Below are 144,179 nucleotides of genomic sequence, written 5' to 3'. Positions count from 1 at the left end.
TGGACAATGGGAAGGTGGAGCGAGAGAGAAACTCAGGTATACATGTTTTAAAGAGGTGTGCTGAAAACTTTTACAAATGCTAAATAAGAGGAGAAGGCTAAGTGAGTTGCTGGTTTTTTTTTTTTTTTTTTTTCCTTAAGTATGTTTACTCTTTGTGCCATGCCAAACCTAGAGGAAAACGTTGGCACTGGCTTCTTATGCTATGTATTCTGTAAGATGCCGTCTATTTGCATGATCATAAGATGGTCAGGGCATTTCTCCCCTATTGCACAAATCCCTTAGGAAAACTGTGTTTGAGTTTCCCATTTTTACGCTCATCGGAAAAGATACTCACTCATCCAGAGACATTATCTAAATCTGCGAAAGAATGAGGGCTGCTTGTCATGCGTCCTTCGTCTCCACTAACGTGTGCCACCCGATTAGAAGCAATTTAAGCAATCAAGGCCGTTATGAGAAAGGGATGTTAAAAATAGGTTTTCTATAGCCTCAGCACTCTAATTCAGAAGAAAATCTAAAATTACATATGTATCATTTCTTTATATGAAATATATAATCCCAGTGTCTTCTGTTCGCTCTTTTTTCCCTCCATAGTCCCTCCCCTGCCTTCCTTTAGGAAATTTGTAACAGAAGCGAAGTGTAAGGCTCCGATGGAGAGAAGGGACTAAGGTTCCTAAAAAGTCTTTCTGAGACCAAACGAGAGGGTTTGTGGGGTGCTTGGCCCAGCCTTTCCTGGGGCTCTTCGCTGTGGTAGCGCCCATAATTGTGGTTGCTCTCTGACTTTGAATCCGTGGAGGGAGAAAAAAATCCCTCAAACGTCCTGCCCAGACGGAAGGACCCTACTCCTGGAATCGAGTTGTAGAACTCAAAGCTCCGGGGGTTCGAGGGCTGGCGGATCGAGGGGGTGGGCTCTGGTCACTCGAGGCAAATCTGGCTAACTGCTGACAGACGCGTCCACCTTGGGCGTCCGGGGTGCAGAGAAAGGGCAAAGAGGATGTGTTGGGGGAAAGGAAAACAGGTACATGCTTCCAAATGGAACGGGAAAAGTAGGGAAAAAAAAAAAAAAAAGTAAATGAAAACAAGAGATAGACCGCAAAGCAATGTCCTCTAGCGGAAGCAAGAAAGCCGTCCCCGCCTCCCCGGGTCCCACCGGGTCGGGGCGCGTGGATGGAGGCCTGGACCCGGGGCCGAGGGCGGGCGTGCCTGACGCCTGCGCCTCTTCCCCAGCCCTGCGATCCGAGAGGCAACTTGACCCTCCCCTGCTCTCCCCAGGACAGGGAGCGATGCGAAGCTGTCCCAACTTCCAGGAAGTGGAGGGCCAGTCCCCGTGCTTCCTGCGGGCGACGGTCCGGAGTCTTTGATCCCGTTGGTCACACGGGCCCGAGTTCTCCACAGCGAGCTGTACTCAAAGCCTGGAGCCCCAACCCTGAGATCCCTGGCAAGGGCGTGGAGGGCGGAGAGGGGTGGCACCCTGAGCCCAGCTCTGGGCCCAGGATGGTGGGGCGCGTGGGGCTGGGGGCGCCCAGGGGATGGTCCCTGCACTTACAAGTGGACCCCAGCTTTCTGCAGGGCCTCCAGAGTGGGAGTGCATCACTGGCAGTAACACCCTCCCGAACCCAGACTTCTGGAAGAAACTTCAGGTCCGAACAACATCGCCTCTTCCCAACCGCTGAGGATAGACCATGAATGAAGTTGGGAACGACTCTTCTCAGAAGTGCCCCTGTTTTCCAAAACAATAGCAGTTCTAGAGGAGGCAATGATGCCCCCACGGGACAAGCTGAGAATCTACGTCTAGGTTTCTCAGAGTGTGAGCCCCAGACCAACAGCCACACCCGCAGAGACAGAGATTAGGGCCCCCCTCCACCCATAGGCGACTCTGCACAGAAGGTTCTCGCACATAGTTAGGAAATGTTGCAATATTAAAATCCTTCCTAATAGCACCTAATTTATTTCCTATTTGTTCTGCTTGTTCCTATTTGTTTCTGATTCATGGACTGGAAACCATTTGATTTTTAGCAAATTGATCGATATAATAATTCAAAAATTATTTGTTTTCAAATAATCTTTCCTGGAAAGTGACGTTGAAATTGTTTCTTGAAGTTAAAGCTTCATGAAAATTGCTTTGAAAATTCCTTGAAAAAATAAATAGACTCTATTTTTACACTACAGAATGAGAAATTGATGACATTTAAAAATATAGATATTAGGAATATACTAAAGAGGTTTTCTGATTTGACAAATATAGTTATAAGCATTTATTAATTTATTTCCTCATTTTGCTAAATAATGCCCTAATATGTTGGGATAGAAATCAGAGTAGATGTTATTGACAGGAAATGGTGCCCTTTCAAAAGTTAAATTTGTCCTTTAAATCTATTCTTTTCATAAAGCAGTTTGAAAGCTCAGTACACACACACACACATATGCATAAAATATAAAATTTTCTGTGCTGTAAATTAGTTGGATGAACTCAAGTCTTTAATTTTGGAGAGTGAACTAAATAATCTACAGTTCAAACATTGTAGAATTTATGAAATATTTTACTTAAATGTAACTTGTAGTTACATAATAGCAAAATAATATAAAATAAATATTTTACACAAATAGCCTATATTTAAACTGTCTATGCAATATTCTGTTTTAACAGTCTAAGAGAACTTTCTAACATGATCCATTACCCTTAACGGTCTAAGGGACCATGAATGTACAGGAAGGATCATAAAGAGTTTTATATATTTATCAATATATTTGCTTCCCAGGTGGCACAGTGGTAAAGAGTCCACCTGCAATGTAGGAGACATAGGTTTGACCCCTGGGTTGGGAAGATCCCCTGGAGTAGGAAATGGCAACACACTCCAGTATTCTTGCTTGAAAAATTCTATGGACAGAGGAGCCTGGTGGGCTTACAGTCCATGGGGTCGCAAAGAGTTGGACACAACTGAGCGTGCGCACACATGCATATATCTACTCTTCTGTAAATGAGGCTATATCTTCCACTAAATTCCCAAAGAGATCCATGATTGTAAAAAGCTTAAGAATAACTGATCTACCCTGGAAGCATTCATAAGCAAAAACACAGCCACCACCGTCATTGCATTTGCATTCCTGTGCATGTATGACAGTGTTGCTTTTTATAGTCATTGAAGAGCACCAAATGTTATGTGAACTTCTAAAATAGCACTCCCTCTCACTGTGGAAATCATCTTGGGAATGGTGTTATCTCTAAGACTTGTATGCCCCTAAAGAGAGCTTAAATCTTTCCTCCAGCTATTGAAGTTAGTGAATTAATACCTTTGTTAACTTTACAGCAATCTCTGGAAGACAGCTAGTTTATTACAGCAATTATGAGAATCACAAACTACACAGAAACTACAGTCTCTAGAAAGTTCTCAAAGTTGTCTTTTTCTCCATCAATAATCTTTTTTCTCTTCCTCCTCTTCCCCCATCTCTCCTCTATTCCCAACACCCAGTCCACACTTGGGCCCATTCCTCCAGGCTGACATGAGCTTATTTAATCTGAGCAACATTTTCAGGACTCATCAGGAGCAAAGTACACCAATGAGTTTCTTTCTTTTTTTTTTTTGAATTTGACCCCAAGTCTACGAAATTAATTTCTATGCCAACCATTACAAGACTTCCTTTGGAAATATCAGTGACTGCACAAGCCACAGACAGATCAAGTATAGGTGCTCCATATCCTGAATGGGGCTGGGTTATGTTTTCAATTGGAACAAGGTATTAAGTGATTAAACTGTGCCAGAAGACATAGCACTTTTATCAAGCTCTTTTCTTTCCAAGCAGGCACAGAAATAGTCAATCTCTGGCCTGGAAAGTCTCTGAGGAAAACTTGGAATGCTTCAGGAAATCATGTTTGCAATTAAAGCACTGGCATTTTTGTCCTCATCACAGAATAAAGGCTGAATACCATTTTTGAAACTTTACCCCCCCCCCCTTTTTTTTTATTTCAATAAGCTGCTTAAGATCCTCTTGCATTCATTGACAGGATTTTTGGCACCATTCTGCTACACTAGTTCACAACCATTTAATTGTTAAATGTTAACAGATTACAAGTGACTTAACAGAGGCACAGTCAGAATTCCAGACACCATTATCTTAAATCCTACTACTGCCAGATTCACACAAGACAGAAGATCAAATACCGATTTGGGTACCATGTTTTGCCTGCCTTTTTCTGACAAAGGTAGAACGCTGGTATGTCTTCACCTTATTCCCATCACCTTACCTGGCACATGGCTCAGAGAATAAATGAAATTAGCAAATTTTAAGGAATAAATGTGCAGGCCAAGCTACCTACTGTCTATCTGACTACTTGGAACCATAGGAGAAGTGGCAGCTTTTTAGTGATTCCTATTATGGTGCCTGCATGGTAAGTGCTCTCAAATGAAAAATATAAAATGAACACAATAAAATACTAAATACATATCATAAATCTGAAATAAAATTGTTAAGCAGTTCATTATAAAATTCTTTCTAAAAGTCTTCCTACTAATGGAAATGAGGTAAGTAAAATCTGAACTTCCTTGGGAAGATCAGAAGGCAATAGCGTCCGGCATTGTTCTTAGCACTTGTGTGGATTATCTCAATCTCCCGGGAAAACCCTCTGAGACATGGACTATTATGACCATTTTACAGGCGAGGGAATTGAAGCCGGTAAAGGCTAACTTACTGCTCAGCATCTGAGCATTATTTGATACAGATGATTGGTCTATGTTGCAGCCAAGATTCAAAATAGAGGCACTTTAATTCTAGAGACAGAGCTTTTAGCAATTAGACAATACCTTGTTGAAAGAAATATACAAACATGAAAACTACATAAATACTCAAAAATAGCAGATACTTGCTTCCAAGACTCCAAGGATTACACTTATCCTACTAATGGTAAATAGGTAGATAGGTAAGTAGATAGATTGGCAGGAAGCATAACATGGACTGGAGAGTCAGGTGAGCTGGGTCTACATCATTTTTATTTTTCCTGCTCCATCATGCAGCCTGCAGAATCTTTGTTGCCTGACCAGATTTTGAACTCTGGCCCTAGGCAGTGAAAATGCTGATTCTTAATCACTGGACTGCCAGGGAAATCCTATAATACTTGAAATTTTTAATCAAAGTAAAGCATATACCTGGTTCTACAAAACAGTACAGAATGACTTAAAATGAAAAGCCACAAGTCTCCTGCCCTAACTTACTCTACTTCCATTATAGTCCCCCATCAAGAGTCTCTAAATGTTTTAAACTGTTTCCGGTTGTTCTTTTTCTGATGATTCCCACCATACTGTTAAACAATATGTTTATATATCTATCATGGGAAATGCAGATATGGGTTACCTATACCACTTCCCATCCGTTTCCCCATTTGTTTCTACATTGCCTTTTAAATTCTAAATAATAATTTTCACATATATTTCTTGATACAAGCACCTCAGATAATATCCTTTGATTTCACACTTTAGCTCTCCTCCCGTCTTTCACTACCCAAAGAGAATTCTTTGTATTTTGCATTTCTCTTGCCAAAATGGATGACATGACCTTCTGCTTTATTGTTGTTTATAAACTTTTTATAACTTAAATATAAAATTCAAAATCAATAGTTTTTAAATTATTGTGACAGTGCAAACATTATTAATTGTACAACCATAAGGATATTTCATCTTATTTTTGTTTATCTTGGAAGTTCTATTGTCTTTTTTTCTTCAATTATCTACTGCCTCCAAAAATTTTGCAATATCTAAGATGGTATCGTATCTTTGGAACATACTCTAAAACCTCCCTCCATAAGCTTCTCATTTTCTACTCCAATCTTAACAAATTTCTCTCCAAGTTTTCTGCACAATTGCCAGGCTAAGGCTAAGCAATTCTTTCATTACTTTGTGGGCTATAGCGAATGTTTTCCACATAGGATGTCAAGTCATTCTTTTTATATCACTCCTTTTTGCTCAAAGTAATCTCCTCATCTTACCCCTCATTTTGCTCAAGTAACCTCCTAAGCTTGAGAATTCAGGAGACAATTTTTCTGAGTCCTTTCCTGTCTGAAACTGTTCATTATTAATTAATGTATCAAATATGAGTTTGCATTTATTCATTGTTCTCAACATTGAGTGGATACTTTCATGGCCTTCTCATACTGTTCGTGGGGTTCTCAAGGCAAGAATACTGAAGTGGTTAGCCATTCCCTTCTCCAGTGGACCACATTTTGTCAGAACTCTCCACCATGACCTGCCCGTCTTGGCTGGCTCTACACAGCATGGCTCACAGTTTCACTGAGTTAGACAAGGCTGTGGTCCATGTGATTAGACTGAGACATTACTTTGCCAACAAAGGTCTGTCTAGTCAAGGCTATGGTTTTTCCAGTAGTTATATATGGATGTGAGAATTGGACTATAAAGAAAGCTGAGAGCCAAAGAACTGATGCTTTTGAACTCTGGTGTTGGAGAAGACTCTTGAGAGTCCCTTGGACTACAAGGCGATCCAACCAGTCCATCCTAAAGGAAATCAGTCCTGAATATTCATTGGAAGGACTGATGTTGAAGTTGAGACTCCAATACTTTGGCCACCTGATGCAAAGAGCTGACTCATTGGAAAAGATCCTAATGCTGGGAAAGATTGAAGGCAGGTGGAGAAGGGGATGACAGAGGAGCAGATGGTTGAATGGCATCATTGACTCAATGGACACGAGTTTGGGTAAACTGCGGGAGCTGGTGATGGACAGGGAGGCCTGGTGTGCTGCTGTTCATGGGGTCGCAAAGAGTTGGACACAACTGAGCGACTGATCTGAACTGAACTGACTCATGGCCTTCAATTCTAGCTCCTGTCTTTTGTCTTTTTTCCTTTGTTTTTGAAATTCCTATTTTGGGGGAGTTGGTTTTTGAGATTAATTCTTTCTTCCTTGCATTTCCATTGTATTTTCCTACTTGCTTTACTTTCCTTTAAATTCACTTAATCTTGGGACTTCCCTGGTGGTCCAATGGTTAAGACTGCAAGCTTTCACTGCAGAGGTCACGGGTTTGATCCTGGTCAGGGAACTAAGATCCTATATACCATGCAGCCAAAAAACAAAAAATTCACTAATTATAATGTTCAACCAAATTTCTTTAGTCTGAAAATCACATTTTCAAATAATGAGACCATTCATTGATGCATAATTTCTTTTTCATAGCATCCTATTCTTTTTTATAGCATCTTGTTCTTATTTTATGGAAGTATCATGTTTTCTAACCTTTCTGTGGTATGAATTAGAATGTTTAAGTTTTTGTGGCTGTTCTTCCAAGTTACCTGTTTCCTTCATAATACTGCCATTTCCCTGCCTGTTTCCCTTTTTTTTAATGACTGGTTTTCTTGGCCTTTTTCACTCATATTGCTGGCTTTTCTCAAGCAATTAGAGATACTTGTTTCTGTTTATAATTAGGAAGTACCAAGATGGCTCACTGGTAGCTCTCTGAACACTTTAGGATCCTGTTTACTAGCAGTTCAATCCGTGAAATGTGATTGGAACGCTGGCTACTCTGTGGACACACACCTGCCACAGTTGACGGGCCTTGTTCTGGGGTGTCACTGCCTTGGTCTGAGGTGTCACAAGCTTCCCTAGAGCCATTCTGGCAATTGCTCTTGAGAAGGCTCTTCATTGTACGGCCTGAAAAATGGCATAATTTCCTGTACTCTGTGCCCTGGGAATGGGGGCTTTAACTGTATCCTATGTAATCAGTCAGATGCCTGTTTTTAGTCATGCATCTTACACCCACCCTCCCTCACACCTGCAGGTTCTGAGTTCTGAGCCTGTCGGGGTTCCGCAGGGCAGACTAGCCCATCTTTCCCTGAGGCACTTCTGCATATATTCTGGGTAATGGAGGTTTCCTCCCTGGTGCAGCAGGCTACTCCTGCATCTGTTTTTCAACTTCTGGAACATTTCAAAATCTCTCTTTTGCAGTTAAGACTCTTAATTTCTTTACTTTATACCTTTAAAGATGGTTTGCTATAATCTATTGTTTTAGGAGGGTCAGACTGCCATATTGAGTTGGATGTTTATGTTTAAACATTTTAAAGCCTTTCTTTTCACATTGTTTATACTTATTTCGTACTACACCTGATTTATTGCTTTTTATTGTCGGTTTCCAATTAATCATGAACCTGAGTCTAATTTACAGTGTAAATTGGAAAGAAAGTTCTAAGAAACAAGCTTTGATGATTTAAATGGCCAAATGTAATTCTTTTTCAAATTTATGCTTTGTAATATAAAATGGATATGAATGTTTATTTCTAGGGGGTCCTATGTCAAGAGCCTAGAAAAGATAATGTTGGATTTATTGAAATCTATTTATACCACACATATTTTCAAAAGCTACTTAAAGGAACTAAAAATCCTACTTGTAGCAAAAGCATATACACCAACAACTGGCGTACCATTACTAGACAGATATAAATTTGCTTAGCAACACAAAATATTAAGATTCTTCCTCAAAAGTATCTTTAGTACCTTGACAATGATCACAGCATTTTACTTGATAATGCAAATGATACACATTCTTTGGCCCTCATTCATTTATTCACTTTATAGATGAGCTCCGCAGAGGCTGTGGTCACATCTATTTTTCACCACTGCTTCTCCAGTGCCTAGCACAGCTCTTGCACAGACATGCATCAAGTAAATGCTGAATGAACTATGTGTCCAGACGAGGTTCTAAAACTGACAGTCAGGTTTGGGAAATTAGATGTATTAAGATGTATTAGGAATAAGAGTCTGCAGTGTGTGATAAATATCATAGGGGTCACCTGAGCAAGTGCAATAATAGGCATTCAAAGGAAGGAAAGATTGCTCTAAGCCAGGATGATTGCAATATCAAGCAGAAAATGAGGGATGAGATTTTGATAGGTAGAAAGAAGAAAGGAAGAGCTTTACATGGAATAAAGGGTTTAAGTCAAAATAATCGAGCTTATAAAATGTTTGTATTCATTCAATATATTTAACTTAAAAAACAAAACCCTGACTTACAGACTTCAGAGGTAATAGTTTCATAAAGAAGCACTGACTTCAGGCAGATCAGATTTTCTTCCTTAGATCAAAGTTACTGACTAGACATTTATACATAATCATTTTGGTATATAAAACCACATTCTTGAGGCAAGGGGAAAGAGCTTCACACCACATCTGCTTGGCTTTGGAGCTGATTTAAAGTGAAAGTGAAAGTGACTGCTAATTCAATATTCAAATGTCCCTTACTTAGGCGTTTTTGTCCACTTTTTGGAAATAAGAACAAATATCTCTAAGTATTCTTTACTTTACTAATTTTTGGCAGTTTCATTTTACAACTCTTAAATTTTCTTAATAAAAAAAGAATGCCAGGATGTTTTAATATTTGTTTACAAATATCTGGGTGCTTGCATTTTAATCAAATAAAACACAAACAGGGATCAGGCAGAGCTCAATGAAACTGGATGAAAATCCCCAGTAAAGCACTGTCTGCAACAAACTCTGACATTCAGAGCGGGTGGGTACACACACTTGCCACAGTATTTATTATCTGGTGCCCCCATTGGAGTATAGTTGAGAGTCATCATCAATTTCAATTTTTCTGATAAGAGAGAATCGCATGTCAAAAAGACAGGCATACACATGACTGTTTGGGGAAAAAAAAAAAACATAAAGAAGGAAAGAAGAGGAGGAAATAAGAAAATAAATAATAGAATGGTAACAATAGTCAAGCATTCTAAGTTCTTTACGTGTATAAATTCATTTAAGGAAAGAAGGAAAGCAGAAAGAGGCAGAAAATAAACTTATTTTTCTAGAGAGCTCCGATCTTCAAACAACATACAATCTTCCCACTCGTGTCCATAAGGCAGTATGAGGAACTGGGCCCTTCCTTACCTGTACTGTCGTTCTGAAGTCTTGGAGCTTGTCAGAAGTCAGTCCTGCTTCATATTTTACAGGATAAAAGAGGCAGAGATATTCACTGGAAATTCCACCAAGACGGATGTGAAGAAATACTTAGTGCCTTTAAATTTGAGGGTCATGGACACTCAATTATATGAATAAATCCCAATGCAAATTCTATTTCTTACACATTAAAAACTAGAATAGCATGCTGCTTAAAAAAAATCTATTTATAAGCTATATTCTAACATGTTAAATCCTTTTCTGAAAGGATTCTACCTTATGCTCTTAAATAGAATGAAGGATCAAGAGCATGGTGGTAGAAAGCAGACTGGTGAGACTTGAAGAGTCTTGAAAATGTGGACTCTAGCCTTAGCTTTGGTTAAGAATCACCTGTGTGAAGTTACCACGTGGACAAAGGTTTTTTCAAATACTTAGTGTTGCCAAATATTTGCATACTAAAGAGCTATTTAAAGGCCACCCTCCCCCAACTCCACTGTTGAATTGGGTATGCTTTTAAACTGACTTCTCTGCATTTAGCTTTGTCCTGATGTAAGATTATGCTCTTAAAGAACTAGTTGAATTCTCCAACTCTAGTTCTAAAGAAATTAAATGTTGTGCCGTTTATAGCCATCACATGGAAAAAATGTACTAGGCAGGACACCTCAGCTGCCTAAACCCATGTTAAAGGGCAGAATTATCCGTGTGTCTTACTGGAACCCTACAAGTCAATATCCAAACCACCTGGTCAGTTTAAATTTCAAAGATGATGCCTTATCTTTCCTATTTTCACATAAACAGGGCTTACTGACACTCTAAACATGCAAATTAAAGTCCAGCAAAATAGTGCAAGTTAATGGCAAAGCACAAAAATATGGTTAAAACCTGCTATTACAAAGTTACCGACTCTCTCAAAAGTACTAGCTGTTTAAACATGAGTCTCTATGTGTCTCAAAGAACTAAAAGGTTATCTTCTCGTTTTTCAGTGTCTCAGCCACCTTGTCCACTCTTATCCCACTTGTTTTTCCACTCCTCATACACCTACACTCATTCAGACACCAGTATTCCAGTAGTTTTTTACACCACCATTTTATAATTCTGGTAAAGCCAAACAACAGAAGGCTGCTATGGGGTTTGCAGCATTGCCAAAGGACACCCATGTGTGAGCGCTTCTTCTGTGGTGTGCAAGTCTCCAGAACAGAAGCTGTTAGCAATACAGTACCTCTGGGCAGAACACTCGGAGCCCCTGCGTGTAAAGGAGCTACACCTGGGAAGATTATGAGCGCATTTGGGGGCTGTGCATAGTACTAAAAGCTCTGCCAAATCCTTCCACTGCAGCTGTAGTCAGTAACAAATTGAAGCACTTTACAAAATTTGTCGCTCTTCAATAATTTTGAATCACTTTAAAGTGCTCATGCTCCAAAACCATAAAGTCTTTCTTAACCATTGCAAACTTATAAAAGGCACATCATCAGAATGACAGTAATCAACTCCTTCAATTTGAGGTGTGAAACTGTTCTGAGTTTTTTTCTCCTTGTTTTTGTTGTTTCCAAGTTGGGGGTGGGGGAAAGAGGTCATAAGGACACGATATAAAAAAATTCTCTGTTTTTCAACAGCACCAAGTAATCAAAATTCTAAGATGTTCTCAGATTAAGAAAGACTTGATTTTAGTAAGATTCCCCTAAAGGGAGAAAGAGAGTGTGTGGGTGTGTGTGTTACGTCTGTCCAGGAACCTAAATGAACAGAAAGAGGCCATTCACAGGTACAAAGACGGCTGTTGATGCAAGTTTTGGGGCATGATCCTGCAATAACATGCTCTGTGTTAGGGAGAGTAAGAGGTGAGATAGCAAAGGAAATGGGTCATGCACTTTACAGGGTATGAGTTTCTTTTTGAGTTAAAATTAATTTCCTATGGCTTAAACCACTAACTGAAGAGCATTAAAAATGTCATGTCAACACAATTTTCTAGCTTACTTTTGTCTTTATATTCTGGAATGGATCCCTTTCAGATTACATCCTTCAAGAATACTGGATTATATCAGCCCCAGTTCTAAGCTGTTCACCTCCAAACCAAATAAATCCACACATTACTTTCTAAGTGAGGGTGTTGCACCAGACTAGTATAATACTGTCTTCTATGTCCTGGGACAGCTGGAAATTATCTTAGTTCCCTGACCAGGGATTGAACCGGTGCCCCCTGTGATGAGAGCATGGAGTCTTAACCACTGGACTGCCAGGGAAGTCCCCATCACTAATTTTCTAAATCACACCAAGTGTTCATATAGAACTTACTCTCGAGTCTAAAATGATTTTTTTTCAAACATAACGTGTTAAACCTTATTTTTCCTTCCTCTGCTTATATAGTTGGTGGAACTAGGAGAATATTTTTCCCATCTAAACAAGAGCTCAAATTCATAAGGGCAAGACAAGCAAGCTTTTACTCTTTTGAATCCCAATGTGCAATGGACTAAATATGTCCCCCAATTTATGCGGAAATCCTAACCACCAATGTGATAGGAAGTGGGAAATTTGGGAGGTGGTAATTAGGTCCCGAGAGTGGAACCCTCATGAACAGGATTAATGCCCTTATAAAAAAGATCCCCGAGAGCTCTCTCGTCCCTTTTCCCACAAGCCTGTGATAGGATACAGCTCTCGATGGCTGTTTGAAATTCTGTGGGAGAGCCCTCATCAGAACCTGACCACGTAGGTATCTAATCTCAGGCTACCAACCTCCAGAACCGTAAGAAATAAATCTATTGTTTATACATTGCACCCACTCTGTGGCATTCTGTATAGAAGCCCAAACGAACTAAGACACAGTAGGGAAGATGCCTAGCTGAAGGGCCCAGCTTCTTTCTACTGCAGGCTGGCTACTGTTTACACCAGTGGTGAGGAAGGGGATGAGCTTGTTCCACGGCCTGTGGAGCCTGGGAAAAATGTGACCCTTCCGTGTCCAGTCAGAGATGGAGTACACCTTTAGCACCTCAGTAGGTATGACAGACTTGGACCACCCAGGAAAGAACTTTCTCTATGGATAAGCCTACTAAGTGTATCTCTGGCTCTTAACCAGAATTTGACTTGCCCAAACCCAAGTAATATCTACCACTGCTCTGAAAACTATACAGCTAACAAGCCAATAACACACATTTTATATATGGTGTCATGCTGTGGCTTCTCAGGTGGTGCTAATGTTAAAGGTGTGAAAGTCACTCAGTCGTATCCGAATTCTTTGAGAACACACCTCCAATGCAGGAGACTTAAGAGACACAAGTTTGATCCCTGGATTTGGAAGATCCCCTGGAGGAGGGCACGGCCACCCAACTCCATTCTTCTTGCCTGGAGAACCCCATGGACAGAGGAGCCTGGTGGACTACAGTCCATGGGGTTGCAAAGAGTCGTTCAAGACTGACTTAGGAGCAGCTGTGCTGTGCTCAGCCATGTCTGATTCTCTGAGAGGCCATGGACTGCAGCCTGGCAGGCTCCTCTGTCCATGGGATTCTCCAGGCAAGAATGCTGGAGTGGGTGGCCATGCCCTCCTCCAGGGGATCTTCCCAACTTGGGGACTGAACCCGTGTCTCTTGCGTCTCCTGCATTAGCAGGGGGATTCTTTATCACTGCAACACCTGGGAAGCCCCCTGTGTATGGTATTGTGGCCTTAATTTAAACATTGATAACCCAGGTGCTTCAGACAGCTTTGTGTTTACGGCTTGGCATACTTCTTAAGAGACATTTTGATAACAGAAGAAAACCTCTTTTCAAAGCAGCATTTGGATTTGGGCCTCTGAAGCCCCCTCCAAAAATCAACAGGGGACATTTACCAACCCCAAAGCATGTAATTTTTCTTGATCAAAAAAGAACATTGATTTGACAAGGCTAATACACTCAATGTAGGACCGACTGATGTAGTGGAACTGTTCCATGTGAGTTTCCATGTAAGTTAGTGTGAACCTAAGAATATAGCAGAAAACAGCTATTACACAAGTTGCAAAGAGCTCCAGGGGTTCTCAACTGTGGGAAGGGTGCCTTCCTAGGAGGCAGCTGGAAATGTGTAGGAGTTTTTTGGTTTTGCTCTTTAATTATCCCAAGTTTTTTTAGCAGGGGACCTTCAGTGGCAATAGTGAGCAGGGAGTCAGGGATACCAAATATCTTGCAGTGTGTGGGACAGTCCTACAGTAAAGCATTTCCTGCCAAAAATACTGAACTACATGCAACAACTTAGGATAAAATAAATCAAGCAAGGACTCTATTATATTTTTCTTCCAATGAAGCAGAACTCTCCCTATCACATATCTGGAGAAATGCAGATTAGTCTGGAAAGAGATAAAACACATCAAGAGACTGGAGAAACTTGAGAAACATCTTACATTAGTTTTTAATTCAGACATTTAAAAAGTAATCTTTGATCCCTTCCTCTTCTCAAATGAAGGCATTAGGTGGGCAGAGCAAGGTAGGCATCCACGCTGGTAAGAGGGGAAGTCCTGCCATTGTCAGTATATATCGATATATATTGATGGATATGAAGAGAAGTGACTGCATGTTGTGGATGTATGTGTTTTCAACTGTTAAATGTCCTCATACTCCTATATTCATAGCTCTATCCCTTGTTCACGGAGAGAGCTTGGGAACGATGACAATCCCAAAGCTAATGGTTTCCAAATACCATTCTCCACTAAAAGAAACCAGGAAGATCCCATATGCCGGAGGACAACTAAGTCCATGAGCCACAACTGTTGAGCATGCGCTCTCGAGGCTGGCGGCCGCAACTACTGAAGCCTGCAAGCCTTCGAGCTGGGTCTCTGCAACAAGAAAAGCCACAGCAATGAGAAGTCCATGCAGCAACAAACACCAACAGTAATAATAATCTTTTTTTCTAAAAGGTTTGTTATAAACTAGGCTATTTGCTAAGTCCTAGGGACGCAGTAGTAGGAAAAAAATCTGTTTCCTGCCATTTAATGTTTCTAGGCTGGCAGGGAAAATAAGAGTTGAACAAGTAATTATAAGTGCAAGAGAGGAAGCTGTTCAACTGCAGAGGTTGAAGGCAGGTCCCCCTAAGAAGGTGATCTTTATGCTAAGGATGTAATGATGAGCAGGATTAGCCAGGTGATGGGTGAATGAGTGTGTGTGCGTGCTGTGGGGCATGGAGATTTTTGGACTTGGGCAACAGGATATCACTGATATGATAAAGCTGTGTAAAAATCACCAGACGTGCAGCAAAACTGATTTTTTATGATATCTACCACTAATACCACAGGACTTTAAAGTGTAGATACCAATAATTTAAGCTTTTCAATAAATGATTAAAATGAATTTGAGATATTATTATTGTTTAACAATAATGTAAGTAAAGTGAAGAAGTGAAGTGGCTCAGTCTTGTCTGACTCTGCAACCCCATGGACTGTAGCCCATCAGCCTCTTCTGTCCATGGGATTCTCCAGGCAAGAATACTGCAGTGGGTTGCCATTTCCTTCTCCAGGGCATCTTCCTGACCCAGGGATGGAACCAAGGTCTCCCATACTGCAGACAGTCTCCTTACCATCTGAGCCACCAAGGATATAACACATGTATAAAGAGTAGATTAAATTTTAAAAGAAAAATGTTATGACATCTTGATCTTACGTAGCTCCTGCTGTCAAAGGAATTCAACATATTTTCATGAATTAGTCAAATTTTAAGCATTATCATTAGGGAGTGGTTTATGTCTACTATTTTACACTTGGGAACACTGAGGCAAATGACTTGCTCAATTTTCACATCGTTTTTCAGTTGCAGGGCCAAGACTATGTCCTTAATTTTTAACCTCCCACTCCAATGCTTTTTAAAATTACTCGTGTTGAAAATATATCAGCCATGTTATCACGGCAGGAAAAAGAGGAAATTATTTTCTACTCTTTTCGTCATAGAACTAAATATATTTACAAATTAAGAACAGTATTAAATACTCAGTACAAATATAGAATTAATCCATGTGCACTTGATTCCCCACCCCCCACTATAAGCCTCACTCTCTTCTGTCCCAGTTCTTTTTGATGACTATTCTAGAGAATTTCAGACTTTTCCCTTTGCAACTCATTCTCAAACAGAAATATGCTCCTACTTCAATGATTCTTAACCTATTTTTAGTCACAGATCGGAGAATTTGATAAAAAGTTACAATCTACTTTCATTCGAATGAAATTTTAAGGAGTTTGCTGAGCACTCTCCCTTCTCAGGGAGAAGGCAATGGCATCCCATTCCAGTACTCTTGCCTGTAAAATCCCATGGATGGAGGAGCCTGGTGGGCTTCAGTCCATGGGGTCGCTAAGAGTCAGATACGACTGAGCGACTTCACTTTCACTTTTCACTTTCATGCATTGGAGAAGGAAATGGCAACCCACTCCAGTGTTCTTGCCTGGAGAATCCCAGGGACGGGGGAGCCTGGTGGGCTGCCGTCTATGGGGTGGCACAGAGTCGGACACGACTGAAGTGACTTAGCAGCTCCCTTCTCAAGGTCATCCATGTACCTCACAATATGAAGCCCTGATCTCCTAGGTGTCGATCACTGATAATTTCATCTTTATTTTCTTAACAACCCTGCATGGAAGGTTGTTTTTTTCATAAAACAGATGAGGAAACTGGGCCATATGAACTGGTATTGCTGGGACAGGAATCAATGTGTCTTTCCTTCCCTAGGTCCTTTCACCTACATATTCTTACCTACAAAAATAGGCTTCAAAACTCACTCAACTAAATCTAAAGGCTTAGATTCAGCCTTCATCCATCCAATCAGTGTCAACATGCCAAACCATTTAACCATTTTCTCACTCATGAGAAAAATCCTCACGGGGGCTACAGAATTATTATTCTAAGTTATCCTCACGCCCTGTGGTCTCTTGCGGCAGCTTCCTAAAAACCAGCCCAACTTCTAGGTTTCTGGGAAACTATTTTTAAAAGTTCCTCAGTGAGGAATTGTTCCTTTGTCCACAGTTCCCATTTGTAACTACCACACTGATGATAATTTAGGAAGTGGTTGGGCTTGGCTTTCTCAGCACTCAGCCTCCTCCTCCTGCCCTGTTAACCCCCTGGGTGACAAAGCGCCCTCATCTCTAGAACCATTCCTGCACCTTTCATCCTCTCTCAGTACTAAACAAAGAAGGAACTATATGGCAGTCAGGAAGAATTTTGGAGTAACTGGCTACACATAACTCAAAGTCAATCAAGTGAAAACACTACTTCAACCAGGCATTTCCTTTTTAAAGATTTGTATGTCTAAATGTGGAATAAAATGTTTTACCTTGTATTTCTATGCTTTAGCAGGCAGATGGACAAATGATTGTTGTTTGATTGGTTGACTACTGGAGCAGAAGAGTGAATGGTTTGCAGTCCCATAGATAAATTTAACATGGGAAGATTCAAGTTTTGTGGATTCTGAAGCATAAACAATTTGGGGGGCTCTCTTTAAGAAACATATAAAACTATATATAGAAAATTAGGTTAAAAAGTGAAGTTATTGAGAATGAAAAATCACATCAAATCACTATTACAACCTTGAAAATAATACAAATGCCCCCAAATCCAGAAAAATCATATTTCCATCAGGTGACATACTCTGGCTGACATCTCATGCTGGATGAGTCAGCATAGTAGGAATTAGGAATATTCTAGAAGCCAGGCCTAGAGATGGCCAGCAATAGCTGTGCATGGAACAGACAGAAAGCCACGTAAACACCCCCCACTAAAGCTGAAGGGTGTGTATCTATAATTCAGCTTCCCCTTAATTGGATGTCCCAGCCACTCCACCACCATTCAACCTCAGGTACAGTACAACCAAGGGAAGTCTGAGTCTGAGCCAGCCATCTTAAACAACTGCACATTTTGCAGAGAATGTTAACATTAAAGAGATAAAGGAAAACAAGCTGCTACAACTTTGTCTATTAGCAAATAATTGTCTTTATCTCAGACTATCACATGATTTTTGCCTTGGCAATGAATGCAGAAAGAGGCTCTGCTGTTCAACTGCTCCTCTCTTCTGTTCAGGCTCTGCCTAGAGCCCACCTCTAGGCTCCACTAGCTTTGACTCTGGACAAATGTATGCCCTGTACATTTAGTGTTTTTTGCTCTGTTTCCTAAGCAACTACAAAGAGATTTATTGACTGTTTTTCATGGAAATAAAATTTAAAAACCTAAATTTATATGGGACCACAATAGACTCCTTTTCTTTCTTTCTTTTTGCTATGCCACAGCACATGGGAATCTTAGTTCCCTAACCAGGGATGGAACTCACATCCCCTGCAGTGGAAGCTCGGAGCCTTAGCCACTGCACTGCCAGTCCCCGAAAGACCCCTTTTCTGAGAAGAAAAAATAAAATAAAATAAAGCTGGAGGTATCATACTCATTGATTTCAAATTATATTACCAAGCTGTAGTACTAAAAACTGGCTTCCCTGAGAGCTCAGCAGTAAAGAATGCATCTGCAAGGCAGGAGACTTGGAGACACAGTTTCAATCCCTGGATCAGGAAAATCCCGAGGAAATGGCAACCCACTCCAGTAATCTTGCCCAGAAAATCCCACGGACAGAGGAGCCTGGCAGGCTGTAGTCCATGGGGTTGCAAAGAGTTGGACACAACTGAGCGACTCAGCAACAACAGTACTCAATAAAGAATGGTACTGGCAGGAGGATGGACATACAGATTAATAGAACAGACTCAAGAGCCCAGACATAAACCCACACATATAATCCATTAATTTAGGATAAAGGAACAAAGAAGATACAATGGAGAAAGGATACCCTCTTCATAAATGGTTAGGGGAAAACTGGACAGCTACATGCAAAAGAATGAAACTACACCACTACTTACATAATACACAAAAATGAATCCAAAACAGTCTGAGGCCTGAAATCATATTACTATTAGAAGGAAACATAAGCAGTACTCCCATCAACACTGGTCTCAGGCAAGGGAAACAAAAGGAAAAATAAATAGGACTATGTCAGATTAAAAAGGTTCTGCAGAGCAAAGGAAACCATGAACAAAGTGAAAAACAACCTACTGAATGAGAAAAGACACTTGTGAATCATATATCTAATAAGAGCTTAATATCCAAAATATATAAAGAACTGATATAACTCAACCAAAAAAGCCAAACGATCTGATTAAAAGAAGGGCAGAGGATCTGAAGAGACATTTTTCCAGAGAAGATACACAGATGCCCAAACACATACATGAAAAGATGTTCAATATCATCAGAGAAATGAAAATCAAAACCACAATGAGATACCACCTCATGCCTTTTAGAATGACTATTATCAAAAAGGCAAGAAATAACAAGTGTTGGAGAGGATGTGGAGAAAAGGAAACCCACACACACTGTTGGTGAGAATGTAAATTGGTGCAGCCATTATGGAAAACAATATGGAGAGTCCTCAAAAAATTAAAAATAGAACCATCATATGATCCAGGTATTCCATTTCTGGCTTTTTATACAGAGAATACAAAAACACTAATTTGAAAGATATATGCACCCTTATGTTCAACACAGCATTATTTACAACAGTCAAGATACAGAACAGCATAAGTGCCCATTGAAGGGTAAATAAAAGAGAGGTGGTATTTAAGTATGCAATGGGACAATACTCAGCAATAAGAAAAGATGAAAACTTGCCATTTGTGACTTGAAGGTATTATTTTACGCTACATATAACAAGTCAGACAGATTAAGACAAACATTACGCGTTCACTCATATATGGACTAAAACCAACAAAATTTAAAAACCAAATAAAACAAACACACAGATACAGAGAAAAAAGTAGTGATTACCAGCGGGGAAAGGGTGTTGGGAGAGGGTGAAATGGCTAAAGGGGGTCCACTGTATGGCGACAGATGGGAACTAAACTTTCAGGGGTGAGCAGGGTGCACTAAATAAATACAGAAGTTGAAATAAAATGTCATCACACACGAAACTTACATAGTATTATAAACCAACTTTACCTCAATTGAAAAATAAAACAAAATAAACAAAATTGACAAATTAGAAAAGAAATAAGTTTCAGGAGAGGAATTCTGAGCTATATCATCGACTTTCCCCCCTTCATCTTATAAGCACTCCTGCTCAAAGCAGGAATTAATTCAGATTCCCAGACTCCTCTAAGAGTCGTTTAAATAGTATTTCATATTGCTATCCCTATCTCTGATTCTAGAATATATCTTTTCCTTTCAATATTATGCCAACTACTAAGTTTGAGGTTTCAGCCTTGATTGCTCTTAACATTAGGAGAATTGATAACTCTTAACATTTTGATTTGCTTAACATTCAGCAATTGAGCCACACAAACTCTTTCAAGGCAGATTTTTGTCCTCCATGAAGTTTTCCCTAAAAATCAAACTTACATCAATCCTTAACAAAGCACTTACCATCCTGTATGGCAATCATGTCTTCCAACTAGATTAGGAGCCACTTCAAGGCAAAGACTATATTGTTCATTTAAATGCACATCACACATTCCAGTGGAAAACAGTAACCACTAAATGTTTGCTGTGTAAACTAATACACAACTGAATGAAAGATACACATCACAAAAAACATACACTGTTTATAGAGATATGACTATTAATGAGAACACTTGAAACCTTGCCTTGTTTAACTCACTCTTGCCACACGCTGCTAAGTTGCTTCAGTCGTGTCCGACTCTGTGTGACCCCAAGACGACAGCCCACCAGGCTCCCCCATCCCTGGGATTCTCCAGGCAAGAACACTGGAGTGGGTTGCCATTTCCTTCTCCAAGGCATGAACGTGAAAAATGAAAGGCAAGTCACTCAGTCATGTCAGACTCTTAGCCACCCCATGGACTGCAGCCCACCAGGCTCCTCTGCCCATGGGATTTGCCAGGCAAGAGTAGGGTGCCATTGCCTTCTCCCATTGCCACATAAGGAGGTTTAAATTATTTTCAGATAAACTCAAAAGATTAGTCAGTGGAACTTTCAACTCATGTAATCTAGGAAGAAAAAAAAAACCAGCTCATTCCACCCTAAAACCCAACTAAAAACCCACAATTAATGCTTCTGGGGTTTCACTATGGGGAGATTTCTACCACTCACCTTCTGAATCCACTGCCTCCAGATGCCGTACTCTCCAGAGTCTTCATTTCCTACCTCACTGAGAGGGAGCTGATAACGCTCTTTTCTTGGATTCTGAACTTTGGAAGATTCTGGTATTTCCTTTTACTGCTAGAGAACAGCTGAGACTGTGGGAACTCGGCTTTTATTTGGTTCTTCTGCTTTTAAATATCTCCTCTGCTCAAGAGTGCTAGAAAATGTCAGAAACCTATCTGGACTCTTAGAAGGATGCAGAGATAGATGTAAGAGAAATACCATAAAATGAGAGTATTTTGGCTCTATCCAGGAGGAGGAGCAAACTTCTAGAATAGTTTTCAGGAAATGAATTGGTGAAGTTTTTGACTCTCAGACTTGGGGACTAATAAACTTTTTATTGTGGTAGTATAGTAAGTAGACCAAATCCACTATCAGTATCATTTCAAAGCAAAAGATATTTTAACATCACAAACTCAAGAAACAATCTTAAATAAAACTTCTTTAAATTTTACCAATTCTGCTTCATGAAAAACATACTGCATCGTCAGTTACATTCTGAAACCCAACTGGGAGCTCCGCTCTTACTCACTTGGCATTTCTGGAGTCTAATATTTATGTTATTTTTAAACAAACATTTAAATTTTAGAGCATTTTTAGATTACAGCGAAATTTCAAAGATGATACAGAGAGCTCTATATACGCTAACCCCAGTTGCTCCTATTATTAACATCTTACATTAGTATGGTACATTTATCACAACTAGTGAACCAATACTGTACCTTGTAATTACCCAGTAAAGTCTAGACTTTGTTCAGATTCTATTACTTTTTACCAACTGCCATTTTTCTTTTCCAGGATTCCAACTAGGACACCACATTTCATTTGTTATGTTTTTTTAGTTTTTGCTTGGTCCTAAGTTTCTCATAATTTCCCTGGTTTTGGTATTCTTGACAGTTATGCGACATACTGGCTAGGTATTTTGTAGAACTCTCACTTGGGATTTCTATGATGTTCTTCTCATGATTAGACTAGTGTTAAGAGATTTTAGAGGGGAAGACCACAACGGTGAGGAGGCAGCTAGAAACTGTAGAAGAGTCTCAGAATATCAGAGAGGAGAGCTGCAAAGAGAGTGAGCTCTAGAGATTGGTAGATTTCTTTCTCATCTTCATCTGAGTTCTGATCAATAGATGTATCTGAGGAAATCACGCAATGCTGGCAGCATAATCATCAGAAAGGAACAGGCAGAAAAATCCTTAGGACTCAAAGAGAGGTAGGAGTAGTTCCTGTTTCCATCAGACCAAAGTGAAAAAGCTTTGTAACATGTGGGGCATTGATAGAGTACTCAACAGAGTACTTCCTCAGTAACGGGTAAAAATTATCACTAACTTAAAGGGTGCTCTCATTTTAAAAGTTAAGTCTCAAAAGAATCAAACTATCTCCTGGGTTTCCAAGATCTTGCTACATTCCAGAACAAAGCTCAGAAGTATTTAAAGGAATATAAAAATATCCAGCACCCAGCAAGACAAAATTCAGTGTCTGGCTTCCAGTCCAAGATTTTCAGGATGCAAACAAGCAAGAATATATGAACCCTAATGACAAGAAAACCCAATCAATAGATACAAGTTCCAGAGTGACACAGAAGATAACATTAGTAGACACAGACACTGAATCAACTGTTATAAATATATTTTATATGTTCAAGAAAGTAAATATGAACATGTTAAAGAGAGACATGGAGAAAATAAAGATCCAAATTGAATCTCTAGAGATTAAAAAAAAGATCTGAACCTGAGATAAAAAATACACTGGGTGAGTTAAATACCAGATTAGACACTGCAGGGGCAGGAAAAAGTGAACTTCTCCAAAATTAAACAGAGGGGGAAAAACAAACCTAGAAAAAAAAATGAACAGGGTATCAATGAGTTGTGGGACAAATTCAATTTTTTAAAATAACAGATTAAAAAATTTTTGTTTTGCAAGTCAGTATAAAAATGATAATTCCAAATTCTCAAATTAAGTGACAAGATCAGAGCCGTCTTCCATTAAAATGGTAAAACTGAAATCTCCCACTTCTGCCAAGAACTTTAATATTCTCAAGCAGAATCAATACTTTAAAAGGCAAAGAAAACTATTATAAAATTTACTGCATATGTTTGACCATGTAACTGAAAAGCCTTTTGTGGTTGACCCAAGTAACTTGTAAAGATCTACCATACTTTTCTTTCAACACTTTTTTCTGCAGAAAGAGCTATCAAAAAAATTATTATAAAATCCAACAATACAATGCAACTGCATTCCTACTTCTTTCCTCAGGATGGAAAAATTAAGTCAGTTTTTAACTTGGCCTGAGATACAAACCTAGTGATCTAAGAAGCTCAACTGAACTCAGTGCAATAAATGTAAGAAACTATAACAAGGGATCATATTAACATCTCTACAGATTAAGTACTTTTTCATGTGCTTTTTGTTTAACTGTGAAGTTATCTATATTTCTTGCCCATTCTTTTTTTGTTAGTAGTTCTTCATTTATCTTGAACATGAGTCCTTTGTCTAACGTTTTGCAAATATTTTACCAAACTATGACATGCCTATTTTCTTAACACATTTTTTAATGAGCAGAAATTTAATCTCTATGAAATTTTACCATTAAACTTTCTGGTTAAAAGTGTCCTAAGAAACTTGTACTTCACTTTTTTTTTTTTTTTTTTTTGAAACTTGTACTTCTAAAATGATCAAGTATTCTCCTATTTCCTTTAAAAACTTTATGGTTATATCTTTTACAGTGAAAACTATGGTCCCTCCTAATTTTTTGTGTAGTATGAGATATAGATTCATTTAAAAAATGAATAAACCATTTTATTATTTTAATGTGGATACCCAGTTACTCTAGTGACAACAGTTAAAGTTGCATTGTTGCTCTTTGAAAATTTTACTATTAAATTAAAAATTGTTATTAAATTTTTAAAATAAATTTTTTGTTTATTACTGTAATTCATTCTTTCTTTTGATGAGATCCTCAGTTTCAACAGACTATTAAGTTGACAGGTTATCAACTTTAGATATCAGTCACTTACCCAAAACAGGTACACAGACCATGGACTAGAAGGACAGAAATTTAAATATGTGGGAAAAAATTGCATTTCATGTTTTAAGTAGTTGTTAAAAATAGAAAAGAAACAAGTATACACATATAAACAAAACACAATTACAGTAATTCCTAATCTTATCACTGCCACTTATTTAAAGTAAGCCAACTAACAGGGTTTCATTTGTTTAGTCTTTTGGAATTTCCATTAAGTATAAATTGTTTCACTGTAGAATTTCAGAAAGAGAATACATTTCAAATAAACCAAATAGATGTTAAAGCTAGGTTTTGTATATAGAGTACTATTTTAAAAAATGTATCTCCCTCATATTTCTTTAGCAATGGGTACTTAATATACTCAAACTGTGCTCTATATTTAAAATTTTGATATTATTAATCCAAATTCATCATTAGCTATGTTACCTTTGTGTAACAGTATCTGATACTATGACTTTTGGGTAAAATCTGTCATACACACATCATATTGTCTACCAAATGGACACATCTTCAACTCTTTAGAAACCCTTTGAGTCTTTTAAGAAGTTCTACTGAAATAAAATGTTTAAATGTCCAAATTAAGTTAAAAAGCACTTGACAGAAAAACTAGAAAAAGTAGACTCAGAGGATTATACTTATTGCATATTTTAGTCCATTAGCAAACAAGAGGCATTTGATTAAATGGTTATAATCCTTCCTGTACCATGCACCAACTGAAAAGGGGAATATACAATATTGTTCATTTCTTAAAATATTTCTTGAGTGACCTCACACTTAGCAAAATCCAAGTAATCAGGATGTTTTGTTGACCAATGAACCACAGCGATATAAGAAAAACACTATGATGGTGCTCATTTCCTTCAAAGCATTATTTAGAAATTTTCTTCTCAGTGAGGCTTTCCCTCAAGACTCTTTACAATTTTAACCCCAGCCCTCCAACTTCATACTCTCCTTTCCCTGATGCCCTACCTCCCGCTCCCCACCAAACTCCTGCTCAGTAGCTCATTGAGCTATCACTCACTGTCTAACCTATCCCACATGTGACTCATATTCATCTTTGTTTATAATCTCCTAGAGGGCAGAATTTTGATGTGCTGTTTACCGATGTAGGTAGGGCAATTTCTGGAGTACTACCCACTCACGCCTTTCACTGTGTGGATCACAATAAACTGGAAAATTCTGAAAGAGATGGGAATATCAGACCACCTGACCTGCCTCTTGAGAAACCTGTATGCAGGTCAGGAAGCAACAGTTAGAACTGGACATGGAACAACAGACTGGTTCCAAATAGGAAAAGGAGTACATCAAGGCTGTATATTGTCACCCTGCTTATTAACTCATATGCAGAGTACATCAAGAGAAACGCTGGGCTGGAGGAAGCACAAGCTGGAATCAAGACTGCTGGGAGAAAGATCAATAACCTCAGATATGCAGATGACACCACCCTTATGGCAGAAAATGAAGAGGAACTAAAGAGGCTCTTGATGAAAGTGAAAGTGGAGAGTGACGATGTTGGCTCAACATTCAGAAAACAAAGATCATGGCATCTGGTCCCATCACTTCATGGGAAATAGATGGGTAAACAGTGGAAACAGTGACAGACTTTATTTTGGAGGGCTCCAAAATCACTGTGGATGGTGGCTGCAGCCATGAAATTAAAAGACGCTTACTCCTTGGAAGAAAAGTTATGAGGAACCTAGATAGCATATTCAAAAGCAGAGACATTACCCTGCCAACAAAGCTCTGTCTAGTCAAGGCTATGTTTTTTCCAGTAGTCACGTATGGATGTGAGAGTTGGATTATAAAGAAAGCTGAGCACTGTAGAATTGATGCTTTTGAACTGTGGTGTTGGAGAAGACTCCTGAGAGTCCCTTGGACTGTAAGGTGATCCAACCAGTCCATCCTAAAGCAGATAGATCAGTCCTGCCTGTTCACTGGAAGGACTGATGTTGAAACTGAAACTCCAATACTTTGGCCACCTCATGCGAAGAGCTGACTCACTGGAAAAGACCCTGATGCTGGGAAAGATTGAAGGTAGGAGAAGGGGATGACAGAGGATGAGATGGTTACATGTTATCACTGACTGAACGGACATGAGTTTGGGTAGACTCCAGGAGTTGGTGATGGACAGGGAGGCCTGGCATGCTGCGGTTCATGGGGTCGCAAAGAGTTGGACATGACTGACTGACTGAACTAAACTGAATTCATATTTATTGAACAAAGAATTAAATGAGTAGAAATCAAAATACTCCTGGAGAAAATATTCTTTGTAAAGTCATTCTCAACCAACAATAAATGAATGTCTTGTAACTAATATGATATGTAACCATTCCTGAAGCCAAAAGTAGTTAGTCATTTTTCTCATGCTAACATAAACAGAAGTTAATATCAGATTTGGAAATATACAATTATATATTTAAATTATTTGCTTTATTTAACATATGATTAACCTGAGGTTCTCCCTGGTGGCTCAGACAATAAAGAATCTGTCTACAATGCAGGAGACCCGAGTTTGATCCCCTGGAGAAGGACATGACAATCTACTCCAGTATTCTTGCCTGGAGGATTCCACAGACTGAGAAGCCTGGCGGGCTACAGTCCACAGGGTCGTAAAAAGTAGGACAAGACTGAGAGACTCACACACACACACACACACACACACACACACACACACACACCCCTGAGGTCAACAGTGATGATAATTCAGTTTTATTTAATTAGTATGGATTAAATGTCTAGTAAGTGTAAAAAAAAAAAAAAAAAACTAATTGCTGGTAGAAATGGGATGCGAAGAAATGCTTCCTGATTCTAAGGTCAACATTCTTGCTACAAAACCATGCTACTTCATTTAATAAAATGGGTAGCTTTCTGCCAAATGGGAGAAAGGGGAGGAATAACTACATACAGGGAGTTTTAAAAGAAATAAAAAACAGAACAACAGAACAGAAAAAATGCAAACTCTCTGAATCATTAAAGATTTTTTTAAAAAAAAGAAGGGAAAAGTTGACATCAGCTCTTTGATCATCCTTAATGCTTAATGTCCATGTTGGAGTTTTCATGGCATATAATCAGCTCAGCTATAAACTCAGAGTACAGACATAATGAGACAAATGGGAATTAGATGATGAGAATGTAGGACTATTTTAGACACTGGGCAAGCTCTAGGACAGTGTGTTTAAATCTGATTCTTTAAGCCACCTAAAGCTCTGTGAAGACACAGGATGATCAACATTCAAAAATGACTTAGTTTTATTTTGCTGAATAGCCATATACCATGATAGACCATTTTCAATTATAAGATAGCTCAGAGAGTGTGTGTAAATTCAGAGAATGTTGAGACCCCAAGCTTTGCAATACTGAGAATTTAATCTTTCACTTGAAAGAATAAAATCCACCCAGTTAAGTTCCCATTACAGACTTCATAATGAATTCTACTTATTGCTTCCTGGACCTATCAATTCCACTAACAGATGAATATCTCTTCTGAGTCATAACTTAAGAAGAAATGTCACTATTTTACCAATGATATTTATATCAGAAACAGTAAGACAATGAGTCCACACTGCAAGAATACATTGGTCAGTTATGCGTAACAATTGAAATTCTGGGGAAAAACCAAAGATTATCAAAATAACTACAATATTAAGATAGACTTATACGCTTTTCATTTTGGACAAACCAATGGGAGTAGAACAAAGCTCTAATTTTTACAGTGCAATGGCAGGGGCTGGGGGCAGGAACCAACAAATTGTCAAGTAACATTCTACAAATCATAGGAAGCAAGATTTTATGGGTTCCCAGTTAATCTGGCAAAAATATAAAATAAAAATAACTGATTTCTGAAGCATTTATACTGAATATAGAGTCCAATGTAAAAAATAGTTCTATTGACCTAATTTGAGATATTCAAAAATATTACTTGCAGTCTCTTTGCAACATATACATATATCAAAAAACCATTGTTATACTACAACTTTATATGAATTATATCTCGACTTAAAAATATTACTCAGTTTACATAAAGTACAAACCCTTTTGCATTTAATATAATCTTTGATACAAAGACAACATGCTTCAATTAACCAGTTAGTAGTTACAATCATCTTTCTCTCAAAATTTGCTTTAAAAGGCTAAAAAAACTAAGTCCATCACTTCAATTAACCAGTGGCTTCTATAAATTCATAGTATACTCAGGGAGAATTCAAGTTTAAAAAGAGTGAAATCAACAGTATTTCAGAAATACATGCTAGTCCATCTAATAATGAATTCTATTCCTTTCCCTCCATATAACTCCACTATACAATCTTTGAAAATCAAAATAACGTTAATTGTAACTTTCATAATATAGCTTTTAAAGTAAGAATGTAAAGTAAGAACAGGAGAGATTTTTTCCAAGTCCAACATGTGAGAACTTTCATATACAAAATATGTGTCATACTTCACTGTAATCTTGTTATAAGATACTTATTTTAGTAATGCTGATATCTCAAGATATATTTGGTATGCTTCTTTTGGAAACACACATGAACTATCATTAGGCTATATTCACAATTATTCAAAGACCTTTATCCAACTTAAGCACTTATTTTATTACTTAAGTCTTATTCAAATATCAGCTATTTTCAAAATATTTAATCTATACCAAAAGACAGGAATTTGCTATACTGAGATTATTCAAATGAATATGAACCACAAGGGTTGAAAATAAAGCCAAAAGAAGGAAGAGTCTCAAAACTGCTTTCAATAGTGACAATAGCACTGAAACATAATACAAGCCTCACAAGACAGTTAAATGCAAGAATATTTACCAATAAATTCTATTCATTTGAGGGGGGTTGGAACCTGTTTATCTCTTATATTCATTCCCTATGTAAAAAAAGCATTCAAAAAAATTTACTATTTTCCCCCATTTTTTTGAATTTCTCAAATTACTTCAATTTCTGTCCTATAAAGTAAAAACACTACAAATAAAATCTCTACAAAATTAAAACAAGTCCTATATTACATAGGCTTAAATGACACCAGATTTGTCTAGAGTGGGAAAGGTTCTAATTTTTTTTTTTAATGGTAGAAAAAGAATTTTAGTTGGGGAGCAATCACCTAAGTACTTATAAAATTGGAAGTACTCTCACACATGTGTGTGTGCTAAGTTGCTTCAGTTGTGTCCGACTCTTTGCGACCCTATGGATGTTCTCCAGGCAAGACCATTTCCTTCTCTAGACTCTCACACATAGGCAACACAAATAAACTGCTTACTCGGATGAATTTTCAAAATGTATTTTAATCTCATTCCAGGAAGAAAGAAAATTTCTAGATACAAATGCATCTCATTCAATCACATTTTAACATACATTCAGCAACTTAAAATATTATAAGAATCCAACATTTTCATCTTTTATAATCTCAATATATTATATATTTAATATATAATATATATATGTACAATACATACAGGTAGTCAGCAGGATTACAAAGTAATTTTTTAAAAGTCTGATCAACACTGATAAATACTTTTGGACTATTAAAAAGAACTATACTTAGGATCATAGAATAAAATAAAATATGGGCGGTCCAAACCTAATGGCAAGACTGCAAATGTTCATGTAGCCAATCATTTAAAAGATCCCTCAAGTTGGATAGAATGGATTTTAAAGCAATACTCTCGCTACTCTCAAGCAGCAGTTAATTTAAAATTTCTATGCAGCTTTCTTTACTGTAATATACAGTAGCTATTTCTTCCTTTCTGTTGGATTTTGCCGTTGTTGCTGTTTGAAGAGTGACTGGTATATTACCAACAGAAGTGACTTTAACTCCCTTCCCTCCCCTAAAGCATGGCTCAGTTTGAAGATTGTTCTATAGGCAGCTATTATGAATATCAACAGTACCTTAATACCATTAACAGAACCAATCAATAACTGGAGTCATATGAGAAGTTTCAAAGACTGATGGAGATTTCTGTAAACCAAGGTCATCGGAAGTATTACACCTGCAGATAGCCCTCTCACATCCCTTAATGCAAGAAGTTAAAATTTCCACACCATAGTATAGCAGTTAACAATCTATTCTATAATTTAAAATATTAATACCATTAATCCACCCTGAGAATACAGAGGAAGTATTTAAAACAAGATATTCTGATATGGTTTCTTTCCTTTGTTTTTGCTTTCTTCTGGTTTTAGTTGGCCCTTCAAGGGTAGGATATTTGAATTCAAAGTGTGACTTTGATATCCGTTTTTGTTAACTGAGGTTCATGCCACAGTGAGATACTGGTGATAGAAAAGCCCAAAAAGGCTTGTAGAAAAGAGACAAGCAGCAATCCACCAGGTCAGAAAAGACAGAAGTCCTCGAAAAAGCAGAGGAGTGAAAATGTTTTTTAAGCTGCTCAGTGCCACTGTTATTTGTGTAACAGTTACCTTCATCTTTCCATCAGCAGATGGCAATTCAGAGTAAACAGAATTGGAGGGTAGACTATTATCCACTGGCAAGGCAGACACAGATTCTGGATAAATCCCCCAGGAATGATTACCTAGAAAATTAAAGATGCAAATAAAATTTGAAGAGTAAGTAATTCCAAAGCTTCTTATTAAAAAAAAAAAATTCCTTAACTTATATTTCAAATTAAGAACAAGTTTAGTGGCACAACAAATTATTTTATGTTGAAAATAAAGTAAAATAATAAGCTTTCTACATATTTAGGGGAAATTCACTTAACTTGACCAGACTATAATCTAACCTTCTCAGTAGAACTACACATAAAAGCCAAAAACTAATTTACTTTTAATTAACTGCATTTAAATCTGGTAAAATAACAAAAACATTCTCTTCCCTGTATAATCCATGAATCGACTGCCTCTACTGGAGTGACAGAACAGATTCTGTAATTTCTTAGAATCTTTTCTACCTCTAGAAAATCAGAGTAATTTCTTTCTCAGAAACTATCTATGATCCCAATGTGAGAGACTATTAATAGCTTCAGGAAATTTTTTCATCATACACTTTCCTATGTTGATAAGATATGAGTCATATAATTTACCCTGAGCTACTCTTTTCCATAGATTCCTGAAAGATTATTTACATCTATCATCAGCTCTACAGTATCTATAAGTCCACCCAACAATGCTTTTAATTCTTTTGGGCTTCTAAAATCCCTACATTGGCAGACTGCTAGATCTAAGCAAAGAAATAATCAACAGGGTAATAGATAATTCTTGAGTAACACCACAGAGGGGCTTGATTGTTCAGTGAATAGACTTATAGAAGAACTTTGTTCTGCAACTGAGAAATCTTTATTCTATCCAAGTTAAGTTATCTGAAGTAGAACCCACCAAAAGATCCTACAATTCATAAATTTAAAAGTACCTCATAATAATTTAAATGTTATGCACTAACACAATCTTAAAATACAAAATATTAAGATTAAAAAGTGCTCACTCAAGTTACTCAGAATTAACCTTTAGCAAACAATTCTTTTAACATTACAAAGATTTTCAAAATCTTTATAATCTTGATTTTGATTTTCAAAATCAAGAAGATAAATCAATGAATCAACTTCTAGAGCTTAAAGGTTCCCATGTTTCCTCGTAAAACTTCTAAAGAGAGAATCCATTTTAAGAGGCATATTTCTTTGTAGGTAACAGGAAACATTATGAATTACAGGTAGAAAGTAGAGCAATGAGCTTCCCAGCTGCCAGGATATGCCTACCTAGAGTTTTCAAAAGCAGGGTTGTGTGAAGCAGCATGACCAGAGGAGCCACATACTGCAGCGCAATGACACAAAGGTAATAAAAGACTCGAGCGACCTGGAACAACATTTTTAAGTTTCTAACACAGCTGACATGTTATGAATGAGTTAAACTTTTGTATCAAACTGAATCATCAAACTGAGTCGCTTAAAAGATAAGTAATCCTGCCATGGGAAGAAAGCTAACTGGAAATAAATTTGTACTTCATTATAAATGCCCCCAGACTGACTTCAGAAAGGCTCAGTTTGAAGGTTCTTTAAAATGTGAAAAAAGCATTAAATCCCTTAAAAATTGTTAAGTGATTAATACAAATTGGAGAAACAAAATCAGTGAAATTCAAATGGCACATATTCACTTATTTCAAATATAAAACAAAATGCTAAAATTTCTGAAGACACCTAGAATATCAAAGTAAATAACAATAAGAGTCATAGAGGAACATAACCCCCTCATAAATAAAAATATTAATCCCTATTTACATTAGACTGAAGTAAAATTCAAAGTATGAAAATACATGAAAGGTAAAACATAAAAAGTTATTTCAATCCTGATAGAGTCAAGATGAAATTCCAGAGTAAAAAACAAGAGGATCTGACACCATATTTCTTTAAAAAGACTTGATCAGGTTGTGGGTCTAGTTCATTACATTGGTGGATGGATTCCTAGCACCTTCCTTCTCTGGGCTCTCCATTAAGTTAAAATTGATGTTCCATGTTCAAGTACTTGGATTAATGTTAAAAGGAATACATTTAGTCACTAAAACTAGTATTTCGTATTCTTTAAGTCACAAAAGCGATACAATATACTGTGATGTCTTTCAGATCAGTTAGGGGAGTCCCATTTAGCAAACGTAGATATACCACAGCTTTGTAACCCAAACTGTTTGATACTTAAAGTACTTAAGGCAGGAAGGGGAACTGAGACCCTTTCTTCACCTAACACCAAAATTAGATCAATGTCTCTGACATCTGTCAGTTTAAGATTATTCTATCTGTTCATAATAAGAATATCATGGAATGAAACTACTACTGAAGGAAATCAAACACTTTTATTTTTGTGCATGTGCGTGCTAAGTTGCTTCAGTTGTGTCCGATCCTTTGCAACCCCATGAGATCCTTTGCAACCCGCCAGGCCCCTCTGTCCATGGGATTCTCCAGGCAAGAACACTGGAGTGGGTTGCCATGCCCTCCTCCAGGGGATCTTCCTGACCCAGGTTCAAACCCAGGTCTCCTGCATTGGCAGATGGGTTCTTTACCACTAGCGCCATCAGTACTTGCTATTTTTCATTTTGGCGACAGTGTAAAACTTACCATTTTCTGAAGCTCAACTGTGCTTATTCGCCCTGCTTCTTTCTTCATTTGATCCACACATTTCTGGGCTAAGTTTAAGTAAGCTTGCAGGTGACTACGCATCATGGCCAACCGCAAAGCACAGAGCACGATTATTAACCAGAGTCGCAGAGTATCGAACGTAGCTTCTGTCATTCTACAGATCAAAAAGTTGATATGGTGCTCTCAAAGACCAAAAAATGCTGGCATGCTAGTTATATGTGTTAATGTTCATTGGATAAGATATTTAATACAAGTAAATCTAGACTTAGTTACAACTGGAGACGTGAAAAGTGTCCCATTCTATCACAGACTTACAGGATACTTTCACTTGCATAACAAATATATGCATCATGAAATAAAGAAGTACCAGATAAGTCTAAAAGAAAGAAGTAGAGTAATACTTGGGATTCCTTTCTCTATCCACCCTCCCGGCGTGGGGGTAGGGGAATGACTCTAAGCAAAAAGGGAAGTTGGGAGTTCTTAAACTGGAGACTACAAGAAAGAAGGAAGGAAACCCCAGGAGCTTGCCCATGAACTATCGAGTTAACAACCCATCTGTTTCTGACTACAGTTTTGTTTGATCACATAAACACCTGAGTAGGATCTTTCACTCTGCTGAATTCCTGACTGGGATCAAGAATTCTGATATAATACAATAAAATCAGATGCTCTTTAAAGGACTTTAGAAAGAAGAGGTAAATTCTGATGTCCTTTAGGGGTTTAACATTTATAAAAGACTATGGTTTCTGCTTAGATAAAAGATAACATTGCAATTTGAAGACAATACTTATACCGTGCCTGACTCTATTCAAATTTCTAGTACTATCAGGTAGTTAAACATGTGACTGTTGAAATGTGTCTAGTGATCTGCCAGACAGGATGTGGAACTTACGAGTGTCTCCCCCAAATTCTTAAAGACTGAGGGTAGACTGGATGGCTATAAAGAAGAATGAGTGGGAAGAGATATAAAACCAACACTTTGTTCCAAAATAGGCTCTATTATCATCCCCGTCTTCCTCCAGTGTAAGCACCTAGGGAAGGGACTAAAACTCCAATACAGAAAAAGCTGCCTGTGGAAATAAAGTTGAAAAACAGTACAGGAAACAGAAAAGGCAGAGAAGATGAGAAAGGATACAGTTTTGGTTGAACTACTTATGAAACAGGTGATAGAGGGATGGAGCAAAGGCTTTATTATGCATGCTCTTTATTGGTTTCCTTTTTACAAGGCCATGAGAAATGCACATTGGTTAGGAAGCATAAAGGCAAACTTTTATCAATATATTTACATTATAATAAACAATAAGATTAAAGCATCAGTCATGTGAGAATGAGAGTACACAAAGATTTAGGACTGTCCACAGCCTTGAACCCTTCCAGGGCCTACAGACAATACTGTGCTCCCTGGTGTGGTGCAACCAGGGGGCTTGGCTGGTAGAGTTCTGAAAACAGCTAGTATATACACTTTGAGGATGACAGGTAATAGAAATGAAGGGAATGGTATGAGGCAGTGAATCAAAAAATATGTGCCCTGTTTACGAGGAGTTCAGGATTTAGGTAACAGTTCTGCTGCTAAGTCACTTCAGTCGTGTCCGACTCTGTGCGACCCCATAGACGGCAGCCCACCAGGCTCCCCCGTCCCTGGGATTCTCCAGGCAAGAACACTGGAGTGGGTTGCCATTTCCTTCTCCAATGCATGAAAGTGAAAAGTGAAAGTGAAGTCGCTCAGTCGTGTCTGACTCTTAGCGACCCCAGAGACTGACTGCAGCCTACCAGGCTCCTCTGTCCATGGGATTTTCCAGGCAAGAGTACTGGAATGGGGGGCCATTGCCTTCTCCTAACAGTTCTACTAATAGTTATCTAATTAGTACCTCTAATTCAGATTGCTTACTTAACTTCATAAGGATTTGGTCAGTTGATATGATAGGGTATCTCAGGAAAGAGTCTGAGCTGGGGCAAAATATGCAGGTAAAGAAAAGGCAGAAGAAATTCCTCCAAATTCTAGAAGCCATTCTAGGTATCACTGTACAGGTTCTCTTTTGGTTTTCTTAAGAGGTTATAAGCACACATGGACTCTGCCTGCATTTCATTTCTTGATGCCCAAGCAGAACACATGGATGGATGAGTTTAAATACATTTCTGGGCAGAAACTACATTCTAACCATTTTTGCTTTTCACTACAAATAAAGGCCTTTGACCAACCATTTACTCCATGTGACAGACGAAGGACCTGGGTTAATGGGCAGCCATTCTTTCTCAATCCACCACATGGGCTTTGGATTTTAAACAAAAATTTAAAACCACTGCTGTCTAATCACTTAATGTAATTATCTAACAAATAAAAAAGGAATAAAATGGAGCACAGATAAGACTATAATTTTGTTTCCATCATTTACCAAGCAAGAATACTGGAGTGGGTTGCCATTCCCTTTCCCAAGGGATTTTCCCGACCCAGGGAACAAACCTGGGTCACCCACATTGCACTGCAGGCAGATTCTCTACCTTAGTCTAGAACCCTACAATCCTTAGGATTAACTTTTAAATACTCAGAGTGAACCTGTCAAGTTGAAATTACCATTAAAGCTTACTTATGTGGGGAAAAAATGTTATGACTTCAAAGTATACTTTCTTAGTTCAATAAGGTTAAGTGTTAAAAAAAAAAATCATGGTCATCACTGATTCTATACTTATTCCAACACAAATCTGTACCAGGGTCTAAAAGAAATACATAATGTAAAATGCATACTGTGGAATCAATGACTAGTCAAGTTTTTCTATTTTAATTTTGATAAGGCAAAGCAGTGGAAGGAACAATTATTAAGCACTTACTTCTAGCCAGTTGCATTACATGTGTTCTTTCATTTAATTCCAATGATAATCTTGTGAGGTAGATACTATTATCTTCATTTTCCAGATGGGGAAACAGAGGCTCAGTGAATCTAAATAATCTCCCTCAAGTGACAGCTTTAGTGAGGATCAGAACTGGGGTTTGAACCAGCTCTGCCTGAATCTTTTTATTACTCTAATAGTTCCATAAGGCTAATGAGCTAACATATCAAGTACAGCTACTAATGCCTTTTAACAAACTGTTTATTTCCTTCTTCTCCTGTTAAAGTACAGTTGTCTAATTGGGGAATAAGGCCTGCTATTAGATAATAATGTTAAGGCTTTATTTTTAATTTTGATAGGTATGACAACACTGTCATGTAGACAAATATCTTTATTTTTTAGAGAGGCATACTGAAGTTCTTAGGGGTAAAAATGTTATGCTTCTGGTTTACTTGAAAAGATACTTTATCAAAAAATAAAACAAAAAACTGAATATGGAAAATATTAATAACTCCTAAGGGGCTGAATACATGAACTTTCATTTATAGTATTTTTCCTTTATAATTTTCACAATTAAGAAAAAATAACAGAAATGTATGAAGTGTCTTAAAAACAAGTGCTATCAAAAAAAAAAGAAAAATCTCAGATATCAACTGGATATCAGGTGAAAAAGCAGAAAAACTTACAACTGTACAAGATAATATAAGTGCAGAGTAATAATAATTCACAACCATATTGAAGATCACCAAAAGTTTAAATGATGACCTGTAATTTCCATTTTATGATATTTTAAAACATTTCTATTAATGTTTTAAAAATACACTCAATATTATAATTAAAAACATGAATACAGTAAAAAACATTTTAGAAAAGTTTTGATTACATAATAAAATAAAAATTAGCCCCCAAATACCCATACTTACAAAGGGACACTTTCTTTACCCAATGGTGGGTTCATAATGTAGTCTTTGGTGATGGGTTTTACCCAGAGCAGAACCATAAACAGAGGTGCCAAGAAGTTGATATGAAGTAATGTTCTGAAAGTATGTAAGAAATAAACATAAAAATCCAGAAGCAAAATACACTAATAAACTACAGAAACTTGGGACTTAAAAAATGAAGGTAGGAACTTTAATTTCAGTATTCTATATTAAGGTATTGTTGTCATCATTATTTTATATTAATCATTATCACTCAACACTAATTTGAGCCCTTATAAAAACACCTTATTATTTTAATGTTTGCGATGAGAACGTTTAGATTGAGGAAAGTTAAATGATTTGCACATGGTAACATTACAGGTGAGAAAGAGATTAAGCACTAAAATCTAAATCTGTTCACTCCCACTCTCGGGTTCTTTAAGAATCTCCTACTATATCCCTGTTTTAATACACTGGTACTTAAACGATTCTCTAATCAATGAATCCAATGGATTTTCAGGATAGGAGTCATCTTTTGATATTTTTCAGTCCAGCAGACACAAAGCAGCTTCTGATTACTTACAAATAAGAGACCTATTACAAGGTCCAAAATACCAGACGGGATATGGCAGGTGGAAGCCATTGCATTTGTAATGATCATGTATAATGTTTTAATTAATTGTTAAAATCATAAACGATTCACATTTTTCTTTCTTCTTGAAGAATTATGAATGTATCTGAAATGAATTTCCCTATCCTATACAAACCAGGAGAAATTCACGTTACTCCCACAAGGCAATATACCCAATACAGCAAAAGGTTTCAGGTGTGAGATGCAATGTCATTCTTAACTGTTGCCCCAAATCTGTACCCTACAGAGACAGATGACTGATAAAAGACTGTCCTTGTTTCAGAAAGACGTTCTTCAGACTATTTTATTACCATGTACTGTTTTCTTTACAAACCATGCGAGGAAGAGAGACTAAACTGCAGGGTTTAAAATACACACACATGCACACACTTTAAAATACCAGTGCAGTGCAAGTGATAGTGATTTCTGTGAGTAAGCGGCTGGCTCGGGAAACCATGAAGACCTACCTGACCAGGGAGAGGCGGAACTCTGGCCCTGAAGCGAGTACCAGTACTACTGCCTGGCCCCGGGGTGAGGAGAACGCAGCTCTTTGCGCCAGTCTGCTGCCCTCACTACAAAACTAGCTCGCCACACCCTGAATCCGGGCAGAGTGCTACAACACAATGTGTGTGTGTGTGAGGGGCCGTTTGTAATACACGGAAAATAAAACTCCAGATTCCCAAAGGGAAGAACTGGAAGAAGCTACATTTTTCTGAGAAGGAAAAGAAAATGTGGCCCCCACCTCCCCCCTCCAACCCTCAGTGTCTCCAATCCCAAACTACCACTAAATGCTTTAAATGTTTTCATAAAGTGATTCTTTCATCCCACAGCCTGGGTAAACCATCGGGTGCGGGGGAAGAAAGCAGCAGTATTAGGTATGCAGTGTTGCTAGGGAACACTCTAGTATCAAGGAGCAGCCCACAGCGGTTTCAGTAGCTGGTGAAGGGCTCCCCTCCACCCACCCTTTCAGCTTATTTAAATCATAACACTGGGGTTAGTGGACTGAAGTGTGTGTGTGTAGAGAGGAGGGGGAGAACCAGGTTTTGTTTTAAAAGAAGCCATTAGAGAGACGGATGGTGGGAGAAAAGCAGGATGTAGCCAAGAGCATGCTGAGTAAAAGGAGCAGAAAAGAGGAATGAAGGAGTGTGTACTAGGAGGTGAGAATAAGTAAACACACACAAAGCATATGCAGGAAAAAAGGGAGGAGAGGAAAAACACAAAAACATTTTCAAAATTAAAATAAAGGAAAATGACAGAGGTAGGAGAGATAACGTGAAAAGACAGAGAATCAGCATCATTAAATGTAGGTTTTTAAAGAGCAGAAATGTTAGGAAATATGACTATTCAGAGAAACTTAATGACTATAAATACATATATCAAAATGGAATATTCTCAACTTGGGCTTCTACTGCAAAACAAAAAGAGGATTTGGAAATTTGGATCTGGATATGAAATGATGAAGATAAAAATCTGTTCCTCTGCCAAGGTGTCTACACCAAGAAAAGAATCTCTGACAATCACAAAGAATATAGTAAGTGGGCTCTGACTTATATGTAGAGATTCAAATACAGTTTCTATTTGAAAACTAAAATAGTAAACTATAATTTAACACTATACAGTATTAGTAATCCCAAAGTAAAATAAGCTTACAAATAGGTCAGTAATATAAAGAAAACAAACATTTCTTACGTACACAGATTTAATTTCAAAACATTTTAAAATAAAATGCTTTAAATACAAAATTAGGTTAAATCAAATCATTTATATGAAATGTAAATAAGTACTTTTAACTTGAAAATTCTAATTTAAAGAAATTCCCATAGATCCTATCCTCAGATCAGTGGTAGAGATTACGATATCATAAACATTGAAATCTGAGTTCAAAAGAACATAAATATTACTATTTCCATTTTAACAGGAAGAAAAGAAATTTAATAATTAGTGTTTTTTTCTTACACAGAACTTAAAGTTTAGAAAAGAATGGAAGAAACTTGCTTATAGTAGAAAGAGGAAGCGGTGTGACATCAAATGGTTATTAATTTTCAATACAATAATTTATGATTTCATTACAATAATATACCTTCATTAAGATGGAAAACATATATTTATCTGCATGTGCTTATGTACATTTTCCGCTTACTGTGTAATTTTTTCTGTTGCCAAATTCAGGGCATCCAGATGCATTTGAGCCAGCCGTAATCCAGGAAATGTCAAAAAAGCCCCAATGAGTGAACAGAAAATAGCCAGGAAAAATTTGAAAGTAAGTTTTGAAACAGGACCCCTAAAATTAAAATTTTTAAAAAAGCTGGTAAGTTTTTGAAGTGAACCTTCTAGAAGTTTTCTTTTCTTCTAATTAATTACTTTATAAATCACAATAATACAAGTAATACAAAGTAAACTCCTACAGAAAGACAGTTCTTATTCTACCACTATAAGGGATTTTAGTGAATTATGAACTTAATCAGACATCTCTTAAGCAACACTTTTAACAATATTACCTACATATTCAACAAAAAATAATGTGACTCATGAATTTCATTTACTATCTGATGGAAGAGGAATTACGTTAAATAAGAGCAAATTCAAATCCGAATTCTATAAAAGGTACTAAGTTTATACAAATGTAAAAAATATGAGGATACTGCTAAAAGAGACAGTCCTACTTAAAAAATAATTCTTTTCACTGATTAAAAACAAAGAACTACTTACAGTAAGTGCTATTTTACTAAAAATGGAAAATTCAACTTGAATAATACTTAATTAAAAAAAACTTACTGAGATTCTAAACCTTGCTTTTCAAGAAACTGCATCGCACTCTCTGAAAAATTTGTAAACCCTGTAGGGGGAAGAAAATTTACTCTTATCATAGGAGTAAAATACAGAATCTTTCTTTGGAAATAAAATGCTAGAGTATCTTAAATTCTGAAGTGACAAGCTTAGCTCTTTTATGTGCTAATTAGTATGTCATAATGCAATAAAATTTAGTTATTAGGAGAAATAGCCTTTGAAAACATCCCTTTGATATATATACATTCCATATAATTTGCATTAAAATCTGCATCTTTATCTATGTGAGTAAACATTAGCATTAGAAACACTTATTTAAGTTTAAGGAAAAAATGAGGAGGGGAGAGCATTTTTGGAAAAAGCTAGGAAAAACTTAGCTAAAAAAAAAGGCTTAAGAATAATAAAGGTTATTTAGAACATTTCAGAATATAAACCTAATTTTAAGAACTTATATTAAATTATTACCTGTTTCAAGTCCGAATTCCAGATAGTTTTCTGTTACAATCAAGACAGCCATTGCTTTCACAAAGAAAAAAAATCCAAAGGTAACACAGACTGATCTTTCACCACCATCTTCTACTTTAAAATAGTGTGTAGTTAATGAAAATAGAACTTTGCTGCAAAAGGAAAAGTTCAGGAAAAACAACAAATAACTTTGTGGAAGTTAAACACAACCATCTTTACAGGACCTGAACTCCAATAAAATTTGATTACAACATTCATTTTGATTCTACAATATTTCTCTACAAGGTGTCTTTTGGAAGGAAGTGAAAAACTAATGAAAATCTGAATAGACTTTCAGAAAATAAAAACAAAGCAAATCTAAGCGAAGTTTGTAACATTTTTAAAATAAAACATGCACATGTACTACACTGTAATTAGGAAAATAATGTATTTCCAGTTTCTCAAATTCATTAGGAGGTTATTACAATGATTTTATGAAATAGGGTCTTGGTGACATGAAAAGCATCTTAGGGAACTTCTTTTTATTGGGTGTGATTGTCAAGTAGTTTATATTTAGAATTAAACACACAACACAGGAATCATCTGTAAATCATCCACTAATTTAAACTTTGAGAGTTACAAACAGTTTTTGTAATAGTCATTGGTAAGCTTCAGTACAAAAACTGAGCATCTGGGATCACCATTTCACACTACAATGAAAAAAAAAACAGGTTTCTGTTGAGTATTCAAAATCAACCAAAGACTCAACATGCTCACCTATTTTAAAATATTTAAATTTTATATGAAAATACTAAATACATTATTTTATCTGAACCCCCTCTTAATAATTAATCAAATCAAGATCAATCAGTGGGTGATTCACAGCTAGAATCCAGATTTCTGTTATATCAAATTGTTCTCCTGGAAAGCATAAACCCACCCAACAAAATAAGTTGTTTGGCCAAAAAATCTAGAAAAGCAACTTTAACATAAATTATATGTCAAGCATGAAAAATAATAACAGCTGTCATTTAGTACTTGCCAAGTGCTAAGCATTAGCAATTATTTCATTTCATCCCTACATTAGCCAACTATTATCACTACTTTTCCAGATTTAAAAAAATTGTGGCAGATAGGTTCATACTTCTCAGGTGGTGCCAGTGGTAAAGAACCCGCCTGCCAGTACAGGAGACCTCAGAGACAAGGGTTTGATCCCTGGGTTGGGAAGATGCCCTGGAAGAGGGCGTGGAAATCCACTCCAGCATGTTTTTATTTTTATTTTTTAATGCCAAAAACATTTGTATTGGGGTATAGCAGTTAACCCCAATTAATTATAGCATTATCACAAATAAACAATGTGATAGTTTAAGGTGAACAGTGAAGGGACTCAGCCACACACACACACACGTATCCATTCTCCTTCCCACCCAGGCTGGCACGTAACATTGAGCAAAGTTCCATGCGCTATACAATAGGTTTTTGCTGGTTATCCATTTTAAATAGAGCAGTGTGTATGTTACCTTTCCAAAGTCCTTAACTATGTCCTCCCCACAGCAACCATGAGTTTGTTTTCTAAGTCCATGAGTCTCTTTCTGTTTTGTAAGTAAGTTCATTTCTATAATTTCTTTTTCGATTCCACATATAAAGGATGTCATACGATATTTCTCCTTCTCCGTCTTACTTCACTCAGTCAGTATGACACTCTCTAGGTCCATCCATGTTGTTGCAAATGGTCTTTTTTCACTCTTTTTAAGGGCTGAGTAATATTCCATTGTGTGTTGGTGGGTGTGGGTGTGTGTGTGTATACACACATCTTCTTGAGAACTATAACAAAAAAATCTCAAAATCTGTATGGAGACAAAGAAGACCCTGAATAGTCAAAGCAATCTTGAAAAGGAAAACAGAGCTGGAACAATCAGGCTCCCTGACTTCAGACTATACTACAAAGCTACAATCATCAAAACAGTATGCTACTGGCACATATTGGAAGCTGTCCTTTGATTCTATTCAGAAATACAGGGTCAATGGAACAGGACAGAACACCCAGAAATAAGCCCATGCACCAAAAAAACCAACTAATCTATGACAAAGGAAGCAAGACCATACAAATGTGGAAAGACAGTCTCTTCAACAAATGGTGCTGGGAAAACTGGACAGCCACATGTAAAAGAATGAAATTAAAACATTCCTTAACTGCATACACAAAAATAAGCTCAAAATGGATTAAAGACCTAAACGTTAGTTGGGCACTATAAAACTATTAGAGGAAAACATAGGCAGAACACCCTCAGACATAAATCACAGCAAAATCTTTTTTAATCCACCTTCCAGAATAATGGAAATAAAAGCAAAAATAAACAAATAGGACCTATTTAAAACTGAAAAGCTTTTGCACAGCAAAGGAAACAATAAAAACAAAAAGACAACACAGACTGGGAAAAAATATTTGCAAATGATATGACTGATAAAGGATTAGCTGTGTGATCTTGGGCAGGTGCGTGCATGCATGCATGCATGCAAAGTCACATCGTTCAGGTCCGACTCTTCGTGATCCCATGGACAGAGGAATGGATAAAGAAGATGAGATCTATATATCCACTCCAGTATTCTTGCCTAGAGAATTTCATGGACAGAGGTGCCTGGTGGGCTACAGTCCATGGGGTCACAAAGAGTCAGACATGACTGATGTGACTGCATGCACGCACGCATGCACACACTTGACCAAGATCATACAGCTAGATTAGAGGCAACTGGGATTTAAATCTAAGTTGTCTGGATCCAGAGTACATTCAGCTAACAATTTGGTATACTGTGTCTATGGAAATGCTTAAAGCACCTACAGTACAGGATAGTTTAGCAATAACACATGAAATCATTTTAAAAATAGAGCTGCCCTGGCAGCGGTAAATGGTCTGTTCAAACATTCTCATAGTCAGAAGAATTCTTATTCAGGATCAGATAAGCAAGGATAAGGACCCTTGTCCTTCCACTTTAAAAGGAAGCTGTCCTTTGATTCTATTCAAAATATGCTAATATAGTTACTACCCATTCTCTATTAGGATCCTACCTAGGATACTGGATACAAACGTAAATAGAGTCCCAGCTGCTCTAGCTATGGGCATCTACCCTAAGTAAGCCAACTTGAAGGTAATAAAGACAGGTGATTTTTTTGATCTTCCAAATGCAAGTTGAAATAAATCTCTGCTAGAATGTAAACTTCATATCAGTAATTCTTGTCTCTTGTTCACTGCTCAGATGGAGCACCAAAAAGTGACTGGCACATAGTAGGTACTTCAGTTCAGTTCAGTTGCTTAGTCGTGTCTGATTCTTTGTGAACCCATGGACTGCAGCACACCAGGCCTCCCTGTACATCGCCAACTCCCAGAGTTTATTCAAACTCATGTCCATTGAGTCAGTGATGCCATACAACCATCTCATCCTCTGTCATCCTCTTCTCCTCAAGGTTCAATCTTTCCCAGCATCAGGGTCTTTTCAGAGTCAGTTCTTCACATCAGGTGGCCAAAGTATTGGAGTTTCAGCTTCAACATCAGTCCTTCCAATGAATATTCAGGACTGATTTCCTTTAGGATGGACTGGTTGGATCTCCTTGCAGTCCAAGGGACTCTCAAGAGTCTTCTCCAACACCACAGTTCAAAAGCATCAGTTCTTCACTGCTCAACTTTCTTTATAGTCCAACTCTCAAATCCATACATGACTACTGGAAAAACCATACCCTTGACTAGACGGACCTCTGTTGGCAAAGTAATGTCTCTGCTTTTTAATAATCTGTCTAGGTTGGCTATAACTTTTCTTCCAAGAAGTAAGTGTCTTTTAATTTCATGGCTGCTGTCACCATCTGCAGTAATATTGGAGCCCCCCAAAATAAAGCACGTACCTAAACAATAACAAATTTTGCCACAGAAATAATGTTTTACATGGTAATCCAGGTAAGCTGAAACAGTATTAATTCTATGATTTAATAGACCTTTAAATTGGGAGAAATCCAGGGTTCAAACACTAACCATTATACATATATATAACCTGAGTTATGGTGAACCTAAGAATATGTATTAGCTCCTCTACAATAATTACCATTATTACAGCTCTTAGAAGGCTTCCTTGATGGCTTACACAGTAAAGAATCCACCTGCAATGTAGGAGACCTGGGTTTGATCCCTGGGGTGGGAAGATCCCCTGGAGGAGGGGATGGTAACCCACTCCAATATTCTAGCCTGGAGAATGCCCATGGACAGAGGCACCTGGCAGGCTACAGTCCACAAGGTCACAAAGAGTCAGACACGACTGAGCAACTAAGCACACAGCACAGGGAACATTTATTTCATCCAAGGATGGACATGATAAAGGACAGAAAAGGTAAGGAACTAATGGAAGCAGAAGAGATCAAGAAGAGGTGGCAATAATACAAAGAACTATACTAAAAATGTCTTAATGACCCAGATAAGCACCATGTGGCCGCTCATCTAGGACATTCTGGAGTGTGAAGTCAAAGTGGGCCTTAGGAAGCATTACTAAGAAAAAAGTTAGTGGAGGTGACAGAATTCCAACTGAGCTATTCAAAATTCTAAAAGATAATGTTAACGTGCTGCACTCAGTATGTCAGCATATTTGGAAAACCCAGCAGTGGCCACAGGACTGGAAAAGGTCAGTTTTCATCCCAGTCCCAGTGAAGGGCAATGTCAAAGAATCTTCAAACTACCACACAATTGTGCTCATTACACATGCTAGCAAGCCAGTCCCAACACTTAATGGCAAACAGATGGAGAAAAAGTGAAAACAGTGACAGATTTTATTTTCTTGGACTCCAAAATTACTGCAGATTGTGACTGCAGTCACGAAGCAGAGATAGCACTTTGCCTACAAAGGTCTGTACAGTGAAACTTATGGTTCTTCTAATAGTCATGTGCAGATGTGAGAGTTGGCTGAATGTGAAAGAATTCACACTTGCGAACTGTGGTACTGTAGAAGACTCGAGAGTTCCTAGCACTGCAAAAAGATCAAAACCAGTCAATCACAAAGGAAATCCACCCTGAATATTCACTGGAAGGACTGGTGCTGAAGCTGAAGCTCCACTACTCTGGCCACGTAATGTGAAGAGCTGACTCACTGGAAAAGACCCTATGCTGGGAAAGATTGAGGACAAGAGAAGGGTGCGACAGAAGATGGGACGGTTGGATGGCATCACTGACTCAATGGACATGAGTTTGAGCAAACACTGGGAGAAAGTGAAGGACAGAAGAGTCTGCTGTGCTATATAGTCCATGGGTCGCAAAGAGTCAGACACAACTTAGAGATTGAACAACAACAACAATAAAGACCAACAACTCTCTGAGATAATATACTCAAAGTGAAAAACAATAAAGAAGTTTTACTCTAAGATCTGTTTTCATCAATGGTAATAACAAAAATATAAATTATTTACCACTCGGGGTTATAAATTTAAAGGATATTCTAAATTAAAAGGCTTAGGCTTTGTATTCTTAAAGCTTATTTAGAAGACAGTTCCCCCTTTTAAATGTCAAAAAAAAAAAAGTGAAGTACAAGAATAGCTCATTTTTATCCATCTATTCCTGGGGCAATCAACCCTTCAGAAGTGTGTGACGGGAAGTATCACTAATAACCACCCAGTCACTTTTCAGGCAGTATTATCCCCTCTCCCAACTTTCACTGTTCACACCTCGGTTAATTCCACTCTAGCTAATTTCCTTTCACATGAACCTCTGACTTTTTCTCAAATACCATGATTCAAGATAAACACCTGCTCATATTTATTTTCCTAAATACTTATTAGCAAAAGCATTATTTTCTTCGAAAACTAACATGGCCATGTGTGCTAGTTACAGATCAAATGAACTTTCATGGGCTAATCTGGGAGGAAATGCCTTTTTAGCATTATTTTTCTTAAAAGATTATTTTATTTCCAAGCATTTCAGAATACAATCTATATGCAAGTTGGAGGTATCATCTAAAAACTGTAGTCCTAACAATTTATCTGAATTTGTTTTTGGCCATACCACATGGCATGTGGAACTTTCTGGACCAGAGACTGAACTTGCGCCCTCTGCAGTGGAAGTGCAGATCTAAGCCACTGGGCAACCAAGAAGTCCTTATTTCAACTTTTTAATATATTTCCTTACAGACTATTATAAAGATATTAGTTATAGTGCTACATTCTATGAAATACCTGATTTCCTTTTAAGACAAGAGAAAACCACGCATGAAAAGCTAGATGACAACCTCTTAACTTTCTGATTAAAAAGATCTCAACTTTGTAATAACAAATACATGTTTTAGGACACATATAATCAGAAATACATATACTGTAGAGCTCCAGCATACACCTTCTGAAGACATTTACCAGGCACATTACTTTCATTCTAAATGTCTTATGTTCACCATAACTCAGGTTATATGTATGTATAATGGTCAAGTATTTGAGCCAATTACTTCTTTAAAGTAAAAATTAAAACTAATAAACAAGCAAATGCCATTGGTTTACATTAGTTCCCTAACCAAATATTCAGCGCCCTGACACAGTCTTGCTCAATTTAACTCTGCAGTACTTTTGGTTATAAACCAATACACAGATATCTCAAACTGTACTAAAGAGGCTAAACCTCATAATAACAGATGTCAGTTTTTCTATGACACTGAACATTAGGAGAAAAGGAAAGCCAAATTATTTTCTAATAAGAGAAATAAATTTACAAGTCATATGTATCTGCAAAACTAACAATCTTTGCAAATTACAGTTAAGAATTTAAAGAGTGATATTTATACTCTAGTTCTTACTTTGTAATGTAGAATTCTGTGCTATTCCTTCAAAATGCTTTCTTAAATCATCTAACATTATTATATAAGTTTTCCCTAAACATAGTTGTCAATCCTCTTCCTATTTTGGCTAATAGCTACTAAATCATTTATAAGCACCAAGAGTATACTGCATCACTGTAGAAGTTGGCATGATTTTGTTACATTAAGCCTAAACAAGGTTGTCAAATTGATAGGATGTTAATTTCAATTAAAATGATTAATGGGTATTTAACAAAGCACATTTGGTTTCCATGTCATTTAAAGATGCAAGTGAACTTTTAAAACTTCTCTATAACTTAATCATTGCATACAAATCCTATTACTATTTTTTCTCCTTTTCAATTAGAATATCATTCATTTCAGAGTTCTTGCAGTTATGCTCTTACATGAAAGACACTGATAGTCTACAGTTGCTTAAAGTGGAAAGACTCTAGAGGGGAAAAAAAATTAGGAAGATTAGGTATCCAGGAAGAAAATGACAGTAAACACCAATTCCAGCTAGAGGAGATAAAGGCAGGACCTGCCCCACCCTCAGTGCAAACCCATCCCATTAACCTGGGTGAAGATATACTGTCTGTAATAGAAGATGCTTCTGAGAGGAGTTAGCTTTGAGTGCAGGTAGAAAAAAAGGTTACAAAGCATAACTCTAAGCCCTCTTGCATAATCTAAGCTTTTGGAATAGTTTCCTATTCCAAATTTTCTAATTAACTAAAGTAATAAACACTGCAGTTTAAATTTACATTATGATTGATTTTTTGGGTAATTCAATTAATAAAGAAAAACTACAAAGTTAAGACTTCCCTGGTTAATATTCTGAACTCCTCAGAGGAGAGACCAGCATTATAAGAGTCTATACACAATTATTTTTTAAATTATGTAATTTTAAAGCACAACTTAATTTTACTTATGATTAAGAAGTGATATAAATCACTTCAGTAAGAGTTGAAGCCAGGTTAAGTGTAAAAAATATGAAAGCAAATAACAAAGGGAAAATATCTAATTTTTAAACAGAGGACTACTGGATCTTTCCCTCATGCAAAGTGTAGCTTTTCTTATAACGAAGTAAAGTACCCAGTTTTCTAAGATAGCAAGTTAAGAACAATTTCACAAGTCTTAAACTTCATCTAACTTTTAACACGCAAGATGGAGTTTTATGAAAGATGAAACACTGTTTAAAAGTGGAGACATGGGACTTCCCGGGTGGCCCAGGGGCTGAGAATCCACCTACCAATGCCTGGCTGGGGAAGCAAGGTCCCACGTGCCAACAGCAGAGCCTGCCTGCCATAACTACCGAGCCTAAACATTCTGGAGCCTGCACTACATGAAGGATCCTGCATCACAAAACTAAGATCCTGTGTGCTGCAACTAAGACCTGACACAGTCAACTAACTAATTAAAAAAAAAAAAAAGTGGTAAAGACATCCCAGAAAATAGATGCTCAAACTTTTCTCTCCAGGATATTATGAATCCCATGCTCCTTATCTATCTCTTCACCACAACTTAAAAATAAAACAAACAAAGCTAGTGGTTCATTTTATTAGTATCAAACACTATGGGTCCATCTCTTTCTTGGCATTCTAAAGAAGGGCTTACATATAAAGAGATAATAAGGGAAAAGGAGCAATATTTAAAATCACAACATAAAAACTCCAAACACCACAAAAAAAAATGCTTCTGAGACTTAGTTATGATTTCTCTCATTGCCTGGGGGGCCCCAAGTCTAGGTTGGAAAAACATGGCTTCATTTTTACTGAAAATGGATACTAGAGTCTATAAAGAAGACAATTTCAAACTCCTTCACTTACACTAAAAAAGCAAAATAACATCTTCAGCCAGAAGTGATATCAAACGACAAAAAAGAAATTTCTCAAAGATTACACCTACTGCCAAATTTTGATACCACAGAATTATTAAACAACTTACAAGGTATGTCAACACTAAAGGAAGAAAAAACAAAATTAGATGCAATCAAATTCAGGTGGGAAATATAACTGTATATCATTAAAATGTTAATATAATCCTATACCTCAAACACCTAAAATGTTATAATGCCTACACCCAGAATTCATACTAGATAAATCTTCAAACCAATTACTTATTGAGCCCCATATTGGAACAAAACCTTTCCATAACCCATAATGTAAACATACAAACAAATATTCTGATGTAAAATACCATGCTCTGCCTAGGGCCAAAGGTTCAAGCTTTCATTCAATAGTTCACAAGCCTCCACTTAAATCAGAACAGTGTATTTACAATCTCCTAAGTGTAAAGCCTTTGACTGTGTGATCACAATAAATTGTGGAAAATTCTTAGAGATGGGAATATCAGTCCAAATTACCTGTTTCCTAAGAAACCTGTCAAGAAGCAACACTTAGAACTGGACATAGAACAGCAGACTGGTTCAAAATTGGGAAAGGAGTACGACAAGGCTGTATATGATCATTTTGCTTATTTAACTTATATGCAGAGTATATCATGCAAAATACCAAGCTGGAAGAAGCACAAGCTGGAATCAAGATTGCAGAGAAATATCAATAACATCAGATAGGCAGATGATACCACTCTAATGGCAGAAAGTGAAGAGGAACTAAAGAGCCTCTTAATTAACCCCTCAGTTCTACCTGAATGGAACACCTCCTTTAAATGCTAGCTTATTTTGCTTTATAAGATCTTCATTTCTGAAACAGAATGTTCAGTTCAGTTCAGTCACTCAGTCATGCCCAACTCTTTGCGACCCCATGAACCGCAGCACACCAGGCCTCCCTGTCCATCACCAACTCCCGGAGTTCACCCAAACCCATGTCCATTGAGTCATTGATGCCATCCAACCAACTCATCCTCTGTCGTCCCCTTCTCCTTCTACCCTCAATCTTTCCCAGCATCAGGGGCTTTTCAAATGAGTCAGCTCCTCTCATCAGGTGGCCAAAGTATTGGAGTTTCAGCTTCAACATCAGTCCTTCCAATGAATATTCAGGACTGATTTCCTTTAGGATGGACTGGTTGGACTTCCTTGCAGTCCAAGGGACTCTCAAGAGTCTTCCCCAACACTACAGTTCAAAAGCATCAATTCTTCAGTGCTCAGCTTTCTTCACAGTCCAACTCTCACATCCATACATGACTAGTGGAAAAACCATAGCCTTGACTAGACGGACCTTTGTTGGCAAAGTAATGTCTCTGCTTTTTAATATGCTATCTAGGTTGGTCATAACTTTCCTTCCAAGGAGCAAGTGTCTTTTAATATCATGGCTGCAGTCACCATCTGCAGTGATTTTGTAGCGCAAAAAAATAAAGTCTTGACACTGTTTCCATTGTTTCCCCGTCTATTACCCATGAAGTGATGGGACCAGATGCCATGATCTTCGTTTTCTGAATGTTGAGCTTTAAGCCATCTTTCCTCTTTCACTCCTCTTTCACTTTCATCAAGAGGCTTTTTAGTTCCTCTTCACTTTCTGCCATAAGTTAAGGGTGGTGTCATCTGCATATCTGAGGTTATTGATATTTCTCCTGGAAATCTTGATTCCAGCTTGTGCTTCTTCCAGTCCAGGATTTCTCATGATGTACTCTGCATAGAAATTAAATAAGCAGAGTGACAATATACAGCCTTAATGTTCTCCTTCTCCTAATTGGAACCAGTCTGTTGTTCCATGTCCAATTAGGGATGGAATACATTTTTGCTATCATGTGCTGGATATTTTTAAACTTCTAATTTAATGTCAACATTTTTCATACTGTAATTAGGCCATAATTTATACATGCCAATACAAAAACAAGAACAGAAAAGAAAAATCAAGGACAGGTTGGAAGATTTACTTAGTAGGAAGTATTTTAAATATACACATCTTTAAGCTGGAGATAAGAGCTTTCAAATAGCAAACAGGCTTAATTTTTTGTTTTAAAATGGCAAATTTCTCTCATCTAGGATAACAGCTTTAATAACATAGATGTGTTAAAGTACTACCATGTTTTAACTTAATTTACACCTTCAAGACCCAATTCTCGGATTAAGAAGATGTATTCTACACCCTAACCTCATATTGTTATTCAACAATATGTTTAGGTGCTCTTTTGAGAAGGAAAGAAATACCAAGAAATCATATTCTGATAAGAAATGCTGCTAGTTTTTTTTGCCAATACACAAATCTATTGCACAGTATCCTAAGGAATAAACAGAGGTTTTCACAGATGTCTCTCAAAAGTTTTTCACAAAATGTATAATTACCTTTTAAAAATAGATCACATTTCCACTGTAAGCAATTTGCATGTAAACGCAAAGTTTTCCTAATCTGTGAAAGATTATATTGTTGGGGAACACTAACAATAACCTAGTGTTTTTTCCTATTCAAATGATTAAACTTATCACATCTAGTTTTCCATAAGAAAAGGCAAACAAAATACTCAAAAATCACATCATACTTTGCATTCTTGCTGCAGAGAAATCGAGAAACTATACTAAGGTTCTGCTATAGAACAGATATTAAAAACTAAATTAAGTAAAGTAATAATCCTTAAGAGCTACCAAATAAAATCCTCTTATAATAATCTGATCCTATCTTCAAATGTTTAAAAAAAACCAACAAAATTTCGATAAATTTTTAACTAAAACATTTTTTCATATTTTCTTAAGAGACAAAGCTTCAATTACTTTATTTTAGTTAAAGAGAAAAGAAACAAACCTAAAATTCTCTCAGATAAATAAAAGCCAAAAACTATTATGCAACTTTAAACCCATCCTATAAAATAGTTTACAGCCAGCCTCAACTTAATCAGACTGTGGAAAAATGATGACCAGATTTTTAAAAGCATAAAGATATTGGCTTTATCAAAAAAAAAAAAAGCAAAGAACAAAAAACTATTAACTTATCTTCTGATTAAAATAAAGCAAAACAATGACAGTTAACCTTATATTTTTATAAGAAAAACTACCATTTCCTAGCTGAAAGAAAAATAGTCATACTTGACTATAAATTAATAAACAAAAAAACAGTCCTACCTCTCACTTAAGTTCCCTATATAATGCTAGGTTTCTGACCTGACAGGTGAATAATTTGACAGTATTAATGTCATAGAAGATCTCCAAAAGTTTGTTAAAGAATCAGGTTTTGACAAACTATGTATTGTCCAAATTTTCAAGACAAAACTATGTATTGTCCAAATTTTCAAGACAAAACAAGTACCCTGAGTCTGTTCCTTTCTCACTGGGAAACACGGTATCTTACACAGTTCACTGCAGGGTTTAGCGTTTCATTTTTCCTATTAATCTAAGGCAGAACGTTTTTGTAAAGAATAATTTAGAATCGTTTAAGGAATTCAGAAGTGGTGACTAAGTCATGCTACTTTGTTGCAGTTGTCTATTTCCTATAGCAAACAAGTATGGCATTCAATTTGTAGACCTTTAGGTTACAAAATCTACATACAGAACTGGATATTTAACACAGAAAACCTAAGAATTTATTTCAATTTAAACTATTCACAACTTTTTGATTTGCATAAAATCTGTATGTCTGGCAACCAGGCAAATTAAATTTTAAAACATAGTCTTAAAAATTTATATCATGGGGTTTTGTACCTTATACCATCCACACTGTAAAATACAAGCCCTGTGGAAACGTGACTAATGATCCAGTTCTTTAACCAAATATAACAGGAACTGAGAAGCTTTACCATTCTTTGTAGAACGGCTTTCTTCTCAATTAAATTCACGTAATTGACTCAGTATTACTCTGCAATACAGCTTATTTATAAGAAAAGGGTTTTTTTTTTTAAAAAATCCATCAACTGTACAATATTTTCATTTTTAAAAGTTTTATTTCTACCAAAGGATCTCTGAATTCTGCAAGCATCATTTTTACCTTTATACTTTTCTCTTATTCTTAAATGAAAATATATCCTTCATATTACGAAATCAGTGGACATTTCTCCAGCGACTGAAACTTCACGGGTCATCATATAAGGAAAGACAATTACTACTGCTCCATCCTCATTATAAGGCTTTCTTTACCCTCTGTCTTCTACATAACATAAACTTGGCATAAATGGAAGTAGAACATACAGACTTGGATAAACTGTGGTCAGAATTACAAATTGGCAAGAGAGTAGAGCTGAGAATTAATATGGGTTTTGGAGTAAGACTGGAGGTAGGTGTGATAGCTTAGATGCGTGTACATCTCAGTTGAAGAAGAAAGCAGAGCTGACAAGAGATGAACCAGTTTTAAGTTCCAGGGTTCAAGATTTGAGTGTCACATATTTTTAAAAAATCATTCTTTTGTTTTTCAAAACTTTCAAGATTCTGTAAATATTGTAATTGTTGTCCAACACAAGAATGTCAAATAAAAACTGATGAAAAGGGAAATGAGCACAAAAGTTAAGACAGTTTTCTTCCTCACTTTGAAGTGAACCAATTATTTAAGTTATATGTGTCTAATTTGCAGACCATTTTAACAAAGGCTATTTCATCAGTAACAACTGCAGAGAATTACTCAATCGACTGATGTATGTGTGACTCTGGAATTAAGTGGAGCCATTGTCCTATGTAATCAATGGAGACATGTGTTTGACTAATAAGTAGGCACATACAATAAGAAAATAAAGAGAAGCCAGACAGAGGTCACTGCAGCTAGACTGTTCATAGGGTGTGAAAGGCATACCAGATATGTTATAACTAAGATAAAAGGCTATTAACAGACTTTTCTTTGGAGTTAATCTGGATATCAGGCATTTAATTCTGGTTTCCTGCATGCCACTGAAGGTAGCAGGTCATTTTCTCACATGCTACACGTTCGAAAGAAAATCATGTACCCAAGCATATATACAATTCTACTTTCCTTCTTCTTCCCTACCCGCTTTGAGGAGGGTCAAAGTTGGCAGAAAATAGCTTGGATTATAAAGCCCTTCACCACTTTCTGTCCTCCCTGGGATGGAGAGACAGCCAGCGACCAAATCCCTGCAGGGATGCTATTGTTTGGAGCCTTCCGCAAGTGCACTACTTCAAACTGAGGAGAGCCAGTTCAGTGCTGAAGACTGCTTAGGACCTTTGCTCTCACATTATCGGGCATTACTGAGTGAAATGAAAGGTAAAAAATTTATTCACATAAACAATACTTTGAATAGCTATTAAGAAGTACATTTTTCTAATTTCTCTGGTAAGTAGACATTAAAGGCTGTATCACATTAAATAAAACTGGGTATCAAGATATGCATTTTAACGTAAATTTGTCATAGCTACAAAACAAAGAGAATGAAACAAAATCAAGAATATATCATAATAAACAATATTTCAGAGAATATAAAAACTCACAGTACGAAAAAATAATGACATATTCAGCTAGTGCTAATTATCAAGTTATAATATTTTTAGTATGTTTAATATGACGATGTCTAAGGATGCTGTTCATTCTGACTAAATGATTTTTCACTTATTTAATACTATAGAGCTAAATAGTAATATTTTAAACCCTTGAATTTAACCTGCTCTTCAGTAAGTATACCACTGAATATCTGGAGGTCTTATTCAACTAACACACATGATCAGTATTTATACCCAGTACAATATAAATCTTGTGAAGATGTCAACTCTTAAGGCTTTGTTCTGGCTATTCTACTCTAAATTATACCTAAATCAATCCAAAAGAGTCAACAGAAGGATAGCACAGTGGTGCTGAATATCAAATGGCATCACGTATTTTAAATGGTATCCCCTAACAAGTTTAAAAGACAATTCAGTGGTCACTGGCTGAAATAAAAAATGGAAAACGTATTAATTCTCTTACTCCCCAACTCTGAATAAATAAACCACACAAGGAAGAAAGCAGAACTCCCCAAAACAAAGACTAGGAAAAGAAATGACAGTAGAAAAAAATTACAACAAATTTTGGAAGACATTAAGTAAATGGACAAGTAGTAACTAATTTAGGCTTCAATCTTCTCTACTATGTGAGATCTACAAGGCAAGGAACCCAGTGAGAAGAAAGCCAATTCATTCATAAACCATGGTACAAAAGTCAGGAACTAGAGACAGCAGGGACCTCTAAACGTAAGGTTGCAAAACACAGGAAAACAAGATGGTTGGTTGAATGAACAGTCATTATTAGTATAATAACAGTCTGTATTAGTATAATCAGACTTTCCAGATATTCTGTTTTGCCGACTTACAGAGATTAAGGTGATGGCTCTCCCCCAGTTTTGGCAGAACCCAGAAGAATTAAATTTTAAAGATATTAAACTAGAAAAGACTGGGCTTGGGGGTATTAGGTAAAACTTCAGGTGACAATGAAGAGCTGAGAACAGGGGCAGGGGAAGGACCCAGACATGCATTTAAATCAATGCCTGCACACTGAATGTTGAGTCTCTGAGCCTTCCCCAATCAGCTCTCATAACACTAGTTGTCAGGCTTAGATCCCACATATGGGACACGGCCAGCCCTTCACTCAATTAGCCACTAAAAAGCCTACCAATCAACAAGCTCCAGCCATCTGCAAGAAACTTCCAATTTTTAACCCCTCCTTCTGAATATAAACAGATACTCAAAGACCATAAGACATTCCAGAACAATTTTGAACATGACAGTGATTAAAACAAAAAGGGAGGAAGAGGGAGACTCAGAAAATAAATAATGCAAAGTACAAATTGAAGCATAAAAGCTATTAATGTTCTTAAAAAGATATTACACAACCATGACACACGACTGCTATGAAAATGGAGCTTTCAAAGAAGTCTTAGTTTTTTTTTAAGTTGATATAAAAATTTAACAAAAGGGTTAAAAGAGAAAAGAGAAAAATCAAGAAAACTGGATAAAATAAATGGAAAGGGAGAGATAAAAGTTAAAGAATCAATTCAGAGAAATCCAACATCTTACTAAGCAGAGTTTCTTTTTACACTGTAGGGAGTCCTGGTCAGGGAACTAAGACCCTGCATGCCATGTGGCATGGCCAAAAAAAAAAACAAAAAACAACACATACAGAAAACAAACTAGTGGTTATGAAAGGGGAGAAGAGTGGGGTAGAAAATTAGAGGTATGGGGTTAAGAGATACAAGCAAACTACTATGAATAAAATAGATATGCAACAAGGATACAGCTGTTAACCGAATGTGGTTCAAGCCCACTCAGGGATGCGTTTCACCCTTTGGGTTTCTTTGGTGGCTCAGACAGTAAAGAATCTACCTGCAATGCAGGAGACCTGAGTTCAGTCCCTAGGTTGGGAAGATCCACTGGAGAGGGGAATGGCCGTCCACTCCAGTATTCTTGCCTGGAGAATTCCATCATCAGAGGAGCCTCATGGGCTACAGTCCATGGAGTCACAAACAGTCGGACACGACTGAGTGACTAACACGAATCTAACTAACCTAAGGATATATCACAAGGCACAGGGAATCATAGCCACTACCTTATAACAACTTCTAATGGAGTATAATCCGTAAAACTACCAAATCACTATGCTATAAATATGAAACTAATACTGCAGATCAACTATACTTCAGTTTTAAAAAAAAAAAAGAAGAGATGTATCTGAACTACTAAGGTTTAGAATTCTATAGAGAGTTTAGCTTCTATACAATAAGAATAGAAAACTGTTTGAGGAGGGTAACAAGATACTACAATGCTTAACTATAAATAATATTTTCATCAGTGTAACTGAAAGCAACTACTGATTGAAGTAAAAAGTTGTCTCCTAGGGTGGGACGAGTTGACAGGGTAGCACAGAAGCACACACATTACCACATGTAAAAGACAGCTAATGGGAAGCTGCTGTATAACACAGGGAGCTCAACCTAGTACTCTGATAATCTAGAGGGGTGGGATGGGATGGGGAGTGGGAGGGAAGCTCAAGAGGGAGGGGACATGTGTATGCCTATGGCTGATTCATGTTCCTATATGGCAAAAAGCAACACAACACTGTAAAGCAATTATCCTCTACTTAAAAAAAAAAATAAGAAAAACGTATTATGTTAACTTTGATGCGTATCTTCGTCTGAGAGGAGTCTAATACGACCAAGAAACCAAGCTACGTGACATTACCAGTCTGCCCAACTTCTTAATTCTTAGAACTTCTGTTAGGAATCCGAATATGGCAAAGCCCTCAGTGTTATCAGTAAACCTAGAGGTTTTATTGGAAAGCAAAAAATTCATTAATAGTTTCTAGGAGGTCCAATAATGCCAAATATTCTTAGACACTAACTTTAACAATCCCAGAGTCAAGAAATGACCATATTTTTCCTCTATTTTGTTCATTTGATGTCCTAATTTTTTCTTCTATATGAATCTCCCAAGCACAAGCAACAAATTTCCCAAGCACCACTATCAGAATAACTTCTCTGTGTATGTGTGTGTGTATGCGTGTGAGTGGGCACATAGGTTCATGCATTTAAAATAACTATTGGGCAAAATTTTTAAGTCCAAATAGAGTATATTTTGTGATTTCTCAAAAAAAAAAAAAAAAAAACTCTGTATTTAGAAAGAAAAGAAGGAAAGGGAAGGAGGATAAAGGTGCAATAATATCTAAAATTTTAAAAACACCATTATCATGTATTATATAAACATGAGTAAGGAAAGCTGCAAAGAACTAACTAAAAGAGGTAAAAGGGGCTCCCTCTGTAACATGAGTCAGACAAGAAAGGAAAGGGAGGGAACTGCTTTCTTTCCTTGTATTTCACCTTTTAAACTATCTACCTCCATTAAAAAATTTTTTTTCCAAGTATATAAAGAGGATTTCAACAAACATTCTCTAATGATCTAAAATCCTTTCTAAATCAGAGATGAGATCTAATAGTGTTAGCTGTAAAAGGAAAACAAATTCATAAATTAATATTAATGATGTTTTGAAGGATACATTGCAAAAGACAAAACAAGCAGGCACCAGACTAAGCTGATATTCATTTCTTGTGTGGGCTTCATAAAACTGTAGTAGACTTCAGTTACTAGATAGACAACTGTAGCAGCCACTGTGAAATCCACCAGCCACTGGTATTCTGGAAAGTAATGCAATGCTGAAAAATAAAGGTTTAAGAAAGAAAGTTTTACTTAAACTGAAAAATAGCTTTAGGAAGACTTATATCTATAATTAACTTCAAATGTGAGATTTTATTGTTTGATGATTTGCCATGTAAGGTGTGCAAATATGAGAATCCAAAAATGTGAGAAATAGATTGAGAATATTGGCATCCAAAACTAAACTTTAATACACTGTAAATTAAATAAAACTGAAATGATTACCAAAAATTATTTAAATGGTTGTTAAAAATATGATTGCAAAATGAGTTGCTATTTTTTTAAATGATTAGCTTTCACAGAAATTATAAATCATTACTTTAAAAAAAAAGAATCTGAGCAATAATATTTTAGCTTTAGAATATAACTTGATAGAGTACTATACAGATTTACTTATATTGATTTCTATGAAACAAGAGAGTTGGGCTTCATGTCACATATTACTAACCTTACTAACGGAGGATTAGTAATTTTGTGAGTTACTGCAGGCTAAAATAATAAATTAAGTAAATATACTTTTTATTCTCTAGAAGAAAAGTTCAAGAAATGCCTGTCAATTCTCCATAAAACCACACTCCTTCAACAAACTATTCCATCCTTAAGGGTTGACATTAAAATTAACATTGTCTCAAAGTATAATTCCATTCCCTTTTCTTGGATATTCTGGTTTATTTCTGCCAGAGAATAGTCTCAAAGATCAATATCATTTTGCAAAAGACCTTCTAGAAATGTGGAAATATATCATGTACCAGAACACCATTTCCCATGTTCTCCCTGGCACATAATGATCTACATTACTCTGGGAAATTTTTAGTTGTAAAATGTAACACCCGAGGATATTTTAAAATCAGAATTTACAAAGAAAAAAAAAAGGCTTTTAAAAATAAAATACCACTCAAAATAAGTTATTTAAAATATGAAAATAAACTAACCAAACTTACATCTTCATGAGGTGACAGCAAAACTTCCAGTTCCTTTCATAATTAGGTATATTCTTTATTCATGTCAGTTTAACACACTTACTTTGCCTTCAAGCTATTTTAACTGCTTTAGGTTTTTTGTTGTAATAGACCTAATAACTTCTGAACATCAGTGGGAAAGATTTACCCTTAAGTAGTTGAAGAAATCCTACTCTGTAGAACCCTCTCCTCCCCTGTAGTCATTCAGTTGAACTTTTTAAATAACCTTCTGGAAGGACAGCAGAGAAAATGGATGGAACAGATAGACAAATACCTGTTTATCTACAGATAAAGTTATTTCAGTTTTTACTAACAAAAGTTAAAGTCAGTGTTCTAATTTTCCATGCCTGCCCACATTCACACAGGCTTCCCCCAGGGAACTCATTCACAGCGAACAGACAGGTGACATTCAAATGTTCTTATGTCCTTTAAGAGATTTGTCTAACAGATAGCTAACACAAACTGAAAGACTTTTAAGATAGTTATTAGGCTATCAATAATACATATATTCAATAAAAGAACAAATTATATATATTCTTGGTTATATATATAACTCAAATATTACATTCTTCTTTCTGTATTCAATAATGTAATTATATACATGCCTCTCAATAGAATATTGCACTAAAAACTGAGAATTCATCAATTCCAGTGAGTTGTATTAGCCTCCTGAGAGCACCTAAAGGGCAGGTAGAAAACCCTCTACTTTTACCTAAACAGAGAAACAGCATGCATTCGCAAATGATTACATAAATATAAACATAAATAACATCTCTCTCTCTTACTCTGATTAACTAGAATAATCTTGATGTTACATGATCAGTTATTTAACAAGTATGATTTGCAACTTATTGCTCAAAATTGTAAAACAAAATACTGAATAAGTATTCTGAATACTGAAGCCACATTACCCCTAACTTCAATTTTTTTAAGTTCATTAAGTAGCCTTATTCTCGCTAAATGTCTGTACCACATTCAGAGTTATTTAACTCCTCTATCTAAAAAGTTGGAGAAAAAAAAGTCAGTAATAGTTACATACCTCATAGAACTGTGAGGGCAACATAATACAAATAAAGCACATATAACAATGTCTGATAAGTAGTCAATTTAAACTATTATTAAGGTTGATTAGCTGACAATTATCCATTAAACATCAGTTATTAGTAAGAACAGCAAAATTCTGTTTTAGAAATCAGGAAACGTGTATAAGTATTCTTGTACAAGTACCCACACCTATCAAATTAACAAAACAAATGGGATAACTAATCAAAAAGTTCAAGTGCTTTTACATGTTTTAAATTCTACATGAAAAAGTTAAAAAGAAAAAAAAGGGGATGAGGTAACCAGTCTCAATAGTCTGAATAACATTAAACAACGAATGTATATTGTTTATCACTGACACTTTGTAGGATACGCTTTCCATATATATATACACACACATACATACAATCTTGTAAATGTAGCATCAACTTTCAAATGTATTGAAGCCACCTTGTTTCACAAAGTAATTCTTTATGAGATGTGAAGTGACTCTATATATTAAGATTTTTCTGTGGTGGTGTGATTTAATCCAAGAAGGACCAAATTACATAATGATACATTATACAGCATTACCAAGATGACTTTTTAAATGTCATTTTAATTTCTTATCATGTAAAACTGTAGTTCTTAAACCTAGTCAAAAAATCAGAACCATGTGGAACATTTTAAAAAATACAAATTCCCAGAAACCACTCTAGATTTACTGAATCATCAAGGGTAGGTATAAGAGAATCTTTATCTTTAAAGAGCTGCTTAAGTGGTTCTGATATACAGCCAGGTCTGAAAACTAGTGTTCTAAACAATATCACATTAGATGCTTTTCACTTCTAGGATTTGAATAATTTCATATAAATTTCACTTTAAATTTAAAATCATTATAGTTATATAATTTTAAACACTAATATACAGGGGGGAAATTGATTGACTTATTCAGAGATATCCAATAAAATCTTGAATAAGTAAAGTTTTCTATTTCTAATCCAATTCATCATTCTAAAACCATTTTCCTTTCTACTAAATATAACATAAAGTTGAATTGCTTTAAATATAGGTAGCTTAATACAAACATACAGATGCATTTCTACAAGCAACATTATAAAACATGTAAACTGATACAGATGGCAACTTAGAATTTGAGATAGTAAAAACTGTAACCTCAGCATATACAAAAACTGTGTAACAAACTTGCATAAGCCAGCCTCTTCTGAAAAATGGGGAAAAATAAGGCTTACTGTAAGTTAGGTGGACAGAAAAACAAATTCAATTCAGATGAAGTCATTTTGAGCTTCTTAGCTCTGAGAAAGATTTCAGAGTCTGTATTTGGACTTAATGATTAGGAAAACAAAAGAATCTAACAACAAAAGATAAATTCAAGTACTTTCACTAGCATAATATAAAACTGAGATTTACAGAACACTTTACCCAGATTTCCCTTACCTAAAGTATCCACTTCTGTAACTGACTTTGTTTCTAGATGGAGATCAATATCCTTTGGAATGGTTAGTGGCTTACTTTCAATGTGACCATTATATTTCCTATAAAAATCAGACAAGTGACACAAAAAACAAGTTACCCTCACTGTTATTCAAGTGTTTGTATCAAACTAACTACAAATGAGGTTATATATTTCACAGCGAAAAAGAGGTAGAAGTTCTAATATTTTATCAAAAAGGAGGTAAGGCACTAAAAAGTAGTTTTCAAAAGGGGAACTACAAAATACGGATGTAAATTATTAAGATAACATACAGATTACCAGGAAAAGAGTTACCTATACTAGTGACAGGAACAAGACCTTGACTGCTAGCTTACCATTTCACCCCATTTTTCCTGCTCTCTTCTGGAGATTTAAAGATAACCCTAACATCTCTTTCCTGAGGCACACAAGTAAAAGGAAATGAAGACAAAATGCATTTCACTTTGAAATTATACACGTACACACATACATACATATAAACAGACCTGTAGCTATAAACAAATCAGAACTGAAAATATATGTGAAGATTTATGTGCATGAGAAATTCAGAAATGTGCAAGGCCAATTCAGAGCTGCTTTTACAAAGAATCATGGGTGGAGGAAAACAACAGAATTCTTCAGGTCATGTGTATTATTTCCAAATTTAATTTTAAACACAATCAAACATAAATCAAAAGCAATAAACTAAGTTTCAGTAACAATAATTATAACACCAAGAAATGACTTTGTATTTATCCTTTAATAAGTATAAACTGGGAAAACCTCAATAAAAATTTTAATTCATGTCAATAAATCAAATAATAATTACTGCTACTAAAACAGGACACTGTTGTTAATGTAACTTTTTGTAAATGTAAAGCATTTTCAACATATAAAAATTATTATAAAAATAACAAAATTATTGGATACAAGGCATATAATAAAAATTCAAATGTTTATAAAATAAATACTATACTACCTAAGCTCACAAATGTTGACCATGGTAGTTGTGAGAGGCAAATGCAGAGCAGTTAAAAAGAAATGCAGAAACTAAACATTGACCTGGATTAAAACGTGAACTTGAGCAATTCATTTAACACCTCTAAGCAACAACTTCCTTATTAGCAAAACATAAATTAAATTAATAATGAATATTTAGAGTTATTGCATGGATTAAATAAGACTGTATAAAAGTGCTTTGAAAATTTTAACATTTGACAGAAATATTTTATTAAAGAATATAACCAGTGGAATACAAAGAAGGAGGATTTACACTTAATATTCCAATGACCTTCAAGGTGTATTTGTAATGATAAGTGAAAAAGAAAATGGTGGCCAAATCAGAAAAGAGACTTTTCAAACTTCCAATTTCATTTCAAATAATCATTAATGTTCAAAAAAAGTTTTCAGTACCTATAAATCCATTCACCCACATTAATATAATTTTTATGATATACATGAGGAATTGGAGATAATAGGTTGTCACTGACATTTTACAATATATTAGAATCACAGATTCAGATCCTAAGACGTTCTCCCCAGTTAAGGAAATTAAGGCCCATTTAGAGAGGCTAACTGACATGTAGTTTCTATTTAGATTCAATATAAATAAGGACATAAATTTTTGAAGCTAGAAGAATCTTTCAAAATTACTATGTTTGGTCCTTCTCCTTCATAGATGAGGCTGCTGGAGTCTATTCAGTGAGGTTTATTAATAGGCAATTTTCTTCATAAACTTTGAATATAATATTTAAGAACCTGTAAAGATCTAAGAAGTTACACTGTTCACCCTTTTTATTTAAAAAAAAAAATGAGAAAAGAGGTAAAAAGCAAATGAATTTGCCCAATTTCTGAGTGGTAGCAAAATCTGGAAAAGAACCAAAACCAACTGGTATTTTTAAATGAGTTGCAAAGACAAGGGTTATGGGTCTCTCAGTCCCCCACTAACAATTTCAAGTAAAATTATCATTTTTGTGCTTATATATTAGATTACTACATATTGGATACTCTTAAAGGGCAATTCAATATTATTTTAGATCATGGATTTTGATTTCAGATTTTCCAATTGTTTATAGCATAATCAGTATATGTTACTTTAACCAAAGTACCAAAAATATTTCCATAATTCTGTAAAATATTTAACACTTTACAAACTGAACAATATAACTTACCTGTCTTTTCTGCTTTTCCCTTTTTGCTGCTTTCCTGCAAGAATTCTTAATTCTTCTTCTGTAGGATGTTGATACCATCTCAAACTAAGAAAAAAATTTATTCTTTTTAAATAAAGAATTAAGACCACCAGAATTATTCACTTACTCTACAAACATTTATTGAGTTTCCTAATTGGGAAGACACTGCAGGGAAATATCAGGTGAAAAACTCTAACCTGAACAGATACGACTGCTTAAGCCTTAAAAGGTTTAGATTCAAATTCAGCAAACACCCACCAAGCACTTACTAGATGCCAGACTCTACAATGTTGTTTGTACATGTTTCTCTTACAACTGATACACTATTAATATATATTAAGATCCTTAATAAACAATAAATGGTGTGAACTCTGCAGGCAAGCTTGCAGGAACACATTCAGATTCTCTACCCATCCTTCGTTTACACAGAAGGAATTGTTATTTGTCTTAAAAAGAGTCCTCTGAATGCCCCCAAAACTACAAGCAGTCTTTGCTTTTCTTTCCTTCCTTAATTTAGCTGGAGAATTTTCAAACTGATATAAGAATTAGAGTGAATTGCTGTATTAACAAAACCCTTTACTCTTAACTATATCTAACCCTCTTTGGTTAGGGTTCCAGAAACATCTGATTGTATTTAACTCCACCACCCAGTCAAAATATCCAGACAAGTCATTTATTCCTTCCCAAGCACCCACCTGCTCATTCACAATTTCCTGTCTCACCTGAACTTCTGTCAGCCACCTAAGTTTGATATTTGGGTTTTACCGTCAACACGCCCTTTCCATATATTAGCATTAATTCTGTTCTTTACCTCTTAAAAGTTCCAAACTTGCTTACTTCCTGAAAGGACCTCAGTTCAGCATATCTTCCTCTCTAGCTGACTATAGCAAAACTCCTCTTCTTTTCCCCTAGACTCTCTCCTAAACACATTCTAATCCCACATTTATTTTTTTCCATAATGCAGATCCTATCAAGGCATATATGCCTGCATAAATCCTTTCCAAGACTCCTCACAGAGTCAAGAAGTGAGTAAGGAATCTAAGCAAAGACACCAACCAATATCCTGTTGTGAAAAAGAAACAGACACCTCATACTGAAAGATCTTCCAATTTTTCAACCACAAAAATCTATATTTTTAAAGTGAAACACCCCAATTTTTAAAAACGCTACTGCTGATTTTCTGTTTTAAAAATACTGCTGAACTGGCAATGTGAGTAATGACTGACTATTTAGTGATATAAAGAAACTGTTAAAATTTTTTAGCTGTGATAATAGGATTACAGTAACTTTTTTAAAGTTCATATATTTTAGAGATATACACTGAAATATCTATGAATGAAATAATATTTGCTACAAAATAATGTTGGGGGGAAGAGAGGAAGGGAGTACAGATGAAACAAACTGGCCACCAGCTATTGTAATGACTACATGGGAGCTCATTATATTTGTTATATATTCATGGTATCATTCTATCTGTTCTTTGTGTATGTTTAAACATTTGTATTAAAGCTAAAATACACATTACAATGCCAAATACAGAGTTTGTGACCTCTTATTTTTAATAGCTTTTCACAATCTACTGTCTACTTCATCAGACTCAAGAATTCCCTTTTTGAGGGTGGGAGGTTCCAGAGGGAGGGGACATAGTACACCTATGGCTGATTAATGTTGATGTAGGCAGAAACTAACATGATATTGTAGAGCATTCATCCTCCAATTAAAAAAAGAACCACCCTTTTGAACATGACCTTCTAAGTGACATTTATTCCACAAATTCTTTCATTCCTTGGCATTTTTGCATATATCCTTCCCTCTGCTTGAAATACCTGTGCCGCAACTGGCAAACTTCTAATTTACTTTTGATGCTTTATAAGGCAATCTCTCTGTGGTATAATAAAGAATACATCTGGTTACTGCCCCACTTACAGCTTCAGGATGGAGGCGGGTCACCAGAAATACCACCCAATTAGAGCTGGAACTTTCAGCCAGCTGACCTCCAGGAATGGGAAGGGTGTTGAAGATTAAGTTTCAATCATGGGGCCAATGATTAAAATCGTGCCTATGTAATGAAACTCCATAAAATCTCTAGACCCTGAAGCTCTGGAGCTTCCTAGCTGTTAAACATACTGAAGTACCTGGAGGGTGACATGCCCTGATTCCGCAGGGAGAGGACATGGAAACGCTGTGCTCCTTCCCAAACCTCATCCAATGTGTAATCTTTATATTAATAAAATTGTGATCACTGTACTTTCTTTGGTTCTAATTGTTATACAGAATTACTGAACCTGACAGGGTCATGGAAACGCTGGTTGTCAAAAGTATGGCCCAGGGATCCAAGAACTTGCAGCTGGCATCCAAAGCCTATGCATTCTTATGGAGGATTTTGCCTTTAACTGGTGGAATCTGAGCTAACTCCAAGTAGCTAGTGTCAAAATTGAACTGCAGTTGGTATCAGACTGATTGGGGTAAAATGGAATATTCCCCTAGCTGACCGATCTTTGGAGTAAAGATTCTGTGACTTACTTATTCCTGTATACTTCAAAACTAGTACAGTTACTGGCATATAGTAAGTGCTCAAAAAGGATCAATGAATGAATGCAGTTTTCCTCTTAAGGGTTTTAAAATAAAATATAATCTCAACCCAAAATGCCCTAAACTATACTTAACACGGATAAGGAGGCACTTCCTGAAATTTCAATCGAAGTCCAGAATTTTAACTTACAGTCGATTCTCATTATTCGCGGTAGTTATGCTCTATAAAGTTGCCGCGAACACTGAACCATTGCTCCTAGGGGAAATACACGGTTAGGTTCCCACGAGCCTCCAGTCACAACATCTTCAATCAGTCAGTACAGACCCTTGTTTTTTGTGTGTTTCTGTTTAAAGATACCTTAATATATACTGTTGATTGATATTAAATTCATGGTCACCAGTAATAAAACTAGGCTGTGAACGAAACTTATCTAATAACTGTAATCTTAAGTACAGTATTTTCCTGGTATCTGGGAATATTTCTAGTGAATCTTCTCCATAGGGCACTCATAACCTTCTTGAGCTTAGGAACACTAGATATCAAGCATCACAGCACTATACTTGGGGGCCATTTTGTACAGCAAAGTCATCAAAAAAGCAAAAATGTGAAAAGGTGGACTAGTTAGACCACAAAAAGGACACCTGATTACAATATGAGACGTACAACAAGAAGGCTTCAGCTGGGAACCTAGGCCTCAGCTGGGAACAAGCCACTCAAATTTTTTACCACTCTGCATATATTTCTATAAATGACTTCAAAAGCACCACAAGTATGACTTTTGGGATTACAAATAAATTTGAAATTAGGCAAATCACAAGTACAGAATCCACAAATAATGAGGACTGAGTATGTAACATTTAGGAGAACACATAAGCAATAACTCATTTATAAAACCTAAAATTAGTTATTTCTTTGAGGAAATAATTCTCAGTGAAAGAATCTTAGTACTACAGGAAAACTTAAGTTATATTTAGAGTCCTACAATAATGAAATATTTTAAGACCCTACATTTTCTAGGATCTATTTGCTTCTAAAATATTCTCAGATTTAATTGTGTGAATCCATTTTTCTAAATACCTCTAATTTTGGTATTTAAATCCATAGGCATTAATAAGATTACCTAACAGGAAAATAAAACATCAGTTCAGTTCAGTTCAGTCGCTCAGTCGTGTCCGACTCTTTGCGACTGCATGAATCGCAGCACGCCAGGCCTCCCTGTCCATCACCAACTCCCGGAGTTCACCCAAACCCATGTCCATCAAGACGGTGGTGTCATCCAGCCATCTCATCCTCTGTCATCCCCTTCTCTTCCTGCCCCCAATCCCTCCCAGCATCAGAGTCTTTTCCAATGAGTCAACTCTTCTCATGAGGTGGCCAAAGTCCTGGAGTTTCAGCTTTAGCATCATTCCTTCCAAAGAAATCCCAGGGTTGATCTCCTTCAGAATGAACTGGTTGGATCTCCTTGCAGTCCAAGGGACTCTCAAGAGTCTTCTCCAACACCACACTTCAAAAGCATCAATTCTTCGGTGCTCAGCCTTCTTCACAGTCCAACTCTCACATCCATACATGACTACTGGAAAAACCATAGCCTTGACTAGATGGACCTTAGTCGGCAAAGTAATGTCTCTGCTTTTGAATATACTATCTAGGTTCCTCATAACTTTTCTTCCAAGGAGTAAGCGTCTTTTAATTTCATGGTTGCAGTCACCATCTGCAGTGATTTTGGAGCCCAAAAAAATAAAGTCTGACACTGTTTCTACTGTTTCCCCATCTATTTCCCATGATGTGATGGGACCGGATGCCATGATCTTTGTTTTCTGAATGTTGAGCTTTAAGCCAACTTTTTCACTCTCCTCCTTCACTTTTATCAAGAGGCTTTTCAGTTCCTCTTCACTTTCTGCCATAAGGGTGGTGTCATCTGCATATCTGAGGTGATTGATATTTCTCCCGGCAATATTGATTCCAGCTTGTGTTTCTTCCAGTCCAGCGTTTCTCCTGATGTACTCTGCATATAAGTTAAATAAGCAGGGTGACAGTATACAGCCTTGATGTACTCCTTTTCCTATTTGGAACCAGTCTGTCGTTCCATGTCCAGTTCTAACTGTTGCTTCCTGACCTGCATACAGATTTCTCAAGAGGCAGGTCAGGTGGTCTGGTATTCCCATCTCTTTCAGAATCTTCCACAGTTTATTGTGATCCACACAGTCAAAGCCTTTGGCGTAGTCAATAAAGCAGAAATAGATGTTTTTCTGGAACTCTCTTGCTTTTTCCATGATCCAGCGGATGTTGGCCATTTGATCTCTGGTTCTTCTGCCTTTTCTAAAACCAGCTTGAACATCAGGAAGTTCACGGTTCACGTATTGCTGAAGCCTGGCTTGGAGAATTTTGAGCATTACTTTACTAGTGTGTACATAGTAGAAGGCTAAACAGTTAATAAGGAAGTGGGAAAACTGAGTTGATGAGAACAAATATGTAATAAATTCAGCACTGAAGGAAAAACAGGGAAATAAGCCAAACCTAAGGAATGGATATGGGAGGGGCTTTGCTATTTAAAAAGGAAGGGAGGCAGAGTTGTGACTTTTGTTTATTTGTTATTATTTTTAATGGGAAACATTTTAAAAATGTGTGTGTATATTAATAGGAATAATCCTACAGATATAAAGCAATTAATGGCATGGAAGACGGGAAATGGCCAAAGCAGCAAAGTCTGGGTGAAGGTTAGAGGGGATGGGGTATACCTCACAAATGCAGCTATTGGGTCTTGATAGCAAGAGATTTCCTCCATAGGCCAAAATTAAAATATGTAAATACTAAAAACCAAAAAACATAAGTGGCATGAAGATGAGAGGGAGAACAAAAATAAAAAACAAAGAGAGGCTACACATGCAACTCGGGCTAGGGGTTTGATGGCATGAAGGTGAGAGAGAGAGAGGTTCCTACTTTTAGAGTTTAGAGTGAGGCTGAGGCAGGAATGTGTAAATGAAGAGAGGTTTGGGGCTGAAAAAGCTGGCTGAGAAGTACAACACACAAAGACCTCCAGGCTGCATGGAGTAGCTATCTAAGGATGTGAAAACAAAGGAAAACTTATTAACAAAGGTATAGTTACACACTTTTCTTCAATAGTCAGTGCTTCGTAGAATTTGATTTCATATTATATGATTCCCATCTACCATACTTTAAGTTTTGGCCTAAATTTTTGGTCTTTTCCTTTGCAAAGAATGACTTGGAACCTGCTTCCCGTGATGCACTTTGTTGTCGTTCATCAGTCGTGAAGTCGTGTCAGACTCTTTGTGACCCCATGAACTGCAGCATGCCAGGCTTCCCTGTCCCTCACCATCTCCCTGAGTTGGCTCAAAATCATGTCCACTGAGTCAGTGACACCATCCAACCATCTCATCCTGTTGCCCCTTTCTCCTCTCGCCCTCAATCTTTTCTAGCATTAGGGTCTTTTCCTCTTTGCATCAGGTGGCCAAAGTAGTGGAGCTTCAGCTTCAACACCAGTCCTTCCAATGAATATTCAGGGTTGATTTCCTTTAGGATTGACTGGTTTGATCTCTCTGCAATCAATTCTTCAGTGCTCAGCTTTCTTTATGGTACAACTTACATCCACACATGATGGAAAAATCATAGTTTTGGCTATATGGACCTTTGTCAGCAAAGTAATGTTTTTCCTTTTTAGTATACTATCTAGTTTTGTCATAGTTTTTCTTCCAAGGAGCAAGCATCTTTTAATGTCATGGCTGCAGTCACTACTGTCCGCAGTGATTTTAGAACCCAAGAAAATAAAATCTGTCACTGCTTCCACTGCTGCTGCTGCTGCCAAGTCGCTTCAGCCGTGTCCAACTCTGCGCGACCCCATAGACAGCAGCCCACCAGGCTCCTCCATCCCTGGGATTCTCCAGGGAAGAACACTGGAGTGGGTTGCCATTTCCTTCTCCAATGCATGAAAGTGAAAAGTGAAAAGTGAAGTTGCTCAGTTGTGTCCGACTCTTAGCGACCCCATGGACTGCAGCCCAACAGGCTCCTCCGTCCATGAATCCGCTGCTTCCTCTATTTCCCCTTTTATTTGCCATGAAGTGATGAGACCTGATGCCATGATCTTAGTTTTCTGAATGCTGACTTTTAAGCCAGCTTTTTCACTCTCCTCTTTCACTTTCATCAAGAGGCTCTTTAGTTCCTCTTCACTTTCTGCCATTAGAGAGGTATCATCTGCATATCTGAGGTTGTTGAAATTTCTCTCAGGAATATTGATTCCTGCTTGTGAGTCATCCAGCATTTCATGCATCACCAGCTCAACAGACATGAGTTTGAGTAAACTCCAGGAGTTGGTGATGGACAGGGTGGCCTGGCATGCTGCAGTTCATGGGGTCACAAAGAGTCAGACACCACTGAGTGACTGAACTGAATTCTGTATATAACTTAAGTAAGCAGGGTGACAATATACAGCCTTGATGTACTCCTTTCCCAAATTTGAACCAGTCCGTTGTTCCATGTCCAGTTTTTTGTTACTTCTTGTCCTGCACACAGATTTCTCGGGAGGCAGGTAAGGTGGCCTGGCATCCCCCTCTCATTAAGAATATTGCAGTTTGTTGTCATCCACATAGTCAAAGGAGGAGAAGCAGATGCTTTTTTGGAATTCCCTTGCTTTTTCTACGATACAGTATATATTGGCGCTTTGATCTCTGGTTCCTTTGCCTTTTCTGAATCCAGATTGTACATCTGGAAGTTCTCAGTTCATGTACTGCTGAAGCCTTGAAGGAATTTGAGCATAATCTTGCTAGTATGTGAAATGAGTGCAACTGTATGGTAATTTGAACATTCTTTGGCATTGCCTTTCTTTGGGATTGGAATGAAAACGGACCTTTTCCAGTTCTGTGGCCACTGCTGAGTTTCCCAAATTTGCTGGCATATTGGTACAAAAGGGATCTGATTTAGGTTATACCTGAATGACCTGACCCCTGGTGGCTCAGAGGTTAAAGTGTCTGCCTCCAATGCGGGAGACCCGGGTTCGATCCCTGGGTCGGGAAGATCCACTGGAGAAGGAAATGGCAATCCACTCTAGTATCCTTGCCTGGAGAATCCCATGGACCGAGAAGCCTAGTAGGTTACAGTCCACGGGGTCGCAAAGAGTCGGACACGACTGAGAGACTTCAGCTCACCTCTGAATGACCTAGTGGTTTTCCCTACTTTCTGCAATCTGAGCCTAAATTTTGCAATAACTGGCCTGATGCACTAGGCCTTTCAAATATGGGCTTAGAAAACAGATATAAAAGTTTATTAGTCTTAGATTTGATGTTAAGGATAATGGTTACAAAAATACAATTAAAGACAAATGCTTCATGTTAAACAAAAGAAGCATGAGGTAAAATTACACATAAAATAATCACATCCATGAGGGAGAAATATGAAAAGATTAGAAGGAAATACAACAAAATTTACACAGAGACTGTCTTTAGCTGAAAGGAATACAGTTTGTTATCTCTTATTTTTTCCTCCTTATTAATTTATTGTCTTTTTCTACATCACAAGCATGTATTGTGCTAATAATTAAAAAAAAAAAACAGAGTAAGTATTAATAGAATTTACAACAAAACCGAACCTCCTGCATTTTAAGTTAAACTGTATCTTCTGACATTTACTTTGGCTACTTTCACTTTAACTCAGACAGTCAAAAGTGTCTCAGATAACAAAGCCAACTGTGTTAAACTCCACTAAATCACTGAAATAATTTTTCAGTAATTTTCTTGCATAAACCTCTTACATAAAATATCAGGCTACAAACTTTCTTACGAAGGCAGTTTCAAGACCACTAAAAAAAAATACTAGAAAATACAGAATGTATTGACCTAGATTCATAAAAACAAACAAAAATTTAAACAATAATGCTATTTAAAGTGAACTACTTAAAAATTTTTTTAGAAGTAAAAATTTCAGAAATTTAAAATGAAAATCTAAACACGAACAAATATGGAAAAGCTGGGTACTGAGAGAAAGCTAAAAACAGCTTTAATACATAAATAATCATCCAAAACTCTTTCACGAGATAGGTCATAACACAGTTTTGGTTTCTATTCTAAATCTCAAAGTAATAATTTAGACATGAAAAAAAAACTTAAGAGAAAACAAACACCACCTAAAACCTAGAAAATCTTTCAGTACAAGTAACTAAAATATTGTTTATTACATATATATTAATACATTCTCTTGTTTTTATTGGAAACTTTACTAGAATATCATGACATTTTGGAAAGGATTAAGACAGCTAAGGCAGGAGAGCAAGGACCAGGCATTCCATAAGGGTAGAAGCTGAAGGTTTGAACCTTTCCCTTAGGTCATAGGTCCCACCTACTGTGCATTTGAATAGTAGGTTTCTCTCACCAAAGGGAATTCACAAATTCTTGGATCAGGCAACATGCGAAAGAGAAAAGGCAAAAAGAATTAAGAGCAATTGAACAGGGTGTTGTCACATCCTCTTTACCCAATATAGGGATGAGACCAAATCAGAATAAATCCAACCATAATATATTTTGAGTCAGGGACATATGAAGGGAAGTATCAGACCTAAGTGAGAGCCTAGGGGGATGAAGGGGTAGAGAAAAATGCATAAGGTTTGAGCTGAACAATCAGGAGAACAGAAAGCAGGTTCAGCAAGGAAGCTATAAAGGACAAAAAGCCAAATCTTGCTCCTCATGCAAAACCCACTATTCAAATGTACAAAGAATGTAACCTAACCACTTACCTCTCCATGAAAAGAGGGGCCAAGCAAACTTCAAAACAAAAAGGAACTTTAATTACAATAGAAAGTAGAGAATACTCTGGCTACAAAGCAGTGGTATACTGGACACGATAAAGAACTAATATCTGTAGGTGATCTCGGCAATGGTTAGAACACATGATCAGAGTAAAGATACAGAGAAACCAACTTCCCACAATCCTTCCTTCTTTTGGAGAGGAAGGGATGGGAAGAGCAACCTGAGCACTAGACTCTACATCTGAGTTCTTCAAGGTCAGTAATTTGCTCACAGGTAACAGCAAGAAAGATCTTGTTTCATAAATTCTTATTAAAGCAGGAATGCCTCAACAGTCTAATAAAAAGGCATGTAAAAAAAGGAGAATAACATTTTCCAGGAGAAAAACATTTTTCTATTATAAAAAAGTAGAAGAATGGAATACAAAATAATTATGACTTAGTAATGTGGAACACATTTAATCTCAAATGGTGAGGAGAGGTATAATTTTAACAGATGATATTTCTTAAACTCTAGTTCACACTTAGCATGCTTTTCGTAATCAGAAAAATGCTGATGTGCCTTTATGTTTAGAATAAAAGATGACTATAGTCCTAGAGAAGCCAGAAGATTAAGTAAAGAGAAACCATATACTTCCTGTAACCTGAGGATATCTTCTAGAAGGTTAAGTACACTAGGAAAAAAGGTAGAAAAAAGAAAACCTGAAATAAATTACTCTGTAAACCGCCAGCAGAAGTCACAGTGGTTGTAGAAAAGTTTACCTCCACCAAATTAAAAATTCGGTTTAAGTATATTCCAGGACAAGGGTCTGGAGTTTGATGAATAACCATACATCAAATAATTACTTGACTATGAGTCAGACTTCCAGGGTAAGAGGCTGGATCTGTTTTTCACTGGGTAAGAAGCTGGATCTGCTTCACTTTTCAGTGCGTGAACATGAGTAAAGCTACAATTTCTCATCTAAAAATGGAGACCATATTACCTACAACAAAGGAGGACTAGGCACTCATCAATCCTGCTTTTACTTTCCAAGCACAAGGAAAAGTATATTTCCCAGCCTGCCATGCACTTTTGGTCTGAACCAGTCACAGGGCTCCAGACTATACAATGTGGGCACAAATGATGTATCTACTTCTAAGCCTGGCCCCTAGAATCTCCTAAAAAAACCAGAGCCCATTCTCTCTTTACTTGCCAACTGGCACAGTTCAGTTCAGTTCAGCCGCTCAGGCGTGTCCAACTCTTTGTGACCCCATGGAATGCAGCACACCAGGCCTCCCTGTCCATCACCAACTCCCGGAGTTTACGCAAACTCATGTCCATTGAGTCGGTGATGCCATCCTGCCATCTCATCCTCTGTCATCCCCTTCTCCTCTTGCCTTCAATCTTTCCCAGCACCAGGGTCTTTTCAACTGACACAGCATCTAACAAAAAGGACTCCAAAGTAGCAGAAGGAACAGAAGAGCCACAAGACAGAAGCAGCAGCCTAGAATCCCTAAGTAACACTTGAATCATCAGTTTGTGAAGGAGCTACATGGAGAGTTGCCCTACCCCTCTCAGGTACCCTCATTTGACCTTGATTCCTGTCTTGTCTGTGACTGACAAACTTTTATTAAGTTCAGATAACTGAGATTTCTGAGGTCATAAAATACCCCAATATATGTCTTCTTCCAAGTTCAGAGTGTAGAAATGCAAATGGGGTAATAGAAATAAAAATTTTACCAATACAAAGTTTTTTAACGTTGTAAAGGTAATATTAAACGAAAATAAACCAGGCTAAAGATTATGCACTTAATAAAAAAACACCTAGATATCTACAATGTTAATTACAAAATAAAAATGTTATTTAACCAAGAACCAGAAAACTAGTCAATTTTTTAATATAAAAAATCAACAAGCTAATATATAAGCAAAAACTGCGAATTTCTTCAAGGTACTGACTTCAGGAAATTAGCAGGCTTACTTGTTAAGTCAACATAATAGAAACAGGTGCCACTTCACACCTTCCATTCTAAAAGAGACAGAAGTTGATGAGAGATATGGACAGAAACTAATTAACATGATAAAAAAGAAGCCATAACTTTTAAGAAAAACATGAACACTTCAATCTGAATATATGATAAAATATTAAGTCAACAGATACCAAAACTAAAGTTTCTTCTGTCATATTTGTGATTAAACTACCGTGGTATCTACACCATCTATTCACTTAAATCTCTTCACTACAGCCACTCCCAAACCATCCTACACTATCTATAATTTCGAAAGTTCTCTCATAAGCTTCTCCCTTCAAATTTCTTCAAGCATTTTACAAACGACAAAGAACACCCTCAGATCTTCTTCCCTTTCTCTTCCTTCGACTCAGCAACAACACATCGTTTAAAATATAAACTGTCATTTCTTATCAATATTTTTACATGAGCAATTTAGAAGAGATTTTAGATTTTCTTAATATTAAAACGGTATCATTTCATGTCACAAAAGGTTTGTAAAACAGTAATTATTTCAAAATGATAAAATCAACATTCTTATTCAACAGAATTAGGCAACAACAGTCAGAATATAGCTTCATGACTTAAAATTTTCAGATTTAATATTAAACAAAAATATCAATAGATGGTCTTAAGAATAAAGAGCAAAACAAACAAAGAGGAAATGAAACTATAGCGAAAAGAATCACTAGAAAATCCTGATTGGTATTCCTTGGAACCTGATTTGGAATTAGAGACAGCATTAATTAATATTAAAGTTAATCTATTTACAAAAGAAAATCAAGATCACAAAATTTATCAACTTCATGTTTATTTTTGAAGGTTGAGCTCCTCTTCAAATTAGCAATATGTATACTTACATGACAGATAAATTGTCAAAAGAGCAGCAATTTTAAATATAATATATTGTTTCAAAATTAACAAGGAGAATCAGTTTTCAATCTCTGGAAGTTTTAGTTTTAAAGAAACAAATGGACTGCAGATTACCTATTAGAAAATAGAAACTACCTAATGACTAAAAAAGGATAAGAGAGCCAAGATCTTTAAAGCCAAAAGGGAGAGGAAGGCTCCCTGGAGACAAAACCAGAAATGTGCAATTCTCAATAGAAAATAAGCTACCTTAATATGTATTTTATCTAGTTTATTAATTCAGATTCTATTTATTTAGAATTAATGGTACTTGCCCAGTAGATACTCACCCTTTCATGATCTACAAAAAAGGGTTTTTGCTAAGCAAAACAAGTAAGTAAGACTACACAAGGCATAAACCTACATAGTTAAAAACTAGTCACTGATGATTTACTTTTTTCACTTATGAATACCTTTGATGAAGTTTTAACTTTACTAAAACCTTAGTCATTATTTACTTTGCTAATAAAAAAATATATTTTTAAACCACTGTTCTCTCACACTTTTCATACACATGCGTGTGTGCGCATATCAGTGTTCAAAAAACCCTTTCAGACAATCTAAATAGTATTTTCCTATATTTAAACACTGATACGGAACAAGCATAAAGCACGAAAGAATATACTTAAAACTGAAAAATAAATTAAGCTTTGTGGATAGAATGGCTTATTATTCGTCTTGCAGTATATGAAATCATTAGGCAGATAATAGCTGTCCATTGCTTTCTAACTTAAAGTGAAGGGAAAGTCGCTCAGTCGTATACGACTCTTTGCGACCCCATGGACTATACAGTCCATGGAGTTCTCCAGGCCAGAATACTGGAGTGGGTAGCCTTTCCCTTCTCCAGGGTTCTAACTTAAAAGGTCTAAATAGAAAACTGATATACAAATCAATAATAGAATGTTTATTTATTAGAAACAAATAACTGTAGTAAAACTATTGTCATGGTACCAAACCTGTAATTTGCCTTTCATAATCACACAAGATTGTGGCCTATATTTCCATATGCAGGGTTTTACTGCTTTTGCCTCCTGATATCTGTATTTAACTTCTGTACTGTTTATTCTTTAACTTTCAGCAAAGTAACTTAGTTCTTCTCCATGAGGGGACAGTAGTAGTAGTAAGCTTATAGTGCACTGAACCAAATTAAAAGCCTACAAAACAACTTCACCCCCTCTTTGCCAAATTAAAGTTTAAAATTATTTATTAACAGTAAAACAAAGAACTCCAAACTCTCATAATACTCTCAACTAAGTCCCCAATAATAGGGCAGGTGCTTTGAGTCATTTTTTCCAACAATGGTGAAAATTTAAGCACTTCAATTTACAGTCACTTCCTCTTATTGACCAACTTTTTTTAAAAAAGGTAACTAGAAAAGTCATGTGATAATTAGAGACTAATTCTTGACAATGATCATCCTATTATCTTTGTACTCAACAAACTACTACTGTCTCAAGTAAGAGAAATAAGGAAGCTGGATTTTCCTTGTAATTTTCCTTTTTCATGTTTTTAGAAAACTGGAATTAGCACTTGACTTCTAGGAGGTTAGTCAGGCTGGTAAAGAGAGAGGAGAGTGCCAGGCAGAATCAGCCTATCCTTGCCTTACCTGCCATTACAGAGCAGCCATCGAGCAAGAGAATAGTGAGGTAGAATCTTCTGCATGGCGCTGGCCATCACCATGGTAACAACCAGCTGTATACCTATCACACCCTGTGCAAAGAAACAAACAGAGGAGTTTACCAATGAATGCATTTAGATTTGAGGACACCGCTGAAAAGCTTTCTATATGTTCTGAAAATTATACTTTGTAAGAAAATGGGTGTACTATCAAAACACCCATTATTCTGCCATATGGGATCTCACCTCATAATCCTCTACAAGTTATCCAAGGGTCACAACCGTATTTACAAAAGTTAAATTAGAGAGCATACACATTCAAAATCTATTTCCAAGAAATCTTCTCCATTACCTAAGTGTACCAAAATGAAGCAGAAAATAGTGATTTTTCCCCCCATCCTTTTCCAGATTTACTCTATTCAACACACTCAGAACACCAGCTTGGCTAGCTGTAAAAGCAGTATGCCTGTTTTTTAATTCTAAGGTGGCAATGAACAACTCAAGAGCATTAACTATACTAAATGTGATGCTGGAAAGTCACTAGAAAAAAAAATTTAATTCATCCTATCATCACGAACTTTTAATGGGTGGGCTTTTAACACGATCCAAAAATTCCCAGTTTGTTCTCATCAGTCCCTCTCTTATTCTCTGCAATACCTAATTCAAACCTTCTCCCATCTCCCCACACCTCCAACCTCCCTCAAACCTCTTCCTTCTTTAAAAAAAAAAAAAAAAAATCAATCATAGCAAAGTGGTTCAGTTTCACACACATACATATACATGTACTTTACACACATATTCTTTTCCATTACAGGTTATTACAAGATATTGAATATAGTTCCCTCTGCTATACCGTAGGACCTTGTTTTTACCTATTTTACATAGAGCAAGTTGCATCTGCTAATCCCAAACTCCTCATTTATCCACTCCCTCCAAACTTCTCTCGACTCAGTAGAGGACAGCTTCCAGTTCACAGAGAGTAAAACAATAGCATCAAATGAGAACTCTCATTTGACACCAACAAGCTCACAATCACTGGTATCTGTACCTGTTTTCTTCTTCCACACCCTCTAGAAATACAACAGAGTATCTTCGGTGTAAAGCAAATCCCTCGGTGCTTCAGAGCCCATCCCGTCACGCATTTTCAGGAACCTCATCCAGTGAACAGCTTCCCTCCTGTCGCTGTTTGGTTGCTAAGTCGTGTCCGACTCTGTGCGACCCCACAGACTGCAGCACACAAGGCTCCTCTGCCCTTCACTATCTCCCGGAGTTTGTTCAGACTCATGTCCATAGCGTCAGTGATGCTGTCTAACCAGCTCATCCTCTGCCGCCCCCTTCTCCTTTTGTCTTCAATCTTTCCCAGGATCAGGGTCCTTTCCAATGAGTTGGCTCTTTGCATCAGATCTCTTCTCTATTTAAATCCTTCCTATTCGTATTTTAATACGTTTCACCTTTCTAAAAAAATAGCAATAATTTCCCCTTATTCTTTATTTTCTCTTCTGTAAAATGAAGCTAATAATTCAACCAACCTACTAATCAAGCTGTGCCTGTTTCAGAGAACGCAGCCAATACTTGTTATTGTCATAATTATCATTCCTATTAAGGGATAAGTTGTTTTTTTTTTTAATTTCAAGAAGAAGGCTTTTCAAAAAATAACCAACGTTACTTCTATAAGAAATAAATTTAGAAAACAAAATAAATGGAATCATACCATAAAAAATAACATCAGTCTCCTAAGGGATAAAAGAACACAAAAAATTTTTTTGAAAAAATCAGATTTCACTGATTTTAACAAACTGTTCAATCAACCGTACATCACTATAACAAATGTACTATCATGATGTGGGATGCTGAAAGTGTGGGAGGTTGTTCACATGCCAGGACAGGGGATATGGAACTCTCTACTCTGATCCATCTTGCTGCAAACCTAAAAGTGCTCTAAAACATGAGATTTTAAGAAAAATCAAATAAAATTTATTCATAGAGAAACAGTGAAAGTAATGTCAAAATAATTGGAAAAGACATTTGTAACCCATATCATAAAGGGATAATTTGTTGTTGTTTAGACTCTTTTGCAAATCCCTGGACTGTAGCCCACGAGGCTCCCCTGTCCATGGGATTTCCCAGGCAAGAATATCAGAGTGGGTTGCCATTTCCTCCCCAGGGGATTTTCCTGACCCAGAGATCAAACCAGTGTTTCCTGCAGTGGCAGGTGGATTCTTTACCACTGAGCTACTTGGGAAGCCCAAAGGTATTATTTACTTGTTAGGTATTATATAGAGTTCTTACAAGTCAATTAGTAAAAGAACAAATGCCTTCTTTTGTATGTACAGAGAGTTTTTTAAAAAGGGGAGCAAAATGGCTCTTAAACAGGACTGTTTTTAAAATGCCTTTGAAACCTGCCTCAATTCTGGTTTCAATGTGGACATTTTAATGCCTTAAATTCTACCAATTGGGTTAAGGTTCAGACCATTTTTATATTCTCCTAACATCAAAGGTTACATTTTTGTCTTTTTTCTTTCACATTTCCTACCACTTGCTTTTACTATCTTATTTTCTATATAGTTTGTGATAGAAGTTCTGCAATCTCCATACAGTGAATGCCATTACAAAGAACGCTTTCAGGCAGAACAACGCCAAGAAATATATTAGCAAGTATGTCAGAAGGTTAGTCTATTTGAGATTACACACGTAAAAGCAAAAGATAATTTTTTTAGTCAGGGAATCAGGGAAAGTTTTGTGGAAGAAGTGAACCTCCATCTAGCCTTGAAAGAAATCTGATAGTATCATATAGAATCTTCAAGGTCATCTAGTACAATCTCTCACAAACATATGTAACAATTTATTATTACAGTGTAAGCTCCCTAATTGGAGAAGGCAATGGCACCCCACTCCAGTAGACTGAGCAACTTCACTTTCACTTTTCACTTTCCTGCATTAGAGAAGCAAATGGCAACCCACTCCAGTGTTCTTGCCTGGAGAATCCCAGGGATGGGGGAGCCTGGTGGGCTGCCATCTATGGGGTCGCACAGAGTCAGACACGAATGAAGTGACTTAGTAGCAGCAGCAGCAGCAAGCTCCTTAATGGAGAAGGCAATGGCAACCCACTCCAGTACTCTTGCCTGGAGAATCCTAGGGACGGCGGAGCCTGGTGGGCTGCCATCTGTGGGGTCGCACAGAGTCGGACACGACTGAAGCAACTTAGCAGTAGCAGCAGCAAGCTCCTTAATAGCTGAAACTGTATCTTAGTCATATTTAATAAATGTTACAGGTATTAAATGGCATTTCAGAAAGACTGATCTGGAAGATATATATATATATATATGATGGACTGTGATAAACTGGGGAAAAAAGGCATCTTACCAAATTCTCTCCTCTTATTCCAAATCACTAAGCATAATGAGATACTGCTGATAAAACCAGGACTAAAGAATGTAAACCATCAAGTCCAAAACAAATAAAAATCAGCAAACTAGACTGACTAGCTTAACAGCAACTAGGCTTCTGCAATGATCCACACCAAAAAAGATAATGATTTATCTCTGGTTGTAAGAAAAATGTATTCTAAAGATACTGTTGAAGAATTCAGAGAATGATGGTATACTGAAGCAAACGAGGAACTAAAGAGATCAACCTCGTGAAAGGCAAACATCATTCTCAATGTTGTAGCTAATGTTTGACTTAAAAACATTCAAAAATGTAACTTCACTCTATTCACTTATCTTACTATGCCATTTCCATCTTTTTAAAATAAAGTTGAAAGTACTTTCTCAAAACCTCATCTGTTTACTGTTAAATATATAAATTTTCTTCCAACTTTCTAACAGAAGTCAATAAACCCTTCCAAGAATAAATCCCAATAGAAGAATCCACCTAATATTGTTAAGAAATAATTTTTAAATTATGTGGAAAATATGTCCCCAAAGTTAATCCTTTTCATATTTATTTGGAAAAGAGTTCTTGGAATATATTTTCAAAATGACAACCCTTTTACAGAATTATATATTATCAACTTAATATGTTGTTTGTACTGAACTTAGATCAACTTTTGAGACATTACTATACAACTGACAATCACAGTGTACATGCCAGGGATTAACATATTAAAATATATTCAACTCATTAATTAAGAGATACAATTATGTGAAATTTAAAAACAAATTTTAATAAGCTGCCTTCACTGACCAACTTAAGTGCCCATGTATATCTAAGTTTGTACAAAACAGAATTTTTGAAATGTTTAGTGTAAAAACCAAATTCCCTGAATATCTTTCATCATTTTTAATTAAAAGCTAATGCTTAAGTAAATTTAACCATAAACAAACATAAACTTCACACAAAAAAACTATTAAACTGAGTAGATACGCACCGATACAATAAAGTCCATCATGGCTGAGGTTTCAAGCACACAACCTTATGGGTCATTGGCCAAGTGGCCATAATGGTTTTATTAGGCCCTCAAAACAATAACTTGACCAAAGAGATGGCTTCTGTCCAGATTGGTTGCCCCTAGGCTTCAATTCTCTTGATAACTGGAACTGGGAAAAGTCATTTATGAAATAGCTCGTAAGCTCCCAAGAAGGGTGAAACATTGGGGCAACTTAGGTTTCAACCTTTCCACATCTATTAACCCGAGGCCATGAAGAGCAAGAAAAAGTTATTTGCCTTTAGTTTATAGAAGAATGATCATTTCAATTTTTGTTAGTAATCATTTCTGGGTAGGTTAAAAAAATTCTTACCAAGGAAAATTAACCAATTCTCCAAGAAATAAAATATATCAAATAGCAGTATTTTATCTTGCTTGACAATACTGACAATAAAACCTCCAACTTAGAGAAAAAAATGTTGTAATTTTAAAATTCAAACTTGGAACAATATTATGTCAACCTCAGTGGAGCTGACCTTTTGTTTCGTTTCACTAAACTAGCTCTCCTGTTGACAAACAGACTGAAAGCAAAGTATACATTGTTTACAATCAGAAGGCATATCAGCAACATACTTGAACTCAAACCACCCTAAATGGTTTTAATTATCACTCACCCTCCAATAAACGAGAAGGGGGGGGGGGGAAGAAGATATTACCCAATGACCTTCCCATTTTTGGTTTTTTAACTTTTTACATATTTTAGTGATAGCTAGACATGTTGAGACAGACTTCTTAGAGACGCTTAAATAATTTATACTACAAAAGAAGGTGTGAACTTCGTTATTTCAATCTAGATTTACATAAAACTTAGAATTCACACATTGAGCATTTAAGCAAACCATCTCCCAACAATTTACAAATGAGGTTATCAAGGTCCAAACAGCAAACACCATAGAACTACCCAGTCACAAACTTATCCAGAACCCAGATTCCTAATCCAATCTAATGTTTTTTCCTCTAAGTTGTTTCAGTGCATTCAATGAACATTTACTGAGCAACAAACTACATGCGCTGAACCACTTGCACATAATAGGGAGAAACAGCACAGTCCCTGTCATCAGTGAGAGAAGTCAGGCCAGTAGGAGAGTAAACAGTTGCTGGTCAGTTGCTCAGTCTTGTCTGACTCCGCAATTCCGTGGACTGTAGCCCGCCAAGCTTCCCTATCCTTCACTATCTCCCGGAGTTTGCTCAAACTCTTAATACAAAGGGATGAGAGCATAGGCAGAGGATTCTACCAGAATGCAACATGCATACTAAGGGACAAGAGCTGTGAGAGGGCATTATGGAAAGTAAAGGCCAAGTTAAGACTCTGTGGACTCAGCTTGGTGAACCACCAGTGATATCTGCTTCACACAGGATGACAAGCAGGCCAAAACCAGATACTGAAGGGCAAAACCGACAGACTTAAGTTCACCCTGAAAACAATAAAGAAACCCATGAAAAGTGATTCGACCACATCAGAACTTAAGAGAAGTCACTCTGGATACCTTGTAAACACTAGATGAGGGCTAGGCCAGCGGTACTAAGACAACTGCTCGGGTATGAAAGAAGGGCCTGCACTAAAGGCAGCAGCAGGAAGGAGGGGTGCAGACTCTCTTATTCTGGTGGCAAGAACTATATAGAATCACTATTCATCACGTGACAAATGAGATAGGGTCTTGATCAAACAATGTTAAAAATCTATAAATTCAAATTACATCACTACAGAAATTATTTATATCTATAAACAGGAAAAGCACATAAAACTTTAATTAACAAATACAGGCTGTCTGCCTAATACCCATCCAATATCTTGCCGGCTAGTATTAGAAACTTGCCAGAGGACTTTTCTGTCCCTCTGACTACTGTTTATCTCAAATACTCAGAGCAATGACATTTAGAACAATTCCAAGGCACACAGCATGGCTGAATGGATGAATGACACTATTACAAAACAAACCGTCTTGACAGAACTTAAAACCCAAGATTATCGTATTAGGTAACAACAAATATACTAAGACAATTTTGGAGCACAAAATTGCATAGTACTATGAACAAGGGTTCAGGCTTATATAAATTCAAAAAATTGAACAGAAAAGTTTCAGAGTAGATGATTAAAATGAAACCAAGGAAGGGAATTCCAGGTTAAATGACAAATGGGAACAGAGTAACTATGGGACCGCTAGGAACTTCATTCGGAACTTCGTTCAACCAAAGCCGACATCAATATGTTACAAAGAACTGTGAGATGTCAGATGAAGACAGAATTTTAGATTGTTAAAAATCTTTAAAATCAAGAGGATGCATTGATCTGAGGCATTTGCAAATATCACATTGGAAGGCTTTTAAACAATCAAGGGTAGGAGAATAAAATAATTCAAGTAACATAGAAGGAAAATTAGACATAACAATATACTGAGCAATCAGAGAAAACCTAAGACTAATAAGGGAGAAACAGTTGAAACTAGGAAGGAAAGAACAAAACTAAAAAGAATGTCAGTAGGAAACCAATCAACTTTGAGTATGACTGAACATGAAAAAGGAAAACAACTACAGAATAAAACAGGAACGTCTCAAAGGTTATTTAGGAAAATAGTTTAGTTTTGGTAACTGGTAGAATCCTGGAGTCACCGACAGGAAAGTTGCAGACTGAAGGAAACTCAAGGAAGTGGACTGACAAGCCTCCCACAGGCCTCCCACTTAGGCTGTGCCCTCAGCCATTCAGAGCACACACAAAACATGTTTCTCTGGCACAATCGATCTCCATCAGACAGACTGGCAATAATCAGGTTTGTAAGAGTTCTAACAATTAATATACAGTTAAAGTTACCAAGTTACCAAGCGGATCAGATGTTCAAGTTCACTAACTGTACCATTCCATTACTGTCTTAATGATATACTGGAAGTCAAATAATAAGCAGGCTGCTTGGTAAGGAGTGATTGAGAGCAAAAGGCAGCATTGAGGGGCATTTCACTCAGGCAGTGATAAAGTCTGAAGAAATACACAGAACAGTCGTCTAGAACACAAAATACTCTCAACCCTAAATAGATCTGGATAAGTTATGTTCAATTCTGATTCTTAAAACGTGTTTTTCTAGGTTTTCAAATGACAAAATTACTTTCCAATCCTACTTCTTCAGACAAAACCCTATCTAAAATTTTATCTATCTTTTGACATGTGAATATGATTGATTTGGCCACAATCTAGTCTAGCTTAAGTCTTGCAAACAATCCATATTTAAGTTCAAGGTGAGAGGACAACTTCTTCCATCACATGTTGATCTTATCAAAGTCTTGAAATGTTAACCACCATTCACTACCACCTACAAATAATATGTGATAAGTGATATGGTAGAGGTCAGTGCCCAGTATTACAGGCGCATTCCAACAAAGGGGGAGAATAAATCTACATGGGAGAGGTAGGACAGACTTGTTCACAGAGGTGACATCTAAACTAATGTTACAGGGTTAGAGTAGTATCCCACTGTCAGAAAGGAGAGAAATACAAGATCAGATACATCCATCTGTACCAAAGCTAATGAAGGTGATGGATTTCCAGCTGAGCTATTTCAAATCCTAAAACACGATGCTGTTAAAGTGTTGCACTCAATATGCCAGCAAATTTGGAAAAATCAGCAGTGCCCACAGGACTGGAAAAGGTCAGTTTTCATTCCAATCTCAAAGAAGGGCAATGCCAAAGAATGTTCAAATTACCACACAATTGCACTCATTTCGCACGCAAGCAAAGCAATACTCAAAATCCTTTAAGCTAGGCTTGAACAGTACAAGAACCGAAAACTTCCAGATGTTCAAGCTGGATTTAGAAAAGGCAGAGAAAGCAGAGATCAAATTGCCAACATCTGATGGATCATAAAAAAAGCAAGAGAATCCCAGAAGAACATTTACTTCTGCTTCATTGACTACGTTAAAGCCTATAATTGTGTGGATCACAAGAAACTGTGGAAAATTCTTCCAGAGATGGAATATAAGACTACGTTACCTGCCTCCTGAGAAACCTGTATGCAGGTCAAGAAACAACAGTTAAAACTGGATATGGAACAACGGACAGGTTCCAAACTAGGAAAGGAAGCTGAGCGCTGAAGAATTGATGCTTTTGAACTGTGGTGTTGGAAAAGACTCTTGAGAGTCCCTTGGACTGCAAGGAGATCCAACCAGTCCATCCTAAAGCAGATCAGTCCTGGCTGTTCATTGGAAGGACTGATGTTGACGCTGAAACTCCAATACTTTGGCCACCTGATGCGCAGAGCTGACTCATCTTAAAAGACCCTGATGCTGGGAAAGATTGAGGGCAGGAGAAGGGGATGACGGAAGACAAGATGTTTGGATGGCATCACCGACTCGATGGACATGGAATTGGGTAGAATCCAGGAGTTGGTGATGGACAGGGAGGCTTGGTGTGCTGCGGTTCATGGGGTCAGAGTTGGACACGGCTGAGCGACTAAACTGAACTGAAGGTTGTATATTGTCACCCTGCTTATTTAACTTATATGCAGAGTACATGATGCAAAATGCCAGGCTGGATGAAGCACAAGCTGGAATCAAGACTGCCGGGAGAATTATCAATAACTTCAGATATGCAGGTGATACCACCCTTATGGCAGAAAGAGAAGAAGAACTAAAGAGCCTCTTGAAGAAAGTGAAACAGGAGAGTGAAAAAGTCAGCTTAAAACTCAACATTCAAAAACCGAAGATCATGGCATCCAGTCCCATCACTTAATGGTAAACAGGTAGGGAAACAATGGAAACAGAGACAGACTTTATTTGGGGGGCTCCAAAATCACTGCAGATAGTGACCGCAGCCATGAAATTAAAAGATGTTTGCTCTTGGAAGAAAAGCAATGACAAACCAAGACAGTGTGTTAAAAAAGTAGAGACACCACTTGCTGACAAAGGTCCATCTAGTCAAAGCTATGGTTTTTCCAGTAGTCATGTATGGATGTGAGAGTTGGACTATAAAGAAAGCTGAGTGCTGAAGAATTGATGCATTTGAACTGTAGTGTTGGAGAAGATTCTTTTAGAGTCCTTTGGACTACAAGGAGATCAAACCAGTTAATCCTATAGGAAATCAATCTTGAATATTCATTGGAAGGACTGATGCTGAAGCTGAAGTTCCAATACTCTGGTCACCTGATGTGAAGACTCAACTCATCAGAAAAGACCCTGATGTTGGGAAAGATTGAAGGCAGGAGGAGAAGGGGATGACAAAGGACGAGATGTTTGGATGGCATCACAGACTCAATGGATATGAGTTTGAGTAAGCTCTGGGAGTTGATGAAGGACAGGGAAGCCTGGTGTGGTGCAGTCCATGGGATCTCAAAGAGTTGGACATGGCTGAGCGACTAAACAACAACAAATTTGTACCAAGAGTGCAAATGACATGAGCTGAATTTCACATGGCTAGATTCTGGTATGGGCTGCACACATTGGATTCTTCTATAGGTACTTAGAAGTTCAGGGTCCTAAGCCTGGAAGCAACTAAATCATATATATTTTGGAAGAAAAACTCTGCCACTACCATGGAAAAGTAAAGAGGTGAGTAAAAGTAACTGGAGGCAAAGAGCAAAATTACAAATCCTCTGAAACAGTCCAACAAACGTCATTAAAGCCTAAACTAAAACAGCTTCAAAAACAAGAGCAAAATTAACATTTTTTGGGGGGGGGAGGAAATAGGCTTGAGATTAATAGTTATCTCTGCAAGTAGGTAAAGATTACACTTAAGTGGTTACGTAAAGATAAAACGCAAATAATGGGCATAATTATTCTTTGGAGAAATTAAGCAATAAGAGGAGAATCTGACAGTTACTAGAATGGCTCACATATAAAATATATATATATATTTGTAGTGGGGGAAATATATATGCATAAGGCAAGAGCGAAGGGACCAATATAAGGAGGCTGCTAAATATTCTAATCAAGAATTAACTGTGAATATTAAGAATCAGAAATAGATGAAACCAAAGGCCTAAGCTGAAAGTAAAACTTCATGAGACCCTGTTTTACCTAAGAGAAGTACACAGAAAGGTAAAGAGATGTATTAAATTTAAAAACCAAGGTCTTCAGAGTTTACATAACTTGGTGGAGGGGGTGGAAATCAGGTCAATATCTATGATGCCCTGCTTTCCACTGGATATAGTCATTTTGGAAAACTCATTATATATCATTTCAAAGTCCTCAGACTGTTCCCTAAAAACCATGATGGGATGGGGAGTTGATCTATAAAACAAAAGAGGGGAGGGAATTTTGTGAGAAATTCAAAAGTCCTGAGAATTTTGACAGAAATGTAACAGAAGAATTGAATGAATAATTGCCAAGCACCTTTGTCTAAAAGACGAAGCTTTAGGTACAACATCAGAGAAATAAGATCTGGAGTTAAAGGTTAAATCTGCAGGACAATTAAGTAGCTGGTCAAAAGAGCCAAAGACAATCACCGAAGTGGACAAAGTTTGAGAGATCTTGAAAAACAACCACACCAAGGTCAGGATCTTGGCAATGTGACTGTGGGAAGGTTCGGAGACTTTAAAAAGTAGCTAAAGAATCTGAATAAAGTCACCTATTGATATTTAATACAGATTTATTGATTGAGTCATGTGAAATCATATACTTAACTGTTTTGACCTACAAAACAGCAATTTCATACAGTTCAAACTGTTACTACAAACAGAATTATATATACATAATATATACGTAAACATAAAATGACAGGGAGTTGAAAAACACAATTATCAACAACTGTGATCTGAACTCAAACAACATGGGTTTTCAAATTTAAACATTTACAGAATAAGTTCAGTTTTCAAAACATCAATGTTTTGCGCCACAAAATATTTTTTAAATTTCCTTAAAGTAAAAAAGTAGAAGCAGAAATTTTTGTCTCCCAATTCAGAATAAGATGTCTAATGTACTTTAAAACTAAGGTCAAAACCCACTAACCAATAAAATGCCTAGGTAAATATCACCCTAAATATCTTAGTGAGAACCACAACACAGTAGAATGCATGAATTTCACATAACTATATTCAACAACATCAGTTCCAGACTTTCTGCTAAAGGTGATGATATAAAGCCATTTTTCAGAATTTGATTAAACTTAGAAAAAAACTTCAGATATTTCCCCAAGATATAAACTGATAAGGCAAAGTGGAAGATCAACAACAAATAGAGGGCAAGGATAAAAATACTTTTTCACAAGAACAGAGGACATTCTAATTAAACACAATTTATAAAACATCTTAATGTATTAGAGTTGAAATTAATAGTTGTTTATCTTAAAAGACCATTTTCCAGTTACAGTAGGTTGAATAAATTATGCAATATTTCATATAAAGCAATACCAGAGTCATTAAAATGTTGATGAAAAATGAAGTATTTTTAAAGATGTTACCAACTTTATCTCTAGCCAAAGCAGGCATAAATGTTTTATTATAATACTGATAAGTAACAAACAAAAGGTTCAATAGAAAAAGACATCCCTAAATTCTGCTACTCTTTCATAACCGTAAGAATACTTCCTGACAATATAAACAATATCCCTATAGATCTATATTCAAAAAAGCTATTAGTCAAAACTAATAAATTTACATTTGACATTTACAAATCATCTTGCTTATTCAAACCAATTCTTTCTCATCCTCAACATTCATTTCCTCCATAAAACCTTCCTTGCTACAAAAACACATACACATAATTCCAAAATAGCCTTTATCATTCTCAGCTGTAATTTAAGGGTCTCTCCCCTTCTAGAACTACAGTCATCTCATTTTCACTTCTTCAGCCTCAAACTCCAATCCTAGGAAAGAAAGTAGAATATTTACTTTTTAGATGAAATAAAAAGATAAAACATAATTTGCCCACAGTTCTTCACTACATTCATGTTCCTATACGTGCCAAATACTGAACTTTATTTTCAATAAAGAAGAAAATTATTTAACATTGAAAGATATCATGTTTTCTGCATACCTCGGAGTAAGATTTGTAGCAAGTTTTACAAGATAAGCCTCTCAATTTAATGCAATACGTGTTGCAAATACTTCCTTTCAAACTTTTGTTAATACACTAATAAAGCTTTATTGAACAAATTTAAAATAAAAATTTCAGCTTATCTCTAAATTTTAAGCAAAAAAAAGTCAAGAAAACTTAATGTGCATCCTTAACGTTAACTGTTAGAAAATGCTTTCATTGCGAATATTTTAATATATTGAGTAATTAAACATCACAATCAAGATAGTTCTGTCACTAACTGGTGATAGCACAGCAACCAGACAAACCTTCTCTGGGACTCATTCCTTATCTACAAAAAGACAAGAGTTGGCAAATGATCTCCGAAATCTTGAAAGAGCTTACTGATGATGACTGCAATTACTTTAATTAAATAAACAGTAGATTGTTTGCAGTTACATATCTACCATTACTAAGTCCTCATCAAATCCTGTGATAGGTAGTCGTTCCCAGTCGGAAAGAATAACTATTCTCTCCTCATTAAGAATTAAATGAGCTACTATTTGTAGGAGAGCTGAAAGGAAATTAGAGCTCCATCCAAGGTAATGTAAAGAAGTACACCTAGCCCACTGCCCAACATTCTTATCTCAACAAGTAGTTTGCAGTATTTCTCTTAGGAGACTTGTGAATGCCAAAAGTTCTAGTCTCTCCTTTTTTTTTTTTTTTAATTTATCTCTGCTATGTGGTCAGTTCTCTTTTATTAAATGTTTTATTTTCTTTATGACCTGGAAACATTTTTAGGAACTATGATGATCTTAACAACTTCTGATGGGAATGACTGAGAAACTATCAAAATCAAAAGTAAGTGTTAGTTCCAATCAAATAAAAAAATAGTTTTAAAGAACAAATATCACAGTTAAACTTACTACATATACTACAACAAATTTTAACCAAAGCTTTCTGTTCCGTCCCTCCTGACTGGAAAATTTATTTCTTTGACATTTAATTCTAATTGCAGTTATTCTAGATTCCTTTCAACTTCCTTTCTGTCTTAAAAATTGGATTAGGGAAAGATTAGTATATTCAACATGAAACAACTGACCTATCCAAAGAATGAAACTGTCTAGGAATAAATGACACAGTGAGGCTTCACTGTATTAATGTTAATTAAGAAAATAGGGAACAGAGCAGGAAGGCAGTAGGCACAAACTTAAATGGAAGTAAAATTCTACTAATCAATTAGCTATTAATAAAAGCAAAACTTTTGAGGAAAATAAGGCATGGCTTCTCTTTTAAACAAGCCTGTAACCAGAAACAAATGACTGTAATCACGGAACACAAATACCTATGTCCATAAACCATAAAGAACTGGAACTATTTTCTAGTCAGTCATTTATACTCACCATAAAAATGGCCAAAATCTTCAGAAATGAGAAAAATACTTAATAAACACTCAAGTTAATGAAGTTTTGGTCGAGCAGAATCCTCCACTTTGACTTTTCCTTTCAGGAAAAGAAAGCAGGAAACTACGGCACTGCTTTTTCTAAGCAGATCACTGCATGAAGGCAAACAGTGGCAATCAACAGGTGAAAGATAGCAAAAATCAGCAAACCACTGTGTAAAGGGCAGACATTAAAAACTATATATAAAAATAGGCAATTCAAGACTGCTATTTCAAAGGGTTGTGTATTACTTATCAAAAAGATTAAAAGTATCAAGGTTATTTAAAAAGGAAAAACAGCCATAGCCTTTGAAGTGCCTTATCTGTGACATTAACTGATGGCAGTCTATAATCATATATTTATACTATGGGGCTTATTGAACTTTCTTCTTCATAAGTAATTTCTACTGTTGGAGGAAAGTCTCCCAAGGCCCCTAAGTATTTCCATGTCATTTCTTCACAATCCAAACCTCCCTACTCCCAAGAACTTATTGCAAAGATTAATCACTATCATCAAGGACTTCCATTTTTTCCCCTAAAGAATCTTTGTAATAAATAGCTAGCTAGCTAGCTAACTAGTTTATGGTTAGTCTGAAGTTACATGGGGAGGTGACTTTTGCAAATTCTACTAGCAATAAAAACGTTTACTAGAGTGTGCTGAACGTCTGCGAAGGAAGGCAATATACTCTACAAGACTACGTTCTTCTCTGCAACTCCGGGGGGAAACACAGTTCTAGGTGCAAGCAGTAGGTAATCCAAGTGAAAAGAAAAGGAGCAAGCCAGCCCTGAGAACCCTCAGGAAAAGTGGGCTGTGACACATGAGATACACCTGGAAGAAACTTAAAACACTGCAGGCTTACACTGAAGAAATTCCAGCTCACCAAAGGTCCTTATCCCCAGTTCTCTAATTGTTCCTCACTTTATCAGTGTTACTGCAACTTCATCCCCAGGCCTAAGGGAAATTCATGCTCCGGTGTGAAGGAGTGCCAGTTAAGATAAAAGGAATATGAAGGAATCCTTATTGTGACTTACTACAGCAGAGTCAGATGTATTTAGCATCTGAGTTAGAAATGCCAATCATTACAGCTTTCATGACAGTAATAATTAATTTCTCTAATACCATGAGATGTGATACTGGGTAGTAACTAGGTTAGAACGATTTTCTAGAAATATAATCACTAATTATAGTATTACTTCTATAGGAGAATGTTTTTGAAATTCAATCCTTTCATTAAGCTAAAATTTATCAAAGATAAACAGTAAGATTGGCACAACAGTACAGTGGTCAAATAGCCTGATTTAGAAGTCAAATTTCACCACCGCTGGATATACAATTTCGGGTGAGTTACTCTAATCTCACTGTGCCTCCATTTATGTATCTGTAAAACAGAGGTTAAAAAAAAAAGTAGGTAAAATATGGAGATTAAAAAAATAGTAGGAAGTTAGGGGGGAAAAAGTCCAAGAGTCATTACTTCATAAGTATTTAGTTAAGTGAAAGTGAAAGGGAAGTGAAGTCACTCAGTCGTGTCCGACTCTTTGCGACCCGTGGACTGTAGCCCACCAAGCTCCTCCGTCCATGGGATTCTCCAGGCAAGAATACTGGAGTGGATTGCCATCTCCTTCTCCAGGGAGATAAGGAGAAGTTAAGTAGAGCAGATAAATATTAACTCTAAATAAACGTAGCTACTATTGCTATTGAGGAAAAGTACTTAAAATTCAGTTTCTTATCCACCCAACATACTTCTACTTACACTTAAAGACCTAGACCAATCAATCCTTTATTAAATCCTTCTTAAACTCCATACACATTGAATATTCCCTCCTTGGTCCCTTCAATGTACATTCAACTAAAAGTACATCAATAATATTCACAAATCCACATATTGAGAGTCACAGACCTTGAAACAAACTATAGAGGTCATTTAGTTCTGGTTCAAGTAGACTTTCAATGCCATATACTTATTGTACTCTTCCCAAAGTCATTTTTAAAGATATGAATGTTTGAGCAGCTGGTTTTAACACAACTTTTAAAAAATAAATAAAATACTACAATCAGCTATCAAGATTCTGAACTTCAATACTGAAGTATCAAAAGCTGAAATTATTTCAGGTTTTTCTAAATCTTTTGTTTATGGTCAAAACACAAAATATACTTAATCTACTTTAACAACAGAATTACTAAGTCTGTTTAATGTAAGTAAAAGATACTCTGTAAGCTCAGAATACTTATGAGTGAACAAGTTGTATTCTCTCAAGATCTGTAATAACTTAAAAGACTAAAAATATGTGGCATAAAAAATGCAATCTATTAAGTAAAATGTAATATCACCTATTAATATAAGATTTTAAAAAACACTTTTCTATCATTTTTCTGTTCACTATACAGAAAAGTAATCATACGTGACTTTACTGAAAGATTCACACTATAGTTAAAGACACCATGAACTTTGTACCTGATACTACAACACTTTTTTGGATGCAATCAAACAGATTTTCAAAGACAGCAGGTATATTGAACTCAAATGTGTCCCAGTGTCACCCTCTCTCTGTGACTTTCCCTGAATGCCCTATCTAAAATGATCACCCCCATCATTTCCTTAACTCTGTTCTATCTTTTCTTATTGTATTTACCATGACTAACAAACATTATATCTCAACTGATTATCATCAGACTCTCAATATAACCTAAGATCCATAAAGACAAGAAAGTCTCTGTTTTATAAAGTTATGTCTCTGTTGCCAGGAACAGCATGTGACATACAGATACTGCTTAACAGACAATGAATGAATGATCAAACAAATACTTTTGAGGTAAGAGCACGAATTTTAAGTGTTTGGTAAAACAAAAGGGACAATCATTTCAGTTAAAACCAACAGAATGTTCATTTTACTGGGACTTTAGAAATTTTCTTTTCCTGTAACTCAAGAGTAGGTAGTATACAAAGAGTAGGAGCGCAATTTACAAATCAGGTTTATTTCTTCAAAGGTCCTCCAGCTATAGTTTTTCCAGTAGTCATGCATGGATGTGAGAGTTGGACCACAAAGAAGGCTGAGTACTGAAGAATTGATGCTTTTGAACTACAGTGCTGGAGAAGACTTTTGAGAGTTCCTTGGACTGCAAGGAGATCCAACCAGTCAATCCTAAAGGAAATCAGTCCTGAATATTCATTGGAAGGACTGAGGCTGAAACTAAAACTCCAATACTTTGGCCACCTGAAGCGAACAGCCAACTCATTAGAACAGACCCTGATGCTGGGAAAGATTGAAGGCAGGAGGAGAAGGGGATGACAGAGGACGAGATGGTTGGATGGCATCACCGACTTGAAGGATATGAGTTTGAGCAAGCTCTGGGAGATGACGAAGGACAGGGAAGCCTGGTGTGCTGCAGTCCATAGGGTTGCAGAGTCAGACACGACTGAGCAACTAAACAACAGCAGGGCAAGCTGGTGTTCAAAAATCATAACAGGAAAATAATAAATTCTCTCTTAAAAAATGAACACTTTAGAATATGGTCTGATTTTCTAAAATCAACTATATTTAAGTTTTTATCCCAGAGCCAACTAATTATCTAAAAAGTGGACAGAGACCAAGGCATAAATCAGTCTCAAGAATCAACCTTCAACCAACTAAATGCTAACCAAGAAAATAGTATCTACTATTAACTGAACTAAGCCTCTTTTGGAAAGGAGTGAAGTGGAGGAAAAGTCAGGGAATTGAGAAGAGACCCAAATCTCTGCCACCATGTGGCAAACTGATGAAACCTGACCAGAATCCATCCTTCAAATTGCACATTTTGAGCCATAAAACATTTAACAAATCTAAAAGGATAGAAATCATACAATGTCTGCCCTCAGAGCAAAATGGCATTAAACTAGAAACCACTAAGAGAAAATAACTGGAAAATCTCAAAACACACAGAGCCCAAACAACACATTTCTAGGTAACACATGGATCAAAGAAGAAATCAAGAGAAAATATATGAACTAAATGAAAATGAAAACACAACTTATCAAATTTTATGGGATGCGGCAAAAGCTGTGCTTAAAGGGAAATTTACAGCACTGAATACATGTACTAGAAGGGGTTTTAAATCACCTAAGGCATCACCTTATGAAGCAAGAAAAAGGGCAAACTAAATCCAAAGTAAGCAAAAGAAAAGAAATAGTAAGAATTATCTTCAATGGAACTGAAAAGAAGAAATCAACAGAGAAAAATCAATGAAACCAAAAGTTGGTTCTTTGAAAAGATCTACAAAATCAGTAAATTTCTAGCCCTATCAAGTAAGGAAAAAAGAGGGGACACAAATTATTAATATCAGAAATGACAGGGGGGATATCACTACAGATCCATGGACATTTAAAAGGATAATAAAGAAGCACTATGAACAAGTTTATGCTCACAAACTTTATAACCTAGATGAAATGAACCAATTTCTGAAAGATACAATTTGCCCAAACTTATACAAGAAACAGACAATGTGAACAGGCCTATATCTACTTAGAAATTGAATCAATAATAACCTTCCTAAACAAAAAGCATCAGGCCCAGTAGGGTGCACCGGTGCTTCTATCAAACATTTAAGGAAGAAATTATACCAAGTCTCTACAATCTCTTTCATCAGAGGATAGAAGCAGAGAGAACACTTTCTAACTCATTCTAAGAGCAGTACCCCAATACCAAAATCAAGCAAAGGATTACAAGGAAAAACAAAAAACTACAGACCAGTTTCTCATAAGCATAGATGCAAAAACCCTAAACAAAATACCAACAAATCAAATTCAACAATGTATGAGAAGAATTATACACTGCAACAAAGTGGAATTTATTCCAGGTATTTGAGGCTAGTTCAACAATCCAAAATCCATTAAAGTAATCCAACACATCAACAAACCACATGTATGATTATCACTCAGCACAAAAACCTCAATACCCCTATCAAAGTTTCTAATGGCTGCATTAGAGTTCCTTCAAAGTGCTTTCAGGACCACAAGTTTGAGGCTTAATTGTAAAACTCATTAAAAATTAAATTATGAGACTCCACTCCCTCAATAAGGCAGCCCAGATAAGCATTTTTATCAAGTATCACAGGTGAATTCTATGTGAACTTAAATTGAGAATTAGTGTCCTAATTATTAAGAATTAGTGTCCTTATTTCTTGGAAGGAAAGTTATGACCAACCTAGATAGCATATTAAAAAGCAAAGGCATTACTCTGTCAACAAAGGTCCGTGTACTCAAGGCTATGGTTTTTCCAGTAGTCATGTATGGATGTGAGAGTTGGACTATGAAGAAAGCTGAGCACAAAAGAATTGATGCTTTTGAACTGCGGTGTTGGAGAAGACTCTTCAGAGTCCCTTGGACTGCAAGGAGATCCAACCAGTCCATCCTAAAGGAGAACAGTCCTGGGTGTTCATTGGAAGGACTGATGCTGAAGCTGAAACTCCAATACTTTGGCCACCTGAAGTGAAGAGCTGACTCTGGGAAAGATCCTGATGCTGGGAAAGACTGAGGGCAGGAGGAGAAGGGGACGACAGAGGATGAGATGGTTGGATGGCATCACCGACTCAATGCACATGAGTTTGGGTAAACTCTGGGAGTTGGTGATGGATAGGGAGGCCTGGAGTCACAAAGAGTTGGACACTCTGAGCGACTGAACTGAACTGAGTATCCTAATTTAACTTTTCAAAACTCAGTTGAAGCCACCTATTATGTGTCTCCATCCCCCCATCAGAATTTCTTTCCCCTGTGTTAGTCATGTATTTCTAACTTCTATCACATTATCTCTTCCCAACAGCCTTCTCCATTTCCCAAAAAGAAAACTCATTGACTCCAATTAAGGCAGAGATTCACTTTTTTTTTTTTTTACCAACCAACATACTGAGCACAATCCCAGAAGTAAAGTTACAACAGGATGCTACATAGATAAAATAAGCCATGAGATTCCTATAATTCTAGGAGTTTGATCTACTTTTCATCCACAACCAACCTAAATGGTGTAAAAATCTATTTGATTAAAATTGGTCTGTAATATTCAAAAAGTTTAATAAAAACGTAGCTTCATTCCTTTAGTAAATTTTCTATGGACTCATCATTATGCAAACCAAGAACTTCCAGATACCCAAGCTGGGTTTAGAAAAGGAAGAGGAACCAGAGATCAAATTCCAACATTCACTGGATCACAGAGAAAGCTAGAGAATTTCAGAAAAACATCTACCTCTGTTTTATCAACCACGCCAAAGCCTTTGACTGTGTGGATCATAAAGAACCGTGGAAAGCTCTTAAAAGAGATGGGAATAACAGACCATCTTACCTGTCTCCTGAGAAACCTGTATGCAGGTCAAGAAGCAACAGTCAGAACAGTATAGAACAACTGACTGGTTCAAGATTGAGAAAGGAGTACAACGGGGCTGTCTGCTGTCAGCTGCCTGTTTAATCTATACGCTGAACACATCATGATTAATGAATTGCAAGTTGGAATTAAGATAGGCGGGAGAAACATCAACAACCTCAGATACATGGATGATACCACCCAAATGGCAGAAAGTGAACAGTAACTAAAAAGCCTTTTGATGAGGGTGATGGAGAGTGAGAGCCAGCTTAAAACTAAACATGAAAAAAAACTAAGATCATGGAATCGGGCCCTATTACTTTGTGGCAAATAGAAGGGGAAAAGGTGGAAGCAATGACAGATTACAGGACTTCTCTGTAGCTCAGACAGTAAAGAATCTGCCCAGAATGCAGCAGAACAGGGTTCAATCCCTGGGTCGGGAAGATCCTCTGGAGAAGGAAATGGCAACCCACTCTAGTACTCTTGCCTGGAGAATCCCTTGGAAAGAGGACCCTGGCAGGCTACAGTCTATGGGGTTGCAAAGAGTTGGACACGGCTGAGCGACGAACACTACTTACTACTACACTACACACTACTACTAGTGACAGAGTCACTCTTCTTGGGCTCCAACATCACTGCGAATGCTAACTGCACCCATGCAGTTGGAAGACGTTTGCTTCTTGGCAAGAAAGCTATAACAGGCCTACACGCCTAGACAGTGTGTTGAAAAGCAGAGGCATTACTCTGCCAACAAAGGTCCATACAGCCAAGGCTATGGTCTGCTAACGGTCACGTTCGGCTGTGAGAGCTGGACTGTAAAGAAAGTGGAGCACTGAAGAACTGATGCCTTCAAACTATGGTGTTGGAAAAAGACTCCTGAGAGTCTCTTGGACAGAAACAAGATCAAACCAGTCAATTTTAAGAGAGATCAACCCTGAATACTCGTTGGAAGGACTGATGCTGAAATTGAAACTCCAGTATTTTGGTCATCTGATGTGAACAGCTGACTCACTGGAAAAGGCCCCAATGCTGAGAAAGACTGAGGGCAAGAGAAGAGGGTATCAGAGGATGAGACGGCTGGATGGCATCACCAATGCAATCAACATGAACTTGGGCAAACTTTGAGAGATGGTGAGGGAGAGAGAGACCTAGTGTGCTGCAGACCATGGGGTTACAAAGAGTTGGACATGATGAGACGACTGAACAACAATTGATTTTCACAACATAAAAAAAATTACAAGTCAACACTCAGTATTTTTGATCTGGATCATGAGTTTATATTGATTAAAACAAAAAGAAAATCAAGATGTAAAATAAAAAAGGCTCTGCTTTCCATTCTGTGGTTTGGCCAAACATATTGACAAAGATTCTAAGTATTACCTACTTGATATGTTAAAAAGTGAAAAAGTGCCAAACTACTGCTACTTTAGGTAAATCACTGCCTCTTTCTAAACCTCAGATTTTTCCCTCTGTAAAACTGAGGGTTGGGGGGAGAGAGGAAGGTGGTTAGGCTAGTCATTATCTTTGGTTCGTTCTAGTCCTTCTGTTCCTTATCTTTGTCTAATTTCATTGTACAAAAGGACGAAAAAACAAAAAAAACTCAATAATTACAAATTGTACTATTCACTGAGGTTTAAAGAATACACACCCACTACTGCCTCAAGAGTCAAGAGGTTAGCTGATACAATTAGGAACCACATTATTTTGAAGTTCCTTTGTTTCACAGCCCGTTACATTTCTGTAAGTCATTCAAAAGTGAATCATCATACACAACTGAACAGTGTCAGCATTTGATCCTGAAAAAATACAGCAAACTCCAAATTCCAAGGCAGAACGTCCTCCAGATGAGGATTTGAAGTAATTTGACAATTTTGAACCAGACCCCTGTGATACTGGAAAACAGCAAAGGTTAAGAAATCCTTCCACGGCCACCTTTCTGGAAACAGCTTACTACAAAGAACCAACAGTCTCCATAAGACTTAGGGAAGCAAGATGCAAGAATTGGCTGCCTGTGTGCTCCGTGACATTCGACTCTTTGCGGTTCCATGGACTAGAGCCCACAGGACTCCTCTATCCATGTGATTTTCCAGGCAATACTGGAGTGGGTTGCCATATCCTCCTCCAGGGGATCTTCCTGACCTAGGGATCCAACCTGCATTCCCTGCACTGGCAAGAAGATTCTTTTACCACTGAGCCACCTGGGAAGCCCTGTTAACAAGGCCAGACACAGTGCCTGCAAATTACCATTCTTTGCTTTAAAAATGACGAGTTGAACTGCTTGTCTCCATAGAGCAACTGGAGCAAGATATTAACCAAACTATATGATTCCCCAGATTCCTGAACTTTGGCCCACCCTCACTCCGAAACAGGACACACCTCCAACAGTTTTTCCTCAGAAATCTGGTCTAGGGGGTAAAGCTTTCTCTGATTTACAGTCCAATCATACTACCCTTTCATCTCACTTCCCCACACTCAGTTCTTTCTAGCCTTCTTTCCTCCTCCTCATAAAAGAAAACCCTTTTTGCCTAATATTTGAGGCTCTTTCAGATCTTATGGTCAAGGTACTTTTCCTACTCCAACAGTTCCCTCGCCCACGCCCCTGCAACATTCCTTTCCAATCAAGACCCTCCTTATTCAGTCCAGACTTTTTTTTTTTAATCTTTGAGACCTTTTCCAATTTCCCAAAGGCCAAGTCTGAAAGATAAACTGCCTTGGCCGTTCCTTTAAGTGACACGTGTTGATCCTTTATAAGAAGGGGAGGTATTGGGTCTAGGAAAGGCCAGGAGCATTTCTGAGATCTGAAGTTCTTGGCCACTGCTCTACAGCTGAGAGGAGGCAGGAGGTGATCAACCGGGCAAGGTCAACCCTGGGACCACCTGACCCCAAGGCTGTCCACAGTGAACGGGCCCTGAATATTCTGACTACCTATTTCGAACTCCTGGACAGATCCAGAGGCTGGGCTGGACAACGTCACTTCCTCGGGGGCCCCAGCGCCCCGGGGAAGGTGCTAAGGTCCTGCCCTACCGCTCATCTCATTGCTCCCGCCCGCTCCATCCTCAGCTGGCCACCCGGCCGGCTTCCCTGCACAAGGACTGACCTCCTGGCCCCGTCTTCCCCCCACTGCTCTCACTCCAGCCCTCACAGGAGGACTCACCATGGCGCCAAGAAAAGGTCGTGGACTCGACGCCCAGGAGTACACCGGGGTCGTCCCGGACCTCCCCTGCCAACCCTGCAGCCGGGAGCCACTCGACACCGCGAAGGAGAGGATCTTCCGGCTCGGCCGGAAGTTCTGCTCGGCGGGACAGGAAGTCCCTCCCCTCTGCCGAACGCCGGCGACCCCACGCCACGCAGAGGTGAGGCGACGCAGGACGTCCTCTATTGCCACTTCCGTGGGTGCTAGGTTAGAGGCCGGGGGCGGCGCTGACCTTGAGAGCGCGGGAGGTGGGGGAGGCGCAGGCGCAGCGCAGGTAGGTGGGCGGGCAGCGCGCCGCTGCGGCGCCTGCGAGGATCCGGAGGTAGATTGGGTGGTGTGGGCCCTACTAGGTGATGGAGATACAGGTTCGTGGACACGGGGAGAGTCGACTCCAGACCCAGCGGATTTCGAGCGGAAGAAAACCCCGGTTAAGCCGCTCTCTTTCTGAAACGACGTGGAAAGTGCCTTAGCTCAGCCACGCCCTTTCTTTCTCTTTCTACCTTCTCATTTTTCTGGCCGTCCCTTCTGAGAGACTCCGAATCCTTACAGACCCGCCCCTGCGTCGTCTCTGCTCTCTGCTTTGTGGGTCCTCCAGCTCTGTCCTTCCTCAGGACAGTGGAATTTGATCGTGAGACGTTTCTGCTCTGTTCAGATACCAGCCGAAGTCAGAACTGCATCCACCAAGAGCAGAGAAATTGGCAAGAGAATTCTGCCTATTTAATACATTCCAGTATGGACGATTTCCTTTTAGATTGAAAGATATCCATCACCAGTCAAACTTTCGGATTCCTTGTAATATTGTGTTCCCCCCTCCCCCAAAGACAACTTCCATATACCTTCAAAATGTTGTGTTAAGTGTACCTGTCAACTCTCTCCTTTTGTTTGGTTATACATAGTATTAGTGACAGACTTCAAATGGATATACAGAGTACTTTTAACCCAGAAATTCATCTCACCATTTAGGGATCATTGCTTAAGTCCTGACTGTATCTGCAGTTTCATCTAGGGGATGTCTTTTTGCCTTAGGGTCTAGTTTTGTCGGAAAAGCTGGAATTGGAACAGGAATCTGGGAGCCTTCAGAAGAACTTAAAGTTGGGTTGGCACTGGTGGTTAGAGATGTTAAGTTTCACTTTCCTTACCAAAGTACCTGAAGAGCATGATACCCAACCTAAACATGGTCAAAAGATCCTGGGAATCAAGAAAGGTCTGTCATCTGAAAGAAACATGCACAGGGCAGTTGCTCTATATTAGTTTTCACTTTAAATTTTGTTTATTGGGGAATGCATAGTGTGACAGAGAAGATACAGATATCCTAAGTACTAACATTGGAAACAGGTGGAGAGGGGCTGGGAAATATTTTGTGAAACAGGTCCTATTGAGAACGAATCCAGAACTTCTCGGAGGGTTCCGCTTCTGCTGTTTGGGACAGGGTTGTAAACAGACAAGCCCCTGGGCATCTGCAGATGGTAACTGTGGGAGAGAGGAATTGGAGTCTGTCGACTGCGGTGTCTGTGGAAAGCAGCTGCTATCCTTAGGGAAGAAAAGGTGGAAAAGGGAAGTGGCTATAAGTCTATCACTGACAACACATCCCATGAAGTCTTACTCTCATTTCTGACGCCGTGAGTTTTACTGTGCTAGACCTAGCAGCCTCCTTGAGGTTCACAAAGCATCACCTCCTATGTGGCAATAAGATTGAAATTATTAGGGTGGAATTTATTGCTGCCAGAATAAAACCACGAAAGACAATCACAGTCATTATTCATTATCTGCTAATCATTTTTAATAGATCATGTGACTATGTTCCTTATTTGGTGTAGGGCAAGTTGATAAATAACTCTTAGTTAGTATCCTTGAACGTTCCTAATTCTCTTAGTGTGAAAAATCTGTTACAAGCAGTGTTTTTTAATAAGATTCAAAGGCATGCATGTTTTAAGGTTGCAACAGTTACAGTGTTGTGTAAGGTTGCAAGCCTTGAAGAAGAGGAATTTACCTATTTTCGTTACTTAGATGAGAGTCTTTGACAGAGGAACAAAAAAGGGAACAATGAAACAGGAACAAAGATGTGGATGATGGAGATTAAGAAGAAATTTGGTTGTTTCTGGCAAGGAAGTTAGGAGTCCAATCTTTGATAAAAAATCAAAGTTGCTCACTATTCAGGCTTTGTGATGAGTTGTCCTGAGTAAGAACTGTTCTCCGATACTTAAGAACACCAACAAATAGTTATCTCCTTCAACACCTCCACCTGTCTGGAACATTTTCAAACATTAAGACCTATCATTTTTTCAAAGTCCAGCTCCATATTTTTTGCAAAATATTTTCCAGATTAGCTCCTATAAGAAATTTCCACTGCCTTTTCTTTAATTAATATAATAACTTACACTTATGCAGTCAGTGCCTTTGTAATCTCCACACCTCCCCGCAACATATACTGTTCTCCTACTTAGAGATAAATGCCTGGGACCCTTTTGTGTTGCCCACCCTCTCCCCCTTGAGAAATACCATTTAAATAAATGTTGTAGACCAAAATCACTTCAGTTAAACTGCCCTTAAAATGATTTATGGACAAAAATTTAGTTGTAGGACTACTAATCATGATTTTTAAAAAGTAGGAACAATCTTTAACAATTAGAGATTGGTCAAATTCTATCATATACACTTAGTGGTATATTATCTAGCTATTTTTTAGAAGCCATTAAGCTAGTCTTTCTAATGGAAAATGTGACCGGTGTGATTGCTTTGATGTGAAAAACAGTATAAAACAAAGAGTAAAAAGGGAAGTAACCAAAATATATAAATCATCATTACTGGAATTACCACTCTAAAACAACTGTAAGAAGGTAATTTTTTTTTAATTCAATTTTTTTACTTAGGAGTGGATGAAAGGGGTTCTCCCCCCCATAAAAAATTATGTTTTATAACATTCACCTATATTACTCTCACCTTTCTAATGTGGGAAAAACATACAAACAAACATGTTCTCCAGAAGTGTATTGCAACTTTTTAGTAGTTCAGGAGCTTTCCTTTGAAGCTTTTCTTTATTTACTTGTTATTATAGTTATATCTAAGACTATGCTACATATCTGACTTACTAGTGGAAAAACTTCTATGAATTTTACACATTACATAGTGCATACTTTCAGGGGTCACTACCATACATAAATGGGATCTTGATATCATTTGATACTTTTTGGGATCAGGAAAGTCTTTAAACAACCAGAGGCTTCCCTGGTGGCTCAGACGGTGAAGAATCCACCTGCAATGCAGGAGACTCAGGTTCGATTCCTGGGTCAGGAAGACTCCCTGGAGAAGTAAATGGCAACCCACTCCAGTACTCTTGCCTGGAGAATTCCATGGACAGAGGAGCCTGACAGGCTATGGTTCACAGGGTCGCAGAGAGTCGGACACGAATGAGTGACTAACACTTTCACTCTTTGAACAGCCACCACCAAGAGCAATAAAACTAAGAAAGGTTTAAAACCTAAACTCATTTTATTCATTCTTTAAGTATTTATTGAGTATCTACTGTGTCCCAGTCACTGTTCTAGACTTGGGGAACCTGTGTAGAGCAGACATGGTCCCTACTACATTTTAGTAATAATAGGCCATAAATAAACTATAAGATCATGCTAGGTAGGGAGTTAAAATGGGTGAATATTTTAGAATAGGTGACTAAGGAGAACCTCTAAGTGAAGTAAGTGAAGTCACTCAGTCGTGTCCAACTCTTTAGGACCCATGGACTATAGCCTACCAGGCTCCTCTGTCCATGGGATTTTCCAGGCAATAGTACTCGAGTGGATTGCCATTTCCTTCTCCAGCAGATCTTCCCAACCCAGGGGTCAAACCCAGGTCTCCTCCATTGTACACAGACACTATACCATCTGAGCCACCCAGGAAGTCCTTAGGAAAACCTCCAAAAGAGTGTTATTTAAACTTCTGTTTGACAGGAGAATCCAGCTTTGCAGAAATTGGGGAAACAAATGCTTGCAGAGGGGACAAAAATGCAAAACCCAGAGGCATGAACTATCTTGGAATATCTTAGGGACCAAAAAAAGGCCTGCCTGGTTGAAGCATAGTGACTACAAGAAGAGTAAGTTTGCAGGTAGGAAAGAGCAAAATTAAAAGCAATTGAAAGCAACCATAATGTAGATTTTATTCTAAGTGTTTTTACATTTTTTTAACGAGTTATATGCACGAATTTATTTTTTAAATCTAATTTGCTAATATTTTTGTAATTAAAGAGTTTAGTTGACTTGTATGTAAACACAATTACTAATATACATGGAATTAAATGTATCATTATTTGCTATTTGTCCCATCTCTCTTTTATTGAGTTTCTCCTTTTATTGCCTTCTTTTAGATTATCTTTTGTTATTCCATTTCTTCCACACCATAAGCTTGACACTTATGTATTATTTAGTAATTTATATTACACATCTTCCTAGACAATGTAAGGACCTGAGAACACATCATTTACTGCCTCACTGCATGTTACATACATTGTGTCTACTTAATATATATTTCCTTAAGGCATTATATGATTAATATGTGTTTATATTTACTCAAATATTTACTTTGTTGTACTTTATGACTCCTTGAGTTTCTAAGCTTCTATCTGGCATCTTATTTCTTCTTCCTGAAGAACAAGTTTTAGTATCTCCTTTGTACATGGGTGCTGGGAACAAATTCCGTTTTTGTGTCCTGAAAGAAACTTATTTATTTCACCTCATTTTCAAATAACATTTTTGCTGAATTAGCTGCTATTGTATTTTATCATTTTGAAGATATATTCCATTGCTTTTGGCTTCCAAAAAATTTTTTTTGAGAAATAATGTTGGTTTTATTTTTGCCCCTTTAATCTGTTTTTTCCTTTGGCTGTTTATAAGATGTCCACCTTAAAATTTGAAACAGTTTTATTACAATGTAACTAAATGTTTTTGTATTTTTTTAATATAATTTGTTTTCTTTTTGAGTTTGTAGTGCTTCTTGAAACTGGGGTCTCATGTTTTTTCTGTTTTGGAAAGTTCTCAGCTCTCGTTGGTTGTTGTTTCCGCCCTACTCCCTTGCCCTCTCTCCTCCTGGTACTCCACTTAAATGTATAGTATATTCGATCATTTCAGTTTATCCCTTATGTTCCATTTATTTGTCGCTGTGGTTCATTCTAGATAATTCTTACCTGTCATTTCATTCTTCTCTAATAGTCTCTAAACTCCTATTAAACTTAATTTGTTGAAACATTGACTTCAGTTATTATGTTTTTGGTTGTTATCAGTTCAAGCATTTCTCTTTGGTTCTGTTTTATAGTTTTCCTGTTAGCTATCCAGTAATCTGTCTCATTCTGATCTTTTTTTTTCTCAAACATACTAAGCATAAGTGCTTTAAAACTCACGTTGAGTGACATTGGAATCTGCTGTTACCTGAAACTTCTTGTTTCTTCATTGTGCATGTTGTTTATCATATTATCTTACTTTCATGTATTTTTGTTTATTTTATATCTTTTTGTTTATAAAGTTTTGTTAATTTATGTTATGTTATTTTTGTTTAAATGCCAGAACTAGCAAAGGAAACTATACTTTGAGGTTTAGGATGTTGATAGGAAGGATTTCGGAGAAGGCAATGGCAGCCCACTCCAATACTCTTGCCTGGAAAATCCCATGGATGGAGGAGCCTGGAAGTCTGCAGTCCATGGGGTCGCTGAGGGTCGGGCACAACTGAGCGACTTCACTTTCACTTTTCACTTTCATGCACTGAAGAAGGAAATGGCACCCCATTCCAGTGTTCTTGCCTGGAGAATCCCAGGGACGGGGGAGCCTGGTGGGCTGCCATCTATGGGGTCGCACAGAGTCGGACACGACTGAAGCGACTTAGCAGCAGCAGCAGTAGCAGTAGCAGCAGGAAGGATTTATGTCTCCTGGCAGAGGCTCTGGCCACTAGTAATCCAGAATCACCCTAGTGTGGTTAGATGATTGGAAGGTCTGCTTCTAGTTCAAACTTTTGCCTCAGTATAGATGTTTGAGATCTCAACTTGAAGCCTATAGAGTTAACCAGGGCAGTCTCTGAAATCCAGTCTTTGTCTGACTCACTGAGTTAATCAGAAGCTCTGTTCAGCTTCTCAGCCATCTTCTCAAGAATCATCAGGTACCCCAGATAAGCTATTATAAATGCTGGATTCAACAACTCTGGGATTTTCTTTCTCTAGATTTTCTACTACCTCATTAGCTCTCTCTGATGCCTTCAGATATGCATTTTATATTTTGTCCAGCTCTTTGAGTTCTCAGAAGAAGGACTACAGGTATATCTTGAAGATATTGTGGGTTTGGTTCCAGATCGCAATAAAGCAAATACCACAATAAAATGAGTCACATTATTTGTTTCTCAGTGGCTTAAAATTTATGTTTACACTGTACTGTATTCTATTAAGTGTGGAAATAGCATTATGTCTTAAAAAATCTACAGTCCTTAGATTATTGTTTATATTTAGTCATAATTTTAATAAGCATTATTAATATTTAAAGGAATATTACTATCCCTCTAAAAATACTCTATTGCTAAAAAATGCTAATCTTCATCTGAGTCTTCAGTTGAGTTGTAATCATTTAGCTGGTGGAGGGTTTGAAATATTTTGAGAATTCCCAAATTTGACACACAGACATGAAGTGAGCAAATGCTTTTGGAATAATGGTACCAAGAGACTTGCTCAATGCAACATTGACACAAACCTTCCATTTGTAAAAAAAAAAAGAAGAAGAAGAAGAAAAGTATCTGTAAAGCACAATAAAGAATCAGTGGAAAAGAATCTGCCTGCCAATGCAAGAGACGTAGAAAGTATGGCTTCAGTCTATGGCTCAGGAAGATCCCTTGGAGGAGGAAATGGCAACCCACTCCTTTATTCTTGCCTGGATAATCCCATGGACAGAGGAGCCTGACAGGCTACAGTCCATGGGGTTCCAAAGTGTCAGACACGACTGAGCACGTGCACACACACTTAACACTATACAGAAAAAATCAGTTCCAGGTGAGTTAAAAGATTTAAATGTGAAAGGAAAACCTATTAAACCTTCAGAAGACAAGACGGTGAGATATCTGTATGCCCTTATAGTGTGTGTGTGTGCGCTCAGTTGCTAAGTCGTGTCTGACTCCATGGACTGCAGCCTGCCACGCTCCTCTGTCCATGGAATTTCCCAGGCAAGAATTTTGGGGTGGCTTGCCATTTTCTTCAAGGGATCTTCCCAACCCAGAGATCAAACCATCTCCTGCATTGGCATGTGGGTTCTTTGCCACTGAGCCACCAGTGAAGCACCATGCCCTTCAGTCGCAGAGTCGTGTCCAACTCTTTGCAACCCCATGGACTGCAGCACGCCAGGCTTCCCTGTCCATCGCTAACTCACGGAGTTTACTCAAACTCATGTCCTTTGATTACGTGATGGCGTCCAACCATCTCATCCTCTGTCATCCCCTTCTCCCCACATCTTCAATCTTTCCCAGCAACAGTGTCTTCAATGAATCAGTTCTCATCAGGTGGCCAAAGTATTGGAGTTTCAGCTTCAGCATCAGTCCTTCCAATGAATACTCAGGACTGATTTTCTTTAGCATTGACTGGTTTGATCTTGCAGTCCAAAGGATTCTCGAGTCTTCTCTAACACCACAGTTCAAAAGATTTGCCTCTATACTAGGTAAATGCAAAATCTATTTTTAAAAATTACATTTAGATACATTTTTAAAACTCTGTTCAGAAGACCTCATTTGTTGGGACCTAACAAATGCCATGATAGGCTTCAGGGACTAAGGTAGGACTCACGGGAAAAGCTGAGTCATTGCCCAGTGAGGTCATCCCCACGGATGCCAGGACTTGTCTAATCAGCATACTCCCCGTAACCTGGTTTGAGTTTATCAGGACGTAAAAGACATCCCCCTGCAGCCAATAGCCAATTAGTAAATACCAGGAAACTCCTGCAGCCAATCAGCCCTTGCCAACTCTCTGTCTTTGTTCTAAACCTATAAATACTGCTGTAAATCTGGCCTCGGGGCTCTTGCTCCACTCCACTGTGTTGGATGTGGCAGGAGCCCTAGCTCGAGCTAGAAATAAAACCCCTTCATGCTTTTGCATTGCTGTGGACGTCTTATTCTCTCAGTTTTGGGGACTCGGACTCTGGGCATAACACTCATAAGCCCTTGGAGTAGTAGTTAATTTCAGTTAGGTATAGGAAATGTACACAGTGAGCCTGAAACGTTTTGTTGTTCTATTTAGGAAGGAAACTGTCATAGTCTACCAGGATCACATCAAATGATTCAGGAGCCAACTGAAAAGCATCCTCTGGCCAGAGATGGAATGACGGAGTATCAGTAAGGACACGCAGGTTTATAGAAATCCTGAAATCCCCTTGAGCGCACACTGGGACATATCAAATGCAGTGGATTGGAATATCTGTAATTATCTAATGTCCTCAAATTCATGAGTTCTTAATAATAAAACCAACAAAGAGCGTCTAATTGGTCAACATTGAAGGATGTTATAGAATCATGCATTATTTTGAAAACAAATTTTTTAAAAGTGAATTATTTGTCCTGTCTTTCCTATATGAACTGTACCACAGGTAAGCAAATAGTAAATGAGGGGAAGTTTTTCTATATAAATGTATTAATAAGTGAACAATGAATAATAAAATTAGAACATTTTAAGATTCCTAATGAATAAACAGGTTTATTCATTGTATCAATATATCAAAAGCTACTAACGTGACAAATAAGGAAACTATATGCCTCTTAATGGAAAAACACACCACCACCTATTAAGAATTTTTGCCAAAAAAATCAAACCTGATTATTAGGAAATACAGAGAATGTTAAACACAGTATAAGTGCAATCAGAAAAATTTTATCTATAGAAGTCATGGGACAGATTAACTTCAACAAATATGTTGCCAGAGGGAGAGAAGATGGGAAAAAAAATGTAGATTAAAAGAGACACACCTAAAAGACATATGAAGCAATGTGTGAACTTGTGTGAGTTAACTATTGCTGTGTAACAGGTACCCCAAGATTTAACAGCTTAAAACTAAAAATATGTATCACTTACAGAGTCAGAGGGTCAGGAATCCAGGAGTGGTTTAGCTAGTCTCATGACCTAGGGTCTCATGAGTTTGCAGTCAAGCTGTTAACTAGGCTGCAGTCTTCTGAAGACTTGACTGTTCATAGAGGATTTACCTCCAAGATGGTTCATTCACAAGCCTACCTGAGTGTTCTTATAATATGGCACCTGGCCATCCCCAAAGCAAGTAATCCAAGAGAGAGTGATCCAAGACAAGCTAAAAATCACTCATAATGGTATACCATTCTTGTCAGATGATCCCTGAAACAGTGTGGGAAGAAATTATGCAACAGCATGCCCACCTGGAAGCTGTCTACCAAAATTTGACCTCCAAAGAGGCACATTCTTCCAGTATGACAAGTACACTCAACCTCCACCAAAGCTCCCCCAAACTTTCATCCTATTACAGCATTAACTCAAAGTCTAAAATGTAAATTCTAGGTGTGGATGAGGATTTTCAGGTATACTGCCTTAAACATTGATCTTTAGAGTTCCTCTTGATCCGAAAGTGAAAGTGTTAGTTCTTTAGTCATATCCAACTCTTTGCAACCCCATGGACTAGCCTGGCAAGGCTCCTCTACCCATGGGATTTTCCAGGCAAGAATACTGGAGTGGATTGCCATTCCCTTCTCCAGGGGATCTTCCCAACCCAGGGATTGGACCCAAGTCTCCTGCATTATAGGCAGATTCTTTACCATCTGAGCCATCAGGGAATAAAGACACACAGTATCTGCCTCCACAACTTAACATAGAATAGGATAACCACTACAGATGTGTGTTTAAAAGGAGGGAAGTTAGGTGCATAAGTTAGGTCCACAGGTTCACAGAAATTCTGAAATCCACCGGGGAACAGGTTGGCAGTTTCTTGATTAACATTCAAGATGTCAGAGTAAATCTTCAGGGCTCTTAACTACTTTCTGGTCCTCAGATTTACCCACTGAGTTGTCCTCTGTTTTCCATATTTACAGCTATATACTTGTGTGCCTGTAAAAGCTTGTATGTCCAAAATTCTCTTAATTTGGTGCTCTATCCTTTCCAGTTCAGGCTGGCAAACAGCCGACTAATATAATTCTCTTTTAAAAGTCTCTTTTAAAATGTTATATTCTGCTGATATAATCCCTTTATAAACGTTGTGGATCTCCTGTGAATTTTATTTGAATTCTCGCCATTAGACAAAATAATGCCCATAAATATCTTCCATATAAACCCTTCTCTACTTTGGGCTTTTGATGCACCACACCCTCAAAATTCTTAGAAGCCCTGTAATTTGAGAGATTTTGTCAAGTACACTCTTTATGTTGAATAAAACACTGAAGCCCCACACTAGATCTTTCTGAGCTCCTAAAGGGCTTTAAAACTACATCCCCAACTTCATATTTTCCTGTTAGTGCTTTGCATTTGTTCTTGTTCTGAGCCATTTACTAATTTTAACATCATTTATCACCTACAGAGAATGGGAATCTTCAAATCTGCAAAGTTCTGGCTCCATTTTGTTTGACGGTTCTTCCTTTAACTTCTCACTCCCCTCTCACATTTTACTATAAGCAACAATGAAAAACCAAGTGACATCTTCAACACTACTCTGGCTGGAAATTGCCTTAACCAACTCACCCTGTTCATTAGGCATATTTTCTACTTTGCACATAACTGCAGATGACAAATCTCCTAGACCTCCTGCCACTTTTGCTCTAATTTCCAATAAGATATTTTTAATTTGTTAAGACCTCATCTGCAGCCTCCTCAAAGTTATTATGCATTTATAAATAATGTCTTCAAAACTCTTCAAACTTTCACTGCTGCTGCTGCTGCTGCTGCTAAGTTGCTTCAGTCGTGTCTGACTCTGTGCGACTCCATAGACGGCAGCCCACCAGGCTCCCCCATCCCTGGGATTCTCCAGGCAAGAATAGTGGAGTGGGTTGCCATTTCCTTCTCCAATGCGTGAAAGTGAAATCGCTCAGTCGTGTACGACTCTTAGCGACCCCATGGACTGCAGCCTACAAGGCTCCTCCGTCCATGGGATTTTCCAGGCAAGAGTACTGGAGTGGGGTGCCATTGCCTTCTCCACTAATGCTTTCCAATTTCCTCCACCTTTTGCCCACTGTATTTTAAAGCCACTCCCTTCTTTTTTTCATCTCCACCAATGGCATTTAGGACCATATTTCTCCAACCAAGGATCAAACCTGTGTCCCTTGCGGTGGAACCAGAGTCTTAACCACTGAAATATAGAAGTGCCAGTCACTATTATATCTTAGGTTTTTGTTATGTCACAACCCCACTTTCAGGTACCCAAATTTTTGTTACTTTTGTATCACTTTATAGCCAAACTATCCACCAAACATAACTTTTAAAGCAACAAACATTCTGTCTCATGCAGTGTCTGAGGGTCAGAAATCCAGGAGTGACTTAGCTGAGTGCTGTGGCTCACTGTCTCTTATGATGTAACAGTCCAGCTGTCAGCTGGGGCAAAAATCATTTAATGGCTTAAATAATGCTAGATGCTAGCATCTAGCTGCCATAATGCTACTACTGTGGGCAGGAATCCCTTAGAAGAAATGGAGTAGCCATCATGGTCAACAAGAGTCCAAAATGCAGTACTTGGATGCAGTCTCAAAAATGACAGAATGATCTCTGTTCATTTCCAAGGCAAACCATTCAATATCACAGTAATCCAAGTTTATGCCCCAACCAGTAACACTGAAGAAGCTGAAGTTGAATGGTTCTATGAAGACCTACAAGACCTTTTAGAACTAACACCCAAAAAAGATGTCCTTTACATTATAGGAGACTGGAATGCAAAAGGAGGAAGTCAAGAAACACCTGGAGTAACAGGCAAATTTGGTCTTGGAATACGGAATGAAGCAGGGCAAAGACTAATAGAGTTTTGCCAAGAAAATGCACTGGTCTTAGCAAACACCCTCTTCCAACAACACAAGAGAAGACTCTATACATGTACATCACCAGATGGTCAACACCAAAATCAGATTGATTATATTCTATGCAGCCAAAGATGGAGAAGCTCTATACAGTCAACAACAAAAAAAGACCAGGAGCTGACTGTGGCTCAGATCATGAACTCCTTACTACCAAATTCAGACTCAAATTGAAGAAAGTAGGGAAAACCACTACACCATTCAGGTATGACCTAAATCAAATCCCTTATGATTATACAGTGGAAGTGAGAAATAAATTTAAGGGACTAGATCTGATAGAGTACCTGATGAACTATGGACTGAGGTTCGTGACATTGTACAGGAGACAGGATCAAGACCATCCCCATGGAAAAGAAATGTAAAAAAGCAAAATGGCTGTCTGGGGAGCCCTTACAAATAGCTGTGAAAAGAAGAAAAGCGAAAAGCAAAGGAGAAAAGGAAAGATATAAGCATCTGAATGCAGTGTTCCAAAGAATAGCAAGAAGAGATCAGAAAGCCTTCCTCAGCGATCAATGCAAAGAAATCAAGGAAAACAACAGAATGGGAAAGACTAAAGATCTCTTCAAGAAAATGAGAGATACCAAGGAAATATTTCATGCAAAGATGGGCTCGATAAAGGACAGAAATGGTATGAACCTAACAGAAGCAGAAGATATTAAGAAGAGGTGGCAAGAATACACAGAAGAACAGTACAAAAAAGATCATGACCAAGATAATCACAATGGTGTGATCACTCATCTAGAGCCAGACATCCTGGAATGTGAAGTCAAGTGGGCCTTAGAAAGCATCACTATGAACAAAGCTAGTGGAGGTGATGGAATTCCAGTCGAGCTATTTCAAATCCTGAAAGATGATGCTGTGAAAGTGCTGCACTCTATATGCCAGCAAATTTGGAAAACTTAGCAGTGGCCACAGGACAGGAAAAGGTGAGTTTTCACTCCAATCCCAAAGAAAGGCAATGCTGAAGATTGCTCAAACTACCGCACAATTGCACTCATCTCACACACTAGTAAAGTAATGCTCAAAATTGTCCAAGCCAGGCTTCAGCAATACATGAACTGTGAACTTCCAGATGTTCAAGCTTGTTTTAGAAAAGGCAGAGGAACCAGAGATCAAAGTGCCAGCATCTCCTGGATCATGGAAAAAGCAAGAGAGTTACAGAAAAACATCTATTTCTGCTTTATTGACTATGCCAAAGCCTTTGACTGTGTGGATCACAATAAACTGTGGAAAATTCTGAAAGACATGGGAATACCAGACCACCTGATTTGCCTCTTGAGAGACCTGTATACGGGTCAGGAAGCAACAGTTAGAACTGGACATGGAACAACAGCCTGTTTCCAAATAGGAAAAGGAGTACGTCAAGGCTGTATATCGTCATACCACTTATTTAACTTATATGCAGAGTACATCATGAGAAACGCTGGGCTGGAGGAAGCACAAGCTGGAATCAAGATTGCCGGGAGAAATATCAATAACCTCAGATATGCAGATGACACCACCCTTATGGCAGAAAGTGAAGAAGAACTAAAGAGCCTCTTGAAGAAAGCGAAAGAGGAGAGTGAAAAAGTTGGCTTAAAGCTTAACATTCAGAAAATGAAGATCACGGCATCTGGTCCCATCACTTCATGGGAAATAGATAGGAAACAGTAGAAACAGTGTCAGACTTTATTTTGGGGGTCTCCAAAATCACTGCAGATGGTGACTGCAGCCATGAAAAGCAGAGACATTACTTTGCCAACAAAGGTCTGTCTAGTCAAGTCTATGGTTTTTCCAGTGGTCATGTATGATGTGAGAGTTGGACTGTGAAGAAAGCTGAGTGCCAAAGAATTGATGCTTTTGAACTGTGGTGTTGGAGAAGACTCTTGGGAGTCCCTTGGACTGCAAGGAGATCCAACCAGTCCATTCTGAAGGAGATCAGCCCTGGGATTTCTTTAGAAGGAACGATGCTAAAGCTGAAACTCCAGTACTTTGGCCACCTCATGCGAAGAGTTGACTCATTGGAAAAGACTCTGATGCTGGGAGGGATTGGGGGCAGGAGGAGATGGATGACAGAGGATGAGATGGACATGAGTCTGAATGAAATCCGGGAGTTGGTAATGGACATGGAGGTATGGCGTGCTGTGATTCATGGGTTGCAAAGAGTTGGACTAGACTGAGCAACTGAACTGAACTGAACTGAACTGAATGCTAGATGTCCAAGATAGCTTACTCTCATTGGTACGATGCTTCAGTTCTTTATTAGTTATTTAGCAGAATGCCTCAATTTCTCACCATATACCTCTCCACAGAACAGCCTGGCTCCCCATTAAGCAAGAGACAGAAAAGAAAGAGACAGAAGCCACCATGCCTTCTACATTAAAGGAATCATTGGGTACCATTTTCGAAGCCTGCTACCACAGGACTTTATCTGGATCATGATTCAAACAAAGTTTAAAAAACACACATACACACACACACACACTTAAGATAATTGGAAATTTGGAGGCTTAGTGAATACTAGACGATATTAGGGAATATTGTAAATTTTTTGTGTTATAGTAATTTTTAAAGATACCTATTTTTTAGAGATGTATATGGAAATATTTAGAGATGTAACAATATAATATCTGGGATATACATTAAAATATTAAGAGAGAGAAAGTGAGTAGTAGTATAAATGAAGCTGAATTGGTTATCAGTTGATCACTATTGATGCTTGGTGGTAGATAAATCAGAGATCATTATTCTACATACTTTTTTACTATTATATATGCTTAAAGTTTTCCATGATAAAAGTTTTTTAAAGACATCCTAAGTAGGGTAGAAGACAAGACATAGGCTTTGTTATCTTTACAACCCATATTACTAGGAAAGGAGTTAATACTCAAATTGTATAAAGAATTACTACAATTTAAATTTTTTAAAAATAGATAATGCTCTTAACAATCACACTCTAAATATAACTCATAAAGGAGGAAACCTGAAGACATGCTCAGCCACATGCTTGTTATTATTTCACACCCACCACATAAAAATTTTAAAGTCTGACAATATTACCAGAACACTTATACATTACTGGTTGGAGAACAAATTGGTATATCCATTTGGAAAACAATTTGGCATTATCTAGTAAACATTGAAAAACATGTGTTTTTTTATGACTCAGGAAAAATGTGTATCAGGGTATATGAGCAAGAAAATTCCTAACAGTATTATAACAGAAAAAAATGGAAACAACCCAACTGTCTATCAATAGTAGAGTGGTTAAATATATTACATATACAGTAGAATACAACAGTGGGAAAAATGTATCACAAATCCATGGACATGGATGACTGTCTAACAGCGTTGAATAAAAAAGCAACTCACAAAAGAATAGTACAGTAGGATTTCACTTCTATAAATCAAAGAATCAATAAAAGTAAATAATATTTTGAGTACTAGCATGAGAAGTAAATCTATAAAGCAACAGAATGATAACCACAAAATCAAGGTAGTGATCATGTCTTGCTACAGAAAAAAAGGAATGGACTAAGGCAGGGGAATGCAAGGAATATAAAAGTAGTGTGATTATACATGCTGATTTACTCATAACAGTCCTGTTTGCCTATTTTCCTGGTGTAATAATTAAAAGTGTTCTTTCACTCTCAAAAGTGTCCCAGTTTGGATAATAAAATATATGTTCATCATTTTAAAAGTATCTTTTTCCCCTTTAACCTAGATGGAGGGTATTGTATAATTCTTCCTTATATCATACAGTTCAGTTCAGTTCAGTCGCTCAGTCGTGTCCAAATCTTTGTGACCTCGTGAATTGCAGCACACCGGGCTTCCCTGTCCATCACCAACTCCAGGAGTCCACCCAAACCCATGTCCACTGAGTCGGTGATGCTATCCAACCATCTCATCCTCGGTCTTCCCCTTCTCCTCCTGTCCTCAATCTTTCCCAGCATCAGGGTCTTTTCAAATGAGTCAGCTCTTTGCATCAGGTGGCCAAAGTATTGGAGTTTCAGCTTCAACATCAGTCCTTCCAATGAACACCAGGACTGAACTGCTTTAGGATGGACTGGTTGGATCTCCTTGCAGTCCAAGGGACTCTCAAGAGCCTTCTCCAACACCACAGTTCAAAAGCATCAATTCTTCAGCGCTCAGCTTTCTTTATAGTCCAACTCTCACATCCATACATGACCACTGGAAAAAACCATAGCGTTGACTATATGCACCTTTGTTGACAAGGTAATGTCTCTGCTTTTTAATATGCTGTCTAGGTTGGTCATAACTTTCCTTCCAAGGAGTAAGCATATTAATTTCATGGCTGCAATTACCATCTTCAGTGATTTTGGAGCCCCCCAAAATAAAGTCTGACACTGTTTCTACTGTTTCCCCATCTATTTCCCGTGAAGTGATGGGACCAGATGCCATGATCTTCGTTTTCTGAATGTTGAGCTTTAAGCTAACTTTTTCACTCTCCTCTTTCACTTTCATCAAGAGGCTCTTTAGTTCTTCTTCACTTTCTGCCATAAGGGTGGTGTTATCTGCATATCTGAGGTTATTGATATTTCTCCCGGCAATCTTGATTCCAGCTTGTGTTTCCTCCAGCCCAGCTTTTCTCATGATGTACTCTGCATATAAGTTAAATAAGTGGTGTGACAATATACAGCCTTGATGTACTCCTTTTCCTATTTGGAACCAGTCTGCTGTTCCATGTCCAGTTCTAACTGTTGCTTCCTGACCTGCATACAGGTTTCTCAAGAGGCAGGTCAGGTGGTCTGGTATTCCCATGTCTTTCAGAATTTTCCACAGTTTATTGTGATCCACACAGTCAAAGGCTTTGGCATAGTCAATAAAGCAGAAATAGATGTTTTTCTGGAATTATCTTGCTTTTTCCATGATCCAGGAGATGCTGGCACTTTGATCTCTGGTTCCTCTGCCTTTTCTAAAACAAGCTTGAACATCTGGAAGTTCATGGTTCATGTATTGCTGAAGCCTGGCTTGGACAATTTTGAGCATTACTTTACTAGTGTGTGAGATGAGTGCAATTGTGCGGTAGTTTGAGCAATCTTCGGCATTGCCTTTCTTTGGGATTGGAGTGAAAACTGACCTTTCCTGTCCTGTGGCCACTGCTGAGTTTTCCAAATTTGCTGGCATATAGAGTGCAGCACTTTCACAGCATCATCTTTCAGGATTTGAAATAGCTCAACTGGACTTCCATCACCGCCACTAGCTTTCTTCATAGTGATGCTTCCTAAGACCCACTCTACTTCACATTCCAGGATGTCTGGCTCTAGATGAGTGATCATACCATCGTGATTATCTTGGTCGTGAAGATCTTTTTTGTATAGTTCCTCTGTGTATTCTTGCCACCTCTTCTTAATATCTTCTGCTTCTTTTAGGTTCATACCATTTCTGTCCTTTATTGAGCCCGTCTTTGCATGAAATGTTCCCTTGGTATCTCTCATTTTCTTGAAGAGATCTCTAGTCTTTCCCAGTCTGTTGGTTTCCTCTATTTCTTTGGATTGATCGCTGAGGAAGGCTTTCTTATACCTCTTTGCTATTCTTTGGAACTCTGCATTCAAATGAGTGTATCTTTCCTTTTCTCCTTGGCTTTTCCCTTCCCTTCTTTTCACAGCTATTTGTAAGGCCTCCTCAGACAGCCATTTTGCTTTTTTGCATTTATTTTTCTTGGGGATGGTCCTAATTCCTGTCTCCTGTGCAATGTCATGAACCTCCATCCATAGTTCATCAGGCACTCAGTCTTTCAGATCTAGTCCCTTAAATCTTTCTCACTTCCACTGTATAGTCATAAGGGATTTGATTTAGGTCATACCTGAATGGTCTAGTGGTTTTCCCTACTTTCTTCAATTTAAGTCTGAATTTGGCAGTAAGGAGTTCATGATCTGAGCCACAGTCAGCTCCTGGTCTTGTTTTTGCTGACTGTATAGAGCTTCTCTGTCACAGCTGCCATGCTTCTGCCCAATCATACTAAAATATAGTAATCAAGTTATTCAACAAAAATATCCTGTACATGTACTTCTTTATTAGTACATTGAAAAACAAATGTTTCAAAATCTAGCAGAGGGTCAAATAATACCCATAAAGTACTGAATACTGATTACTTCTTGAGATGTCTACAGCTATAGTAATGCAATGGGGAAATATTTGTGATTTTTATTGGAAAAAAAATCATTGGTACTTCTGATAACACTGGTTTGTTGCCTATGTTCACAATTGAAAGAAATGCTAAATTTCACTTAGAGCTGTGCAAAAATTAAGTTATAATATTTTTGTCATCAAAATTCACAGAATTCTGTTGTATGACCTTAATTCATAGACTTCCTGACATCTGTTTTACTTCAAAGAGGTCATATTCCTTAGCCTCTCACTTTCTGGTTTGGTATTACACTCAAAATGAGATACAAAACCTAGTTTACTAGAAATAAAAAAATATTTCTCCATGTGATGAACTTGAATGAGGAATATGTTAGAATGACTAGGTATACACATAGACAATGGGAAGCTCAGAACTGCTTTACATTGTTTTATTTAAGAGGTTCAAAACTGATTCCAAACGTGTACTGCCACGTGCAGTTATTCATAAAAGTATTCACTATTGATACCACAATACCCTACAGTATACTATTTGTCAATACCTACAGCAATGCAACAATCAAAAAAGAAAATTCAAATAGCTGGATACCTGAAAGTTTCATTGCCTAAAAGCAAAACATCTGACAACTTTTTGATTTGCCTTTCTCATGATTTGATGTCCCAGCAGAACAACTGGGGAACCTAATTCTGACCAACAAGGAAGAATTGCTTGGCTAATTGGAAGTGACAGAAACCTTGGGAGTAAACAACCACATACCAAGGATAATTATAAGGTAACATGGGCCTTAAAATATAGTGTCAAGAAACCTGAAGCTCCCAAATGAAGTGAGACTTGCAAAAAAAAAAAAATTGCTAAGAAAAGGCAAAGAAGGGGTTTTTTAAAATTCTATTCAAAGGCAGAAGATCAAGAAAGGGTAAGCCCACTTACAGCTTCTGTTGTAAGGTTAGAGCTGAGAGAGAAAGCAGACTCCTTAAGTATTGTTTTTTTCATTCTCTACAAAGGAAACTTGAGAAGCAGGTTGACATAGTAGAAAAAACTCTGTATATTTGTGAGGTCAGGCAAACTTGGATATAATTTTCTGTTTCAATACTCAGTTATATTAACCTGGGTCTCCTTGTCCCCATCTGTAAAATGGAGATAAGTATTTCTTTCTCATAGGATTGTTCTGAGTAATGGAAGTAATGCATTCAAAACACGGAGCCAGGCTCATAGTAGTGACTCAAGTAAATAGGAACTTACTAATATTAGTCAAAAGAGTAGTATAAATAGTGACAGGAAACAGTACTCTCCCCAAATAGAAGGAATTGTAAGAAAGTACCTAACAGTTCCAATTTAGAATCCATCATCTAATATGAATTGCTTGTATTGCACATTTGGGGGATGGAAGGGCAAGGGGTACAAATAAGACCTAAGCATTTTCCCCATCTTTGAGGAATTATGGAAAACAGAATATTGCTAGAACGACATGGGCAAATGTCTGCTTTCAGGGTGACACGTGGAAATCTGAAACCTGGAATTTTGGGGGCTGTTTCTCCCCGTTAGTATAATATTCATTTGCCCAGGGAAGGGGGAATTAAGAAAAAAAAAACTGAAACAAAGGAGTAGATTGAATTTTCCAAAGTGCATAATGTGAAGGCACAGTCTTCAAAGCTAAGGTGATGAAGAAAGAACAGATTTCTTGAATGTCTTCAAAACTTCAAGAGGTAAAACTTAAAATAAGAAGGAAAAAAATTGTATCCTTAAGCAAGATGTAGTGGGTTGAACAGTAGCACCCAGAAAGATAATGCCCATGTCTCAAGCCCTGGAACGGTGTGAATGTTGCCTTATTTAGAAAAAGGGTCTTTGCAGATGTAAGTAAGTTAAGGATCTGGAGATGAAGAGATCAGTCACCCTGGACTGTCTGATCAGCTGTAACTTCAATGACGAGTATCTTTATGTGACAGGCTGAAGAGGAGACACAGGGAAGAGGCAGCAGTGTGACAGTGAGGCTGAGACTGGAGCAATACAGCCACAAGTGAAAAAGTGCTGACACCTCCCAGGCACTGGGAGGGGCGAAAAGCAGATTCTCTTCTAAGTCCTCCAAAAGTGCCTCCCTGCTGACACTTTAATTTCAGATTTCTGTCCTCACAACGGTAAGAGAATACGTTTCTATGGTTTTAAGCCATCAGTGCGTGGTAATTTATTACAGCAACTCTATGAAGTTAATACAAAGAGTTTAAAGGGAATCTCAGTATTAGTCTTCCCTGGATTGGAGGGAATGGGGGCTTGTGGAGGGTGAAGAAGGTCTAAGGGACTCCTTGGGGGAAATACATGAAGCAGGATGGAGTTAGCAAATTACAGATCCCACAGTCTGCTTTGACAGTGTGTGTCAGAGTTTGGAAGAGGCCTGACAGGGTTACCGTGCTTTAATAGAACCAGAAAACCATGTGGCAGAATCTTCTAATAGTCAAAGAGTATTTCATGTCCTCAGACAGTTTGTTGGATTGACAAATGCTTCTCCCTCCCCACTCTCTTGATGTGCAGCAGGAGTTACAGCTGTCTGTATGCCAATACTTTTCATAATCGTGTACAAACTATTCATAGGAAAAGGTACTTTTCAATAGTTGCTGGCAATCTCAAACCCTCAGAAATAGAGAAAAGATCATGGACAACTAAAGGAGTTCCAGGGATATAGTATGGAAATCTACATGATTTGGAAACCCTGCCTTCAATCTTGACTTGATTGGGACTTTATTCATTCAGTTGAGAGTCCCTAACACATCTAACCCTCCACCAGGAGTACTCTAATCTTAGGCAAGAATCTAAAAGGAAATAACAGGATGCTCCGGGAGCATCTATAAGAGAAAAAAGTGAAAGTGAAAGTCACTCAGTCATGTCCGACTCTATGCGATCTCATGGACTATACAGTCCATAGAACTCTCCAGGCCAGAATACTGAAGTGGATAGCCTTTCCTTTCTCCAGGGAACCTTCCCAACCCAGGGATCGAACCCAGGTCTCCCTCATTGCACGTAGATTCTTTACTAGCTGAACCACAGGGGAAGCCCAAGAATACTGGAATGGGTAGCCTATCCCTTCTCCAGTGGATCTTCCCAAGCCAGGAATCGAACCGGGGTCTCCTACATCGTAGGCGGATTCTTTACCAACTGAGCTATCAGGGAACCCCGTGAGAGAAAGCCGCAGGCAATCAAATACAGTATGGGCTTATCAACCAGACTTTGTCTAATTTTATTTTCTTCCCGACAGGGTTTCTAGACCCGTGCAGTACACAATATTTATCTGTGCCCAACAAGCATTACTGACATTTTTCATCATAAACTCACAAGTAAGTTGGGGAGGAAACAGGGCTACAAGATAGCACCTTCAGGCAGTGGCTTAATACTCAAAGGGTACTGACTCCTGGAAGCACTCAGACTTTCCAGAGGTTTTTAGTGTAGAACTACTGTCCCTATATGGCTCAACACTGTATTTCACTGACTTGAGAAAACCCATACTTACCAAATTTTTATCCAATTCAAAGTTGGGTAGGGTAGGGGCTTTAACAAACTTTAGAACAGCTTGATGTTGACTCTGGGCTAAATTCTAGATAGTCAGCATTTTAAAAATTGGGAGAATCCATAACCATACAGACCCAGCAAACTAATAGAAAGTTTTTAAGTTTATTTACTCATTTAGATATCATAAAATTAGGGAACATCTGGACTTCCAGCGTGTGAAGTGGCTAAGACTCAGTGCTCCCATAGAGGGGGCCCAGGTTCAATCCCTGGTCAAGGAACTAGATCCCACATGCTGTAACTGAGAGTTCACATGCTACAGCTGAAAGATCCCACATGGCCGCAACTAAAGATCCTGCGCGCCACAGCTAAGAGCCAGTGCAGCCAAGTAAATACATTTAGGGAACATCTATCCTCTGTAGATGTCTCCGTCAGGCTTCAGAAAGCTGATGAAGTTGTTGTCCTCGGATTACACTAGCTTGAAATCTGGTAGGTGAAACTGACTTGTAAAGAGATAAGATATATTACAATATAAATGTTCATTGTAAGGCCTGATATTTAGGAAAAAATGTTTTTAAGTTAACTACATTTAATTGTTTGGGATGGACTGACATTAGCACCTGTAAAGCACATCTAATAGTTTAATAAGATGGATGAAACAATATTTCTTAAGTATCAATGGGCGGACACTCTTCTAGCTCATACAAGTTTATCTTCTAAAAATTAGCAACGACTTAAACACCCTAAGGAGGAAATACAAATAGCCAATAGAGATGTGCGCATGCATGCTAAGTCACTTCCATCGTGTGTGACTTTTTGTGACCTTATGGATTGTAGCCCATCAGGCTTCTCTGTCCATGGGATACTCCAGGCAAGAATACTGGAATGGGTTGCCATTTCCTACTCCTAGGGATTTTCCCAACCCAATTATTGAACCTGCATCTCTTATGTTTCCTGCCTTTGCAGGCGGGTTCTTTATCACTAGGAAATGTTTGCCACTAGGAAGTAGAGATATAAAATAGAGATATAAAAACATCTAAAAATTCATTCTCAATTAAAAGCAAATCAGAACAACAAATTTGAAAAAATCAAAAAATGATAGTATTCCATGCTTGTAAAGGTGTGGTGAAATGGACATATAAACTGCTGGTGTACATTTATAAACATTTTAAGTATATAAAGTGGCAACTTTATAGAAAGTTATAGTAAGACAAGTCATACTATGTAATGCAGCTATTTTCTTCCAGGAGTCTACTTTTAGAAATAATCTGAAATATATACATAAAATATACATAAGGAAGCCCACAATAATATTAATAAAAAATTAAGATAAAAAATTTTAATGTATAGTCATAAAATGGAACGTCATAATTAGAATCATGTGGCTTATGAGAATGTAATATTGATATTATGTTGTTTTATATATCAGTATTATATTGTTTTATATAATATCATATTATATTCAACTAGGAGGCTAGAGATCATGACTTCTCACTGTAAACCTTCTTGTGTGCTAAGTCGCTTCAGTTCAGTTCAGTTCACTCGCTCAGTCGTGTCCGACTTTTTGCAACCCCATGAATTGCAGCACGCCAGGCCTCCCTGTCCATCACCAACTCCCGGAGTTCACTCAGATTCATGTCCATCGAGTCAGTGATGCCATCCGGCCATCTCATCCTCTGTCGTCCCCTTCTCCTCCTGCCCCCAATCTCTCCCAGCATCAGAGTCTTTTCCAATGAGTCAACTCTTCGCATGAGGTGGCCAAAGTACTGGAGTTTCAGCTTTAGCATCATTCCTTCCAAAGAAATCCCAGGGCTGATCTCCTTCAGAACGGACTGGTTGGATCTCCTTGCAGTCCAAGGGACTCTCAAGAGTCTTCTCCAACACCACAGTTCAAAAGCATCAATTCTTCGGTGCTCAGCCTTCTTCACAGTCCAACTCTCACATCCATACATGACCACTGGAAAAACCATAGCCTTGACTAGACGGACCTTAGTCAGCAAAGTAATGTCTCTGCTTTTGAATGTGCTATCTAGGTTGGTCATTACTTTTCTTTCAAGGAGTAAGTGTCTTTTAATTTGATGGCTGCAGTCACCATCTGCAGTGATTTTGGAGCCCCCCAAAATAAAGTCTGACACTGTTTCCACTGTTTCCCCATCTATTTCCCATGAAGTGATGGGACCACATGCCATGATCTTCGTTTTCTGAATGTTGAGCTTTAAGCCAACCTTTTCACTCTCCTCTTTCACTTTCATCAAGAGGCTTTTTAGTTCCACTTCGCTTTCTGCCATAAGGGTGGTGTCATCTGCATATCTGAGGTTATTGATATTTCTCCCGGCAATCTTGATTCCAGGTTGTGTTTCTCATGATGTACTCTGCATAGAAGTTAAATAAGCGCGTCAGTCGTGTCCAACTCTTTGTGACCCTATGGACTGTAGCCCACCAGGCTCCTCTGTCCATGGGATTCTCCAGGCAAGAGTACTGGAGTACATTGCCATGCCCTCCTCCAGGGGATCTTCAGACCCAGGGATTGCATCTGCATCTTTTACGTCTCCTGCATTGGCAAATGAGTTCTTTACCACCAGCACCACCTGAGAAGCCCATAAACCTTCTTAAATATTTTGAATTTTGTGCCATATGAATGTAACACATCCAAAAAAGAAACAATTTAAAAATAAAATATTTAGCCTAAAATTTTTAAACTACACTTACAAATATTTCTAATGATGGAAGGAAATACACTAAGTGAAAGCAAGAAAAAATTTTTAAGTCCCGTAGTGAATTCATATAATTGGAAGATGCCTATATAATTCTGGCTGTGTGACTAGAAACATTTTGTTCAGTATTTTTCACTCTAAGAAATCTAGGACAAGTTTACACACAAGCAAGGTTGGTAAATAAGCTCATCTAAGAATGACTGGAGGAAACGTGAATGTTTGGCCTGAGTTTATGTGTGAGAGCATAATGGCTGTCTTCAAGTATCTGAAGTGCTGTCATAAGGAAAAGGGTCCGTACTTCCTTAGGAATGTCTCAGAGGATGAAACTAGACCCACTGACAAGAGCTATAGTAAGCCATTTTAGGTCAACGTCAAACAGTAACAAACTTGTTTATTTGTTTTAGGCCATTTCAGCTCAATGTCAGGAAACACTTTCTAATGGAATGGGGCAAAAAATGAGTGAATTTCCAGTCACTTGAGAGATTCAAGCATAAATTGTCACCTACTGGACTGGACATTATGGAAGAGATTCAAGTATCAGAAGTGTGGGTTTTGGTAAAATTCCAACTGTGTGAGAAGTCATTTAACCTTTCTGGGACAGTTCTCTGTAAAATGGGGAAGTTTGACTAAATTATCTCCATGTTCCTTTTGAGTTTTAAATTGTTTTGATTCTGCACTGGGGTAATTACATTTGACTGATTTTTCCAGATTTACTTTATATCAGCCTCTTATCACTTGAAATACATCACACTGTTCCTGTGAGAATTAATTTAGATGTTTAAAAAAATTATTTTTAATGCGAAACTTTATGTAAGACATTAATGTAGTTCAACTTCACTGGCCAGTAGGAAAATGCATATTAACACCACAATGAAATAATGCTACACACCTATTAGAATGGCTAAAATAAAAAATACTGATTATCCCAAGTGCTGACAAGACATGGACTAGCTATGTCTCATACTTTTGCTGAGGGGAATGTAAAATGGGACAGCCACTCTAGAAACAGTTGGTAGTTTTTTACAAAGTTAAATATATATTTACCATAAAACCCAGTAATCCAACTACTGGATATTTACTCTAGAGAAATGAAAACTTACATTCACTCAAAAATCTGTACATAAATGTTCAAATCAGCCTTATTTGTTACAGCTAAAAACTGGAAACCACCCAATACTCTCCAATGGGTGAATTAATAAACTATGGTACATCCATATCATGGAACACTATTCAGCCATAAAAAGAACAAATTTGGTACATGCAACAGTTTGCAGGGATCTCAAGGCCATTGTGTTGATGAGAAATCAGCCTCAAAAAGTTATGACTCCATTTATATAACATTCTCAAGATGGCAAAAGTACAGTGATGGAGAACAAATAAGTGGCACCAGGATTTAGGGTTGGGGGAGGGTATAACTATAAAGGGGTAGTATGAGGAAATTACTTTGGGGTAGCAGAATAATTTTAAGAATTTCATATCCTAATTGTGGTGATCACTATCTAATCTATTACACATGATTAAGTTTTATACTGCTGCTGCTGCTGCTAAGTTGCTTCAGTGTGTCCAGCTCTATGCGAGCCCATAGACGGCAGCCTACCAGGCTCCTCCGTCCCTGGGATTCTCCAGGCAAGAACACTGGAGTGGGTTGCCATGTCCTTCTCCAATGCATGAAAGTGAAAAGTGAAAGGGAAGTCGCTCAGTTGTGTCCGACTCTTAGCGATCCCATGGACTGCAGCCTATCAGGCTCCTCCGTCCATGGGATTTTCCAGGCAAGAGTACTGGAGTGGGTCACCATTTATACAACTATACACCAAAAAGAGAATTATGTTTATCTTCGCAGTTCTAGAAAGCAAGAAAATTTGTTTCATTTTCCACTTTTTGTTTAAACTTAGTTTTTATGTTTAGCTTTGGACTGTCTTATAACCAATAATATTAAATGGTTTTCATGTGAAACTTTTTTTATTGACACGTGCCATAGAAATAAAGGTGTGAGGTGTATTTCTGTTCAGTTCAGTCGCTCAGTTGTGTCTGACTTTTTGACCCCATGGTATTAAGTAAATTAATTATTTATTTTCTTAATAGTACTTTTATTCTTTTTATTTAAAAGAATAAATGGTTAAACATGAAAGTAAATTCAGGTAAAGCTCATTTTTATTTATATTTCATTCTTATTTTAAAAGTTTACTATCTTCTCACTACTGCACTTGACTAAAAAAAAAAAAAGTTTACTATCTCATTTTTAAGGAAGCCTCTGAAAAATTATTTTTACATAAATTTTCACAGCTCACTCAAATGTAATCTGTATTTAAACTATTTATCTTATGATTTGAGAGACTGTTTACACCTTGCTGGGTTCTACTTTAGCTGCTAATTCTCTCTGTTTATACTGAACTAAATTTACTTCCAATCAAATTGTACACAGAATTCCAATCAAATAAACACAGAAACTTAAAATTAATTCCTCTCCTAGGATAAGATCTACCCAGAGAGTTCGTCCCAAGAGTGAATTTCTTGTGGATGTCTGTCAAACAGAATGAAGTAAGTCAGAAAGAGAAAAATATATATTGTATATTAATGCCCATATGTGGGAAAATGGTACAAATGAACCTCCTTGCAAGACAAGTACAGAGACGAGATGTAGAGAATGGACTTGTGGGCACAGCGGGGAAGGGGAGGGTGGGCCAAACTGGGAGAGGAGCATGGACATATATACACGACCATGGGCCAAAGAGAGCTAGTGGGGAGCTGCTGTCTATTGCAGGGAACTCAGCTCGGTGCTTTATGATGACCTGGAGGGGTGGAATGGGGCAGTGACTGAGAGGGAGACTCACGAGGGCGGGGATATATGTACACAAATAGCTGATTCACTTCGTTGTACAGAACTAACACAACATTGTGAAGCAATTAAACTCCAACTTAAAATATATATATATATATATATAATGAACAAAAAATATAAACACAATTTTTTAAAGGACCTAAAAATTATGTATGCTGTGACCGCATTTACATGTATATGTTTACATACAAAGACATTTTAATATAACAAAAACAATAAAAAAGACTAAATGTCTCTCATACAATGATCCTTATGGACACTAAAATATTAGCGTCTCTCACATAGTGTAAATGTGTTCTTGTGGCTAAAATGACCAGTGTTCAATATTTTCAATTTTTTTTCCTGGATATGTAAAAGTTTATATTTCTTAGTTCTGCAAGTGACACGGAACTGTGTGGCTAGTTCTATCAATGAACAGTGGCCAGAGGTGGAACGTTACTTCTACACCAAAGCATTTACAAGTCAGCACGGGATTCAGCACGCTGTCTTTCCTGGCACAAAGAACCCTGAGGCATCATTAGGAAGGAGTTACCAGCGAAGGAAGCAGTCTGGAATGTTGAGCCACTGCATAAAGTGCTGCCCTGGAGAAACTCCTGGACTCTTAGCAGATTTGCCCAAGTAAGAAACTTTTATGTGAGATGCCTCTGAGATTCTGGCATAGTTTACTACTGCAGCATTCCCTGCTGCTGCTGCTGCTGCTGCTGCTAAGTCTCTTCAGTCGTGTCCAACTCTGTGCGACCCCATAGACGGCCGCCCACTAGGCTCCCCCGTCCCTGGGATTCTCCAGGCAAGAACACTGGAGTGGGTTGCCATTTCCTTCTCCAATGCTCGAAAGTGAAAAGTGAAAGTGAGGTCGCTCAGTCATGTCCGACTCTTCGAGACCCCATGGACTGCAGCCTATCAGGCTTTTCCGTCCATGGGATTTTCCAGGCAAGAGTACTGGAGTGGGATGCTATCGCCTTCTCTGGCAGCATTCCCTAGCCTAAACTAAAAAGTTGAATCTGTATACTAACTCCGCCTATATCAAAGGTTGTCATGGCCTGTTTTCCGTACGTCGGATGATAGTTATAAATTACAGCTTTTCTAATAATATTTAATATAATTAGGCTTTGATTAAAAACTTATTCTATTAGTCTCTACCACCAACTTAATGGCTCAGATGGTAAAGAATCTGCCTGCAACGTGGAAGACTTGGGTTCAATCCCTGGCTTGGGAAGATCCACTGGAGAAGGGAATGGCAACCCACTCCAGTATTCTTGCCTGGAGAATTCCATGGACAGAGGAGCTTGGTGGGCTGCCGTCTATGGGGTCGCACAGAGTTGGACACGACTGAAGAGACTTCACAGTGTCGCATAGAATCAGACACGACTGAGTGACTAACACTACCAACCTAAGATCACAAATTTCAAATCTAAATGAACAACATTTTTAATTATATATACCTACGCGGCTGGTAAAGAATCCACCTGTAATGCAGGAGACCCCAGTTAGATTCTTGGGTTGGGAAGTTCCCCTGGAGAAGGGATAGGCTACCCATCCAGTATTCTTGGGCTTCCCTGGTGGCTCAATCTGCCTGCAATGCAGGAGACCTGGGTTCAATCCCTGGGTTGGGAAGATCCCCTGGAGGAGGGCATGGCAACCCACTCCAGTACTCTAGCCTGTAGAATCCCCATGGACAGCGGAGCCTGGTGGGCTACAGTCCATGAGATCACAAAGAGTCAGACACGACCAAGTTACTAAGCACAGCACATATCTCAAACTTACACCTTGTGCTAATGATTATCAACCAATAAAAGAGGATACATTTGCTTATGCAGTATTTTAATTCATTAAATAACCATCAATGCTTTTAGTCATGTTCCCTGGGAAGCAGGCCCTGAGACAGATTTGCATGCAGGAAGATTTATTAGGAGGTTCTCTTGGCATTAACACTTCCGGTGATATGCAGGATTGGATTGAGGGAGAAGCTGGGCTGTGAAAGCTTATAATAATTCCTAAACCAAAGCTATGGGTGGCTCTGAAGCTAGGGTGGCCCTCAGCAGTGTTCCAAGCTGAGGCAAGCATGCTGGGCCCTGGTATACCCTCCAATGATCAGACACTGGATAAAAGACTGCCCCCAGGAAGTGGATGTGACCTTGGGTAAGACAGTTTCTTGATAGAGCTGACATCTTGAGAGCGGTGAGCCACAGCATTCCCGGCAGCTATACAAACAAGTCCTTCAGTCCTGAAGAGTAATATGGTGTCAGTGGAATCTACCCGTGTACAGTATACCTCATAATCATGAAGAGGCATTTATCTATCTGATATTTTTAGACGATCACTACCACCATCATCATTGTCCTATTACTAACAGTTTTATTACGTGCCCAGGCACATGTCTTAAGGACTTTGAAACTGTTAACTTACATAACTCCCCAAATAGCCCCGTAATAACTCATGTAATTCCCCAGATAACCCTACAATATAATCTTAAATGCCTTTTGTTGGTGCTTTATGCAACATACCCTAATCCCAGAAATGCATCACTAATAACCAGTCATTTGCATTTTAACTTACTGTATCCGGTATGAGCAGTATCATTCAGGAACTGTCATGGGCCAGGATAGTTACTCTTTTCATGGGCTGCGCCTTCTAAATCATGGATGGTATCATGATGTTTGTAATTTACTTTAAAGTAATTGAGCATGGATAATGTGACGCTGTGTGAATACATATGTGTGTTGATTTAGGCTATGTCATAAGCGCTATTGCTTGCCATAATTAGGAATTCACACTCCCAGGTACAGTCAGCTGATATTTACCCACAAAGCCACACTCCAGAGGAAGCTACTGCAAGTGCTTTTGTCATACTTATCTTGATCAACACCAGAATTTTGCTAATTCGCATAATGAAATACTAACAATCAGTTTTCATTGGTGAAATTACTGTTGTTCAAGGTATATGGTTTGGCTCATATAATTTAGACATTCCACTTTTGCTGAATAGGGTATAACAATCTAGCAAGCACCATAATCTGTATCTCTAGGAAAGGTACCAACTTGTATCTACCTATTGACTCATTGGATTCTGGTTGTCTGAATCCTGCCTCCAAATATTACTGCATCTACCTTAAGCGAACTTTTCATGCATGTTGTAGTCATATGTGGCACATGCATGCTCAGTTGTGTCTGACTCTTTGGACCCCATGGACTGCAGCCCACCTCCTCTGTCCATAGGACTTTCCCAGCAAGAATACTGGAGTGGGTTGCCGTTTCCTTTTCCAGGGGATCTTCCTGATCCAGGGATTGAACCCACGTCTCCTGCATCTCCTGTATCGATAGGAAGATTCTTTACTGCTGAGCCACTGGGGAAGCCCTCATTTGTGGTAGCCAGTCTTCAAATTGATCCTTAATGCCCTTAATATTAGTGGTCGTTAGCGTTTATCCCTTTGTATAGTTCTCTCCACCCTCGTACTGAAGAGAGACAACCTGTGTGATTAAGATAGTCTGGAAATGAAGATAGTGCCTTCCAATGCTAAGTCTTAAAAGATATTGCAGACTCTGCCTTTTTCTCTCTTGGATTATCTATTCTTGAGAAAGACAGGCACCATGCTGTGAAACTGTTACAGAGCCACCCGCATTGGGAGGAGCTTGGTCCCCTGCTGGCGGTCAACACTATCTTGCCAGCTGTAAAGTGAGCCATCGTGGAAGCAGATCCTTCAGGTCTAGTCAAGCCTTCAGCTAACAACGGCCCCAGCCAGCATCCAGACTCATGAGAGACCCCAAACCAAAACTACCCAGCCAACTTGATTTATCCCTGATCTACAGAAACTTTAGGTCACAAAGTTTTGAGGTAATTTGTTATGCAGCAAAGGATACAATACACTGTACTACTGATACATAAAAGGACATAAAAGGGAGGTGGAACCTAATTGAATCTATAGAAGAGACTGGATGTACTATTGTACATAAACCTCCTTGCTAATAACCATTTATTTTAAAAGGTCTGTTTATATGATAGAACTTGGTCAAATACGTGCTTTCACTGTAACTGAGTAGCAGGGCTATGTCAGGGTAACCACCCTCTTCACTTACATCAAAAATTGGTGACTACTTCTAACTGTCAAAAAGAACAAAATAACATACGTGACCAAATTGACTTAGATAATTTTGCAAGACAGGTCTATTGATTTTTCTGCCTACTACAGCTTGGCTCTTTCCATTTCTCTTTATCACCACCAACAACCCAGTCCAGACTACCTTCATCTCTCTCTCTGGACCACTACAACAACCTCCTCACTCATCTAGTCATACCCGCACGTCCTCTTCTATCCCATTATCAATATTAGCGTTAGAGTGGCCCTTTTAAAACCCATATCTATTTAAGTAATTCCACCACCACTTCTTCCCCTGTTTAAAATCTTTTATGTCTCAGAAAAGATCATAAGGCAGAGATATAGCCTAACATAGCCCTACCAAACTCCTGGCCGATTCGGTGCTATTGGCTGAGTGTTGTCCTGAACTCTTCTCTCTCTTGCTCTCTTTGATTGCCCATCACTGGCCTGCCTTCAGTTATTCTTTTCCTGTTCCTGCTCATAGCAGGGAATTTGCCGGTGGCATTTCCTCTGCCTTGAAATCTCTTCCTTTTCCCCTTTGTCTAGTTCACGTCTGCCTATCCTTCATATCTCATGCGTAAGTCAAAACTTTCCCCAACCTCCCTGATTCGCTCGGCCTCACACATTGCCTCCTTTGTGTACCTGTCACACTGCAGTTTTACATTTGTTTGTGTAACTAGTTGACCAATGTTTGTGTTTACTGCTGTACATTCTGTAAGAGCACACACCATATCGAATTTAACTCATTTATGTATGCCTTGGAGCCCAAGAACACAGTGCATATTTGGTAGATATTTGATTAAAAAACCAAATAACTGATTAACTCATTGAATGAACTCAGGTGGGTGTATATGTTGCTCCAAGAGCTAGAGTGCCTAGGTTCAGACTCTGGCAGTTCCTGACTGTGTAAGGTTAAAATTACGTCACCTCGCTGTCCTCTCTAAACTGGGAATAATAATTACCTTGTAGGGTATTGCAAGGAATAAATGAGTACTGTATAGCAAGTGCAATCTTTATTACTATTGTTATTAACATGCTTAGTCATTTTGTCATGCTAGTTCCTTTAGGCCATGGCTACTATTTCCTTGGATAAATTCATTCTTTTTTTATAGATAACAAATCCCAAGTGTCTGTGTAAAAACAAGAGCTATATCAATGACACAAAGTGAGGGCAGAGTCTCTAAACCTTTTTGATTGTCCTGTTTTGACTGAGGTATAAGGACACTCATATTAATCCTCATATCACGGTGTTTCTTTGGTAGTATACTATTTATATGAAAAGACAAAGCAGGATTTGGATTATAAGCATTTCAAAGAGTTCTATAACTATCTTTTACTAGGACATAGTTAACGCACCAAAAAAAAAAAATTTGAGCCTACCATCTCTTTAAGTTTTTTGCATTGATTACCTCCTTGTACTTCAAATAATGGCAAGATATTAACATAATATGTATAATAATACTACCAATCTCTTCGGATTATAAACCTTCCATACTTTGAGGCACTGACTTTAAAATGTTAAAGCTGCAGGTTTGTAACTTTTCAACACTGCATGTTAGAAACGATTGAAATGGTGTCCACTTACTTGACAGTGGAAATATCGACACTCAGGGCAAAGGCAGCAATGGTTGGATCTTGTTTAGCAAATACTTCTTACAGAAGTTGTGAGTGCTTGCACTTTATTATATTCAGGGTCCTCACCTATGGATAGGTTTTTGGAAGCGGCCATTCATTTGGAGAATAGGTCATAAACTGAAGGGTTGTTTTAGGTAAGTGTTGCAAATGATGTGTTCTGTTCTTTGTTTACTAACAACGATGAAAAACAACACTGTACTTTCCAGAGAAACTGAGATCATCCAGTCCTTGCAACTTAGGTCATTTTAGCTTGGGAGGGAAAAGAAAAGAATTCTTTTCAACTCCTTGCCAGTTCCTCCTGGCTTTTTGAGAAGGCGATACCTCTGAAAGAAAATAGATCAAAGTTACATGGGACTAAGGGTGGATCAGATAGCTATACTTTGTAGTCTGTTGAAAACAGAGCTAGCTTTACTGGAAAAGAGATTATTATGTGTTAGAGTTATAAGGAGCAGAGGAAAGGTTAGAGGGGTTGCTAGCCTAAAAAACCAACCTCCACTTCCCTGCCACCTTGTCAGAACTTAAAATTCCACCATTAGAAATTCATTTGTTTGCATTTTAAACAGTAATTCCTTCAAGCAGTTAACTGTGGAAAAAAGTGAATTGCCTATCAGTTCTTTTTCCTGAAAGTGAATTTTGAAAGCACTGAGAGAGGTAACACTAGCCCCTAAAAGCTGTGATTTGACTGTAGGACGGTATAGAGAGAAAAGGTTGGAAGAGTACATTTTTTCATTTGTTACTCTGAGCATCTACAATAAAAGAAAGAAAATACATCACAGTATGATGAGATACAATGAAAATGACACAGGCAACATAGGAGAGTCCTGTCGTGCCTAGAATGTGATGACAACTCCACTTTCTTAAATATCCTGGTCTTTACCACATGTAAAATAGATAGCCAATGGGAATTTGCTGAATGGCTCAGGAAACTCAAACAGGGGCTCTGTATCAACCTAGAGGGGTGGGGTGGAGAGGGAGATGGGAGGGAGGTTCAAAAGGGAGGGGATATATGTATACCTATGGCTGATTCATGTTGAGGTTAGACAGAAAAGAGCAAAATTCTGTAAAGCAATTATCTTTCAATTAAAAATAAATAAATTTTTAAAATATCCTGGTCTTTAGCTCTTTTCCTGACCATAATCACGCTAAATTCATCCCTCACTTATAGAGTGATTACTACATACAGAGTACCTTGAGGGTAGTACAAGAATTTGAAGTTTTCTTACAGAAGTTTTCTTAAGTTTTCTTTAAGAAGCTCTCCACGTGTCCTCTCTCCAGTAATTCATCACCAGTGTACAAACTGTTTACCTGTTAAGCTGTGTATGTTAGATTGAGACCCTGTCCACTAACAAGTGAGGAAATACAGGTCCCTTTGTCTTATAACAAGGAACCAAGTAAAGGTAAGATGAATAGATAAGGAAGGAGGCTAGTACAGATTTATACACTTAACTATTATTATGTGCCTGATATTTGCCAGTTGAACTAGAAAGGAAAAACGACGTGTGAGAAAATCTGTCTCCTTGTGATGAGCAAAGAGTTTGTGGCAGGATAACCATTTGCTGGTGGGTGTAGGAAAGATGGAAATGGTAGCAAAGGGGTTGTCCTAATTTACACCAGCACTGGAAAAGAGTAGTGGTATCCGTTTTCAAAAATTTTAGGGTGTAGTGGTATCTGATTATGGTTTTAATCTACATTTCCCCCATAAATAATGATACTGAATCATTGTCATATGCTTACTGATCATTTATATATCTAGACTTATGAAATGTACATTCAAATCTTTTGCCTGTTTTCAAAAACTTGAGTAGCTTTTCTCTCTCTTATTGATATATAGTGGTGCCTTATATATTTTGGATGTACGATCTTTGTCAATAGTTGTTTCGTATTTTTCTTTTCTTATTCTGTGTATTATTTTCTCATTCTCTTAAAAGTGTCTTTTGATAAATGAAAGTTATTCATTTAATGAAGTCTATTTTATCAGTCTCTGTTTTTCATGGTTTGTTCTTTTGTATTTAAGAAAACGTTGCCTGTCTTAAAGTCATGAACATAGTTCCCTATGTTTTCTTCTAGAAGTTTCATTGCTTTACACTTCACTTTAGATCTTTGGTCCATTTTGAGTTAATATTGTGTATAATGTGAAGAAGGGGTCAGGGTCAAAATTTGTACATATTCAATTAATCCAGAACCATTTATTCAAAAGATAATCCTTTCCTCCACTGATTGCACCTTTGTCATAAATCACACAATTCTTAAAGTGTGATGATTTAACCTAAATATTCTGCTAAATGTATTATTTGAGTAAACAATACATTCAATTGATAAGAAAATCAAAGCAAATTAATGAAGAAACTAAACTCAAAGGGGTTCAAAAATGCAAATGGTGAAGAGTGGAAGAAAATGTACCGTCTATCCTGTTCTTCCGTACTCTATTTCTTTCTCCAGAAGCAATGACAAGTGTCGGTGCTCAGATACGCAAACAATACTGCGTGACTTTCTAGGGTCCTAAATAGAGAAACCCCTTATCCCAAAGTCTACCTCCCTGATTCTAATGAAATGGCATCTCTAGGTGATTCTGATATTGTTTCTAGGTAGTTCTGATACAAGTTTGTTCCAACATTATCTAAAATTCTATTTCCCTTTCCTCTTAAAAAGCATATGACTAGATTTTTCAAAGCCCAGTGAGACACTTTATTTTATTATCGAGGTTCAACTTACTTCTAGTTATTGTGATTGTATTTATTCCTGCCATTTTATTTATAGAACTTTTTTTTCTTTTGTGGCATTAATGAAGCTTGCTTTTTTCTTATTTTAGTAGTTTAGATAGTATACATCTTATTTTTTATTCTGCTTCTAGATTTTCATTTTAACTTTCATTTAATATATATTTGGTCTTAAAGTGTAGATTTAAGCAGTGTCTGTATCCTGCCCTTGATCCTGCCCTTCTTTCACACTTTCTCCTACAACTCAAATAGGGAAAGATTCAGTTTTTTTGTAGAGCCAGAAGCTTATACAATCTGGGGATCCTCTTTAAATAACTTTAAATTCTAAATTTAAAAATTGAGTCAGAAAGTGAATGTGTACTTAGAAAAGAAATCAGAACAAAATGTAAATTTTTGGATTTTACAAATTTACAAAAGTGTGGGCTTCCCTGGTGGCTTAGTGGGTAAAGAATCCACCTGCAATGCAGGAGGCACAGGAGATACAGTTTTGATCCCTGCGTTGGGAAGATCCCTCGGAGAAGGAAAAGCAACTCACTCCAGTATTCTGGCCTGAAAAATCCTTTGGACAGAGGAGCCTGTCAGGATACAGTCCAAAGGTCACAAAGAGTCAGACACGACTGGGCAATTAAGTATGCACAAGCACAAATCTTTAAAGAATGATAGTTTCTAAAACATAACAGGATCCAGGAACTAACACAGTATTTCTATTAACGGCCTAGGGCACTTCCACAGTGCTTTTCTCCTACATTTTCTCTTCACCTCAGTTCAGTTCAGTTTAGTCGCTCAGTCGTGTCCGACTCTTTGCGACCCCATGAATCACAGCACGCCAGGCCTCCCTTGTCTATCACCAACTCCCAGAGTTCACCCAAACCCATGTCCATCAAGACGGTGGTGTCATCCAGCCATCTCATCCTCTGTCATCCCCTTCTCTTCCTGCCCCCAATCCCTCCCAGCATCAGAGTCTTTTCCAATGAGTCAACTCTTCGCATGAGGTGGCCAAAGTACTGGAGTTTCAGCTTTAGCATCATTCCTTCCAATGAACACCCAGGACTGATCTCCTTTAGGATGGACTGGTTGGACCTCCTTGCAGTCCAAGGGACTCTCAAGAGTCTTCTCCAACACCACAGTTCAAAAACATCAATTCTTGAGATTAGTTGTTTGTCAGTTGCTTCATTTGTTATTATTTTCTCCCATTCGGAAGGCTGTCTTTTCACTTTGCTTATATTTTCCTTTGTTGTGCAGAAGCTTTTAATTTTAGTTAGGTCCTATTTGTTTATTTTTGCTTTTATTTCCAGAATTCTGGGAGGTGGATCATAGAGAATCCTGCTGTGGTTTATGTCGGAGAGTGTTTTGCCTATGTTCTCCTCTAGGAGTTTTATAGTTTCTGGTCTTACATTTAGATCTTTAATCCATTTTGAGTTTATCTTTGTGTGCGGTGTTAGAAAGTGATCTAGTTTCATTCTTTTACAAGTGGTTGACCAGTTTTCCCAGCACCACTTGTTAAAGAGATTGTCTTTACTCCATTGTATATTCTTGCCTCCTTTGTCAAAGATAAGGTGTCCATATGTGTGTGGATTTATCTCTGGGCTTTCTATTTTGTTCCATTGATCTAAATTTCTGTCTTTGTGCCAATACCATACTGTCTTGATGACTGTGGCTTTGTAGTAGAGCCTGAAGTCAACTAATCTCAAAAATATCCAAGCAACTCCTGCAGCTAAATTCCAGAAAAATAAACGACCCAATCAAAAAATGGGCCAAAGAACTAAATAGACATTTCTCCAAAGAAGACATACGGATAGCTAACAAACACATGAAAAGATGCTCAACATCACTCATTATTAGAGAAATGCAAATCAAAACCACAATGAGGTACCACTTCACACCAGTCAGAATGTCTGCGATCCAAAAATCTGCAAGCAATAAATGCTGGAGAGGGTGTGGAGAGAAGGGAACCCTCCTACACTGTTGGTGGGAATGCAAACTAGTACAGCCACTATGGAGAACTGTGTGGAGATTCCTTAAAAAATTGCAAATAGAACTGCCTTATGACCCAGCAATCCCACTGCTGGGCATACACACTGAGGAAACCAGAATTGAAAGAGACACATGTACCCCAATGTTCATCACAGCACTGTTTATAATAGCCAGGACATGGAAACAACCTAGATGTCCAACAGCAGATGAATGGATAAGAAAGCTGTGGTACATATACACAATGGAGTATTACTCAGCCATTAAAAAGAATACATTTGAATCAGTTCTGATGAGATGGATGAAACTGGAGCCGATTATACAGAGTGGAGTAAGCCAGAAAGAAAAACACCAATACAGTATACTAACACATATATATGGAATTTAGAAAGATGGCAATGATGACCCTGTATGCAGGACAGCAAAAAAGACACAGATGTGTATAGTGGACTTTTGGACTCAGAGGGAGAGGGAGAGGGTGAGATGATTTGGGAGAATGGCACTGAAACATGTATAATATCATGTAAGAATCGAATTGCCAGTCTATGTCCGATGCAGGATATGGCACACTTGGGGCTGGTACTCGAGGATGACCCAGAGAGATGTTGTGGGGAGGGGGGTGGGAAGGGGGTTCATGTTTGGGAACGCATGTACACCCGTGGTGGATTCATGTCAATGTATGGCAAAACCAAAACAGAATTGTAAAGTAAAATAAAAAATAAATTAAAAAAATAAAACATAAAAGTCAAAAACATCAATTCTTTGGCACTCAGCTTTCTTCACAGTCCAACTCTCACATCCATACATGACTACTGGAAAAACCATAGCCTTGACTAGACGGACCTTAGTTGGCAAAGTAATGTCTCTGCTTTTAAATATGCTATCTAGGTTGGTCATAACTTTTCTTTCAAGGAGTAAGTGTCTTTTAATATCATGGCTGCAATCACCATCCTCAGTGATTTTGGAGCCCAAAGAAATAAAGTCTGACGCTGTTTCCACTGTTTCCCCATCTATTTCCCATGAAGTGATGGGAACAGATGCCATGATCTTCATTTTCTGAATGTTGAGCTCTAAGCCAATTTTTTCACTCTCCTCTTTCACTTTCATCAAGAGGCTTTTTAGTTCCTCTTCACTTTCTGCCATAAGGGTGGTGTCATCTGCATATCTGAGGTTATTGATATTTCTCCCAGCAATCTTGACTCCAGCTTGTGCTTCCTCCAGCCCAGCTTTTCTCATGATGTACTCTGCATAGAAGTTAAATAAGCAGGTAACAATATACAGCCTTGACGTACTCCTTTTTCCTGTTTGGAACCATGTCCAGTTCTAACTGTTGCTTCCTGACCCACATACAGGTTTCTCAAGAGGCAGGTCAGGTGGTCTGGTATTCCCATCTCTTTCAGAATTTTCCACAGTTTATTGTGATCCACACAGTCAAAGGCTTTTGCATTTCTGATTATTGGAAAGTTAAACCAGTTGTGTACATTTCATGTGTGGTCCTTCTGTCCCCACAACTATCTACAGAACCTCTGGGTACTGTGTGATATACTTACATCACAATACATGCCTCAGTTCTGTAGCTTCACGAGGTGAGTCAGCACAGTTGGAAGCAGGGTTCCTTAGACCTTTTCTACATTGAGGGCACTATGGAGAAAAGTTAACTGTTCACAAATTGACCATGAACCACCTTAATATATTCCCATAAATTTAAATTAAATTATTTCCTCGGTCCAATTCCCAAAATATCCATAGCTATGCAATACCATCTGTTTTAAGAAGTATAGCAGAGAAGAATTCAGAGAAGAAACAAGAAGTGATGAAATGATTATTTTAGCAAATAAATATATTTTAATATTTTCAACTAATTTACATTTTAAGGACTTTTTAAAAAAAGAGTAGGCATATAAATCATATGATCATCTCAATAGATGCATAAAAAGATTTTGATGAAGTCCAACATTGATATATGATAAAAATTCTCAACAAAGTGCATATAGAGGGAGCATACTTCAACATGATAAAGTTTATATGAATATGTGATAAGCCCACAACCAGTATCATACTCAACAGTGAAAAGCTGAAAGTATTTCCTTTAAAATCAGGAAGAAGACAAGCATACCTATTCTCATGATATTATCCAGTATAACATTGGAAGTCCTAGTCACACCAATCAGACAAGAAACAAAAGGAATCCAAATAGAAGAGGAAGTAAAACGGTCATTGCTTGAAGATGACAAGATGTTACATGTCGAAAATCCTAAAAACAACACAAAAAAACTATTAGAACTGATAAATGCATTCAGTAAAGTTGCAGGATATGAAATTAATATACAAAAAGCCTGTTGCATGTCTATACAATAATGATGAATTAGAAAGAGAGATTAAGAAAACAATCCAACTTACAACTGCATCAAAAAGAACAAAATACCTAGGCTAAATCTAACCAAGGATGTAAAAGACATGTACTTGGAAACTGTAAGACACTGATGAAAGAAACTGCAAATGACAAAAACAAATGGGAATATGTATCATAGATTGGAAGAATTAATATTGTTAAAATGAACATACTCCCCAGCAATCTACAGATTCAATACAATCTCTATCAAAATACCAAAGGCATTTAAACAGAACTAGAACAAGTAATTCTAAAATTTGTATGAAAACACACAAAAGACCTGAATAGCCAAACAATCTTGAGAAAGGAGAAGAAAGTTACAGATATCATCCTTCCTAATTTCAAGCTATACTGGAAGGCTACAGTAACCAAAGCAGTATAGTACTAGCATAAAAACAAACACAGAGATCAATGGAATAAATTAGAGAGCCTAGAAAAAAAACCCATGCTTTTATAGTCAGTTAATCTATGACAAAGGAGGCAAAAATATACAACAGGAAAAGACAGCTCTTTAATAAATGGTGTTGGGAAAACTGGACAGCTGCCTGCAGAAGTCAGTTCAGTTCAGTTCAGCCACTCTCGTGTCATAGTCTTTGCAACCCCAAGCACTCTGGCATGCCAGGCTTCCTTGTCTATCACAAACTCCCAGAGCTTACTCAAACTCATGTCCACTGAGTTGGTGATGCCATCCAACCATCTCATCCTCTGTTGTCCTTTTGGCCTCCTGCCTTCTATCTTTCCCAGCAACCGGGTCTTTTCAAATGAGTCAGTACTTCATGTCAGGTGGCCAAAGTATTGGAGTTTCAGCATCATCAGTCCTTCTCATGACTATTCAGGACTAATTTCCTTTAGGATGTACTTGTTGGATCTCCTTGCAGTCCAAGGGACTCTCAAAAATCTCCTTCAACTCCATAGTTCAAAAGCATCAATTCTTTGGCAGTCAGCTTTCTTTATAGTCCAACTCTTACATCCACTCATGACTACTGGAAAAACCACAGTCTTGACTAGACAGACCCTTGGTTGACTGTATAGAACTTCTCCATCTTTGGCTGCAAAGAATATAATCAATCTGATTTTGGTATTGACCATCTGGTGATGTCCATATGTAGAGTCTTCACTTGTGTTGTTGGAGGAGGGTGTTTGCTATGACCAGTGCAGTCTCTTGGCAAAACTCTATTAGCCTTTGCCCTGTTTCATTCCGTATTCCAAGACCAAATTTGCCTGTTACTCCAGGTATCTCTTGACTTCCTAATTTTGCATTCCAGTCCCCTATAATGAAAGGACATCTTTTAGGGGTGTTAGTTCTAGAAGGTCTTGTAGATCTTTATAGAATCATTCCAATCAACTTCTTCAGCATTACTGGTCAGGGCATAGACTTGGATTACTATGATATTGAATGGTTTGCCTTGGAAACAAACAGAGATCATTCTGTCGTTTTTGAGATTGCATCCAAGTACTGCATTTTGGACTCTTCTGTTGACTCTGATGGCTACTCCATTTCTTCTAAGGGATTCTTGCCCACAGTAGTAGATATAAAGATCATCTGAATTAAATCTGCCCATTCCAGTCCATTTTAGTTCACTGATTTCTAAAATGTCGATGTTCACTCTTGCCATCTCCTGTTTGACCACTTCCAATTAGCCTTGATTCATGGACCTAACATTTCAGGTTCCTATGCAGTATTGCTCTTACAGCATTGGACTCTACTTCCATCACCAGTCACATCCGCAACTGGGTGTTGTTTTTCCTTTGGCTCCATCTCTTCATTCTTTCTGGAGTTATTTCTCCACTGATCTCTAGTACCTTATTGGGCTCCTACTGCCCTGGGGAGTTCATCTTTCAGTGTCATACCTTTTTGCCTTTTCATACTGTTCATGGGGTTCTCAAGGCAAGAATAATGAAGTGGTTTGCCATTCCCTTCTGTGGTCCACATTTTGTCAGAACTCTCCACCATGACCCATCCATCTTGGGTGGCCCTACATGGCATAGGTTCGTTGGCCTATGGGCCTATGACTTTCATAGGCTCATAGTTTCATTGAGTTAGACAAGGCTATGGTCCATGTGATCAGTTTGGTTAGTTTTCTGTGATTGTGGTTTTCAGTCTGTCTGCCCTCTGATGGAGAAGGATATGAGACTTATGGAAGCTTCCTGATGGGAGACACTGACTGAGAGGGAAACTGGGACTTGTTCTGATGGGCAGGGCCATGCTCAGTAAATCTTTAATCCAATTTGCTGTTGATGGGTGGGGCTGTGTTCCCTTCCTCTTGTTTGACTTGAGGCCAAACTATGTTGGAGGTAATGAAAATAATGGCAACCTCCTTTAAAAGGGCCCACACACGCACTGCTGTACTCAATGCCCCCAGTCCTGCAGCAGGCCACTGCCAACCCACACTTCCACCAGAGAATCCTGGACACTCACAGGCAAGTCTGGGTCAGTTTCTTGTGGGGTCACTGCTCCTTTCTTTTGGGTCCTGGTGCACACAAGATTTTGTTTGTGCCCTCCAAGAGTCTGTTTCTCCAGTCCTGCATAAGTTCTGGTGGCTCTATGGTGGGGTTAATGGTGACCTCCTCCAAGAGGGCTTATGCCATAATCAAGTCTGCTGTACCCAGAGCCCCTGCCCCTGCGGCAGGCCACTGCTGACCCGTACCCCACAGGAGATGCTCAAACACAGTTCTGTCTCAGTCTCTGTGGGGTCTCTGGGTCCTTGTGCACACAAGGTTTGGTTAGGGTTAGGGTTATAGCATCTCTGGCATGTAAGGGGTTTGATTCTAAACTCGATTTTGCCCTTCCTACCATCTTGCTGGGGCTTATCCTTTGCTCTTGGACATGGGGTATCTCCTCAAAGTCGCTCTAGTGCTACACAGCCGCTGCTCCAGTGCCTGACACTACAGACACATGAAAAGATGCTCAACATCCTAATTATCAAGGAACAGCAA

At 37.7% G+C, this 144,179-nt stretch overlaps 1 protein-coding gene across 5 annotated transcripts; it reads right to left on the bottom strand.

The window, feature by feature from the left end:
• Positions 1 to 29,788: 29,788 nt before the first annotated feature.
• TMEM161B (transmembrane protein 161B) lies at positions 29,789 to 101,399 on the bottom strand. 5 transcript variants are annotated; one of them, XM_040239405.1, is made up of 12 exons: positions 101,247 to 101,399; positions 77,953 to 78,056; positions 64,150 to 64,233; positions 61,963 to 62,060; positions 58,368 to 58,524; positions 40,732 to 40,883; positions 40,255 to 40,315; positions 39,620 to 39,760; positions 36,852 to 36,965; positions 33,082 to 33,256; positions 31,732 to 31,828; positions 29,789 to 30,555 (listed from the first exon to the last, which is right to left on the bottom strand). In XM_040239405.1, exons 1-12 carry the CDS (start codon positions 101,247 to 101,249, stop codon positions 30,278 to 30,280), a joined length of 1,464 nt encoding a protein of 487 aa, XP_040095339.1. In that variant the 5' UTR covers positions 101,250 to 101,399; the 3' UTR covers positions 29,789 to 30,277. The 5 variants fall into 5 exon arrangements, with proteins under 5 accessions (XP_040095339.1, XP_040095340.1, XP_040095342.1 ...); XM_040239406.1 differs by lacking the exon at positions 61,963 to 62,060 and having other exon boundaries at positions 101,247 to 101,379; XM_040239408.1 differs by lacking the exon at positions 61,963 to 62,060 and having other exon boundaries at positions 40,732 to 40,845; positions 101,247 to 101,379.
• Positions 101,400 to 144,179: the final 42,780 nt, after the last annotated feature.

Source organism: Oryx dammah, unplaced genomic scaffold (assembly GCF_014754425.2).
Source record: "Oryx dammah isolate SB20612 unplaced genomic scaffold, SCBI_Odam_1.1 HiC_scaffold_5, whole genome shotgun sequence".
Classification (NCBI taxonomy): Eukaryota; Metazoa; Chordata; class Mammalia; order Artiodactyla; family Bovidae; genus Oryx; species Oryx dammah.
This window is presented reverse-complemented; position numbering and strand designations above follow the sequence as displayed.

Excerpts from the sequence above, each read along its gene's own strand:
- TMEM161B (XM_040239405.1), bottom strand. Across the intron at positions 64,234-77,952 it reads TGGCTGCTCTGTAATGGCAG|TTTGAGATGGTATCAACATC; the intron begins GTAAGGCAAGGA and ends TTTTTTTCTTAG. Across the intron at positions 33,257-36,851 it reads GGTAAAGAAAGTGTCCCTTT|AATGACAGAAGCTACGTTCG; the intron begins GTAAGTATGGGT and ends TTTGATCTGTAG.